Raw genomic sequence first — 144179 nt, forward strand, 5'->3', positions numbered from 1 at the left:
CTGCCTCCTATACAGACAGTCCCTAATCAGGGTTTTTCTTGTTTTAACAGGAGCAACAAGTTTTGAGAGCTCAAATGGATTTCATATACATCCATACATCTCAAAGTACCATCATACAAATTTTCAAGCTTCAATTCACTCAGACGCACCGTCAGCAGCTCAAACAGTCAACAGACGACCCGTTTGACCAAAAAAGTCAACTGACAGTCAAAAATGAAATTTTTTGTCAAAGTCCATATTTTGTCAAAGGATTCAACATTTGATCATTGGATGATCACAATTCATCAAGGAAAGATCAAAAATCAACAAAACCCTAAGATTCAAAATTAGGGTTTTTGCCTGAAAAGTCAACTCAACTTTGACTGATCATAACTCTCTCATCCTTCATCCAAAAAATGTCAACCAAAGCTCATTTTGAAGGAAATTCAATTATCTTTCAAATGCAATTGATCCCATGGTCATAGCATTCACCATTTGAAAAATATGGCCAAAGACATTACAGGTCATTTTCAAAGTCAACAAAAAGACACTTTTTTCAAATGGACACACAAGGAGAACCAAAAATCATTTTGATATGAGACCAAAGACATTGGTTAGAGGACTCTTTGAGGTTTCCAAAAAGTGCAAGATCTCCTTCATATGACAAAAATTGAAGGATTTACACCTTGTTGAAGTTGGCTAAATTTTGGGAAAATGCATGAAATCAACATTGCTCAAAAATGTTTTTTTTCCAAATGAGTCCAAGTTTTTATGGTCCAAACATCTTTGCCATGTTACTATGGGCCTCCCACGACCAAGACAAAGCCCACATCTTTATTGGCCATTTTTTGCATAATTTTATCTTACTTTAAGATTAAAATTAAAAGGAAAATGCATGGATAATGGTTGCTTGGCCTCCAAGTATGACTCACTTCAAGGAATCTTCATTTTTTCTGCAAGAATTGAAGAGCAAGACAAGAGCATTGAATGGAGTCAAGCTTGGTCAACAATTCAAAGATTTTTAATATTTTAAAAATCAAACTTTCAACAAAGACAACAAAGCTTCTTAGCTTGAGTTCCAAGCAACTTTGGGCTATAAAAGAAGCATCATACTTCAGCAAAAGGAGAGACACGAAATATAGCAAGAGCATAGCCAAGAAACCTCTAAAAATTCTCAAAATTCTCCAAACTTTGTAATTTTCGAATTATATATTTCAATCACTATCAATACAAACCAATTGCTCTAATCATCTCCTGGCACTTAATATAGTAAGTTAGAAGCAATAACCATGGCTATATACTCATAGAACTCGTGTTTAAAGAATAACATATTCGTGCATATTATCAACTTTTGATATCTATACTATAAGCTTATTTAAACAAAATCTAATGCCTTTGCCATCCCTTTGAGATCATATGGGGTAGATCTAACGTCTAACATGTGAGTTTAAAGCCCAGAATCGTGGGGTGCCATGGTTGAAGCTTAAAGCTTCAACCTTTTCGTTTTCATACTTAGCGTGATCAAATGAGAAAACTAACCTCACCATTGGACTCAGGAGGTCATCTTTAGTAGATCTGGGCCATTGTGGTTTTTATTTTCATGCGTTTTTGTAGGTTTCAAAAAATCCAGAAATTCGAAGGTGGAATCCGCAGGTAAAATCGCAGGTAAGTCCGCAGCTAAATCCGCAGGTAACTTGGAGAAGATGATGAACAGTGTAGTTGAACGTTTGACTGCACGCGTGGACAAATCTTGCTTCTCCATTGGCCAGTTTTGGCGCGTGTGGACCCCATCAAGAGTTTGAATTCATTTTGAATTCAGTGCATGCAGTCTTATCATTATGTCATGTTCTCTTCAATCTGGGCCATAGATCTTCATTAAAAAATGAATCCAACGCATCACAACACGCAGCCTATACCATGGGCTTCACTAATTTCCACACCAGATTAGTATCCTTTTTAATTTTCTATTTTATTTTATTTTTACTGCAAAAATAATCAAAAAATAGTTTTAAAATCCAAAAAATTCCACAAAAAATATTTTAAACTTCTAAAATAATATATTATTTTCTGAAATAAAAAATATTTTATTTTTCTTCAAAATTTCAATATTTTACATAATTAATTAGCATGTACTTATATATTTGCTTATTAATTATTTTAATTAGTCAAAAAATCATAAAAAAAAATTGTTCTTTGTGTTAAATATTGTTTATATATTATAAACTAATTTTGTACATATTTAGGATTATTTTTCTCATTAAGTTTTAATTATTTGTGTAATTATTTATATAATTATGTATTAATTAACTTAAAAAATCCAAAGACTTCTTCAAAAATTCAAAAAAAATTAGTTTTGTTCTAAAATTAATTGACAAACCTTTTGTACATATTTTAAACTTATTTTCTAGGTTTAAACCTATTTTCATCTTTTTCTTCATTTTAAATTAATTAATAATGCATTAATTATATTTAAAATAAATCACAAAAATACAAAAATATGCCTTTTATTTCTTGCAATTTAAAATTCCTAGATAAATGTATAGGATGTCAAATTCATGTAAATAGGCTAGTTTACATTTCCCGCACAATCGATGTAATAGCGTAGATTTACTTTCTGCACTTTACATTTCCGCATTTTAATTTCCAGCACCCATATAAACTGCGTGTATGTCAAAGATAAAACTGAACCGTCAGATCACTAACTTCAAAGATAAATATCTGAATTCAATCACAATCACATTTGCACCTCCTAGGGTAACCCCTTTTCACTCTTTTCAAAATCAAAGTTACATTTCTACTGTTTCGAGTACAAAATCGAACCTTTTGTTTATATCCGACGAATGGATAGATTTTTAAAGGGAACAAGGATAAAGACCTCCTAACTCAGGGTAGACCTCCTAGTTTGCTTGCTCAAAATCAAAACAAACAAAATTCTCATACACTGTTGTTTTTTTAAAACGAATTTTCCAAAAGACAATATTTTGTATACATCCAAACACGGATCATTACAAAATTAACGATCTTTTCAAAACATCTTTCGAAAGATAAACAAGCATTTGTATATATCCGCACAAGGATCATTACAAATTCTATTTGCAAAGGTATTTCAAAAACACAGGTAAAGCATTCCGAATCAATTGAAAAGTAAAGCAAATGAGCTAAGCAAACTAAAGAGCCCATGGATAACCATGGATACAAAGGGTGCTAACACCTTCCCTTTGTATAACCTACCCCCTTACCCAGAATCTCTCAAAGGTCTTTTTTCTGTTTCTTTTATAAACCTTTCCTTCATTGGATAAAATAAAAGGTCGGTGGCGACTCTGTAAACTTTTTCAAAAGTGACGCGAAAGCGTCCGATCGACAAAAAAGAGTCAGTTCACGTATCCCACCCACGGAGGGGTATGGCCCGAAAGGACGGTCCACAACCATCCTTGACAAAGTAAAGGAAAAAGTTGTTTGTGCTTGGACGGATTGAGTAAGACATCTTGGTTGCACCACTGTTAGGAGTAAATTAATGGTAAATTCAGGTGTTAATAGAAGTGATTTAGTATCCAAACCAATGCAAAATGTGATGAATCCATAGGTTTTTATGAAGAATTGAACTGAATAAGTTTAGTTCATGTATAAAGCAAATCGAATCACTTGTGGGTGTTATTGTTGCAGGTTTTGAGCTAAATTGGAACTTAAGAAGAACATGAGGAGGATAGAGAGCTTGAAGTCTCAAAGGCAAAGGAAAAAGTTGGTTTCTGCAAAGGTCGCGCCGCGAGAGTTCTTCCTTGCGCCGCGAAAACATCTCTGTTTGAGGGGCGCGCCGCGCCAGCCCGTTGTCGCGCCGCGGCCTCGGCGTTAAAAGCCCAAAAATTCTGTTTAAAAGCCCTAGCTTCCAAGAGAGAAAGGGTGGTGAGAGAACTTTGTGAAGAGCGAAATTAGGAGAGCATTCTGAGTTTGCAATCAAGAACAACAATTGAAGGCCAATTCTTTACCAATTGAAGACATTCCATTGATGAAGATGAATCCTTCTATTAATTCTTGTGTGTTCTTCATGTCTATGGAAAGCTAAATCCCTCTTGTTGAGTCTAAGGTAGTAGTTAACCTATGATTATACATTACCATTGATTAATTCCTGTGAACAATTATTTGAATTCATTATCAATAAGAAACCTTGTTTTTATTCTTAAATTATCGTTGAATCTTTGATCGAAAGAAAGGATTTAACTTTTGCCCTAGGTTACTATATTGATTCAATTGCAATTTGCAGAGATGGAATTGGAATTGGGTTTTCATAATTATCGTTCTTAATCACTATTATCGATATTGATATTTGGAGAGATCGAATCTCATACCGGTAAAAGTTTATCTAATTTGATTTGCAGACATGGAATCTTATTTGAGGATAAGTGAAGATAGTGATTCAAAGGATTGTTCTATTGGGAATTAATTGATAATTGTATAGGATTAGGTTGATGAACCCTAAAGGCTCAACATCTTTCTTTATTTGTTAACACAAAGTCCTTTACTTACTTTTATTTTATTATTTGCTTGTGATATTATTAGAAGTATAAAACAAACCAAACCAAATTTCCTAACTCAAAATAAACAACTATAGAACGGCAGTGATATTAACCAATCCCTGTGGATACGATATATTACAGAAAATATTTACCCACAAATACTTTCAACAAATTGGCGCCGTTGCCGGGGATTGGTGTCAATATTGCACGCATTGCAATAGTCGTATTATTTTGAGTTATTTACTTTATTTTAGGATTTTAGTTTAATTCCTTTATTTTAGATTTTTAGTTTAGTTCCTTTATTTTAGAATTTTAGTTAGTTAGTTTATTTTAGATTTTGTTATTTCAATAATCTTTTAATTTTAATTTTTATTTCTTTTAATTTTATTTTTATTATTATTATTTTTTATCCTGTTATTTCACTTGTTTGCTAGTTTTGTAGAATTTTCTTTGTCGACATGTTCGACCCAAATATAAATGCTGCGATTCATGCTCAAAACGAGATCCTATTTCAACAAATGGAGTATCTCCTTCAAAGTGTGTCACAGTTCACACCTCAAGTTAGTGAGTTTTATGATAGCAGATGGGGCACACCGGAAGATACGATAGAGTATCATATGGCTAACCATGAATATCAACCACAAGCCTTTCACCCTTACACTCAACCGTCGCCACAACAACAAGGAGGACAATCTAAGTTGGAAGAGACCATGAATCAGTTCATACAAATGTCAATGACAAATCAACAACAAGGGCCTTCACACTATAATCAAGGTTATCAAAGTGGACCCTCTGAGTTAGAGGAAACCATGAATCAATTCATGCAATTCTCTTCATCCATTCAACAAAACCGGGAAACGCAAGATGTTCAACTTACCAAATTCTTCACCGAGCAAAACGTAAGGCAAGTCTCAACTTTTCAAAATCCTATGACTTGTGTAGAAACTTGCAATGCTACTTCAATAAAGAGTGCAAAAGTGCTTGATGAGGAAGTTGAAAACAAGGATGTTGAGAAGGAAGATGATAATCGTGCAGCGGAAGATGAGGAAGATGAAATTGTTGTAACTGAGGTGAATAAAGAAGTGAAAAAAAGAGATCAATCCAAAAGGAAGAAAGCATGTGAAAAAATGGCAAGCAAGGTGATACCGAGTCAACACCTCCCATACCCACATGCACCATCAAAGAAAGATAATGCTAGGCAACATGCAAGGTTTATGGACATATTTAAACAACTTCATATAAATATTCCATTTGCCGAAGCGTTGGAGCAAATGCCCAAGTATGCTAAATTCATGAAGAATATAATCACAAAGAAAAAGAAATACACAGATGAGGAGACCGTGTTGCTTGATGCCCAGTGTAGTGCCATAATCCAAAGAACTACTCTAAGAAAGGAATCCGATTCGGGACGAGTCACTTTGCCATTAAATATTGGAGGGAACTTCACTGGTGCCGGGTTGATTGATCTGGGGTCTAGCATCAACTTAATCCCTTTATCCATTGTCAAGAAATTAGGGAATATTTTGATGAAGCCTACTAGGATGACATTGCAATTAGCCGACAAGTCTATCACCTCACCATATGGAGTGGTTCAAGATTTGTTAGTAAAAGTAGACAAATTCTTTTTCCCGGTGGATTTTGTGGTAGTTGACATGGAGGAAGATCATGAGGTACCATTAATTCTTGGAAGACCATTCATGAAAACCGCCCGAATGATGATTGATATGGATGCGGGGATCATGAAAGTAAGGGTGCAAGATGAAGAGGTAAAGTTTAATCTTTTCGAAGCCAAGAAGCATCCTAAGAACAAGAAGGATAGTTTCCAAATCGATGCCACCGAAGAAGAACTCAAAGATGCTGAAAATCAAGTTAAAAAAGACAAAATGAAAGCATCTCATGATACAAACATCAGCCACAAAGAAATTCAAGTTGGAAAAAGGGTGCTCTTGTGCAAACCAAGACTCAAGTTATTTCCGAATAAAGGGAAGCCAAAATGGTCGAGACCATTTGTATTAAAAGAGGTATGCAATTATGGAGCCATTGTGGTAGAGAATCCTAAGACAAAAGAGAGGAGAACCGTTAATGGAACACGGTTAAAAGATTTCTTCGGGGAAGTGGAGCAACATGCACAATTTTTAGTCCCTTGAAAGCATGAACCGTCGAGCCATGCGACGTTAAACGAAGCACTTTGTGGGAGGTAACCCACACTTTTAATGTTTTGTCTTATTTTGTTTGATTTTAATTCAGGAAATAATCAGGGAACCCGTCTGGCGAAAGCTATGAGGCAGCAATTGATATTGCGTTACTCTCTGTAAGTCACCCTCTCGGACTTGTTACAAAACATTGAGGTCAATGTTTAGTTCAAGTTGGGGGGGTGGAGCTATTTATTTTTGAATTGTTCAAATTTTCTGTTTTTTTTTATTTAATTATGTACTCCCAGTTAGAGTAAGTAGTCCCATAACAAAGCGGGAATCTCAAGCGAAGTATCAACAAGGAAGCAACATGTATGAAAAGTGGTAGGAAGTGAATGTTCAAAATTTTTCATTTTCACTTTCTTTTTCACTAAGTAACAAAGCAGGTATGAATTTTTGAACTCAAACTCTTAATGTGAGCAATGAAACTTAAGGTGTTAGTAAATACTGTCAGAAGTTCTTTATGGTACATTGTTTGTTGGATCGGCTTAGCCTTAACCATTGTGAGGAAAGCTTTCCATTGTTTACTATATGCAGGAGACCATCAATTATTTTGACGTGTTTGTATCATGTTAAACCGTTTGTTACATCGTTTGTGGAAATCTGTGAAAGTGATTTAGGCACTTGTTTGAATCTGAGAGTTCTTTTAGCCTATTCCAATGAAAAAAAAAACTTATTTGCTTCTGTGAGAGTGTGATCCGTTGCTAACTATTCTTTGAGCCTGAGGTCAAGATAAGCATCATAATATGCACCAAGGAAAATACCTGGTGAGTTTTGATCTCAATAAAAAGTTTTGTTTTGGACCATCAACCATAAAATTTGGTGATGTGTTTTCTCTTTGACCTTTTTAGAAAGTAGGGGAGCATTCATATAATCTGAATACAGGTTGATCTCCAAGTTGGGGAGAGTCACATTCAAAAGAAGAGTAAGTACTTATGGTAATCGGTGAAAGATAAAAAAGTCGTAGCTTGAAAAAAAAAAAAGAGAAGTAACAACGTTAGAATATAACGGTTGTTGAAAAAAAAGTGAAAAAGAAAAACCAAGCTACGAATGAAAAAGATGGGCAGGTAAAGGAAGTAGAGTTTTAGAGAAAAAAAAGAAATAAGTTATGAATTGGATGCTTCCCTATATTAGGAACAACCCTTGATTATCTTCTTTTCTTTGAATCTAAACCACATTACAACCATAGAAAGACCTTCTGATTCTCAGATTCCACAAGACTTGATGCGAGCAATTTGGTGAACGTATGATATGGATCTTTGTTGATTTAATTGTTTGGATGAGTGTTTAACCCCTCTTTTATTCATCATACTTTTTGATGAGAGTGATTAGTGCTGATTCAATTACAAATGTGTAGTGTTTTGAACTTCTGGAGGTAATTTGCTTTCAACGTTTGTTTCATGTGGATGTTCTGAGTTTGCAGGTAGAAGAAGAGTATTTGACTTGGTTACTGGATTGAACCACTTGAGAAAAGCTTTTTGAAAAACGTGTTGCTTGATTGTCGGTAAACTTTGCTGGAGGTAAGTAATTTTGTTTAGGGACAAACAAAACTCTAAGTTGGGGAGAGTTTGTTAGGAGTAAATTAATGGTAAATTCAGGTGTTAATAGAAGTGATTTAGTCTCCAAACCAATGCAAAATGTGATGAATCCATAGGTTTTTATGAAGAATTGAACTGAATAAGTTTAGTTCATGTATAAAGCAAATCGAATCACTTGTGGGTGTTATTGTTGCAGGTTTTGAGCTAAATTGGAACTTAAGAAGAACATGAGGAGGATAGAGAGCTTGAAGTCTCAAAGGCAAAGGAAAAAGTTGGTTTCTGCAAAGGTCGCGCCGCGAGAGTTCTTCCTTGCGCCGCGAAAACATCTCTGTTTGAGGGGAGCGCCGCGCCAGCCCGTTGCCGCGCCGCGGCCTCGGCGTTAAAAGCCCAAAAATTCTGTTTAAAAGCCCTAGCTTCCAAGAGAGAAAGGGTGGTGAGAGAACTTTGTGAAGAGCGAAATTAGGAGAGCATTCTGAGTTTGCAATCAAGAACAACAATTGAAGGCCAATTCTTTACCAATTGAAGACATTCCATTGATGAAGATGAATCCTTCTATTAATTCTTGTGTGTTCTTCATGTCTATGGAAAGCTAAATCCCTCTTGTTGAGTCTAAGGTAGTAGTTAACCTATGATTATACATTACCATTGATTAATTCCTGTGAACAATTATTTGAATTCATTATCAATAAGAAACCTTGTTTTTATTCTTAAATTATCGTTGAATCTTTGATCGAAAGAAAGGATTTAACTTTTGCCCTAGGTTACTATATTGATTCAATTGCAATTTGCAGAGATGGAATTGGAATTGGGTTTTCATAATTATCGTTCTTAATCACTATTATCGATATTGATATTTGGAGAGATCGAATCTCATACCGGTAAAAGTTTATCTAATTTGATTTGCAGACATGGAATCTTATTTGAGGATAAGTGAAGATAGTGATTCAAAGGATTGTTCTATTGGGAATTAATTGATAATTGTATAGGATTAGGTTGATGAACCCTAAAGGCTCAACATCTTTCTTTATTTGTTAACACAAAGTCCTTTACTTACTTTTATTTTATTATTTGCTTGTGATATTATTAGAAGTATAAAACAAACCAAACCAAATTTCCTAACTCAAAATAAACAACTATAGAACGGCAGTGATATTAACCAATCCCTGTGGATACGATATATTACAGAAAATATTTACCCACAAATACTTTCAACAACCACGACTAACCGAGTTGAATCCGCACATGCGGTCTTGAAGAGGTGGTTAGGTGATAGCAAGGGAGATTTGTGTCGGGGATGGGACACCGTGAACCAAATGCTCCAAAATCAACACAATGAAATTCAAACATCGTTCGGTCGGAGCAAGACGGTTATGGAACATCGGTTTAAGGGCCAAATTCTATTCTCCCAATTGATTTACAACATATCCCGTTCGGGTTTGAATTTTATGTTTCATGAAGCGGAGCGGGCAGAGAAAACGGGTCCGGATAGTTCCAAATGTGGGTGTACCATTAGAAAGACATACGGCCTTCCACGTGCTTGTATACTTTCAAAAAAAATGAAGTTGAATTCACCGATACGCATGGATGAGGTAATCGACCATTGGAAGAAGCTTCGTTTTGATGATTTTGACCCGCCGAAAGAAAATGATTCCAAAATCACCATCTCCGATGAGTTGGAAGTGATAATGGATAAGTTTGCTAAAGCGGATGACACAATGAAAATGCACATAAAGGAACAATTACGAAAAATTGCATTTCCGGAGACCACCGATTTGAAACCGCCATCTCAACCGGTTAAAACGAAAGGTGCACCGAAAAAGTCCAAAAATACACAAGAAGACACATCAACAAAATGATCTCCTTCCTACTTTGAACATGTTAATGCATCATTCCCGGATTCACCGACACCAAAGTCCAAGTGTAGTGGTAACAAAGGAGCCCGTATTTCGAAGCCACCTCGCACACCGCCGATCAAAAAATCACCCATTATCTACATTGATGAGATGCCACTTTTTATGCAAAAATATATCAAGGACATAGTTGATGTTGGAGGCGACGAAAATTGTGGATATCGGGCCATTGCGGGTTTGCTCGGTAAAGGGGAAGATAATCACACTTTAATTCGACGGGAACTTCTTTCGGAGTTGACTTCGCATCGGGACATCTACGCCCGACTATATGAAAATCAAGAAAACTTTGAGAAAGTTCATGATTCACTTGTTCCATCACTTACCGGTATTGCTCCAGTTTCGAAATGGATGTCATTCCCCGATATGGGCCATCTAATAGCAAGTGCATATGATCGGGTGTTTGTCGATTTGACGAGATTTGGACTATGTGAGACATTCTTTCCACTTCATAGTTGACCGCCATTGGACGCGTCGAGCCTCATCATATGCATCGGGTATCTAAGATCGCGGCACTTCGTGCAAGTCTTTTTGAAACCGGGGTGTCCTATACCGGCTACTTCTTGCCAATGGACGGCACATCATTCAAATGAGGCGGAGACTTGGCCGGATCCCTTCGTTTCAAGAATGGCGGAGTTTGAAGAAATGATGAGCCAAGAGCGTGTGCAAAATAGAGAGCGGTCGAAGAACATACCTATTTTAGGTTTAGACGCCACCGATTGGTTCGGCGAATTTTAGTTTTTACCGGGCCGTTTTTTATTTGTAATGACCGGTGCGTGTCTTTTTTGTATGTATTGTCGTTTACCATGTAAAATCGGACCGATTCAATACATATATAATATAAGTATGTTTTATGTTGTCATTGCCTATTTTTATGCCTATTTTGAATGCTTTTGGTATTGTTAACACAAAACAGAATGCAATGCACAAAATGCAAAATTCACCTCTGTTTCTGCATAATTCGGAAATGAACTTCCGAAATATACATGTTTTCAAACCAGTTTCGGAAGTTCATTTCCGAAACTTCCACTGAATGCAGGATAAGGTTTGTTGGGCCATTATTGCTCCAATAAGTCTATAAATACAACACACTCTTCTTCATACTCTTCACACCACAAAACACAAATGCCACAAACCTACCCTCACCTAGCATTCGTCTACTTCACCAGCGGCTACCCGATGCCGTTCGAATTCCGCTTCTCGCGCGACACGCCTTTTGCGGACTTGATAACGTCGCTCAACACGCTATTGCAATATCCGGAAAATCGAAAGGTTGTCAAGCTCGAGTACCGTTCGACATCGCTTAACGACGACGGAGACGTTGAGTTCACACCTTTTGAGATCAAGAACGACGAATATTTAGCGGTTTTGTGGACAACTTTCGACCGATTTTATTCGAAGGGTCCGATCGAGTTGGATGCGAAACTTCAAAGATCGGGGGCCGACGTTATCAAAATGTTGACTCATCCTCACCTACCCGTATTTAACAATTTGTAACTTTAATCTTATGTAACGTAATCGATGTAATCTTCAACCGTTAAATAAATTGAATCGTTGTTGTTTGTTATTTTTCTTCTGTCCAGACCTTATTTCGGAAGTACATTTCCGAATTCTTCCAAGGGGGGTGAATTCGGAGATGCACTTCCGAATTCACCCATTTTCTGAAAAAAAAAACATTATTTCGGATGTAAATTTCCGAAATCAGTTTTTTCCTTAAAAAAAACACGTTTTCGAAAATACATTTCCGAAACCACTTTTTTTTTCATAAAAAAGGTGGTTTCGGAAATGCCTTTCCGAAATAGGGGGTATTTTGGAGATTTCACCAGGGGTGACCAAGAAAGTAAGGAGGTGGGTAAAGAATTTCTCAATTTTATTTATGCCCTCTACTTTTGGAGATACATATCTGAAAGTACTTTTTTTGCCAAAACTTGAATTTTTCCGTAGATGCATCTACTTCAACAGTGAATGTTGGAAAAATTCAAAGTAATTCAGTTTAGAGATTTTTTCGTAGGTACATATACGGAAAGGCTTAGCGCCAGAATATTCTGTAGATGCATCTACAAAAGTATCTGATATACTTTGAACCAGCTAGATCACTCCCATATTGTTACATTGCTTCTTAAAACCCAACTCTCCACAACCTAAAAACCCTACATCACCAATACCATTTTTCACTCCAAAACTCCAACTATTTGGTACAGCAAATCAAAGGGAGCAATAGAAGACTGGATTTCTGGTAAATATTCATATATATCCATTGCATTGCTCACATTATGCATCAATTTTCTATAAAAAAAATTGTGTTGCTTTCGTAGGTACATCTAGGGAACGTGTTGAAGATGAACATGTTCCGGAGGTGCATCTATGGAACGTGTTGCACCCCAATTTTTGACCAATGAGATCCCACCATATCTTAAATATTAGGATCATCATTTTCATTATAATCATCATGCATTTATCATTTGCTAACCAAAAAATACAAAAAAAATTATTGTTTGTTGCTTGTGTCTCAAGAAAAGAGAATGATCAAGAAGAAATTGAGCAAGTTAGGGTTTTGAGACCCACAAATAAATTCAACATTCTTCTATGATTCAAGGGAATCTCTAATCAATACCAAGGTCCAAGGATGGGTCAATGCAAGATCAATCACCTTCAAGATCATCAAAAGCTTAAATTAGGGTTTTTGACCTAATTTCACTAGAGGGTTGACTTTTAATCAGGAGATGGTTCCAAGACTCAAAATATGATTCAAGGGCATCCAAATCAACATTATAGTCCATCCATATCATTCATTTGAAGGGGAGAGCTTGATTCATTTGGAAATCACAAAACTGTAGTTCATTTGAAAAAAGTCAATTGTGCAAGTCAACCTTTGACTTTTGAGAAAAATAGTCAACTATGGACTTTTAAGGATTCAAATCATCATCATATGGATATTCAAGACAGTTGATCAAAGAAAATTCAAAGAATTCATCAAGAATAAAAAAGTCAACAAAAAGTCAAATTATGGTTTTTAAGTGTATTTTGACCTAATTCATGGATCTCCAAATTTTGCTTACACACTCAAAAATCTCCCAACATGAAAGTTGTAGATCTTGAAAAAAAACACAACTTATCACAATGGAACTTTTTGCAAAAAATGATTATTTTGAGAGATATGGAATTAAGAATATAATTTTCAAAAGACTTAAAGAAATTTTCAAGTGTTTTACTTGGATTATTTCTTAACTTTATGACCATTTTTCTCAATGATCCAAAAAGAGTTCGAGGAAACTTTCAACAAGTGAATTGAAGTATGTAGCAAGGGCTTTCCAAAGAGCTAAGTAGCATGAAAATCCATGGCTCCATCCATGAGATATGATTTTGTGAAGAAGGCACCATGAACACTTGAAATGGAGCATTCTAAAATTCATCCAAATCTGTAGGAATCTCTCAAGTACAACCATTCTAACTTGTTCAAGAGGCCATATTCAGAAGATTACACATTATTTTGAGCTATGGACCAAGTGTTTTATTCATTGTCCAAGTTTCATGCCATTTATGAACTAAAGTCACCACTTCCATTTTGGAAAAGCTAGCTTTATGCACAAAGTCCACTCCTTGAGCCACTACAATGTCTCCTCTGCATCAAAAGTAAATTTAACACCACAATCAAGCTCTCCAAACTCAGTATAAGGTCACACCAAGCATGCTTAAAGTTTGTACCGTCCATTGAAACCATAATTGTCTCATTTCTTCACAAACAAGCAAGATGGTACAAGATCACATGTGAGCTTCAAACTTCTGAGTTTTTTCCCTCCACAAACCCTAAATCTTGCCTATTGTTGAAAGTATTTTGGGTAAATATTTTCTAATATATCGTATCCACAAAGACTGAATCAATAGTACTGCCGTTCTATAGTCAAATTATAATGAGTGGTAAAAAGCATTGGTTTTGATTATTTAGTCTAAAAGTGCGTATAAGAAAATAATAATTAATTGAATGAGAGCTTGAAAAGTAATTAACAATGATGATGAATATGTTGAGTTCTAGGGTTCATCAACCAATTCGAATTCAATTGATCAATTAATCCACAAGTGAACCATTATATAAGTTATTATCTTCATTCATCCTCAAAACTGACCTCATGTCTAAGATCAATTTAGAACCACCTCTACCGATATGATATTCGATCTCTTAGAATAACAATAAGGATAAAGGGAATCAAACACAATGATTTATGAAAACTTATTCACAATCCCATCTCTGCGAATTAGGAACAAGTCAATATAAAAACATAGGGCAAAAGTATGAACCCTATCTCTCGATTGATAGTTCAACAATGATATAAAACAAAAGCAAGGTTCTTTATTGATAGTAAAACTTAAACAATTGTTCACATGAATTAATCAAAGTTATTGCATCTTCATAGGTTAACTACTACCTTAAACTCAACACAATGGGGTTTAGCTCTCCATAGACATGAAGAACACACAAAACTTCATAGATGGATTTATCTTGATCAAGGGAATGTCTTCGATTGATGTTGAATTCTCCCTCGAATGTTGTTTTCATCTCTTGATCATATGAATGCTCTCTAAATTTAGCTCCCCAGATCCTCCACTTATGAGGATTAGGGCTTCTTTTTATAACAAAATTTCTTTTTACGAAGCTCCCGCGGCGCGACACGGGTTAGCGAGGCGCGAACTGGGACCTGAAGGTTTGGCGCGTCTCGCCCAGTTTTGTTGCGGCTCGGCCTCTGCTTTATCCCACTTCTTGTGATTTAGCGTCTCCAGTGTCCTTATGCCTTCCAGCCTTAATACCTGCACAAATAACACCCAAAGTGATTCAATTTGGTCTACAATTAGCATCAAACTTCTAGAGTTCAATTCTAACCATAAAATCACTAAAAATCATACAATAAGCCCGACTTCGGATCAAATGGTAGTTATTTTAACATATGAAAATACTAATAATTCACTCCTAACACCTACAAATAGAGAGTATCACTCCCTTGACGAATGACACCAGAATTCTCCAAGTCACCTATTACTTGAAATTCTCCATTTTCTTGTCTTTGCACTTTTATAGTGATTTCGAGTTCTAGCAATTCTTGGTGTCAACCAAAGGTTTGGACAACTTCTAAACATCATTTAGAAGGTGTCTATACCTTCCTTAATCTCTCAAAGGTCCCTTAACCAAAAATTACCATTTTCACTCCATTAAAGCTTCATTTAAGCTCATAACTTGTCAAAACCAAAACCAAAACCAAAACCAAACACTTTCAAACCAAAACAACCTTTCAAACAACTTCTATTTATCATTTGGAAGTGATCCATAAAATCCAAACACTTTCCAAACTCTCCAAACAGAAAATCACCATTCAAAATTTCACAAAAATGTCTCTTTGAACCAAAACTGTGATTTTGAAATCTACTCGTGCGTTTTAAGGCCTTTCACTTCAGATATCTTCTATATCATATATAGAAGCTATCCAAGTACTTAATCTTGATCTATAACACCTAGAACTATGTTTTCTAGCCATAACTTTTTCTGTGTGTAAGTGGATTCATGTTTGATGAAGGAGAAGTGTCCAGTCCAATTTAGCTGCCCAGAAAGCATCCTTAGGGATCATGGAAGCTACTCAGATCAAAAGAAACCATCTTGAACAGTCTTAGACACAATCAAGACCTCCATTTTCAGAAGCAAAAAGCTTGAGTTTGAAGTTACTCATTCAGGTATCATTCTGATCCATTCTTGTTACCAAAATGCTTAGAAACATGTAGGGAATAATAGCCCTAAACTTTTGGGGCCTAATTGTTTGATTCAAGCATTTAATTTAAAATTTTGTTTTTAGGGTTCATACGTATTTTCTGGAAATTCATGAACATCTGTTTGAATTAATTTGCAAAAGTTATGTAGTTAGATTCATGGTTGAATTCTGATCATTTTAGAGTCTTAGTTTATCAAATTTGATCAAGTTTTGAGAAAGTTTGAAATCCACCATTGTTGTTCTTGATATTGCTTCACGAAGAAGATGAAGCTGGTTTGGTGGGAAATTTGAATTCTGGGAATTAGTTTAAAATATAATATTATGGAAGCGTGTTTTGTATGACTACATCGTTACAACTCACTTGGTTCTCCTCTTGCCCTTAAAACGCCTGTGACCCTCAGGTCTGAGGTTCGAATCCCCCTCCCCCCAGACCTTTTTGCTTGTTTTATTTTTTATGATTTACCACTTGTTTTGTTTCATATTGAACTGAGTGTGTTATATTTTCAACTAGTACGCGTTAGCCTGATGGTGAGGGTTTTGGCTAGTGAGATATAGGGCCTGGGTTCAAACCCTTCTAGGGCCAAAATCCTTCTTTTTTATTACTTGTTTTATTAAGTTTTTTATTGAACTTCAAAAATGCATAAAAAATAGAAAAATTAACTTTCTTAATCCCTTCTTTTTGTATGATTTATTTATTTCATTTATTTTAATACCATGTTAAAAAATCCCAAAAATATTTATTTTATCATCATTTAAAAATTAATCAAAAAACATGTCTTTTATGTTTAAAAATCAATTAAAAATTATTTTGTTTTGATTATTTCTTCAAATGAACTTTGTGTATTTTTGTATATATTTGTTTAGGATTAGAATAGGATGTCTTTGACTTTCTTCATGTACCCTTAGACCATTTCTCTTAAAGAAATTGATATTTAACAATTAAAATTAATTAGGTTTAGGAGTTTATCATTAAACCCTAATTTGAAACCCTAATTTGAAAAAACCTAGGTTTAAAACCCTAACCTAAAAACATGTTGATCTTTGTTTATCCATGATTAATTAAGTTTGTCCTCTTGTACATACTTGTTGATTTTAATCCATGTTTTGTACTTAATTTTTATTTTAATCATTATCTTGTTAATTCTTCTTATGTATTGTTTATCTAACCCCATGTTTATTTACCATATCAATCATTCATCATTCACACATGAGTTTGAATCCAAGGGTTTAGATACATCCATCTCTCTTACTTATTGATTATCATACTCACTTGTTTGTTCTTGTGCCACATGATATCACACACACACTTGAGGTGTTTATTGTTAATTTCTTGAGTTTGTTGTTTTGTCCAAAAGGATGGGAATGATATTGACTAAATTGTCAAAGATACTCAAACTCTTTTCCAATCTCTTTTACTTTTGTGTTAAGTATTTTAAAGCTTTTCACTTGTTTATGGTTTTGTATTGTTAAAGCTCAACGAAACCCTTTGTTTTTTAAACCTTGGTAATAAGAGTAGAATTATTCCTGATGAAAATATTCTTAGTCCATTGACCTTTGTATTGTTAAAGCTAGGTCTTTTTGTTTTGAAACCTTGGTGTTAAGTGATCGCGACTTTAAGTGTCTATTAATCTTATGATTGCAAGTGCACAATCGTGTCGTGTAGTTTTAAAAGATATCGAATCCACAGGGACTATGAATCGATCTACCGTTTTCTAAGGTTACTATGTAAAGCTAAGGCTACTAATATTTTGATTGTTTCTAAAGGAAAGTGATTGTGAATACTAAGAAATATAATAATAGACGGATATCAGTATGCATTTCGTTTAACTTTAGGTGATCCAAAGGTCCATTGGCTAATGCATAATTCGATGAAAAATCTTTATTAGTTCAATTGATTAAAAGTCCTCCTCTCAAACTTTTGCTCTGTTGATTTAGACTACTATCCTAACTCGTAATGTACGCTTTCGCCATCCCATTAGATTTTAGAAAAGCTTTTTGAAAACAACGTAATTAATAAAATGCTCGTTTTATGAAGTTGTTATCTATTTAAATCCCCTAATCTCAAACTTTCGCTCTGTTGACTCGGAACATGCTAATATCCCTAACGTACGCTTTCGCCATCCCGCTCGGGTGTAAAAACATTTTTTGAAAATAAATAAGTTCTAATTAGTTTTAATACGCTTTTGCCATCCTTAAAACTAATGTCCTATGTCTACTATCCAGTTAAAGATCTCAAACTTTCGCTCTATTGATTTTAACCTTTGACCGTCTTAACCCCTCAAACTTTCGCTCTATTGGTTCTAAGAATTACTAATTAAATTAGACATACAAACCAAAAACAAGTGATATTTAATAAAATATAATTAAGCCAATTTATTTTGGATCCCACGGTTAACTTACTTTACATACCGATATCTTAGTTAATTAGCTAGACATATTAATACGGTTAAGCATGCATAAATTAATTTGGTTTATAATAAAAGGCATGTTAAATGGCATACAATATATCATGCAATAACAATAATAAATAAAGCGGTAAATGATAAACCTGAATTAAAATAAATCTGAATTGAATCTTGAAGTACCGAACTTCCACCACAGGTTGGCTGGATCGTTCTTCGGAATTAAACGGACAGAAATTTAAAACAAGGAATAAAAAGGATAAATCTAACGTAAGGCTAGATTTACAAAAGGTTCACAACAATTTCCGGTGTAGAAATTGTTGTGAGAAAATAAAACAGTTTAATTGAAAGTAGGAAAAAATAGCAGTCGCGGAACAATTTTGGCAGCACTTCGTTAGCAGAAAATCGGACCGGTTGAAGTGAAGTGGCTGCCTCTATTTATCGGCGAGCCTTTGCAGTTGGAATCCGTGAAATGAGGGACATTTCTTGACTGGGACTTGGAGACGTGCGTCTCCACTTTTTGAGGGACTCCTTTGAACGACTTGAGACGTGCGTCTCAAGTGGAGAAGATTTAGGAGGATTGGAGACGTGCGTCTCCACTTTGTGACGTGGCAAGGAGTTGTTGGAGACGTGCGTCTCCTCTTGCTTGGATGATTTGGGCCACGTGCAGATTTGTTTCTTCGTGGGCTTGGCTTGTACTTTGCACATTTGGGCCTTATTTGCACCTCCTTTTCACTTCAGCACCCATTTTTTATCTTTTAGGCACAAATAGTAGTCATTTTAGCTCCATTTCCTCTCCTTTTCACAAATAGTCTCAATAAGATGATAAAACCTGAAACAAAGCAAATACTCGCATAATATCATAATAAAACAATATAATAAACAGAAAATGCTATAAATATTTATGGATTTCGAGCTAAATATACGATATAAAATCGTGTTATCAAATTCCCCCAGACTAGAACCTTTGCTTGTCCTCAAGCAAATAATAAGATAAAGATAGGAGGAAAGAGAAATGAAATACGCTTCCACCACGTCGTTCGGTCATACTCAGCTACAGAGTGTTCTTGTTTGAAAATAATGCTGCGGATCCTAGCAATAAACTTATAGTAGCGACACTAGACAACTCCCAGTGTGCATACTAATCCGAATCATGCCATTATAGCTTGACCTTGACTCGTCATCATGTTTTACCCTTTTCATTCGCGCGCAATCACATTAAGCCCATTATCTTGACACGCACATAGCAGAGTAGCCGGTTAGTGACTATGATCCTTCTTATGGAGTTCTGGCACATTTATGTGGTATACTCCTTAGCGCTCATTTGTAGATTGTGGGGAATCGGACAATAGTCCTTCCTACCGAGTTCAGTACCAGATAACTTCTGAACCAATCAACAATGAGTTTTTAAAGTCTTGTATATGAGATTTGTGACCGTTAGGTTAAATGATCTTGTGAGGATCACCTTACTTAGTAGGCACATTTCTATTAGCGGTTAAGCACGTAATTATTATTATAAGGATCATACACTTATATTCATCGACTCTCTGCGTAGTTGGTGTCTAAGACGGTGCCGACTGCTAGAATAAACTAATAGGGGTTACTTCAAAAATTAAAGTCGATGGTTTCGGTATAAAGGGTATTCAAATCGGTTACACACACTTGGGGGTTTTAGAGTGTCGGGACAATAAGGGTATTGTCTTGAATCTTTATTGATTTCTATGCGTTGAGTATTTGAGTAGCTTCGTACTTCTCGAACGTGTGGGGTTATGCGTTTATCGTTTTGGAGTAAAAAAATTTTGTTATGGCTCAAGAAAATGGAAGAAATTGTAATAGCCACGGAATTATACATATAAGACTTGAAATTCCATAAATATGCTTTATTGAATTTGAAAAGGAACATTACAAGGAAGGGAAATACAAGGAAAGGAAATAAACTTAAAAGGAAATAATAAAGCGAGTAATACGACTCCCCCATACTTAAATGATGCAGTGTCCTCAATGCATGTGAACTACTCCTCATTGTTGCGGTTGCGGGAACTGCTTGCGCCTCTTATACGAACACGGCGACGTCTATCAGTAGGAGAGCCATTTACACGAATGTTAAGATCATGCAATTGTGTAGCAATTTTGGTGTATTGACCTTCGTTCCTAATAGCGTAGTCACGGTGCTCTTGTTGCATCTCTCGAATGAGCCTTAGTGTTTCGTTTTGATTTGTCTGCATAGCTTGAAAGAGTTGGTCTTGGCGTTGGATTGCAGCATACATGGCATCAAGAGTAATAGGCAGAGGGTTGTTTGGAGGAGGTGGTTGACATCAGCTTGTTCTTGGTTGAGTTCCTCTTCCATTGCATCCACAGGCTCATTATGATGTTCAGGTTGGTTATCTTGAGGATTATCATTAATAAGCCTCCAACGCTGAACGTAACGGATGTTGATTTGCTCTGGGCATGGCAGGATGACATAAGGAATTAGAACTTTGTTGACGACCAAAGTGTAGTGGCCATCATGGCGGGGTGAAACCAAGTGAGAGTCACGGCAGTAAGTGAGATCGAGGGATTGAGCGGGCATCATAAGATGGGAGAGGGAGATGAGGTCATCACCGAGACCTAAGGCACAGGCCAAGGAGGTAATAATGCCGCCAAACAGGAAGGGGTTTGTAGCGGGGGCGTTGATGCAGCCTTGGATGTGTTGGAGCATAAAAGGTGCGGCATTGAAACGGATATTATTTAGCGCACAACATAAGAAAAATAATTCATTTTGGTTTACCTTGTGGTTGTTGGATCTTGCAAAAATAGTGTGCCCCAAAACACGTTAAAAATAACGTATAGCGGGGTTTTGAATATGAGAAGCATGTAGAGATATCCAACCGGTAGGAATTTCGCCAGTAAGATTAAACCAAAATTCGAAAGCGAGTTCTTCCCAAGATCGGCCATTGAGTTCTTGAAAGATTGTACGGTGAGCATTTGGTGCATTATTAAAATGCAAATACGTAGCGACTTCTTCTTGGTCCAGAATAAATTCACGGTTAAACATCCGAAATTGGATGCTACCGGTTAAAAGTGGTTGATCAGAAGGAGTGTCGTAATTGAAAGAGCTTAAGAACTCTAAGACGAGCGGCTCATAAGTTGGTACGGGTTCGGTACAAAGATGATGGAGGCTAGATTTTGTGAGCAAACGGGTGACACCATCTATGAGACCCAGAGTTTCTAGACATTCGATGTTCACGAATTTCGTGGGAACAACCGAACGTTCATAGAATGCGAGGTATTTGGTTCTTTGAGCATCGTTGTCTTCCTCTCGAAAGATAATATGTGAAAGGTCGGGAGGTGGCCTCTCAGGACGCACACTTCGGATGATTGAACGTGGAGGCATGATGTGTTTGGAAAAAGATAGTGTGGAGAGTAGAAGAATAGAAAATGGTTTGGAGGGTGTGAAGAAAAAGAGTGGTGGTGGTGTGGTTTTATAGTGAGGTTTGAAAATGGTGGAGTTAATATAGAATTAAAATGAAGTTATGGTGGTGTTTGAAGTTTGAATGGAATGGAGAAATGGAAAATGATGTAGAGTTAAAGAGGTGATGATGGAGGATGAATGAGGTTTATGGTGTTTAAATGGAAGAAATAATGGGGAGAATGAAGAATATTGAATGATGAATTTTGAAATTCAAAATTCAAAATTCAAAATTCAAAGAGGGAGAATGTGGTCTGCGTGGTCAAACAGCCTGCTGCCCTTGGGAGACGCGCGTCTCAGGCAGTCAGTCTGCTGGGGGACAGAATATGGAGACGGGCGTCTCCTGTCCTTCACATGCAGAAGGGTGGTCCCATAGAGGTGGAGACGTGCGTCTCCTAGCCTAGGGAAGTGATCTCCACGCATGCTTTGGTCAAGACAGTTCTGACAGGCATTATACAGTTTGATAGATTGTTCAGAACAGTGTCACATTTTAATACTATAAACAGCAAAAAGAATGATAATAAGAGCTGAATATATTATATGCGTTCAGGAATATATAGCAGTTAATAGCAGTGCAGTATAACACAGTAGCAGTAATGAAATGAAATAATGCATTTGAAATTAATACTGGTACTGAGTGTTGATAGAAACAGAATGTAAAAGTGCAGAGAATAAAATTCTAGACTAGAAATTGCAAATTTCTAAAACTAGAAATAAAATCTAATAATCTAAGCGTTAACATCTTGCCACGTCTATTGTTGTGCACATTAGAATAAATCTATTTGAAAACTTCGTCGAATTGAGCATTGACGGTGTCAATGAAATCGAAGAAGTGCATTTGCAGAGTGTGTAGCTCGTTGCGCACATGTTGTACTTCGTGTTGCAGTGCATCGATGGCTTGCCCATGTGTGTTCTGATTAGGAGCAGGCTCGATCCTCGGAGGAGCATTTCTTGGGGCCACTGATTCAGCAGATGCAGCAGGTTGTTGTTGCTCGACCTCGATGTCAGTCATGTCTTCAGATTGAATTTCTTGTGAACCAGTAGGAGTTTCAGGCTCATACTCAGGAATGGGTTCATCTTCAGGTAGAGGCTCATACTCAGGCATGGGCTCATATTCAGGCACATGATCATCCTCAGGCATAGGTTCGTATTCAGGTTCAAGGTAATCTACGGGTATATTTCCATTTTCATAGTATCCAAGAGGAGTGTCGGGGTCAGAATATTGTTCTGCTACATACATGTCATCATCCAAATGTTCATAAGCTTGTGGTGTCTCTGGAGATGACTCTCTTTCAGGGATTTGACCATAGTAAAGCCAATTAGCAGGGTTGTGCACACTCGTCCTTGGACTCAGTAAGGTGAACTGATCCAATACTTTATTATCAATGAGTAGATCAAACTGATCAGGTCCAAGGTTACCAATGATACCTCGATTAAAGCAGAAATGAATGTCCATAGAGTTGTAGGAACCAAAAGGTGTCAATCTAAGTAGTGGTGTTCTCAGACCTATGGCATTTGCAATCATAGTGACAAATCCGTCGATCAGAATAGGTGAAACTTCGTCTTGCGTGATGCGCTCAAGGTTTGTTAGTATAAAGGCGATGGCGTTGACCAGACGATTCTGAGAGGTGCAGAACATGATGAATAACTCTTCTCTAGAAACTTCAGTGATATTATCGGGTTTACCGAAGATGTAGTGAGCGATGATCTTATGCAAGTATCTGAAAGCAGGGTTATGGATGTTCTCGGATTGAAACTCGTTGTCTTCAGGGTTATCGTTTCCAGTGATCTTACCCCAAAATCTTTCCAACTCCCAGTATGCAAGACTTTCTTCAGCGACTGTGGTGTTGCATCTGATCCATTAGGTAGTTCTAACATTTCAGCAAAATCTCGGATACAAAACTGATATTCTAAACCAAAGAGTCGAAAGAGGATAACTCCTTTCCTCAATCCTTGTCCACAGTTTGGAAGATAAGTCAAAGAGCTCAAGAATTTCCGAGTGAGCTTTCGATAAGTACTAAACTTGCGGAACAGGTGAGAACCGGTCCAACCGATTTGGTTCAGCAAGTGCATGACGCTTTCTTCGATACCTAGCCTTTCCATAGTTGGATGGTGAGGATAGCGAGTCAAATCCATTTGCCTCTCAGCCAGCTTAGCATATCTCGCTTCTTGCCCTCTACCACGGAACACAACTTCCATATTGTCAACTTCTTGCATCTTGATGAGTTAGTAGTTAAGAAAGCCTATAAGTTGAAAATATTAAAATAAGTTAGAGCTAGGCTAGTGTTGTTTAAAAGGGAAAAATAAAGTGAAAAATAAAATGTAAAGTGTAACAAGTTATAATAATAATTATAATTATAAAAAGGAAAGATTTTCACGATTTAAAGATAGCTGTTATAATTATAGTAATTATTATAAAATGTAGGAAGAACATAAAAAATATAAAGAAATTAAAATAATTCAAAAAAATAGAATAGAATATTTAAATAAAAATAAAATTAAAAATAAAAATAACTGTGGGTTGTCTCCCACCAAGCGCTTTGTTTTATGTCGTAAGCTCGACGATTTTAAAAATAGAAAATCATTTTTCTGGATGTGCGGGCAGCTCGTCAAGTTTAAAAATTTGAATGTTTTCATCGTGTTCGAGATGGTGGTAATACTTAAGACGTTGCCCATTTACGACAAAAGGTTTGACGGTCTCTCCTTTGATTTCTATCGCTCCGCTCGAAAATATGTTAGTGATTTCGAAAGGACCAGACCACCTAGATCGTAACTTTCCAGGAAATAATTTTAGTCTAGAATTAAGTAGAAGTACTTTATCGCCTATGCTAAAATTTTTCCTAGATATACGCTTGTCATGCCATTTTTTCGTTCTCTCTTTATAGATTTTGGCGTTTTCGTAAGCGTCTTGTCTAAGTTCGTCTAATTCGTTTATGTCTAGAAGTCGTTTCTCACCAGCGGTAGTGTAGTTTAAATTTAAATTCTTAATGGCCCAATAGGCTTTATGTTCTAACTCTACCGGAAGGTGGCATGATTTTCCATAAACGAGTTTGAATGGGGTAGTTCCAATTGGAGTTTTGAAAGCTGTTCTATAAGCCCATAAAGCTTCATTTAACTTGGATGACCAATCCTTTCTAGATATAGCAACAGTTTTCTCCAATATTTGCTTTATTTCGCGGTTAGATACTTCTACTTGTCCGCTTGTTTGTGGATGGTATGGTGTAGCTATTCGATGATTTACTCCATATTTTCGAAGGAGTTTTTCAAGGATTCTTGAAATGAAATGAGACCCACCATCGCTAATTACCAGTCTTGGCACACCGAACCTAGGAAAAATTACGTTTTTGAAGAGTTTGATAACTACTCGTGTATCGTTTGTAGGAGAAGCGATAGCTTCGATCCATTTCGAAACGTAATCGACAGCTACGAGTATATATTGATTTCCGAATGATGATGGAAACGGACCCATAAAGTCTATTCCCCAGACATCAAATATTTCTACTTCTAGAATGCCCTTTTGAGGCATTTCGTCACGTCTCGAGATATTTCCGGTTCGTTGGCATCTATCACTGTTTAATACAGCAAAATAAACGTCTTTCCACAGGTTGGGCCAGAAGAGTCCAGATTGAAGAATTTTGGCGCAGGTTCTAGATGTGCTATGGTGTCCTCCACATGGTGCAGAATGACAATGTGTTATTATGCTTCCTATTTCTTCCTCGGGTACACAACGTCTAAAGATTCCATCGGGGCCTCTTTTGAAAAGTAGGGGGTCGTCCCAATAGTAATGTTTTAGGTCATGGAAAAATTTCTTCTTCTGTTGGTAACTTAGATCAGGAATTAGTACACCAGCAGCTAGGTAATTTACGAAATCTACATACCAAGGTGTGTCAGAGCGGACTAAAGCTACTTCTGCGAAGTTATTGGTTTCAGTGATTGGATGGTATGGCTCTAATTCGTTAGCTTCCAATTGAGCGATGAGTCTTTCGTAAGGGAAATCATCGTCAATTGGTACTTGTTCGGGTTTCAGATTTTCCAGTCGAGAGAGGTGATCTGCTATGACATTTTCAGTTCCCTTTTTATCTTTCATTTCCAAGTCGAATTCTTGTAATAAAAGGATCCATCTTAACAGTCTAGGTTTGGCGTCCTTCTTGGTTAAGAGGTACCTAATAGCGGCGTGGTCAGTGTATATGATTATTTTGGCTCCTACCAAGTAGGAACGGAACTTATCTAACGCGAACACGACAGCTAATAGTTCTTTTTCTGTCGTGGCATAATTCATTTGAGCTTCGTCTAGGGTTCTACTCGCATAGTATATGACATGTAGTTTCTTATCTTTTCTTTGCCCTAGAACGGCTCCTACAGCATAATCGCTTGCGTCGCACATTATTTCGAAAGGCTCATTCCAGTCGGGAGGTTGCATAATCGGCGCAGAGATTAATGCTTGTTTAAGCGTACAGAATGCTTCAGTGCATTTATCGTTAAAAATGAATTCGGCGTCTTTCATCTGTAATTCGGTTAAGGGTTTGGTTATTTTAGAGAAATCCTTAATGAAACGTCGGTAAAAACCAGCGTGTCCTAGAAAACTCCTTATTTCTCTAACTGTTTTGGGAGGTTGAAGGTTTTTGATAATTTCGATTTTAGCTTTATCCACTTCAATCCCCCTATCGGATACGATGTGTCCAAGTACGATTCCTTGTCGAACCATGAAATGGCATTTTTCCCAATTAAGGACTAGGTTAACGCTTACGCATCGTTTAAGTACCAATTCAAGGTTTTCTAAACATGTTTCAAAACTTCCTCCACAGACAGAGAAGTCGTCCATAAAGACCTCCATTATTCCATCCAGGAAGTCGGCAAATATTGCCATCATGCATCACTGGAAGGTTGCGGGTGCATTGCAAAGTCCAAAAGGCATTTGTCTATAAGCGAACGTACCATAAGGACAGGTAAACATGGTCTTTTCTTGGTCGTCAGGGTGGATAGGAATTTGGAAAAATCTGGAGTATCCGTCTAGATAACAGAAATGTGAGTGTTTAGCTAGTCGTTCGAGCATTTGATCTATGAATGGCAAAGGGAAATGATCTTTTCGGGTGGCTTTGTTTAGCTTCCTATAGTCAATGCACATTCTCCATCCAGTTTGGGTACATTGTGCTACAGATTCGCCTTTTGCGTTAGTGATTACAGTAACTCCTCCTTTCTTTGGTACGACATGAATAGGACTAACCCATTTACTATCGGATATAGGATATATGATTCCGGCTTCTAGCAGTTTTTGGATTTCCTTTTTAACCACATCGCTCATAATGGGATTTATTCGTCTTTGATGTTCCCTAGAGGTTTTACAATCTTCTTCGAGCATAATGCAATGCATACAGAGGGAAGGACTTATTCCTTTCAGATCTGATATGTTATATCCTAGAGCGGTCGGGTATTTTCTTAGGACGGTGAGTAATTTTTCAGTCTCGGTTTGTCCTAAATTGGCGTTAACTATAACCGGTCGGTTATGTTCTTCGTCTAGGAATTCGTACCTAAGGTCAGTAGGTAGTGTTTTAAGTTCTATAGCAGGTTTCTTAGGCCCAGGTATAGGATCGGGAGTTAATGCCAAACATTCACTCAGGTGGTTATCTTGATATTCCCCACGCCAGTTGTCATCTTCAAAAATTGGCGGTATAGGAATTCTTAGGATCTCGGTTTCCTTATGTGGTTCGGATTTTATTTCATTTACACACTCGTCGATTATGTCGGCAGAGCAGCATGTGTCAATTATAGAAGGTGCTTTTAGGAATTGGGAAAGAATAAATTCGATTTTCTCTTCTCCTACTTCGAAGGTAAGCTTCCCTCGCTTAACGTCTATAATTGCACCAGCGGTTGCTAAGAATGGTCTTCCTAATATGATCGGGATGTTAGAATCTTCTTGGATATCCATTATGATGAAGTCAGTTGGGATGTAGAATTGGCCTACGCGCACAGGGATATTTTCTAACATTCCTACAGGGTATTTAACGGAACGGTCATCTAGTTGAAGAGACATTCTCGTTGCCTTAAGCTCACCCAGATTTAGCTTCTTACAGGTTGAAAGAGGCATCAAACTGACACTGGCTCCTAAGTCGCACAAGGCTTTTTCTATAATAGTCTTTCCTATTATGCAGGGTATAGAAAAGCTACCAGGATCTTTCAGTTTGGGAGGCATGTTATTTTGGATGATAGCGCTACATTCAGCGGTAAGTGTTACAGTTTCGTTATCCTCGAGTTTCCTTTTGTTCGATAGAATTTCTTTCAAGAATTTAGCGTACGAAGGCATTTCAGTTATGGCTTCCGTGAACGGTATGGTTATGTTTAATTGTTTCAGAAGTTCTACAAATTTTTTAAATTGCGCTTCGGTTTTGGATTTAGCTAATCTCTGAGGGTAAGGAATTGGTGGCTTATAAGGTGGTGGTGGAACGTAAGGTTTTTCTTTTTCAGGTTCCACTTCGTTGTTGTTCTCATTGGCCTTAGCATTTTGATCATCAGTTGATGTCTTTTCGGTTTCCTTTGGCTCTTGTTGTGACATGGGTGCGTTTTGAGTTCTAGGATCGATAGGTCCATCATAGTTCATTCCACTTCGTAGTGTTATCGCGTTCGCATGTCCTTTAGGATTAGGTTGTGGTTGAGCAGGAAACGTGCCAGCAGGGGCAGCAGTAGGTGCTTGTTGTTGAGCTACTTGTGAAATTTGAGTTTCTAACATTTTGTTATGCGTAGCAAAGGCATTTACTTTGTTCGATAATTGTTTTAGTTGCTCGCTATTGTGGATGTTTTGATTTAGGAAGTCCTTATTGGTTTGTTGTTGGGAAGCTATAAAGTTTTCCATCATGATTTCTAGATTCGACTTCCTAGGCGTGTTTTGAGCAGCTACAGGCGCTTTTTGATAGCCAGGTGGGACAGCAGGTGCTTGTCCAGGCGCGTACAACGCGTTGTTGTTCTTATACGAAAAGTTTGGATGGTTTTTCCATCCAGGGTTATACGTGTTAGAATAAGGGTTTCCTTGAGCATAGTTTACTTGATCAGACGGGATACCAGTCAAGAGTTAACATTCGGCAACTGCGTGTCCAGTTAATCCACAAATCTCGCAGTTAGGTGCTACGGCGGCAGCGGTGACTGAAGGAGTGATGGTTAAGTTTTCGATCTTTTGAGTTAAAGCGTCTACTTTAGCGTTAACGCGGTCTATACCAGTTACTTCGTACATTCCTCCTTTGGTTTGGGTTTTCTCTAGAGCGGCTCGTTCTCCACCCCATTGGTAATGGTTTTGTGCCATGTTCTCTATGAGGTTATATGCTTCATCATGGGGTTTGTCCATTAATGCTCCGCCAGCAGTGTCATCTATAGTCATTTTAGTGTTATAAAGGAGACCACCATAGAAAGTATGGATGATCAACCATGGTTCGAGTCCACGATGAGGGCATAGTCTAAGAATGTCCTTGTATCGTTCCCAAGCTTCGAAGAGTGATTCGTTATCTTTCTGGGTAAATCCGTTGATTTGACCTCTTAGCATAGCGGTTTTGCTAGGCGGAAAGTATCTAGCTAAGAAAACTCTCTTCAATTCGTCCCATGTAGTTATGGAATTAGAAGGTAGGGATTGAAGCCACGCTCTAGCTCTATCTCTCAAGGAGAAGGGAAAAAGACGTAATCGAATAGCTTCGAAACTAACGTTATTAGCTTTGACAGTGTCGGCATATTGCACGAACACACATAAGTGGAGGTTGGGATCGTCTGCAGGGCTTCCAGAGAATTGGTTCTGTTGGACAGCTTGTACCAACGAAGGTTTCAGTTCGAAATTGTTCGCCTCAATCGCAGGTGGTGCGATACTTGAGTGTGGTTCAGCGCGTGAAGGAGCGGCATAATCTCTAAGAGGACGAATAGCAGTCATCTCTAACTTCGGGGTAATTTGATTGATTTGATCAGTAAAGATCAATTCCTGATTAATCGGAATTGGTGCTACTTCGGGAAGGTTGCGAGCTCGACATTTGACGTTAATGAAACGTTCGATCTCGTTAATTCGTTGTATTAAGTCTCCTCCCTGTGAACGAGTATTTGGCATACAATCGCTCAGAAAGAAAGGAAAGAATTGCCCTAGTCTCTACGGTGTAATAGTGAGTTACGATATCGGCTTAAATAGTCCCCGGCAACGGCGCCAAAAACTTGATCGCGACTTTAAGTGTCTATTAATCTTATGACTGCAAGTGCACAGTCGTGTCGTGTAGTTTTAAAAGATATCGAATCCATAGGGACTATGAATCGATCTACCGTTTTCTAAGGTTACTATGTAAAGCTAAGGCTACTAATATTTTGATTGTTTCTAAAGGAAAGTGATTGTGAATACTAAGAAATATAATAATAGACGGATATCAGTATGTATTTCGTTTAACTTTAGGTGATCCAAAGGTCCATTGGCTAATGCATAATTCGATTAAAAATCTTTATTAGTTCAATTGATTAAAAGTCCTCCTCTCAAACTTTCGCTCTGTTGATTTAGACTACTATCCTAACTCGTAATGTACGCTTTCGCCATCCCATTAGATTTTAGAAAAGCTTTTTGAAAACAACGTAATTAATAAAATGCTCGTTTTATGAAGTTGTTATCTATTTAAATCCCCTAATCTCAAACTTTCGCGCTGTTGACTCGGAACATGCTAATATCCCTAACGTACGCTTTCACCATCCCGCTCGGGTGTAAAAACATTTTTTGAAAATAAATAAGTTCTAATTAGTTTTAATATGCTTTCGCCATCCTTAAAACTAATGTCCTATGTCTACTATCCAGTTAAAGATCTCAAACTTTCGCTCTATTGATTTTAACCTTTGACCGTCTTAACCCCTCAAACTTTCGCTCTATTGGTTCTAAGACTTACTAATTAAATTAGACATACAAACCAAAAACAAGTGATATTTAATAAAATATAATTAAGCCAATTTATTTCGGATCCCACGGTTAACTTACTTTACATACCGATATCTTAGTTAATTAGCTAGACATATTAATACGGTTATGCATGCATAAATTAATTTGGTCTATAATAAAAGGCATGTTAAATGGCATACAATATATCATGCAATAACAATAATAAATAAAGCGGTAAATGATAAACCTGAATTAAAATAAATCTGAATTGAATCTTGAAGTACCGAACTTCCACCACAGGTTGGCTGGATCGTTCTTCGGAATTAAACGGGCAGAAATTTAAAACAAGGAATAAAAAGGATAAATCTAACGTAAGGCTAGATTTATAAAAGGTTCATAACAATTTCCGGTGTAGAAATTGCTGTGAGAAAATAAAACAGTTTAATTGAAAGTAGGAAAAAATAGCGGTCGCGGAACAATTTCGGCAGCACTTCGTTAGCAGAAAATCGGACCGGTTGAAGTGAAGTGGCTGCCTCTATTTATAGGCGAGCCTTTGCAGTTGGAATCCGTGAAATGAGGGACGTTTCTTGACTGGGACTTGGAGACGTGCATCTCCACTTTTTGAGGGACTCCTTTGAACGACTTGAGACGTGCGTCTCAAGTGGAGAAGATTTAGGAGGATTGGAGACGTGCGTCTCCACTTGGTGACGTGGCAGGGAGTTGTTGGAGACATGCGTCTCCTCTTGCTTGGATGATTTGGGCCACGTGCAGATTTGTTTCTTCGTGGGCTTGGCTTGTACTTTGCACATTTGGGCCTTATTTGCACCTCCTTTTCACTTCAGCACCCATTTTACATCTTTTAGGCACAAATAGTAGTCATTTTAGCTCCATTTCCTCTCCTTTTCACAAATAGTCTCAATAAGATGATAAAACCTGAAACAAAGCAAATACTCGCATAATATCATAATAAAACAATATAATAAACGGAAAATGCTATAAATATTTATGGATTTCGAGCTAAATATACGATATAAAATCGTGTTATCATTAAGAGAAGAATTATTCTCGGTGAAACTTCTCCTAACCCATTGACCTTGTATTTTAAAGCTTGGTTTTTATGATTTGTTTTAAAATTGTTAAGTATTTTAAAGCTTAACCTTTTAAACTTATTAGGTATTTTAAATCCTAATCCTCTTTTAAACTTGTTAAGTATTTTAAAGCTAAACCCTCTTTTTAAAAAAACTTGTGAGTATTTTAAAGCTCACAACCAAAAAGATTTTGGCCACTTTGGCCCCCTTTTTCCTTTTTTTTTTAAAAAAAAAAGAGAAACTACAGAAGCTCTGACTTCCATATTGCACTTAAGGGGTATGTAGGCCTAAGATGCGATATCTTACCGAGCTCACTTTCAAAAACTTCTCTTCCCATCCCCACCCTCTATTTCAAACAAGTTTTTCACATAGGATTTTCAAAAAAGGCATGTATAACAAAAGATAATAACACAAAACAAAGAGGTTCCTATTTATCCGCTCTGTCACCCATTCCTTTTTGGAAAAATAAAGCGCGGTGGCGACTCTGTTAAAAAATGAGCTAAGTTTTTCCCATGACTATACTCTCACCAATTTCACCGCTATAGAACGTGTCTATGCTGTTTTTTCCAACAGTGTTGTAATTTTGTGTTCTTTGTGCTATTATTTACAAATAGGTATGGTGCACCCTGATAATATCGCAAGAGAATTAATTCCTTTAGTCGATGATTCTCCGAATGTTGAAGGGATTGTCGTAAAGGCGGTTGATGTCGATGGTGACTTTAATAACAAGCAAGAGTTTGATGATCAGGAAAGCATGCTCACATGGGTTCGTAGGAATGCAACTAAACTTGGTTTTGGTGCGGTAATAGGAAGATCAGATAATGGTGCGTCAAGAAGAAATGCTTTCGTAACAATGTTGTGCGAAAGAAGCGGGAAATACCATCCTCGTCTAAGGAATGGGTACTAGAAAATGCGAGTGTCCATTTAAAATCGGTGGTTACATGTTGGCTAGCAAGAAGTTGAGATTTAGTGTTATTTGTGGTTTCCACAACCATGACTTATGCGCAAAATTACAAGGTCATCCTAGTGTATGTTGGCTTAATCCGGAAGAGAAGACATGTATTAGTGACATGTCCTTGAATCTTGTCCAACCGTAAAATATACTTTCCACATTGAAACAGAAGGAACCCGACAACGTATCAAATATAAGGCAAGTGTATAACATCCGGTACCGCAATAATAAGGCGATTAGGGGAGATAGAAGTGAGATGCAACAACTCTTGAAAATGTTGGATGATAACAATTACGTGTCGCGGTACAGAACTTGCGATGATAGGGTTACGGTCCGAGATAATTTTTGGACTCATCTGCATTCGATAAAGTTGTTCAAAACTTTCCCGACGGTGTTCCTTCTCGATTCTACCTACAAGACCAACAACTCTCGACTTCCATTATTTGAGGTGGTCAGTGTTACATCCACCGAGAATACATAAGCCGTTGGATTTGCTTTTTTGGAGTGTGAAAAAAAAGATAATTTTAGATGGGCATTAGAGGTGTGTCGGTCACTTTTGAAGGAAGAAGTCGAGATGCCTAAGAAGATTGTTACGGACCACAATACCGCGTTGATGAATGTGGTTGCAAAGGTATTTCCTTCTTCTAATGCATTACTTTGTCGATATCACATAACTTGTAATGTGAGAAGTAAGGTTAAGCCCACGGTAGGGACGAAACAAGTAGACACGGAAGCTGGAAAATCGGTGAATCCCAGTGTAGTTGTTGAACAAATAATGGATGCATGGGCTCGCATTGTAACTTCTTCCACAAAAAGAATTATACTTCGATTTCGTGTTTCAATTTCGGAATGTGTGTGAAAAGTACCCGGATTTATTGAAATATGTTGAAGGTACCATTCTTGATAAGGTGAAGGAGAATTTTGTCTGTGCGTGGACCGATAATGTCCGACACCTTGGGAATACAACCGCTAACCGAGTTGAGTTGGCACAAGCAAGTTTGAAAAATTGGTTGGCTAATAAAAAGGGTGACTTGTGTCGAGATTGGGACACCGTAGATCTCATGATCAAAAACCAACATAATGTGATACAAACCACTTTTGGTCGGAGCATTACGGTGTCAGAACATCAATTCAAGGACAACTTTCTTTATTCTCAATTGATCGGCAATGTGTCTCGGGCCGGGTTAAATTATATTTTTCACGAGGCCAAATGCGGTGAAACCGTAGGCTCCGATAGCACAAAATGTGGTTGCACTATTTCTAGAACATACGGTCTCTCGTGTGCTTGTGTTATTGCTAAGAAGATGTCAGTCGGTGAGCCAATAAGAATGGAAGACGTTATCCCTCTTTGGAAAAGACTTAGTTTTGATAATGATGGTTGTGTCGAGGGAGAAAAATCTAATATCTCTATTACTTCCGAATTGGAAACGATACAAGAGAGATTTTCAAAGGCCGACGATAAAATGAAACTATACATCAAAGAACAATTGCAGAAGATTGGATATCCCGAAACAACCGACATGAAACCGCTATCTAAACCGATTAAGACAAAGGGTGCTCCAAAGAAAGTGAAGCCTATGCCGAATGACAATTCAACTACACGGTCTCCTTCTTATTGTGATCACTTCAATAAACTCTTTCCCAACTCACCGACTCCGAAATCGCAAAAATCTCTAAAAAGTTCAAACAAAGGAGCTCGCATTAGCAAACTGCCTCCGACACCTATTCCACCAAAAGTTCTGACTCTGAAACCTATTTCTCCAAAAAATTCGGCTTGGACACCTATTGCTCCAAAAATTCCATCAATCGAAGAGATACCCATTGAACAAATACATCGACCGGATCGTCAATGCGACGAGGGACAGTAATTGCAGTTTTTGGGCCGTCTTGGCTTTACTTGATAAGGGAGAGGATTCCCATAAGCTTGTCCGTCATGGACTTATCCAAGAGTTGAATACACATAAAGACTCGTACACACGGGTATTTGGAGAGGAAACTAAATTTGAAGCGGTTAACAAAGCTCTTGTTCCTTGGTTGGACGCTTACACACCGGTGTCAAAATGGATGAGATTTCTGGAAATGGGACATCTTATTGCATGCGTGTATGATATGATATGCTAAATAAAATGATATAAATGATAATGAGTTTAATAGATGAGAAGAGAATGTTGGGATTAGGTTTCATTATCCTTTTCTAATGTACCATCATGATTAGTTATACATATTCTGGTTAACTTTTAATATTATCACTTATTGCTTTGAGGATATTATTTATGTATAGAGAAGAATGTGATATTAATCATATTGCTTAATTGATGACCCTCAACGGATTAGCTTGTATTTAACAAATGGAAATCTTGTATGGGGTTATGAAAAATATTTCTTAATAGTATTTAAAAACCTTATATCAAGTTATATTTTGCTATATTATAACAGGAATTAGGAACAGGGACAGTCAACAATATTAATGAATAACTAGAACATATATAGTGCCATTATTAAAAGGAATTCATGAGCGTTTGAATAATTATATCTAATCCCAACAAGAGAGCGTTTATCTACTCCTACTCATAGTAGCTTTACACAGGTGATAAAGAAATAGATGAAAAAGTATCAATGATCAATATCTTTGACCGGATAAGGCCTCCACCTTCGATCTTTATTTCCTTCCCCTTAAGAATGCTCCATCCACTCTCAGTTTTTCTTGTTGTCTGTGTTCTATCAAAAGTAAACTAAATTCCCTCTTTGTCTTTGTTTTGCCAAAAATGAATTTAACTCTCTTACCTTAGTTGGATTATGAGAACTATATTTATATGGGGTTGTAAAGGCATTTTTACCGAACGAGCACTCTTTTTTTCACCATCAAGCTTCAGCCAGCTCAGCAAGTGAGACTCTAAACCTCCATGTTTTCACTCAGCAAAAAATGACTTCACCCAACGAAAATACTCTTTAGCAGATCCTCTGCTCACTGCCTTGATTTTGTTGGTCGAACCCATGCTCACTCAACGAAATGTTCCTCAAAATCCTTTATCATATAATACTTTTATCATTCTAAGATTGTTTAACCTGTATTTGAGTAGGGCATAAGTCATAGTGATTATTAGGGATAGTTTTTCCTTCCCTTAACATTTCCCGTATAATTGAAGTCATGGTCTCTTTTTGGTAGTGATGATATAGACGAGGTTTTACAATGATAGGTTGTGTATTTGGGAGGAGTGGAATGTGTTGTTCATGTGGTCTTGATGGTGTAGTCCATGTAGACTCTAAAAAACAGTTAGGCATTTCTTGATAAGGATATCAATTTCAGGTGGGAGATTAGAAGGGATGTTTTATAGGGTTGGGATAGTATGTTCAATGAGGTCATTTTTGTAGAGTTAATACTTTGAAAGGTATTGAAAAGTATATTTTCGGCAAATATTTTTTTTTATCGTATCCACAGGGATTGGGTGATATTACCGCCGTTCAATAGTCACAATTATTTTAAGTTTGATAAATTAAAATGAGTTTTTGTTGGTGTTTTAGAAATTATTTTGCTTCTTGAAATAAGACTAAAATACTAAAAATTAAGTTTTTATTAAATAAAAGAGTTTTGTCAAATAAAAGAGTTTTGCCAAGGTTGGGATTCACTATCCAAATTTCTCATGTTTCCTTAGAACAAATATATGAACTCAAGATTATTGAAAATATTCTTGTATCCTCTCAATAATATTTATTTCTAAATATTATTGTTATAGTTACTATATCAATATTTAACCGATTTCTCCACCTAAATATCAATATAGCAATCTTGAATGTTTGATACAAAAGAAAAGTATTGTATAAATCTATTTCTACAATTTATCCACTACTTGAAAGAATAATTTAGGTCAAGATTTGAATAATCTTTTTCAACAATAATTCAAATCTAATTTTCAAAATAGGACAAAAGTATCAATCTATTTCAATAATCAATTATTTGCATACAAGAGTTAAAGGAAATATAATGAATGTATTATCTAAACCATGCATGTGAACTCAATAATGTGAATGTAATCTAGTATCCTCTCAATACCCTTATGTCTAAGAAATATTGTGATACTTGTTAAATTAATCTTTTGGCAATTTCTTCACTCAAAACATTACTTTAACAATCTTTAGCTAGCAATACAAATAGAAAATCAACTATGAACCTATTTCTATAATTCATAAATTGATTGAAAATAACTCTTAGAACTTAATTTATATTATTTCTTTCGACAACAATATAAATTAAAATATTTAAAATGACACAAAGAAGTTATTTTTACATTCAACATAATAATCTTGTTTACATACAATGAGTTTAAGATGAATACATGAGAAAAGTGAGGAATAGCTACCTCCAACCTTGACAAAAGAAAATTGAATTTTGCTTCACATCTACATTGTTACTATTTTTTGGTTTTTCTAAGTGATAATGGAATGTGATGCCTCCAAGTGACATCTCTATGTCTCTATTTATAACAATAAACAAAAAATCCCATTATTTCACTTTTTCAAATAAAACAAAAGGTAATGATTGTTGTTGTTTTTCAAAGACATGCAACCAATCACAATATATGGACCAAAAAGTGTCTTTGATGTAGCTTCCACTCCACTCCAAGTACACATGTCCCAAAAGTATCTTTGAGGTTGCTTTCACTCCACCCTAAGAAAGTTGGTCCCAAGACATGACTTTCCTTGCTTTTCTTGACTTGTTTTGTTTTTGCCTTGAATTTTTCCATGATCTTTCATCTAATACTCTTATTACTAAAATTCTACAAAATTTAACAAACAAAGTGAAATAACTACTCAAATAAAATAAAAATAAAAATAATTGCATATTTGTAAATTATGTGAATAAAAGCATGTGAATTAAATAAAATTTGGTTAAAGAGACCAATAAAAATAGTATAAAAATTAATACTATTTGGTCCCTAACAACTCTCCCCAACTACCATTTTGTTTGTCCCTAAACAAAAGTTTTCCACCAAAGAAACCAAAGTGACATAACAAGAGAATGATTAAGAATTCATCAAAACAATCGGTTGGTTCAAAAGTACATGGCTCTTCGCGATTCACTTACCTCAATACTAGGACAAAACATGAACAAAATAATGGTTGGGTGCAAAGTACATATCAAGAAATTCCAAGTAATACATGTCAAAATTGAATCAAACCTACACACATCATGATAATGATGAATAAATATGAGGTTTTCTTTCACTCATCCGAACAATTAAATCAACAACACTCAAATCATGCAATTATCAAAACAAATACCAAATCATGTGAAAAGTGAGAATCAAGAGGTCTTTTATGGGTTGTAATGTGGCTTGGGTTACAAAGAAAGGGTAATATCAAGGGAAATTAAACAAAAATCCTAATGGAGCATTTTTATCAAATCAAACTCAATAATACTTTCTTCTTGATCCAAATTATTTTTTTTCTTTCTTTTTCTTTTTTTTTTTATTTTTTTTATTTTTACCAACACTTATTTTCTCCCCAACTTTGGTTTTCAAACCAACTCAAATTGCAATAATGCTCCCTATAGGGAAAGAAATAGAATTGCAACCAAATTGGTTGAAGGTTCAAAATGAAACAAAAAAATTAAGATTCATTCATTCACTAAATTGATGCATTTGAATGAATCCTAAAATGAGCTCAAAGGGGTTGACTAAGGATCACTCCTCACAAGGTTAGTTGAATTTATTATTATTATTTTTTGTGGTTTTTCTCAATAACAAACAATGTCTCTATCACTTTCATAATTTTCACAAAAAATGGACCAATGTATGATTTAGCATGATAAGAATGAGTTAAAATAAAGTTCGGTCTCCCGCATTTAGTGTACAATGGAAAGCTACCTCACACATGGTTAAGTTCTATTTTTGATTCAAAATTGACATGTATCTCAAAGAATTAATGATATGAAATTTGCACAAACCATCAAGTTATTCATGTTAAGTCTAGAAATCGGTAAAATTGTACCATGAAGTGCCGAGTACCAATCTTATCATTACCAACCAAATTGTCTTGCAATCCTCTCTTGTAATTGCCACATTGTTCTTTGCAACTTCTCTTAATGAATAGAAACAATTAAACAAAAATTTTGGAAAATGGGGTAACACAATTTGCATAAAATTCACACCTTTAAAACACACAATTAAACAAAAAAATGCAATTAACAAAAACAAAAAATTTACTTATGAAAGAAAAACTTACAACGTTGGGTTGCCTCCCAACAAGCGCTTTGTTTAACGTCGTTAGAGCTCGACGGTACACCTGCATGCTTTCCTTCTTGGCAACATCGATTTGTAAAGTGTCATGCTATTGAGCTTCCGAATCATCCTTTCAATTCCGGACTTGAATGGATATTGTTCTTCGGTAGCCTTTTCACACAAACACAAGAATCTACAAAACTAACAAATCAAGTGAAATGCAAGAGAACTAATAATAAAATAACAAAACTTAAAACAATGAACTATTGCAATGCTTGCAATATCAAACGCCAATCCCCGGCAACGGCGCCAATTTGTTGAAAAGTATATTTTCGGCAAATATTTTTTTTTATCGTATCCACAGGGATTGGGTGATATTACCGCCGTTCAATAGTCACAATTATTTTAAGTTTGATAAATTAAAATGAGTTTTTGTTGGTGTTTTAGAAATTATTTTGCTTCTTGAAATAAGACTAAAATACTAAAAATTAAGTTTTTATTAAATAAAAGAGTTTTGTCAAATAAAAGAGTTTTGCCAAGGTTGGGATTCACTATCCAAATTTCTCATGTTTCCTTAGAACAAATATATGAACTCAAGATTATTGAAAATATTCTTGTATCCTCTCAATAATATTTATTTCTAAATATTATTGTTATAGTTACTATATCAATATTTAACCGATTTCTCCACCTAAATATCAATATAGCAATCTTGAATGTTTGATACAAAAGAAAAGTATTGTATAAATCTATTTCTACAATTTATCCACTACTTGAAAGAATAATTTAGGTCAAGATTTGAATAATCTTTTTCAACAATAATTCAAATCTAATTTTCAAAATAGGACAAAAGTATCAATCTATTTCAATAATCAATTATTTGCATACAAGAGTTAAAGGAAATATAATGAATGTATTATCTAAACCATGCATGTGAACTCAATAATGTGAATGTAATCTAGTATCCTCTCAATACCCTTATGTCTAAGAAATATTGTGATACTTGTTAAATTAATCTTTTGGCAATTTCTTCACTCAAAACATTACTTTAACAATCTTTAGCTAGCAATACAAATAGAAAATCAACTATGAACCTATTTCTATAATTCATAAATTGATTGAAAATAACTCTTAGAACTTAATTTATATTATTTCTTTCGACAACAATATAAATTAAAATATTTAAAATGACACAAAGAAGTTATTTTTACATTCAACATAATAATCTTGTTTACATACAATGAGTTTAAGATGAATACATGAGAAAAGTGAGGAATAACTACCTCCAACCTTGACAAAAGAAAATTGAATTTTGCTTCACATCTACATTGTTACTATTTTTTGGTTTTTCTAAGTGATAATGGAATGTGATGCCTCCAAGTGACATCTCTATGTCTCTATTTATAACAATAAACAAAAAATCCCATTATTTCACTTTTTCAAATAAAACAAAAGGTAATGATTGTTGTTGTTTTTCAAAGACATGCAACCAATCACAATATATGGACCAAAAAGTGTCTTTGATGTAGCTTCCACTCCACTCCAAGTACACATGTCCCAAAAGTATCTTTGAGGTTGCTTTCACTCCACCCTAAGAAAGTTGGTCCCAAGACATGACTTTCCTTGCTTTTCTTGACTTGTTTTGTTTTTGCCTTGAATTTTTCCATGATCTTTCATCTAATACTCTTATTACTAAAATTCTACAAAATTTAACAAACAAAGTGAAATAACTACTCAAATAAAATAAAAATAAAAATAATTGCATATTTGTAAATTATGTGAATAAAAGCATGTGAATTAAATAAAATTTGGTTAAAGAGACCAATAAAAATAGTATAAAAATTAATACTATTTGGTCCCTAACAAAAGGTCATAAGGTAAAGAGATGTAATGGAATTGGCATGAATTAGTTGGCATAGTTGGAGAAAACTTGTATGTATGGGTTGGGATTTAGGATAAACCTTTAGAGTGATGGAAGTTTTATCGGGGGAAAAGTGATTGAGGGATTAGAAAAGTCTGCATGCATTGACACCTAGAGTATGCATCCAGGCCAAGCCAAGAATAACATCAACACCTTTAATGGATAACAAGCAAAAGGGTAGGGAATTTAAGAATTTGGGTAGAAAATTGACATTTAAAGTTGGATGTGATAGTTGGAAATAAGTAGCATAATGACCACATCAACAACTTCTTCTTCATTGTTGAAATTTTCAAAAAAAAAAATTATTGTTGTGTGTGTTGATCATTTTGGGTTGGGTGTATTATGCAAAACAACATGAATAATGATGTTGTTTTTAAAGTATTTGTAGTCAAGCTTTACTTTCAAATAGGACAACAGTAATGCATAGAGACTATTATGTGAGTAGACTGATGACTGTGTCTCACAAGTCATGGATATGAGATATCAAGTCTTCATGTAGGTATAAATATTAGGAGTAATATTTATACCGGATTGACCCACCATGAGAATACTACATAGTTTGTTATCTAAGTGTCATAAGTTATTTTCATAGTGATAGTGGTGTATACCACCCTTCGCCCTAAAACCACTATGGGCCTTAGATGTGGAGTCAAAAATACATGGTCGTGCTCAAATAAGTCGATATCAGATATTGAGCTTATTTGTTGTTATCAAGAATACTCGTGGATTAAGGAATAAAATATTGAACTATACAAGGGTGACACATTCTATGCCTTGTGTTCAAAATGAATCTAAATAAAATCTAAAACAGTTTTGAGATTAATGGACCAAAAAGAGTATTTTGCCAAAATCTTATAAAGTTGGATTTTGGCAAATTCTATACTCTTATAAAGGGTGACACATTCTATACTCTTTATAAAATTTTGGCAAAATACTCTTTTTCTATACAAGTTATGAATCCAAATGAATCTAAAACAGTTTTGAGATTTAAAATTTGGATTTCCTAGTAGATCAAGTAGTTGATCACAAATTTTATTTGAGATTGTCTTGAATATGTGTTGGAGCGGTAAAGCGGCAAGCAACAAAAGATTTGGAAATATTTATCCGGGAATTTATCGTGTCCACAGAGATTGGTGAGAAGAACTGCCGTTCGACTATCTCGCGTTCTAAGTTTCATGATTTGGGTGCGGAAAGTAAATGCGGGAAAAGTAAATAAAAGCAGATAAACAATCTCAATAGTCTAAAAGAAAGAGTTATGGAGTTGTATTTCGTTCTACCCGTCTAATACTTAAATCCGAAGATCTATCGCTCGACACTCACAAAACGCATCAACATCACCGGGCATCATTCGAGATGCCACATCGGTGCCCATGTCTGCAACACCGACGAAAGCTCAACCGTACTATTCACATCAGCGATTTCTCCACTAATCAAACAACACGGAGGCATTAGACTCGATACCCATTACGATTGTTAGTCTTAAATCCATGTCTGCAACCCAGAAACTAACAGTTATCATTCCTAATCAAGATCTATGGTGTCCATGTCTGCAACAACACAAATCTAGAGCATTTAAGCAAAAAGATCAAGAACAACAACAATGATGATTTGTAAAGCGAATATAAAAACGATCCCAAGATCCACAAATATACATACAATAAGAGTAGAAATATACATACAACACCCACCATTGGAATGAAACAAAGGGAAGAGAGAAGATGAATCGGAAAGATCTCACCGGTACAATGAAATCGAGACAGATCCACGATCAATCCACATGTTTCCTCAACCTCTAAACTACCAAAAATGGATCAGAGCTCAACTTGTCAAGAAGAGGTGATAAAAAACCTAAAAAATCTGTTATTAACTATTTATACAAAACTGAGTTTCGCAGTGGGCGCGACGCGCCCTATTTCAGTGCGACGCTCCCTATATAAATTTACCAAACCGCCCTAGAGCGCGAAGCGCCCTAATCCGGCGCGACGCGCCCTAACTTCTGCCAGACTATGTTCTTCAAACTCAAAGAGGGCGCGACGCGCCCTACAGCGCGCGAAGCGCCCTGCACCAGAACAGCAGAATTATTTTCTCTTTGCTCTCGCAGCCGTGTCTTCGACACTTTATTCCTCACAGCCGTGTCTTCGACACTTTATCCCTATATAAATTTACCAAACCGCCCTAGAGCGCGAAGCGCCCTAATCCGGCGCGACGCGCCCTAACTTCTGCCAGACTATGTTCTTCAAACTCAAAGAGGGCGCGACGCGCCCTACAGCGCGCGAAGCGCCCTGCACCAGAACAGCAGAATTATTTTCTCTTTGCTCTCGCAGCCGTGTCTTCGACACTTTATTCCTCAAGGCTCCGAAAACGCAAGAATACCTACAAAAATACAACAAAACTATCAAACGGTATAAAAGTATATGAAAATACAAGTATTCGTAAAGTAAACGTAATTACACAAAAACGGGGAATTATTCAAACGGTATTAACAAAAAGCATTGATAAGTGCCACTATTTACATACACAAAATAACTACAATTTGGCACTTAACAACTCTCCCCAACTAGAATCTGTTTGTCCTCAAACAGGGCCAAACACTCCAATCGCAAAAGTAGAAATCCAAAGAATCAAGAATCAACAACATTTAGAAAAACGAAACAATTGTACGGTTCAAATAAAAACGTACTAACAAAGTAAACACTTACCACTATCCTACAACGACAACATGAAAATGAAACGATTCCTAAGTACAAAAATTCATACAAAACATCCTAAAACAAAACAAGCTCAATAATGAATCACGCCTAGCAAAAACTCATCGATAGATGAAAAACACCGAAAGGTGAGGACTTTGAACACTCATCCAACAATCTTGCAAACAATAGACAAAATTATGCATTCATCCAAAAATAGTATCGAAAATGCAACGGCACGAATCACAAGGGCTTTCAAGGTTGTAATGTGGCTCGGTTAACAAACAAATGATAAGTCCTAAAGCTAATCGAAACAAAAACTTGCCTAAACCTAAGGGAGTAATTACTTCCACAAAGTTTCAAACAATATAATTTCAATCCAACTTTTCTCTTTATCACAAATTGTCAAACCAAAACACAAAACTTATTAGCACACTCTTATTCAAAACTCTTTTTGTTCTTTTCTTTTTCAAGCTTTTCTCTTTTTTTCTTTCTTTTTCTTTTCTTTCTTTCTCACTTTTTTTTCTTTTTCTTTTTCTTTTCTTAACCTCACATCAATCACAACATAAAGAGGCAAACACCTTCTCCCCAACTTGAATTCAACCATAACATAAAGTGAATACTCCCTACTTTCTAAGGCAAGGTAAAAATCCAACTAAACATCATAGTTAAGGTCAAGAAAACAAAGATAATCAAAATCCATCAAAAAGGGTGAACTATGTCTCAAGTTCAAAAACAAAATGGACAATGACAAAAAGGCTCAAAGGGGGTACGAATGGTCACACACTCACAAGGTAAAATGACATTTGGCTTATGGTAGTTGTGCTCAAAATCAAACAAGTGCCTTGATCACTTTCGTGCATTCACAAAATCGATACAGACAAAAAATTAAACATAATAATATCCAGTTAAAACAAGAAATGTCGGTCTCTCGCATATATATACAATGGAAAGCCACCTCACATTTATGGTAAAAAGGGAAAAACTAATTGTGATTCAAGTCATGAGCAAGTTATGCAAAAAGAATGAGTTATATGAAATTTGTACAAATGAAAAGTCTCAAAAACATGCTATGCTATAGAAAGCGATAAACGAGTACCTTGCAACGTACAAATTTGAACACTCATTACCGCACAACCGGCTTGTTGAATCAATCAAAATCGGAGAATTACTGAATGCGACTCCAAGTAATCGGGCCAAAATTTGAGTATAAACACAAACAAAAGAATTAAAAATAAATCGATAAAATACTATACTATAAAGCCTTGGTGTAAGTGGGAAAAAGGTAAGTCGAGTGACCCGTTAAAAAGAGGTCACTGGCCAAAAGCTGCCCAGCGCGCGACGCACCCATGAGCGCGCGACGCGCGCTACACCAGAAAAACCAGACCAGTCTAAAAAGACAGATTTTTCAGTGAGCCACCACTTAACACCTACACAACTCAATTACAGAAAAACAGAAATATAAAACCGTTGGGGTGCCTCCTAACAAGCGCTCGTTTAACGTCGTTAGCTCGACGCCTTTATTGTTTCGCGAATGGTAAGAAACTTCCTCGCGGTACGCCAATGCTTTCGCCTCAAACGCAACCTAAAGAAAACGTCCTGCCCAAACACTTAATCAAAACTATACGAAACTTAAAACATAAAACCATCGCAATGCGATTAATCTCAACCAATCCCCGGCAACGGCGCCATTTTGTTGGAGCGGTAAAGCGGCAAGCAACAAAAGATTTGGAAATATTTATCCGGGAATTTATCGTGTCCACAGAGATTGGTGAGAAGAACTGCCGTTCGACTATCTCGCGTTCTAAGTTTCATGATTTGGGTGCGGAAAGTAAATGCGGGAAAAGTAAATAAAAGCAGATAAACAATCTCAATAGTCTAAAAGAAAGAGTTATGGAGTTGTATTTCGTTCTACCCGTCTAATACTTAAATCCGAAGATCTATCGCTCGACACTCATAAAACGCATCAACATCACTGGGCATCATTCGAGATGCCACATCGGTGCCCATGTCTGCAACACCGACGAAAGCTCAACCGTACTATTCACATCAGCGATTTCTCCACTAATCAAACAACACGGAGGCATTAGACTCGATACCCATTACGATTGTTAGTCCTAAATCCATGTCTGCAACCCAGAAACTAACAGTTATCATTCCTAATCAAGATCTATGGTGTCCATGTCTGCAACAACACAAATCTAGAGCATTTAAGCAAAAAGATCAAGAACAACAACAATGATGATTTGTAAAGCGAATATAAAAACGATCCCAAGATCCACAAATATACATACAATAAGAGTAGAAATATACATACAACACCCACCATTGGAATGAAACAAAGGGAAGAGAGAAGATGAATCGGAAAGATCTCACCGGTACAATGAAATCGAGACAGATCCACGATCAATCCACATGGTGTAGCATCCAATGATGTTTCCTCAACCTCTAAACTACCAAAAATGGATCAGAGCTCAACTTGTCAAGAAGAGGTGATAAAAAACCTAAAAAATCTGTTATTAACTATTTATACAAAACTGAGTTTCGCAGTGGGCGCGACGCGCCCTATTTCAGTGCGACGCGCCCTATATAAATTTACCAAACCGCCCTAGAGCGCGAAGCGCCCTAATCCGGCGCGACGCGCCCTAACTTCTGCCAGACTATGTTCTTCAAACTCAAAGAGGGCGCGACGCGCCCTGCACCAGAACAGCAGAATTATTTTCTCTTTGCTCTCGCAGCCGTGTCTTCGACACTTTATTCCTCAAGGCTCCGAAAACGCAAGAATACCTACAAAAATACAACAAAACTATCAAACGGTATAAAAGTATATGAAAATACAAGTATTCGTAAAGTAAACGTAATTACACAAAAACGGGGAATTATTCAAACGGTATTAACAAAAAGCATTGATAAGTGCCACTATTTACATACACAAAATAACTACAATTTGGCACTTAACAATATGTATATTAGATTCATTATGAATGAATTTTAAATATATCTACCACATCTTGTTGAAAAGAAAAGGGAAAGTAGTTTGGGAATGCTAAATATATGAATTATAAAAGGAACAGGGTTCATTTTATATTCCTTTGAATTTTGGCAGAAACACACGGTTATAAAGGAAGATAGTGATTTCATGTGTTGAAAGAAGAAAACTGTTATTGGTTATCAAAAGAGTCAAAGTAGAAGAAAGAAGTAAGGATTTTTCTTCATATAATTTGTTATAGAAAATCAAATTGTCCACTTCTACATATCGGATATTGATACTAGATGTTGATCTCACATTTTTTATGAATGTGAGGAGTCTCTTAAGAAGTACGACATTGATTATAATTTGAGTCAACTTATGTCTATAATGGAACAATATATTTCATTGACTATAAGAGCTTATGATTAGACTTAAATTAGAGCTTGGAATGAAACCAAATAATTGTTATTAAGTTTCATTTAGTAAAGATGCATTAATTCTAAGTTTTGTATTGACAAGCTCGGAGTGCATGTTTTGATAAAGGACAAGTGTTGTTATGATTATCTAAAACAGTGATTTCAATACTAAATCAAGTTGTGGATTTGGATTCTATAATCTTGATAAGCACGTCTATAATAAATATGGGATTAATCAAATAATATTTGAACCTTATATATCTGACACGAGTTAGAATTCTTTTGAGAAGAGTTCAAGAATGAAGTAAAAGAAATAACTCGAAAGGGTATTAATAACTTATGAATTGTTCGTTGTAAATGTCTATATAAAGAATATAATGAAAATTTAAATCGTATCATGCTTGACATGTTCGATCTAATATAGTTCAATTATATCTTTGTGACTCTTGATTATAAATTAGTTTACATACAATTATTTCTATCCATAACCAATTCCATTCAAAGTAGTCGTTGAGACACCATATTTTATGGAGGTAAGAGTACCTAGTTTGTCTTTATAATCATTTGAGTTGTAAGGTTTATTAAGTAAACTTGATCGCAATCTAGATGCATATGTATTTATGGATGTATCCTAATGGAAATAAGGGACGCATTTTCTATAGCACGTTAGAGGACAAAATTGTTTTGTCACAGGAACTGGAGTCTTCCATTAGATATAATATGCATCTAAAAGAACCAGTGGGAGTGATGTAGAATTTGAAGAAATTCAAGCACCATAAAATACATATCTTTATGAGAATAGAACATGAACCAATTCAACAAGGGAGTTGTTGTTGGACAATTGGTTTGCGTGGCACAAGATACTAGAAAAGTATAAAAGTTGTATGTATTCATTTATGGATTAAGGAAAACTTCTTGGAAGTAAATCCTTTTATTAATGAAGTTTTTTTTGAAAACTTGAATTAATAAATTTCAATTTTAAAATCTTGTGCACAAAAGAAGGTTAGTGGGAGTATTTGCATTAATCTAGTATAGTATATAGGTGACATACTGATCATCAAAACAAAATTCCTACAACATCAATGTAGGACATGGTTAATGAAATGGTTTTGATGAAATGCTTAGGCGGGATTTTCTAAAAGGTTAGGAATCAAAATCTATAGAGATATATGGTTGATGAATCTCAATCCTAGTACAAGTACATATTTTCACAAAGTGTTGAGACACATAAAATACATAAATATCACATTAAGATTATTGCATGTGTGGCATGATGTTTTATCTAATGGACAATGTCTTACCTCGTTGGATGGGAAAAAGGACACCATGATATGTACTGCACTAGATGCACCATATGCTATGAGCATAAACAATAAGTACAAAAATAATTGAACTATTCATCACTAGATAACTATCAAGAAGGTATATGAATATGCTAAAAGGACCTGATGTTCCTTTTCATGAGAGTAGATGGGAATGATCATTGTAAAGGATTTACAATGATGTTATTCAAGAACTTATGAATTATATATTCATATCACAGTATAAATAAAATGTCAGACAACTGTATAAGTTGAAAACAAGTTTCAAACAGTCGCCGTTTCTAGTACAAAGGTCAAATATATGATTTGGATTGCCTTGCTAATTCTTGGGAAGAAAATTATGTTTCTTGTATTGCAGATCCCATTAATCTCATTCACGATGATAATGGGTTAATCTTGCAAGTTTAGAAAACTAGATCCCACTAGCGATCCATGTATACATATTTTGACACTTCAATTTATTTTGATAGAAGATCGAAAGTTAAAATTGGAAGAGGTGTATATTACCAACATAGGAAAGAGTTCCTTATACCCTAATAAAGTATCATGCTTAGATGATGCTCGACGCACACAATAGGCATATAGTTGTTAAATTAATATCTGATTGGCTTTAGTGTTAGTAGGAGACTGTTGGAGTAAGCCCTAATAGCTAATCAACATTAGCTTAATATGCTTTTGTATCATGACCTTGATATATATTGTTTGTTAATATATATACTTATTAGGCATTGTATTTATTATGTTATTTGTATATGACATAATAAAATCCTTAGAATAATTAGTCTATTTAATGACATATTAAGGGTAACTTAATCGTGAGACCTCATTAAACATAATGACGTTATTCTTAAAGTATCCGTAGTCAAGCTTTACTGTCAAATAGGACAACAGTAATGCATAGAGACTATTATGTGAGTAGACTGATGACTATGTCTCACAAGTCATGGATATGAAATATCAAGTCTTCACGTAGGTATAAATATTAGGAGTAATATTTATACTCGATTGACCCACCATGAGAATACTATATAGTTTGTTATGTAAGTGTCATAAGTTATTTTCATAGTGACAGTGGTGTATATCACCCTTCGACCTAAAACAACTATGGATCCTAGACGTGGAGTCGAGTACTTTATTGTCAATCAAACATTGTCCGTAACCGGATGACCATAAATATGGTTGATGGGTACTTTACAAATCATGTTGAGGGACATGAGTGACCTAAATGAGATTTATCCCTCCTACATATACGGGAGTAATATCTGTAGGCCCCTTGGTAGAGTATGACTGAAAAATGCATGACCATGCTCAAATAAGTCGATATCAGATATTGGGCTTATTTGTTGTTATAAAGTATACTAGGGGATCAAGGAATAAAATATTGGACTATAAAAGGGTGACACATTCTATGCCTTGTTCTCAATATAGATATAAGGGTAAAAGGGTAATCGTACACATAATCATTATCACAGAAAGGTTATGTCAGATCATACGACATTCTCATCACTTGGATAATAGTGATGTGTTGCTAGATACCGCTCACTGTTTATAATATTAAATAGGTGATTTAATATTATTGTTAGCGTTACGAGAACCTACCGGGTCACACGCATATAGTACTTTTAATGGAATGGATTATTAAATTAAATATGATTTAATTTAATTATGTATTAATGGTATTTAAATTGTTTAATACATTAGCACATATATAATTTTTTTATTAAATATGGTTTAATTAAATAAATGATGATTGAAAGTTAGATAAATTAAATATAATATAATTTAAATTTATTTTATTTAATTAAAAGAGTTTGATTAAATATAAATAATATTTATTTAATTAAATAGTTTAATTAAATTGGATTGGCTTTTTTTAGAAAAGTCCAAAATAAGAGCATTAGGGTTTTAGAAGCTCTCAATAAATAGAAGAGCTTTTTCCCTACCAAAGATAATTGTCAATTTCTCTGAGCAAGAACGGCTAGCACCGCCTTCCACTTTGCACTCGCATGGACTATGTAGAGACGCCGATATCTTCCGCCGTTCTTGATCAAAAGATAAAGCACGCTTCAAGAAGTAATTCTTGAACCCTTACCCGTGTTTGGTTTGTGATTAATGATTTAATCAAGATTCGTTCATAAGATTAGATCCGTTCATCGGGATTGTTCCGCTAAGAGGATCAATTTTTTTTGAAAAATCCTTCTTAAAATCCCAACAGTTTGGTGCAAAATTTCTAATTGAGATTCAATCAGATTTGTTGCAGATTTGTTAGCAATGTTTGTTTGATTTGTTTGACGGTTAGTGAAAATAAATGAAGTTTCTTGCTGAAATCATGGCCTCACATCTGCAAGGGTGAGGACAAGTACATGAAAGGATATATAGGTCTATGTGTAGTCAGTTTCTCGCAAATATTTTTCATCTCTATGAAATACTCTAAAACTAATTTTATTCCTTGTTTGAGATAGTTGAGTTAAGATCTAAACGTTGACACACGAACTCCATCAATTTTTTAGAATCTCTCCTTTAACTCATCCCAAACATCAGCATAATTTTCATGAAATAATCTGTTTTGTGCAATAGAAACAAAAAATTAATTAATAAGCTAAGAATGTATTAAATGATTGCACCTTTCACATGCTTTACAATTGAGGTTATCATAATTAAATCAGGATTTGGCATTGATCCATCAATGATTGACAATTGGTTTTTATCTCCTGCTCGACTCATTGATATACATCAGCAAACATATATTGGATCTATCAAGCTTTTGTATGATTGAAACAAAATTTGGTCCATCACTATGATACTATCATACTTGCTTTCTTTAGGATATATATTGATACGAGTTTGAAGAAATATGAGAAAAATATTTGATTTAGGAATGAAGGTTTAGAGGAGGAAGGAAATGGGGAAGAGGCTTGATGAATAATGAAGAATAAGCTATGTAGAAAAATTGAGGACGCTGTGTATTTATGGGTGTTCATCTGCGAGGGGGCTCCCCGCAGGTGCCAAACGGTCACATTTTGCTTGGGGCATCCCCTCGCAAAATGCATTGATGGTTCCCAACAACCACAATTAAAACATTGACATACAAAGCGGTGACAATACTTGTCGTTCAGAACAATTTGCAAGGGGTCTCTCCAAGATAGCTGAACGGTCACATTTTGCTTGGGGTAGCCCCTCGCAAAATGCACACCCCCTGACACGCTTTCTGCGTTGATGTGACAAATGGCAGAAGAATATATCTGGTTACGGGCTTCTCCTCGCAAATGCATATATTATTGACGCCATTTTGACTGTGTGTTGGGTTACCTCTCGCAATGCGCAAATTCAAAATTTGAAAAATTCCTCTTTAATATTTGCGAGGGGCCTCCCCTAACAATGTATTTTTTGTTTTATATTTTCTGCTTAGCGAGGGGGTTTATCTCCAAGCAATGTATACTTTTAGCGACGGGGTTTTGTATTTTTTGTAGTGCTTGTTATTGCAAACTTTAAATCCATTATTTACACTTTCACGTTGTACTCTCTCCTTGTTCCACTATTTAACTTATAGATGCTTGTGTCATGTTCATGATTTTAGTAGATACGTGTTTATTCTCACTGATTTATTTTCCTCTTTCAACATTGGCTTATGTCCTATTAGTTGTTGTAATTGCTCTGTTTTTTGTTCTGTTGAAGGTTTTTGCTGCCCTGCTTTCGTTTCTCTATTGAAGTCTTTATGTAGTTATATTTCTTTTATTTTTACAGCTTTACTTTTTTGTAGGCAATAGAATTGATAGAGTACAAGGGTTACTCGCCCAATTACAATCTTTTGTTGCCTTGTTTTCGTTACTGTCCTGTTCTTTTTACAACTTTGTTATTCAGCTGCGGTTTTTGTAAAGTTAATACATTATATGTTGTGTATGAATTATATTTTATTTTTGATTCATGAGTTTTACTTTTACATGAATATTAATTTTTTTCCATAGATTTGTGTTTGAATTCTTTAACCAATAATGCATTACATTTTATTTATTGAAAGTATTTGGAGCACAAACAAATTTCAAAATGAGAAAATTTGCTGAGTACCAACAAATGATTGTTTCTTCTACAAAGACTATCACAATAATCAAATCCCAACACATAATAATAAACTCATAATACATTCTAAGGTTTTGCCATCTATGCAAAAGAAAGATAAATTGAAAACTAATCCATGGGTCTAGGATATTTTGTTTACAGAGGAGCAGGAGCAAATGCAGCATGAATGTCCTCGGACACAGAAGAATCAGGTCCCGGGGCAGCTCCAGAGCTCACAAGCTCTACCATAGCACGGCGCGGGTTGTTCTTTTGCATTTCACATAGGTCAGGCAAAAACACACCTACATTGTATCATAACAAAATTATTTATTAAATAATGAATATATTTGTTCTATTTTTTATTATAATAGTGATCAGATAGTACGATACATAAATTTCCGTAAATAATTAATTAAAAAATGTTTTCCTACAGAAAAACAACCTTTATTTTATTTTTTGTTTAAGAAGAATGATTATGTGTATGTTTGATGAAACTTGAAGTTAAAGTGTTAGACAATAAGGTATCTTGATGCTTTCATAATGAAAAGTGAATAATATCAAACCTTGCCATGTATTTAAGCAAAACAAATTTCTTGTGACACGAGACCTTATGTTTTCTTTTCTTTAGTATATATGCAACCAAGAAATTAGGACAAAGAGAATAGACTAAACATCCTTATCATGTTGAAATTTCAACCATGATTCATTATTATTTGTTAGTTAAGAAACATTCTTGGAAGTTGAAAGGTTTTTTAAATAAAGACAACAACTTTTAGTTTTATACTATAATCACTAAGGTCTAATTATTGAATTGTTCAAAATAAGATGAAAAGGAATAACACATCATGAAATGAAATGTACCTCACTTTTTCAAAATGTATGACTTGACTTATTTCTATTACATTTTGAACCAGTCAAATAATGTAAATGCAATTTTCATTTAGCATAAATATAATTAATTGAATTGAATTAATCATTTACTCAACTGAATTATCTTTATTTTGATATGTGATTAATCAGGTGTCGTGCGTGCGCTTGCGCGTCATGCGTAATTTTTTTTTAGTAATAATAAACCAATTGGAAAACTTATTACCTTCTCCAGCAGCCAAATTGAAGTAAAGATCAACAATATTGTGACAATTTTGGAAGCAACATGGTGAACAAAGTTTGGCTGTGAATTGTGACTCAAGCAATGCATCTGAAGAAATTCCAACAAAATTCCTTTCAACTCCACAAGCTTTCACACATTGATCCGTCTCTATGTATCCCGCCATTCTCTCCACCACAACTTCCGATGTCGTGCACTGATATTCTACGCCACCGTCCGTGGCCTTCCCCGTCTCCAACAAACACCGTTTCCCCGAAGAAGCTATCGAGAAAGAACATAGATCCTTTTGCAATTCCTCACACACAACTTCAGCTGAAAATTGAAGATTGAGAATTAAAATAAATATTACACTAATATATAATTTTAGAATTTTTAATTAAATAATGTTGCATTAGTAACTAGATATATAGTGTTCTTACCGAAAGATGCATGGATAAAAAGGGAAGAAAAGAACATAATCAAAGGTAATTTAGACATGGTTTAAAATTCTGGCTATTTAAGGATCTATGTATAGTTTATCAAGAGTTATGGAGTTGAATGAGAAAAATGAGAAATGTGGTATAGAAGAGATGTTGAGAAACTATATGTAAATGGTATCAAAGATTATATGGTTATATATAGGTAGAAAATGTAATAAAGTGCCTCTAGTGACGCGTTAAGAATTACTATGGCTGCTTAATAAGTTATCTTAGGGTCCACTCATTCATTTTTTCTTAATTAAATATTAAATATAACCATTTTTTGTGAGACATAAATTGACTTTGGACAATTATAGGTAAGTTTCCACATGTCAACAAAAAAATTCTAAAAGAGTTTATGAAATATAGATGGCTGATATTAATAAATTGTAGAATACGTTTACCATTATTTTCTATGACAATCTATTATTTTAACTCATTTTTGTCTCTAGAAGGCCACAAGTAGGTGAGGTTTAGAAAACCCCAGAAGTATGGTAGAAATAGGTCCGTTGATTGATGTTTATAGTCATAGCATGCATCAAACTTAGACTACGATAGATATTTAATTTTTGGCTTCATTTTTTCAATGGTAAAAAAGGTTAGACTTTCAAATTTTATTATATCATGTAACTGAAGGAATGAGATGAGTAAAAATTCAATAATTCAAGTGGTATATTAGACAGTTAATTTTTAATTTTAACTTGATTATTTGTATCCCAATTCATTGTAAGTTGTATAAATACATTGAAAGTCTTAGTGAATAAGATAACGTGCATTCTCACGCTCAATTATACTCTTTCTAATTCTCTCCCCCACTCGCCACATTCAATTACTCCATTTTCACGCTCAATTATACTCTCTTTAATTCTCTCCCTCACTCTCAACATGAATTTCGTCTCCAATGAAAGAATTCATGCAAACCTACAAATCGTTGATGCAAAGAATTACGAAAAATAGTGCAAGCAAATGAATGTGTTGTTTGTCTACCAAGATGTTCTTGAAGTGATCAAGAACAGGGTAAATTCTCTTGTCAAAGGTGCAACAGATGCACAATGAGCAATAATAAGGAAGAGAAGAAGGAATACATTAAGACACCGTTTTTAATCCAACAATGTGTGGATGGTGACAACTTTGAGAAATTTGGTGACTGCGAATCATCGAAACAAGTGTGGGAAATCTTGGAGAAAGGCATATGCAGGGGTTGACAAGGCGAAGGTGGTGAGGTTACAAACTCACAAACATCAACTTGAATTGATTCAAATGGAGGAAAAGGATACAATAAATGATTTCACGACGAGAATTACTCGGTTGGTGAACCAAATAAAAGCACATGGAGAAACTGTTACTGAGCAGTATGTTGTCACGAAAATCTTGTGTTCGTTGACGACAAGATTTGATAACATAGTTGTAGCGATTGAGGAACCGAAGAAAAATTTTCGATACAACATTCGGCTCCGTAACAGTTTCTCCACATGACTTTATTTGATTCACCAATCGAATCATTCTTGTCACGTAATCGTTGATTGTCTCCATTTCCTCCATTTGAATTAATTCGAGTTGACGTTTGTGAGTTTGTAATCTCACCACCTTCGCCTTGTCGACCCCTGCATATGTCTTTTCTAAGATTTTCCACGCTTGCTTTGACGATTCACAATCACCAACTTTCTCAAAGTTGTCCATCCACATATTGATAGATAAAAAACAATATTTTGTAATCTTTCGTCTTCTCTTCCTTATGTGTTGCTTGTTGTGCATTTGTGACACCTTCGAGAAGAGGATTCACCCAGTTCTTTGTCACTTTTAGAATATATTGGTTGCCAAACAACATCTTTATTTGCTTGCACCATTTTTTCATAATTCTTCGCATCAAAGATTGGTAGGTTTGTATGAATTCTTTCATTTGGAGACATAATTCATGTTGCACACTAGTTGTTTGGTGGATCAAAACCAGACTCTTGATGCCAAATGTTATAATTAGAATCACTTGATTGGTGAAAATGGAGAGTTTGAATGTGAAGAATGAGAGTGAGAGAGAGAGATAATTAAGGGTCATAAAGTATATTTTCATTAACATTGACGATGACGCCTCCAAGATATTTATACAAACATTATAAGTTGATTGGAACATAAGTAACGTTATCTAGATAACAAAAAAACTAAATTCTCGGACATATAACCGGTTACACTAAACTTGTTATCAGTTACAACTGTCACAAAAATAAAATTAATATAGTAGTAAAAAATTATGTTACGCCTACGATAACTTATTTAGATGTGAATTTTACTCAACTGTAATCCGTTACATTCCCATGTTAACTTATTGTTGCACTTGAATTATAAAAAAAAAACTCTTAACAAATATATGTTTTTTCATATATGTAATCAATTAAATTGTTTAGTGATACCATTTTTATATTAATGTTAAAGATATTTCAATAAATATTTACTCCATATAATTTAATTAGATATATAAAAATAATTTTTAGTTTCCTTACATTATGTCATTATTTTATGATGTAATTTACATAAATAGTAATCCTTTTAAAATAGAACATTTGAAAGTTAAGAAGAATAAAAGGGCTCCCTTGTGATGCGGGTTAGTATTAGTTAGAAAGTTGACTTTGACATTAAATTAGTTGTATTTTCCACGTTTGTGGAAAAAAGATACTGAGGCGGCATCGACGAAGGCTCGAGAGAATTGCCACTTGTCTGCGAAGAAAATAGGTTGCAACTAACAACAGGACATACCAATGAGCCATTATGATGACTAAAAAAAACATTAAAAATATATTAAGGATGTCTTGTTATGTATATACTCCTATATGCTAACCAAACCACATGAAGCCTTCAATAACAAACAAAATTCTCATGAAGCCTTTTCTTCAAAGCCTTATTTTTCAAAATTAAACTATATAATTGAATAGAATGTTTGCAAGATCCTTTGTTAAGGTATAGACAAAGACACATAAAACTACACCAATCAATCTAAAGGAACTCATTGCTATCTTTTGAAAAAATATACTATTCCCGTGATCTAATCTTAATTAAGTTCTCTATCTTTTCAATAACTACAAAACTCCATAAAAACATAACATTGTTCCTCCTTGACTAGAGGGGCCAATCTATGAAGCACAGTCATTTTTAGGAGTCGGCGAATCATGGTGTCTAACACGCAACAGTGTCCGACACTTATATGACACTTATACGACACGTGTTGAAAAAGTCAGATAAATGTTGAAAAAGTCAAACCAGTGTTCCCAAATAAATAATTTAATTTTTTTACTCTAACATTCTATAAATCCGTATCTAACACTCGTATGACACTCATACAATACATGTCGAATAATTTAGAGAAGTGTTTAAAAAAGAATTTTGTTTTACCATTTGCTTCAACACACTTTACACATTTTTTAAGACAAATGTCACACACATCTAAAAGAACTCAACATTTTTTGAAACAATGTTATCAATAAAAATTAAAGACTATTTTTTATTAGGAAATTTTTAATACTTTAATTAATAGATGGATCAATGAAATCCATATAAACTCATATATGTACCAATAAATCCTTATAAACATTCTGTTAATCATGCAGTCACTTCTCTACACAACCTCGGGATCTCTCTCATTCCGATGTGAATTCAGCGACCACTTCACGCCCTCTTCAGCCTTGGGTGTTACATGCCCCTCGCCATCTTTGACCCCGGGTGTCACAAGATGCGTGCATGGGTTTTCTATGGAAAATTTTCTTTCTTCGTCAATGGTTTTCTGACCAAGGAAATCAGCATCCAAAGGGGTTTGAAGCAAGATGTACCACTTTCTCATTTTCTTTTCCAGCTAATGGCAGAAGGCCTGAGTGATTTGTTTTCTAGGGATGTGGTTCTTAAGCTTTTTTCTGGATTTAGAGTGGGTTCCTCGGATCTGCGTGTCTCCCATTTCCAATATGGGGATGATAGAATTATTATGGCAAAGGTTATGAATGAGAACCTCTAGTCAATTAATTATATTCTTCGAGATTTTAAGCTTGTCTCATGTCTTCAGGTTAACTTTTCCAGGAGTAGTCTCATTAGGGTTAATGTGGATCCTAACTTTATATAATTAGCGAGGGATTTTCTATATTGTAAGCAAGAGTGAAGAGTCTACTCCCTTCAAGTATCTAGGGGTACTTGTGGGGTCTAATCCTTGAAATATGTCTTTGTGGGAACCTTTGGTTAGTCTGATTTCTAGTAGATTAAGCTCGTGGAGTGTTAGGTACCTTTCGTCTGATTTTATCACATATTCGTGTCGATCCCCTTTTATTTTGATGTAAATATTAGTAGTTTAGTAATTAAGTTTTTGTTTTATATTAATCTATTTTGTAGGTGATTTTATTTCAGGTAATGGTTTTTTAGGTTGGGAACTTAGAGCTTGGAGAGTAGAAAGAATTTCAAAGAAGAAAATCCAAAATTTCTGCATGCTTTAGGAGGTGCGTCGCGCGATGGAGGGCGCGACGCACACTTTGAGGGCAAAAAACAAGCTTCCTAACAGAACCGAGGGGTGCGACGCGCGGATCAGAGGCCGCGACGCGCGCTTTGTGGCGGTTTGATCATTTAATGATGTGGCGCGACGCACGCTGGAGGGTGCGTAGCGCGCTCTGTGATATCTGGTTTTCATATATATAGATCAGATCAGATTTTAGGTTGAGTTAGATCATTTGGGGAGAGAGAGAGAGAGAGAGAGAGCTTATATCACTGTAGCAACATATAATCTGAGCATCAATCGTCGAGAAATCACCGTTGATGCTTGATCATCTTCGTCACTTACTTCTTGTGCAAGCTACCATGTCAATGTATAGCTAAACCCCTTTTGTATCAAGACAATATGTAATCTTCCTTTCATTTTGTATGTTTTTATTATGATTATTGTGTATGAACAAGTTATTAATCAATATAGATGATATAATTTGCTTTATCCTGGATTTCTATGGTTTAAATGTTTGTGAAATACAATGTTTTTACCTTGACATAACTTTATCATCTATCAAACACTAAGTTTAAACATGGAATTAGTGTTTGATATTCACTTTGTATTGGGTTATAAAATGTTATTTGTGTTGTTCAATCGGTTGAAAAATCTTTGGTTGAACAATACGGTAAAACTTGCTATAACGCGGACACGAACGATGTAGATGAACGATACATGATAATATTGATTGATAACGCATTCATATGCATGATTATAGGAAAACATACAATTTTAGGTCGATGAAATCGAGTCTTGATACGTCTTTGAAACCTTAGAACTTTCCCACTATTACTCTTTGCTACAAAAATTTGTGAATGACCTTTGAACAGTCAAAACCCAAAGATACCTTTAGCTCACTACAATTATAAACTGTAGAACGGCAGTAATATCACACCAATCTCTATGGAAACGATATTCTAAAAGTACTCCAATATGCTTTCAACATGGAGACATCAATGTGTTAGCCTCAGGGGTAAGAGGAGTTTACTTAACTCGGTTCTGAATGTTATCCTTATCTTACAAATTTCGGTCAAGGTTTGGAAGATGATCGTTAGGATCTAAATAAGGTTCATCTAGAAGGGGTCAAGTTTGATTCTAAGATTTCTTATATAAGATGGGTTGATGCTTATTAGCATAATAATAGAGGGAGCCTAGGAATTCGGGATCTCTGCTAGGTGAATCTGGCTCTTTTGGTTAAGTGGAGATGAAGGCTTATTTCGCGGGCTATTGGTCTGTAGTGTGGTATTTTATCGGCAAGATACAATCCCCAAGTTTTTTCCTCACCTATTAGAGATAGGTCTAAGGGGGTTCTATTTTTCCTTATCCTAGTGGTAATGAGTGTATCTCATGGGCTCCAAAGTTGAGGATGCTTCTAATTAGTTATGGATCCTCTTTGTAAGAAAATGAGGATCGAGCATGCAAATGTCCTTTGGGAAGTATCTATGGGTATGGACATCTCCCTTGTTTCATCAGTTCCTTACGCTCTTTAGTATCTCTATTTAACAAGATTAGGAGGTTAGTTAGATAGGAGTGTATGAAGATGGTAATCTAACTTAGGAGTTGAAGTGGAAAAAATCACTCTTTGTATATCAGTAGTTCATGGTTGCTAATATGCTTTTAGTCATTCAGGAGGTGATACTCTCTTCGGAGCCTGACAAGTGGTGGTAGAGTCTCTTATATGACGAGTTTTTGTCGCCTCATCTAACTTAAGTCTTCTTGAGCGCAACATGTCTAGTACCCATCTACTTATTCCAGAGAACCGGGATCCTCCTTTTATATAGGATAGTTGGGCCCCTCTAAAGTGGTTATTTTCTTATGCAACTTCTTCAAGATAGGTTCCCTACTAAAGATAATCTATTTAGGCATAAGGTGTTTATGGATCCTAAGGTGTTTTGTGTCTGATGTGTAAAGGGAAAAGTTAGTTACCCATCTTTTTGTGATTTGCGGTTTATCAACGTCTGTTTAGGTGATCGGGGAGGTCCTTTATTTTTCCAAGGGATCTTAGTTCTATTTTTTGAAGGATGTGGATATAAGAACATTTTCCTTAATTGAAAATGGTAAATTGATAGGCATGCGGGAAACTATTGTACTTTTCAGTGTGGCCTGAGAACTCTACTATTTGTTTGAGCCAATATAAAGGTGACTTTGGCCTTGGTGGTGGAGAGTTTTTGGTGGGCCTTTAGAGGATTCTTTTATGTTTATGGTGGTTCTTTTTGGCAAAGTTTTAGCATGAGCTGCTTGGTGCGGTTCCTTTTTTTTCTCTTTTTGTTCAGTATTTGTTATGTTGACTCGTGGTAGACTTTGTCGCCTTTATTTGCTATTGGATTCCCATTTGATTACTCCTTGTACCTAAATGAGTTCTTAGTTGTATTTTGAGGTCGCAGTTACGTGGATCGTTTTATTTTTATATCTATACCATTATTTAGGGGTGTTCATAGCGTGAGTCGACCCACAAATCCGCTGACCAAACTGAATTAACCCATAAATTACTTGATCCCGTTCATTTATGTGTATACCGAACCCAACCCACAACGACCGACATAGTTTTGGCTCGAGTTTCGGGTTTGAGTGTTTCAACCCACGAACCTGTTAACCTAACCCGTTGATGTGACATTTGTGATTTCTTATTTTTTATTATTATTTTAAATGAAAATATAAAACTAATATCTCACTATTAACCATAATTTTGTTTAAAAAAATTATTCAACGCCACAAGTTTTACTAGACCAATAAATTTACATAATTTTAAGACTAAGTGTTTCTTATTTTCTTTTGTATCATATCCAACTTACGTATTTTATGGAATTTTTACTATTAATAAGTGTTATGTCATGTGGATGAATTTTATTAAATATTATATTATGTGTTTCATCTAATTTTAGTGTTAGAAATAAATGTAATTGTGTTGCAATGTTTTTTTATTCCTAAAAAAACTATTAAAAAACTATTTTTTATTTGAAACATAACACACATACCCAACGCAACCCATAAACGAGCAGGTCGGTTTGGGTCGGTTTTGAATGTAAAAATGTGGGTTCGACGGTTAACCCAATCCATTAAAATTTAAACGGGTCGGATAACAGGTTAGACCAAACCCAATCCAACCCGTTTACACCCTTACATTGTTTGTCTTTCAAACAAAAATTATTTATTGTTTAATTTTTTTATTAATAACTATAAAATTATTTTAAATTCTTATTTATAATACCCAACAAAATTTTAGAATATCAAAAATAATTTCATAACTATTTTACTTAATAAAGAGTAAATCAATTTTTTTATGATAAAAAATCAATAGTAAATCTTTAACACAATAGTATCCCACAATTCACTTAATTCACAGCATCAATTTCCTTTGAAGTTATTGAGAATATATTTTCATCTAGGAAAGAAAACACACAAAATCCATCGTGGCAGAACAGAACCATTGGAATCCACAAGTCATAGCAATCACAAAAAGAAAAAAAAAATGATATGAAGAAGATAAGTGGGACCACTAGTATCACAAACCATTACCAACCTCACATTCTCTTTTCCATCAGTGCCTTACAACACAATCCATCCATGCAAAACTCACTCACACACTGCAAAATATCAACAACAAAAAAATCCACAATTTTGCAGTAACAATGGTTGCAATGGCAGCAGCAACAGCCTCATCACAGTTAATATTCTCAAAACCTTACTCTCCTTCACATCTTTGCCCCCTCCAACGCTGCGTCTTCGATACAAAATCAGTCTTATCGAGTTCGAGGAGAAAGCATGTGAGTGGCTCTGGTGTTAGATGTATGGCTGTGAAGGAAGCAACTACTGAGACAAAGAAGAGAAGTGGATATGAGATTATAACATTGACTAGTTGGTTGCTGCAGCAAGAGCAAAAAGGGATTATTGATGCAGAACTTACTATTGTACTTTCTAGTATTTCTTTGGCTTGTAAACAAATTGCTTCTTTGGTTCAAAGAGCTAATATTTCTAACCTCACTGGTACTCAAGGTGCTGTAAATATTCAAGGGGAAGATCAGAAAAAACTTGATGTTATCTCAAATGAGGTCAGTAATCAGTATTACATGTTTCCTTGGTCTTTTTGCTTTGTTTTTTTGAATAATAATACATACTTTTAAATCGGGTCGAGCCGTAATACTCGATATTGTTTCTATTTGGTTTGGTTCGGTTTTTGTATTATTTGTCACGAAATCCAAAAGAATGTACTAGAATGTTTGTTTGTCACATTCTTAACCAAATTTATAGATACTTATACTTAGAAGTTTATTCAAGTAGGTTCTAAAATTATTAGACAATGTGTATTTGTTCAGGTATTCTCAAATTGTTTGAGATCAAGTGGTAGGACAGGAATAATAGCGTCGGAGGAAGAGGATGTGCCAGTGGCAGTAGAAGAAAGTTATTCTGGAAACTACATTGTTGTATTTGATCCACTTGATGGTTCATCCAATCTCGATGCTGCAGTCTCAACTGGTTCGATTTTCGGGATTTACAGCCCCAATGACGAGTGTCTTCCTGAGTTTGGTGATGACTCTGATGACAACACGGTAAGTGATACTTTGGAATTGAATGTTTCTTCATGGTCGAACTCGAACCAATTGAATCATGATTCAAAAGTCTCTGTTGTGGTTTTTAAAATATATCCTCTGATGTTCCTATACAACTACCAACTGAGTTGAGTTAACAGGACTTCTAAAATATCGCCTAACACAATGTATATGTATATGTTTATTGCAGCTTGGCACAGAAGAACAAAGGTGCATTGTGAATGTGTGTCAACCAGGAAGCAACCTTCTCGCCGCGGGCTACTGCATGTATTCGAGTTCAGTAATCTTTGTTCTTACCATAGGCAAAGGAGTGTTTGTATTCACATTAGATCCAATGTACGGAGAGTTCGTTTTGACTCAAGAGAATCTCCAAATACCGAAATCAGGGAAAATCTATTCTTTCAATGAAGGGAATTACAAGCTGTGGGATGAAAATTTGAAGAAATATATTGATGACCTTAAGGAGCCAGGTCCTAGTGGCAAGCCTTATTCAGCAAGGTATATTGGTAGTTTGGTTGGTGATTTTCACAGGACACTGTTATATGGTGGCATTTATGGATACCCTAGGGACAAGAAAAGTAAGAATGGGAAGCTTAGGCTTTTGTATGAGTGTGCTCCAATGAGCTTCATTGTTGAACAGGCTGGTGGAAAAGGTTCAGATGGTCATCAGAGAGTACTTGACATTCAACCCACAGAAGTAAGTGTAGATTTACTTTATATGTCCCTACATTTTTTTTTTTAAAACTAGTCCGAACCGGTTGAATCAGGAACCGACCAATTTGTGGGTTTTGAACTGCAGTTTGGTTGAACTGAGTTTAACCGGGAAACCGAGCTTTACGAAACCATGCTAAAATCTCTAATAGTTTATGATAAATGGTGTGATGATAGACTTATTCAACTTTTCCCTTTTATGGACAGATTCATCAACGTGTTCCACTTTACATTGGAAGCACAGAAGAGGTGGAGAAGGTTGAAAAGTACTTAGCTTAAATGACATACTGATGCAATGAAAGTTGTTTTGTTTAAGAATCTTATTCTCAATGAAACTAGTCACAATCAAGTGGTTTTAAGGAAGAGTTCTTTTATTTTATTCCTCTCATTTGATTTCTCTGTTCCAAAGAAAAGAAGAGAAACGAATATTTCAAGGTAATTCAGATTAATTTGCATTTTGCACATAAGCATTTTGTATAAAATTTTGAAGTGCTAATCATGTTTTAGCTGCACAAGTTACCTAGCCTTAAAACTACAAAGAAACAATCATGTCGCTCCATTTCCTGTTCAAAATAACAAAGTGTCTCGATGCAAGTAAAAATTGATCAAATTACTACATATCCGCTGTATCTCCTTAAACATTATCTGTCCATAGACTTGAAAAGTCGATTCTACCAAAGACTTGAAATGTCAATTCCTTTTAAAGGATTGTCATTTGAGTTAGAAATATCAAAGGAAGAAGGGTCATACGACTTTAATTTTGAACAAAAGTGCCAAAATCTCATTGGACCATTGGTTTTTCATGCTTTTAGGAGCATCAGCAGCAGAATAAAGAATCAGTTTTCATGCTTTCAGATGCATTAGCAGCAAAATCTCATCAGTCCTGTCAGTAAATAATAAATTTTATATCTATATCATTATCAGCATACAAATAAAAGAATCATGTAGACAATACCATGCATCTTATGATATATCCACACATGCTACAAAATTGAAAACAATTGAAGAGAACTTACTTTCAACAAGTTGAAACTAAACTTTCCACGTATTCCATAGGAGAAAACCAACACAATTCGGTTGCAATTGCAACTCCAATTCTCTTTACTCTCTTTTCTCTCTGATTATAGATAACTACTTGGTCATCTTCATAACCTGCCAAGATACATGTATCTCCATTCTTAGAAAGGTACAACGGCAACAAAGAAGTACCAATATGAATTAGACTGTTGGGCATTTGAATATCAAAGTAGTTAATTTTAAATAACAGAGTCCACGACTTTTGCACTCCAAACTCCTTCATCTGCCATATAACAAACTCAGACCCCTTTAAATCATGGGAAAAGCAAAGGCAGTCCATTAGAACACTATGAGTCGGCTGAAAGAAAGGCACCTCATCAAAACCCGACGGCAGCAAAAACTGTGTGCATGTCTCGGTAGAAAGATCAAGCGAAACAATAACAAACTGTTGTGCATTAGCAATAGACTTGCAATCATATCGATAAAATGGTTTGATGTATTTGGGTAGAGCCAACCAGTTAACAGTACCATTCAAATGCAGACCATTATTAATCCTTTCAGTGTTACGACCATATATCAAGTAAATGGGTATTGAAGAGCCATATTGAAAACTTCTCCAACAATTATCATCCAAACTCAAAACTCTGAACTCATTTCTCAGGGAATATGTCTGGTCTTCTCGAACCTTAACCTTATATGAGGCCACGACCTTGTAAGTTCCAGTTGAAATATCACAACCAAAAGTGAACTTGCGAGAGTCATATACAGTTTTCTGGTCTTGAAAAGTCCCTAGTTTTTTCGACAGTGTCCTCGTGGCAGGGTTCCATAAACGAAACCAGTACTTCCGATAGCGATAATGGAAAAACAAACAGATTAATCCGTTGCAGGTACCAACTACTTGACAATTGTACATCCCTCCAGTGAAATTGTCGTTAGAAACAGTGATTGACGAATCCGTCTCGAGTAAACGAAGCACGGGGAAGAATTTGACTATACCCATAGAGTGTGTTTGGATGGAGCATTTTAATGAGGGAAAGTAATGTTTTGAGGGAATTTAAAATGATTTGACTAAAATCCATTGTTTGGATACAAAAATGAAGAATTGTTAAAATGATGGAAATTTATGGAGTATTTCATCTAAGTTAAATTTAATTATTTTGAAATGACACCAAAAACCAAAGAATTTGAAATTCCTCTCATGTTCCATATAATGTATTTGTTATTATTATTTCTTCAAAATTTACAAATTGGTCCTCATATTTTTCAAAATTATAAAATTGACCCCCAAAATTTTAAAAAAATTACAAATTGGTCCTTAATAATTTTTAAATTTTACAATTTGGTCCTTTAAATTTTTAAAAATTGCAAATTAGTCCCTACTTTTTATTTTTTAATTTGGTCCAAAATTTTTAAATTTTATAAAAAATGACACCAAAAATCTAACAATGAATTCCCTTAATACTTTATCCAAACAAAATAATTTAAAAATGAATGGATTTGAATTGAATCATTTGAATTGCTTTGAATTTTAAATTGCTTTAAAATTTCTAATTACCTCATCCAAACACACTCATAGGGTATCTCAGTTTCTTTGGTGTGAAAAGGAGGTATGGGTTTAATGATGAATTCTTCAAGTGTTTTTGTACAAAGGATGGGTCGGATATAAGAGTTTTCCATGTCTTGCTCACACATTTGAGTTGCACGAGTATTTTCACAGGAAGCAAACACAAAATTTCAGATATGATTTCGTGAGGAATGAATGGCGATGAAGGGGGCAGTGTTGCACTGGATTGAATTCGTTCCTTAATCGGAAGATAATCCATATTCATCGTAACTACCGACTACTGTAAACCCTATTATTGTTATTCAACTAAATAGTAAGAGAAATAGGGTAGACCAAGCTTCCTTTACAAGGCTCACCTGAATTAAGGCCCACAAGTCATCTAAACCATTTGAATATTTGAAAAACTAAACAATTAAATTTAGGTAAAAAAAAAAAAAAAAAGACAACTTTATTAGGGATGGCAACGGGTGCCCGCGGGTGCGGGTTTTATACTACCCAAACCCGCACCCGAAATTACCACCCGAACCCGAACCCAAACCCAAAAGCTATTCGGGTGACAAAATAACACCCACGCCCACACCCGTTGGGTTCGGGTTTTTTCACCCAAACCCAAACCCGCAACAAAATACATAAAATTTATTATTCCTACAATTTTCTTACAACTTTCCATAATATATATATATATATATATATATATATATATATATATATATATATATATATATATATATATATATATATATTTATATTATAATATATATATATATATATTATAATATATATATATATATATATATATATATATATATATATATATATATATATATATATATATATATATATATATATATATATATATATATTCGGGTGTGATTTCGAGTTTCGGGCGCGGGTTTCACACTACCCAAACCCGCACCCAAAATATCGGGTGGCACCCGAACCCGAACCCAAACCCAGTCAACTCGGGTTTTCACCCGTTGACTCGGGTTCGGGTGCGGGTGGGCCCCGCGGGTTTGGGTCTGTTTGCCATCCCTAAACTTTATCCATCTTAATTGTCATAAATGTATTGGTTAAAACACTTATTTATGAAATTAAAATTTTTAATTTTTAATTATCTCAATAAACTTTTGATGATTACCCATCTACTCTATTTAAAATTTTGAATGCATTGATTATGCACAACTTCATGGGAGTAATTAGTCAGAGACCCGTGCTGCCGCACTGGTGAATTTTTTTCGGTGAAATATATTTTGAACGATATGAATAATATAAATAAAAGAAACTATGAGCAATGTGCATAATCAAAGGGAATCATTTTACTCAAATAGACGTTAAGATTTTCATCGATTGCTTTGTTTTACTCTCAATTCTTTGAAAACCAAATATTTTTAGGAATCATTTTGAAATTTGAAAATAAGGACTTTAGTTTTCAAATAAAAGTCATTGTTGATTAAAATAAAATAAGCATTATAATGAAAGTGGCCCGTAAATTTAAACATTTTATTATTGTATTATGTGCTAATTTTGTGTGTAATAAGTAGTTTGGTCAATTAAATAATAATTGCTTGATAGTAAATAATCATAAAAACTCAATTTATATTAAAGAACCATATAAAAAAAAGGACATATGCATTGGAGAAAAAAAATAAAATTTTAACAAATACAAATTTAAAATTTTAAATATAAATATAAAATATAAAATAATTTACTTAATTGTAAATTGAACAATAATCATATAAATTTAAGTGTAATTAAATAATATTATCAAAATATAGTCTACTTGAATGGTTTAATTTAATTTAGATTTAATTTTTTAAAATTAATTTAATCGTTTTGAATTAATATATAAATTATTCATTTAATATTTAAACTTAATATTTATATAGAAAAGTAAGAATGTGTCTAGAGATTTTTTTGTTTGTTTTTGTTAGAGGTAGGGCTGGCAATGAACCAAACCAACTCGAAAATAGTTCAGAATTCGGTCCGAAAATTAAATCGTTGAACTAGGTTCATGAACCAAATGAGCCGAATATGAGCTAAAAACTAAGTTCGTTAACTAAATGAGCCGAACTTGAACTATACATAGTTCGACTCGTTAGGTTCATGAGTCAACTCGATTATATATGAGATGAATTATATTGTCTTTAAGAGTAAGTTTAAATATTTTCTCCAAATCTTAACCCTACCTTTATTTTAATCTAATGTTTTAATTGATAATTTATATTCTGAAGAGAGCAAATTATTTCTAAAAAAAATTATACAAATAGAATCAACATCGTATAAATTTTATTTTATTTTTATATTTTTTATTTTAAAAAATATTAATTTTAAATGTCAAATATATATATATATATATATATATATATATATATATATATATATATATATATATATATATATATATATATATATATATATATATATATATATATAGGGCATATCATATGAGAATGTGAGAAAGAGTCTGAACCATTGGATTTTAAAATAAATGGTGGAGATTATGAGTGGATTTTTTTTCTCTCTCCTACATCATTTATTTCAAAATGTAGGAGAGAGAAAAAATGATTCACCATAATCTCCACCATTTATTTTAAAATCCAATGGTTCAGATTCATTCTCACATTCTCATATAAATATGACATTCTCATATGTAGAGCTGTCAATATGGGCTACCCGACCCTAAATGGGCCGGCCCTAGTGGGCCCTGGGCTTTTCAGGGCTGGGCCAAAAAGGCCCTATATAATATGGGCTTGAGATTTACTACCCGAGCCCGGCCCTAGATGGGCTTCGGGCTACCCGACCCTAAATGAGCTTTTTTATTTAAAAAATTAAAATAAAAACTCCATAATATTTATTATAAATAAAATTAAAATTATGTTATTTTAAATATAATATATTTTTAAGTACTATATTATCTCTTATAAATACTATAATGTGTTTCTAAATACAATATATGTCTAAATTGTATAAAATAATACTTGAAAATTTATTATAAGAGAAAAACTAATATAATATGATGAAAAAATGTTGATTATATTAATGTATATTATTTAAAAGAGAAAGATTGAATAAAATAGAGATAAAATTTAGTGAAGTGAAAAAAATCAATATGCTATTTTAGAGTAAGATAATATAAATATTAATATATTTTTTAAAAATTTATAATTATGCGGGCCTGATGGGCTACCTACGGCCCATATGGGCTAGCCCTAATGGGTAGTGGGCTTTTAAGGGCTGGGCTAAAAAGGCTATTAAAAATATGGGCTCTAATTTTAAGGCTCAAGCCCTATGATTTTCCGGGCCTCGCGGGCCGGCCCATACGGGCTAGCCCATACGGGCTAGCCCATACGGGCTAGCCCATTTTGACAGCTCTACTCATATGATATGCCCTCTCTCTCTCTCTCTCTCTCTATATATATATATATATATATATATATATATATATATATATATATATATATATATATATATATATATATATAAAAGTTCGTGATGAGCTTGAACTCGAACTCAAACTCGGCCAATTCTTAACGAGTTGAGTTGGAGCTGAAATAAAAATTCGTGATGAACTCGAACTCGAACTCAGCCAATTCTTAATGAGTCAAACTGAGCTGAGGCGAGTTCGACTCGACTCATTTCCAGCCTTAGTTAGAGGAGTGCTTTAATTTGGGTCAAAAGAAAAAACAATATAGTATATATAGTTAGTATATTAATCTTATGTCCCTTTTTACAAAAATATTGAATAGAGCAATTAAAAATATATAATTCTGTCTTATATATCCACATTTTATTTTTGAAATTTTTGATCATGTGATGGGAAGTAAGAGCTCTAGGTGGAGAAGGTAGGAGATTCTAGCAAACAAATCATTGAATAGAGAAATTATATATTTTTTAGTTCAATGAGCTTTTTAAAAATATTCAAATAGTTCAGAGTGTTATATAGCAATTAAACCTAAAAAGTACTCATACTCAGTACCATCTTGCTCGTCTAGAAGCTGAAGCAAAAACGACATTACAATATTCTTGCCGCTGACTCTCTATTCTTTATTGAATAGCCCTTTGATATAAGTAGATCTAGATCTTGCTGCTGACTCTCTATTCTTAATCAACTAAAAGCATGTCTTTTATTGAATAGCCCTTCCTTGCTTTTGGAGAAGCTATATCTTCAGCTTCTGACCCTGATTGAGAAAAAAGTGAGAAGCACCAAATTGGCTCTACTTAATCAAGCTATAACAATCATCCATGCAAAGAGTTACCATATTGGCTCCACTTCGGATCTTGAAAATACATAGCATCACTATTTCCACCGCCAGATAATCTGATGAATCAGCACAGAATTCCATTAGAAATTAAGAACAATATAATGGACATTTGCAACAGGGTATTGTTGGATTCACCTTGTAGCTTGCTGCTTATTTGAATCAGTCGACACATCTATCGAAGTCTTCACCGGTAAGGTGCTGGCACTGACAAACATGTGCTGCCCTTCCTGTAGAGATGAGTCAAATTTTCAATGAAAAATTATTACAGCATAAGAGACAGAAACAGAAAATACATAGAAAATGGAAGGTAGACAAAGTTAAATAGAGAAAGAAATCATACTATTGGCACTTAATGTCCTGCATCTCTCAGTGTAACAAATGTTAGGCCTCCCTTCTATACTTCAGTATAGCCACCAACATCTCCATAGGCTAACCAAGGGTGCCAAACAGATTTAACCGGAAGGTTCATCTTCTTAATCGAATACTTAATCGAAGTAACATGAACCCTTCCATCTATATGACTACTATATAATATAAACAAAAAGTAACCGGTATTAATTTGATGAGGTTGATTTTTGTATCAAATAATGAAAATAAAAGTGAGAATGAAAATTTAACCTGAAAATCCAAACTCTGAGGCCATTATTGAGAAACTCATGTAAAAGAGGAAGGGTTGTTGGAGCGCTATCAACCCATTTTCTAATGAGACCACTGCATGGACTCCATTCATATTTGAGTTTTGTGACATTAGCATGAATAGCCTCTTGAACACCTGGTCTATTAAGATAAGCAGACACATAATTTTCACTGCATGTCTCACTCATAATATACAAAAACAAATTAAGCCACATTAAATCTCTATTTATCAGGATTAAAAACATTAACAATATTGAAATTTGAAGCTTACAATGTTATTTTCGTGCTTGGAAGTGAGATTCTCATTTTTGCATAATGGAGGATAAATGTTATACAAATCAATGAATGCAATAGCTTGATAATACCATTAAAACGTTATAGAAATCATACACTATTTGTAAACATCTTCAACTGATATATAGTTGAAGTCATCTATTCAATACATGATGATGGATGAATGTAAACAACTTCAAGTCATATATAATAGAAGTCATGCTCGTTCTCTGAAATATAAAAGATTTTGAAACTCTTGAACAATTAGAATCCATGAACTGGTATGAATTGAAGAAATCTGAATACTGCAGCCAATGAAACAATGGTATAGACGCATTTAAATACATATTATAATATGAAAAGTGCAGCCAATGGCCATATCATAATCCCATAAATAAAACATGTCACAATGTGTTATATCTAAAAGTAGTATATACTCATAAACAATGACAAAGAATCAAACCTTCACAATCGCAAAAAATACCAGTCATGCATTCAGTGACTACCTGTTCAAATAAAGGCACACAACAACTCTTCCCAAAAAATTTATTACATGCTGGCATACATATCAGAACAATTGCTGCATTCGTAACAGTCTAGGAAACTAACTTGTCCAATACTAATACTTTTCACACACAATATTAGATTAGTATAACCTACCATATGAAGATTACAATTATGAGATTTAAGTAAAAAGATGGCTTAAGGTTGTGAATCAGTACATAAGCACAAGTTACATGTATTACTAACCCAAAAAGAATACAAATGGGCTCCTGAATCATTCAAAGAATCCTGGGAGCCATCTTACATGTCGAATGTGTTCCATCTTAACTGACTGTTGCAGGAATATGCCGCATATGATATGGGAGCAGGCAGAACATCTTGGGGTATCCACTACAGCAAAAGCATTTATGAGTATATTTCAATTCTAATTTCATTAACAACCAGCAGTTCTCTACGAATATGGAGAGAAAAATCTTACCTGCCGAATGCGTTCCATCTTTGAGGCATCATATATTACCCGATTTGAAAATAAGTACACATGAAATACATCAAAATATGTTAAAAATTACAAATAATTACGAACAACATTTGACTTGCAAATCATTTCTACCATCCCCAACAACTCCTCACACAAAACACATCCAATCAAATTCAAAACCAGAAAATCCTAACAGCATCCTTTGGAAAACAAAAAGACATCGAAAACAAAAAAGAAAAAAGGAGAAGTCATTGTAACTGTCGGGATCACATCGTTCATGTTAAACGAATAAAGCTTTAACCGTGTAATGGGTTAAATTGGAAAAACAAAAAATCAGAATTAACAGTTCTACGAAAAAGCTTAAACCGACGCACCACATCAGATTAGTCCTCACGCATCCTATGATTATGAATTTGGATCTATATCTTCGTCTCCGGCATCGACGAACACAAAATGTTGGCAATGCCTATAATTGGTGGATTGTCGCGTTTGTTTTCGTCTTCGGTGGCGGTGAAGCATGTTCCATTGGGGTCGACTTTTGATAAAGATGAATTGAAGGAGCTTGGTAGTTCATCAGATTAAGTTTGGTGGATCTTGAAAGTGGGATAGGGAACATCACTCATCAAATTCGTTTTTTCAGTGTCCGATTTTGGGTAGCAGTAGTACGGGGACGGTTCGTGGTGAAGGATAGAAAAACACTTAGAAAGGGGGGGTTTGAATAAGTGTAGTCTTAAAAACTTGAACAATAAAAATAAGTTGCACAGTTATTTTTATCCTGGTTCGTTGTTAACTAAACTACTCCAGTCCACCCCCGCGGAGTGATTTACCTCACCTGAGGATTTAATCCACTAATCGCAACAGATTACAATGGTTTTCCACTTAGTCCACGACTAAGTCTTCTAGAGTATCCTGATCACAACCTGATCACTCCAGGAACAAATGCTTAGACACAAGCTAAGACTTTCTTAGAGTATCCTGACCACCACGTGATCACTCTAATTACAACTGCTTAGACACAAGCTAAGACTTCCTAGAGTATCCTGATCAACACTTGATCACTCTAGTTACTTACAAATTAATGTAATCAAATAAGAGTTTTACAATGCTTCTTAAAAGCTATAATCACAACAGTGATATTTCTCTTAACGTTTAAGCTTAATCTCACTAATATATTACAACAACAATGTAGTGAGCTTTGATGAAGATGAAGTTTCTGAGCTTTGAATTGAACAGCGTTTCAGCAAGTTAATATTCACAGAATTTGGTTCAGAGTTGTTTCAGAGTTGGTGTAGAGTTTGTTAACCTTGCTTCTCATCAGAACTTCATATTTATAGGCGTTTGAGAAGATGACCGTTGAGCGCATTTAATGCTTTGCGTGTTCCGTACAGCATTGCATTTAATGTTTCACGCTTTTGTCAACTACCTCGAGCCTTGTTCACGCTGTGTCTTCTGACGTTGCCTTTAATAGCTTCCAACGTTCCTTTTGTCAGTCAGCGTAGCCTGCCACCTGTACTTTCTTCTGATCTGATGTTTGTGAATATAATATTTGAATATCATCAGAGTCAAACAGCTTGGTGCAAAGCATCTTCTTGTCTTCTGACCTTGAAGTGCTTCTGAGCGTGATACCATGAGAACTTCAGTGCTTCTGCTTCTGATCTCAAGTTCTTCTGATGCTTTCATAGACCCATGTTCTGATTCTGCCTTGACCATCTTCTGATGTCTTGCCAGACCATGTTCTGATGTTGCATGCTGAACCTTCTGAGACAAAGCTTCTGAGCGCTGATTTGTGCATACTCTTTATATATTTCCTGAAATGGAAATTGCAATGTATTAGAGTAGCACATTATCTCACACAAAATTCATATCCTTGTTATCATCAAAACTAAGAATATTGATCAGAACAAATCTTGTTCTAACAATCTCCCCCTTTTTGATGATGACAAAAACATATATAAATGATATGAATTTACGATCAAAAAGAGCAGACGGCTAAAGACAAATTACACAGCTATAACATAAGCATGTGAATATGTCTCCCCCTGAGATTAACAATCTCCCCCTGAGATGAATAATCTCCCCCTGAAATAAATACTCGAAGAACTTTAATAAAAAAGACTTCCCTGATTATTTCGGTAGAGACGATCACATAAGCTTCTGTCTTCTGATAATTCATAGCTTCTGACTTCTGCTTCCATTGGACAGCTTCAGAACTTGAATTTCTTTAGATCCCTAGAACACTCACAGCTTCTGATTCCTGCTTCCATTTAGGACAGCTTCAGAACTTGAATTTCTTTGATCTTCAGAACATTCACAGCTTCTGATTCCTGCTTCCATTTAGGACAGCTTCAGAACTTGAATTTCTTTGATCTTCAGAACATTCACAGCTTCTGATTCATGCTTCCATTTAGGACAGCTTCAGAACTTGAGTTTTCTGGATCTTTAGAACATTCACAGCTTCTGATTTCTGCTTCCCTCGGATAGCTTCAGAGCTTTGAATTTCTTCTTACATCACTTCATGCTAGATTGTATCAGAACATTGTTGAATGTACCAGAGCATCATCAGAGCATCTCTACATCCTGAAATGTTACAGAACAAAACTAAACGACAAAAGTCAGCATGAATGAGTTAGAACATAAAATGTGTATCAGAACACAAAATATGTATCAGAGCCATATAAGCCATATAGAATATATCAGATCCAATAGACACTGTATCAGAGCAAATAGACAATGATTTGGATCATATTCTATTATCAGAATTTCTGATCATTCTTCCTTCTTGCTTCTGATTCTGAAGCTTCCTAGCACTCAGCTTGCTTCAAGAATCCAAGAGCTATTTCTGATCATTCTTCCTTCTTGCTTCTGATTCTGAAGCTTCCTAGCACTCAGCTTGCTTCAAGAATCCAAGAGCTTGATTCATTTTGTTGCTTCTTATGTTGATCTTGAAATCTTTGATTCCTGCAACAACACAACTTAAAAACATAGAACTTTGCAAGTTCTGTTAGTAAATGTGGAGCCTTTTTACTCGGTAACTGATAATATTAATCAGATCATTTATCATATATTTTCTCCCCTTTTTTGTCATAACATCAAAAAGTATAAAAGATTTAGATGTAAAGCAAGAGACAAAAGGAAAGAAACATAAATAACTTTTCATTGATTTCAACAAGAAGGATTACAAAAGGTGAATGCAGGAAAACAGATGCAACAAGGAAAGAAAACTAAGAAGACTTAAAGACTACAACCCTAGCTTAGACAAAAATCCTAGCTAACATATCATGAATCCCAGCGTCGTTCTTGCTCTTGCTTGGTCATCAAATCTTGAAACTCTGCATGCCTGAACAGCTCCCAGAGAAAGAAGTAAATGAATACAAGGGAGGAACTGAGAACAGTTCACCAGGAGAGAGCGTATTCTCAGATGGGCTTTCCCTTAACATAGAAGTTAAGTCCTTATGGAACCTAACTTCATCCAATATCTCAAGAAAGTCTTCTTCCTTTGGACAGATGTTGATAACAGCATCAAAGAAGAGATCTGACTTGAGAAGAACTTGGAATGCCATCCCGAGATATGTTTCTCATCCTGTAACCGATTAACCCTTCCATCCGTTCTATTCAAATAGATCATCCACTTTTGAGACTTAGTTTCTTCAACTGGTTTAAAGTTTTGATGAAGGGAACTGGGCGAAGGATTCATGATGAATGCTAGATCGATGAAGAATGAACTAGGGTTATCACAAAAGATATTCATAGAAAAGTGAGAGAAAGAAAGCGAGAGCACAAAGATTGATTGAAGAATGCAAAGAAATGGAGAAATAAATAGAGGGAATGTGGGGAAAGAAAACGTTCTAGGAAAGGGAAACGTTTGACGAATATAAAAACATAAAGGACAATAAAAGAAATGATGAATGGCATTTAATGTTATTTGACGTGAGGAGAGATAATAATAATGACAAAATAAGTGATTAGCACAGTTACCTAAGTAGACGTCCCCTCAACCGCACGCACGTTTGTCCAGAAATAGTGAACACGTGTTTACCATCTAGATAGCTAGTTACAGCTGTTTTGCTTTTAAAGAGATTCTGAATCAACTTAGACAATGAAACGTTAGTAATAACTGAATCACACTTTCTAATTGATTTCAATCAGAACTTCTTAAAAAAAAATCCAATTTCATTTCAGAAGATACTCATACATAAGATCTTCTCATCTTCTCATTCTGGGCATAAATCCATACTGATTCTCTTCAGAATGAACTTAAACCTATCTTCAGCAAGGGGTTTTGTAAAGATATCAGCGCATTGATGGTCTGTATCCACAAAGTTTAAAGATATAACACCCTTCTGAACATAGTCCCTTATGAAATGATGTTTAATCTCAATATGTTTAGCTTTTGAATGTAAAATAGGATTCTTAGATAAACATATAGCAGAAGTATTATCACAGAAAATAGGAATGTTACTCTCATATATCTGATAATCTTCCAGCTGACTTCTCATCCAGAGCATTTGTGTACTACAACCAGCAGCAGCAACATATTCTGCTTCTGTTGTTGAGAGGGCAATAGTAGCTTGCTTCTTGCTGTACCATGAGATCAGATGACTTCCAAGAAATTGACAACTTCCAGAAGTGCTCTTTCTTTCTATTCTATCTCCAGCATAGTCAGCATCACAGAATCCTACTAAGTTGTAATCTTTAGATCTTCTGTAAACTAAACCAACATTAGTAGTACCTTTCAGATACCTTAGAATTCTCTTAACCGCTGTTAAATGAGATTCTCTTGGATCTGATTGGAATCGAGCACACAAACAAACACTAAAGAGAATGTCAGGTCTAGAAGCAGTTAGATATAGAAGAGATCCAATCATACCTCTGTACAACTTCTGATCTACCTTCTTACTTACCTCATCCTTACCCAGTACACATGTTGGATGCATAGGAGTTTTGGCTTCTTTGCTCTCAGAAAGATTAAACTTCTTCAGAAGTTCTTTCACATACTTCGTTTGATGAACATAGGTTCCATCGGAAGTTTGGTTGATTTGAATCCCAAGGAAATACTTGAGTTCTCCCATCATGCTCATTTCAAATTCAGCCTGCATAGACTCAGCAAACTCCTTTCCAAGTGTAGCATTAGATGTTCCAAAGATAATATCATCAACATATATTTGACAAATTAAAATATCCTTTTTAAATGTTTTACAAAAGAGAGTAGTGTCCACTTTTCCTCTAGTGAAATCATTTTCCAGAAGGAAAGAACTCAAACGTTCATACCAAGCTCTGGGAGCTTGTTTCAATCCGTATAATGATTTCTTTAATTTGAAAACATGATTTGGAGACATGGAGTCTTCAAAACCAGGAGGTTGGTGAACATAAACTTCTTCATCTATATAACCATTTAAGAAGGCACTCTTGACATCCATCTGATAAAGAGTGATGTTGTGTTGAGTGGCAAAAGAAATTAATAGACGAATAGATTCTAACCTGGCCACTGGTGCAAAGGTTTCTGTATAATCAATCCCTTCTTGCTGACTATAACCTTGAGCAACCAGTCTGGCTTTGTTTCTTACCACTTCACCTTTCTCACTTAGCTTGTTTCTGAAAACCCACTTAGTACCGATGATGTTAAATCCTTTTGGTCTAGGAACCAAGTCCCATACATCATTCCTTGTAAACTGATTTAGTTCTTCTTGCATGGCAATTATCCAGTCTGGATCTTCTAGAGCTTGATCATCAGAAGTTGGCTCGATCAAAGAAACAAGACCTAATTGACATTCTGCATTGTTCTTAAGGAATGCCCTTGTTCTGATGGGATCATCTTTCTTTCCAAGGATCACATCTTCTGAATGAGCTGAGGCAAGTCTAGGTGATCTTCTGATAGTTGGTTCTTCAGAAATCCTAAGATTCTCTAAAGATGCAGCAACTTGATCTTCTGATCCATTGCTTCTGAGACTGCCAGCTTCTGCAGCTTTGCTTCTTGGTTCTACTGCTTCTGATATATCAATATCAAAATCTGCAAAATTCTCAAACTGCTTTGGTTTTTCAAGACCAAGCTTATCATCAAACCTGACATTGATTGATTCTTCTACAATCAATGTTTCAGTATTGTATACTTTGTAGCCTTTAGAGCGTTCAGAATATCCAAGAAGGAAACATTTTTGTGCTTTGGAATCAAACTTACCAAGATGATCTTTAGTATTCAGAATAAAACATACACATCCAAAAGGATGGAAATATGAAATGTTGGGCTTTCTGTTCTTCCACAATTCATAAGGAGTCTTATTTAGAATAGGTCTGATAGAGATTCTATTCTGAATATAACACGCAGTGTTTATTGCTTCTGCCCAGAAATGCTTAGCCATATTGGTTTCATTGATCATGGTTCTGGCCATTTCTTGTAGAGTCCTATTCTTTCGCTCTACAACTCCATTTTGCTGTGGAGTTCTGGGGCAAGAGAAATCATGGGCAATACCATTTTCTTTGAAGAACTCCTCAAAGAATCTGTTCTCAAATTCGCCACCATGATCACTTCTGACCTTTATGATTTTGCACTCCTTCTCAGATTGGATCTGAGTGCAGAATTCAAAGAACACTGAATGAGACTCATCCTTGTGTTTCAAGAACTTTACCCATGTCCAGCGGCTATAATCGTCAACGATGACTAATCCATATTTCTTCCCTCTGACAGATGCTGTTTTGACTGGGCCAAACAGATCAATGTGCAAGAGTTCTAACGGCCTTGAGGTAGAAACAACATTCTTAGACTTGAATGCAGGTTTGGAGAACTTGCCCTTCTGACATGCTTCACAAAGAGCATCTGATTTGTATTTCAGATTTGGGAGACCTCTGACCAGATTTAGTTTGTTAATCTGAGAAATCTTTCTCAAACTAGCATGTCTTAATCTTCTGTGCCAGACCCATTGCTCTTCAGAAACAGACATAAGACAAGTCACCTTCTGCTTCTCAAGATCAGAAAGATCAATCTTATAAATGTTGTTCTTCCTCTTGCCTGTAAATAGGATTGAGCCATCCTTCTGACTTACAGCCTTGCAAGACTTTTGATTAAAGATTATGTCATAACCATTGTCACTTAATTGACTTATGGACAATAAGTTATGCGTTAATCCTTCTACAAGAAGTACATTAGTTATGGAAGGAGAGTTACCAAGACTTATGGTTCCAGAGCCAATGATTTTGCCCTTCTGATCTCCTCCAAACTTGACTTCTCCACCTGGTTTAAGCAACAGGTCTTGGAATGTAGACCTTCTTCCCGTCATGTGTCGCGAGCACCCAGAGTCCAGGTACCATGACATGTTGTGCTTTTCCTTCTTTGCAGCCAAGGATATCTGCAATGGGAATAATATTTTCCTTAGGTACCCACATTTTCTTGGGTCCTTTCTTGTTAGTTCTCCTCAAGTTCTGATTGAACTTGGGTTTAGCAAAATATTTAACAGGAGGAACAGTATGATACTTCTTATTCTGAGTTCCATGATATTTCTTACGTTGTGTCACATGCTTCTTGGTGTGTGTAATGTGAAAACTTTGTGCATGTGATGTGTGCTTAATATCATGGGAGTGGCCAAATTTAAATTGGTTATACAGAGGCTTGTATGATATTTTCATATCATCCACAGATTCAAGCTTGTATGGGATTTCACCCTCATAACCAATGCCAACTCTCTTGTTTCCAGACACAGCATATATCATAGAAGCTAGCTGACTTCTGCCAATACTTCTAGATAAGAACTTCCTGAAACTTAAATCATATTCTTTCAGAATATGATTCAGACTGGGAGTGGATTTTTCTGAATCAGAAGGAGATCCAACATTATTGGATAATTTTAAAACTGTTTCTTTTAATTCAGAATTTTCCAACTCAAGCTTCTTAGTTTCAAATTCAAATTGCTTTTTCAGCTTTTTGTATTTGATACTAAGATGAGCTTTTAATTCAAGAAGCTCTGTTAGACTGGAAACTAACTCTTCTCTAGATAGTTCAGAAAATACCTCTTCAGAATCTGATTCTGATGTAGATTCTGATCCATCATCTTCTGTCGCCATCAGCGCAAAGTTTGCCTGCTCTCCTTTAGAGTCTGATCCTGATTCTGATTCAGAATCATCCCATGTTGCCATAAGACCTTTCTTCTTATGAAACTTCTTCTTAGGATTCTCCTTCTGAAGTTTCGGACACTCATTCTTGTAATGTCCAGGCTCATTGCACTCATAGCAGACAACCTTCTTCTTGTCAGATCTTCTGTCACCAGAAGATTCTCCTCGTTCAAATTTCTTTGAACTTCTGAAGCCTCTGAACTTCCTTTGCTTGCTCTTCCAGAGTTGGTTTACCCTTCTGGAGATCATGGACAGTTCATCTTCTTCTTCAGATTCTGATTCTTCAGGATGTTCTTCTCTAGCCTGAAAAGCGTTAGTGCATTTTTTAACATTAGATTTTAATGCAATAGACTTACCTTTCTTCTGAGGCTCGTTTGCGTCCAGCTCTATTTCATGGCTTCTCAAGGCACTGATAAGCTCTTCCAAAGAAACTTCATTCAGATTCTTGGCAATCTTGAATGCTGTTACCATTGGACCCCATCTTCTGGGTAAGCTTCTGATAATCTTCTTTACATGATCAGCCTTGGTGTAGCCTTTATCCAGAACTCTCAATCCAGCAGTTAGAGTTTGAAATCTTGAGAACATCTTCTCAATATCTTCATCATCCTCCATCTTGAAGGCTTCATATTTCTGGATTAGAGCAAGAGCTTTAGTCTCCTTGACTTGAGCATTTCCTTCATGAGTCATTTTCAAGGACTCATATATGTCATGGGCCGTTTCCCTGTTAGATATCTTCTCATACTCAGCATGAGAGATAGCATTCAGCAAAACAGTCCTGCATTTGTGATGATTTTTGAAATCTTTCTTTTGATCATCAGTCATTTCGCTTCTTGTGAGCCTTACACCAGTAGCTTTAACAGGATGTTTGTAACCATCCAACAGAAGATCCCATAGATCAGCATCTAGACCAAGAAAGTAACTTTCCAGTTTATCTTTCCAGTATTCAAAGTTTTCACCATCAAATACTGGTGGTCTAGTATAACCATTGTTACCATTGTATTGCTCAGCAGAGCCAGATGTAGATGCAGCTGGATTTGTTGGAATTTCACCAGCCATCTTTTACTGAAGCGTTTTTCTCTTCCTGAATCTTTTCTAAACACGGTTAAGTGCTTGCACCTTAGAACCGGCGCTCTGATGCCAATTGAAGGATAGAAAAACACTTAGAAAGGGGGGGTTTGAATAAGTGTAGTCTTAAAAACTTGAACAATAAAAATAAATTGCACAGTTATTTTTATCCTGGTTCGTTGTTAACTAAACTACTCCTGTCCACCCCCGCGGAGTGATTTACCTCACCTGAGGATTTAATCCATTAATCGCAACAGATTACAATGGTTTTCCACTTAGTCCACGACTAAGTCTTCTAGAGTATCCTGATCACAACCTGATCACTCCAGGAACAAATGCTTAGACACAAGCTAAGACTTTCTTAGAGTATCCTGACCACCACGTGATCACTCTAATTATAACTGCTTAGACACAAGCTAAGACTTCCTAGAGTATCCTGATCAACACTTGATCACTCTAGTTACTTACAAATTAATGTAATCAAATAAGAGTTTTACAATGCTTCTTAAAAGCTATAATCACAACAGTGATATTTCTCTTAACGTTTAAGCTTAATCTCACTAATATATTACAACAGCAATGTAGTGAGCTTTGATGAAGATGAAGTTCATGAGCTTTGAATTGAACAGCGTTTCAGCAAGTTAATATTCACAGAATTTGGTTCAGAGTTGTTTCAGAGTTGGTGTAGAGTTTGTTAACCTTGCTTCTCATCAGAACTTCATATTTATAGGCGTTTGAGAAGATGACCGTTGAGCGCATTTAATGCTTTGCGTGTTCCGTACAGCATTACATTTAATGTTTCACGTTTTTGTCAACTACCTCGAGCCTTGTTCACGCTGTGTCTACTGACGTTGCCTTTAATAGCTTCCAACGTTCCTTTTGTCAGTCAACGTAGCCTGCCACCTGTACTTTCTTCTGATCTGATGTTTGTGAATATAATATTTGAATATCATCAGAGTCAAACAGCTTGGTGCAAAGCATCTTCTTGTCTTCTGACCTTGAAGTGCTTCTGAGCGTGATACCATGAGAACTTCAGTGCTTCTGCTTCTGATCTCAAGTTCTTCTGATGCTTTCATAGACCCATGTTCTGATTCTGCCTTGACCATCTTCTGATGTCTTGCCAGACCATGTTCTGATGTTGCATGCTGAACCTTCTGAGACAAAGCTTCTGAGCGCTGATTTGTGCATACTCTTTATATATTTCCTGAAATGGAAATTGCAATGTATTAGAATACCACATTATCTCACACAAAATTCATATCCTTGTTATCATCAAAACTAAGAATATTGATCAAAACAAATCTTGTTCTAACACGTGGTGCGTCGAGGAGTAGTGGTGGTGGGTTATTTGAAGGGTTTGTGAGGAGGCGTTAGGGTTTGAAGGAAAAAGAAATCAAATCTGGAAGAGAAAGAAAGAGAGAGTGAGATAATATTGGAAATGGATTCCCTAACTTTAATATCTTGACTTTAGGTGACTTTAGGCTAATTTATGGAGAGAGAAGTGAAAAGAAAAAGGGAAAAAAAGGAGGGAAGCATGATGTGAGAGAAAATTTTTAGAGAGATATAGAGAGAAAGGTAGAGGGCAGTTCCCTCCACAAAGTCATACAATCCCTCCCCGAGAATATTAGGGTTGGAGAAAAGAAAGAGAGAGAAAACGGAGAGAGATAGAAAAATGAGTTTATTGGGAGGAGGGAAAAGCGATTATTTTTAATTAGAACAATGGGGACCGAGCACTTGTAATGGATTTGGGACATCATAGTACATAATTTGTGGGTTATTTAGATAGTTACAAAAATATCCCATTTAATAAGACCAAGTGATTTTCGTATACCATGATCATGAAAGGGCCTAATGGGTACTTTGTGGACAAATAGTAAGAAAAGTGTTTTAATTAGAATGCTACGATTTTACCCTTTTAGTAGTGTAAATTTATTTTGATGAAAGGGCAAAAAGGGGAGATTGGTCAATTCTTTAGTAATGGTAAGATAGTAGATAGTAGAAGATAGTAGACTTAAATATTCAGTCAAATATACAAAATTCCTCTACATCTTTGAAAACAAAACATTTGTAAAAACAATGGTTTTAATGTTTTTGGTTTATTATTTTTTTCATCTATATAAATTTTCGTTCAAATAAAAATGAATGTTAGTTTATTTTTATCAAAGATCAATCATAACACATTTTTGTAAAGGTTAAATTTTTATACATATGTAAGTTTGTTTTACATGTATTTAATTAAAGAGTTAATAGTAATTTATTATCTGTAATATAGACGTGTTTTGATTTACTCCCTTTAAAAAGAGTTTTTAAAAACTTCCTTGAACTATTAAAATTGTAAGTCTTTTGCCCTCCAGATGACAAAATTACCCCCTGTAAAAGTTTTTTTTCATTTATCATCCTGATTTTTACACGCTTAGGGGGTACCCCAAAATTATAGGGGGTATTTAAATTATTTTTTTAAAGGGGGTAAATTAAAGCACGCCTATATTGCAGGGGGATAAATCACTATTAACCCTAAATAAAAAATATGAATTCTAAAAGGATTAATTTGAATCCTCCAGGTATAAAATGTGTTTTATAAGCTTTGCACCTAACAGTAAAATATATATAGACTTTTAAATTTAGAGTCTAATATAACCTTTGATCTCTAAGATGTGGAATTTTAGAACCTTATCACGGAGGATTAGGAATTCAATATTCCCGCAAATGAAGAACATCGTGAGGAAGGTTCTTAACAGATTGTTGGAACACAAATCGAAAGTTCGTCACAGATTGTTGAAAAACAACAGGAACTTAGGATAAGCAGCAGAGTTCGAAAGACTAAGGATCAAGGACCAAACAAAATCAATAGTCAATTTATTTCTTTTATTTGATAGAAGGAAATAGTGAGAATTTTGTTCGTAAGGTTCTTATTGCTCAAGTGGAAGACGATCCGAAGACTTATAAGGAAGCAACAACTTCAAAGGACTTCGGTTTTGGAAAGATGATATCCAAGATGAAATGGATTCAACAATGCCAAACCATATTTGAGAACTTGTTGATCTACCTAAAGGATCAAGACCTATAGGATGCAAGTGGGTGTTTAGAAGGAAGTATCATAGTGATGGTACACTAAACACTTACAAGGATAGAATAATGACCAAGAGTTTGGACAAAAGGAAGGTGTTGATTGTTTCAACATGTATGCACTAGTATAGCAAGCACAACAAAAATTGGAGTTTCATTTACATTATTTTCTTTGCATGATCTTATAGTTCATCAAATGGAGATCTCGATGAGGAGATTTACATGGAGAAACCAGAAGGTTATGTTCTTCTTGGTAATGAACAAAAGGTGTGAAAGCTTGTCAAATCCTTGTATGGATTAAAACAAGCAGTGAAGCAATGACATCAAAAGTTTGACTTTGTCATTGCAAAGTTCAAAAAATTAAAAGGGAGACACAAAACTTAGGGGGAGACTTTTCAATCTTATCAAAACACAAATTCAAAGAGTTTGTCATCATCAAAAAGGGGGAGATTTTGAAGAATACATCTTATATCTAGTTTTGATGATGACAGAGATTATCAAAGAATAAAAGGATCAAAAGTGTCATGTACATCAATGATGAAGTTGATTAAGAAGGTTGAACATAAAAATTCAAGTGAGAATTTGAGAAAAGTGAACAAAACTAAGGTAATCATTTCAATTTATGCTATATTACTCTAAATTTCTCATAATTTCATCTCTCACTTCATCTAAAAGACCTTCTTGCATCATCATGCATGATTATCTAAAATATTCTTCATCTAATTCTTGTTGTAAGTGTTTGTACACAAAGTTGTGTGAGAATATTGTGATATTCCTTTGTCTATATGTTGATTACATGTTGATCATTAGCAACGAGATGAATTGAATCTTAGAAACAAAGAGGTTTCTAACTTCCACATTCAAGATGAAAAAACTTGAAATAGTGAACAGTCTTTTTGATCAAAGTAAAGCGAAAGAGTGGGGTATAAAACATAGTCAAACACACTATATTGAGAAAACTTCCACATTCAAGATGAAAGATCTTGGACTAGTTGACACTCTTTTGGGGATCAAAGTAATACAAAAATTATGGGGTTATGAACTTAGTCAAATACACTTTGTTGAGAAAGTTCTTGATAAGTTCAAACTGTCACGTTTTAAAAAAAATAAATATTTAATTTGATCTTAGTGTCAAAATGATGATGGAAGAATTATGGCTATATTAGAATACACAAGTGAAATTGGTTTTCTAATGCAATGTATTATATGCGATATAGCAGTTGTAAATAAAAAATGAGTAAATTTACTAGCAATCCAAATGGTGAGGATTGGAAGGCCACCACAAAGATTTTTCATTATCTTTTAAAACCAAAATCTTGATCTTCATTATGGTAGGTTTCCTACCATATTAGAAGGATATACCAATAAGATTTGGATATCGAGTGTTGGAGATCTTAAATTTATAAATTCATGAATATTTACACTAGGTGGGATCTAATTTCTTAGACGAACAAGAAATAAACATGCATCACTTTCTAAACCATGGAATCAAAGTTTGTGGCTCTCGCTTCCGCTGGTCAAGAATTTGAATGGTTAAGGGATCATAAGTTGGAAGTTCCATTGGCTAAAGATAATATTTTAAAGGTGTTGGCACATTACGATAGTAAGGCAATTTTAGTTAAAGTATTCAACAAAATGTATAATGGAAAGTCTAGGCACTGAGGCCTTAGATATTCTTTCATGAGAAAATTAATTAAAGATATAATCATTTCACCCACATATATACGATCGATCTATAATTTGGGAAAATCATTTACTAAGCTATTGGTCAGAGACTTAATATTGACAACCTCGAGAGGTATGAGGTTGAAACTCCTTGAGTAAGAGTTTCGACAATGGCGGCAACCCAATCTTATGTTAACAGAACATTAATCTCAAGATTCAATGGGTAACAATAAGTCGTTGATTTGGATAATTGTCAAACATTTCGTGATAATTTGAAGGGAATTACAAGCTATGGGATGAAAATTTGAAGAAATATATTAATGATCTTAAGGAGCCAGGTCCTAGTGGCAAGCCTTATTCAACAAGGTATATTGGTAGTTTGGTTGGTGATTTCCACATGTCACTGTTGTATGGTGGCATTTTGGATCACGATTTTAACAAGTTTGCCACCGAAGAAATTATCGGGTCGAGTCGCGGATCAGTACGCTTTCTTTAAGACGTTTCACGGTACTGCCAAAATTATGCAAATCAGCTCTTAATAACCACGGCTCCTCCAGGATAAAACAACCCAGTTCTATACTATACGATTACTACTTGCACGGTAGATAATCGGTCTAGAAATACATCCTCAGATGGTACTAGGACCATTCAAATATGGTATAAATACCATCTTAGTATCTGGTATAACGACCATTCGTAGCAATTTCTCAAACCAAGAGAAATTTCAATAATTCTCTAAAGAGAATCCAATAAAAATTATACTTGATAATTTCTCAACTTAAACGAAGAGAAATTAACATTATTCTCCAAGGAGAATTCAAGAAAGTACTCAGAAAATTCAACGAGTAGAAAGAAAGGGGGAGAAGTTGGCGCTTCGACAATTCGAAAGACGCGGAGTTATGAGAGTGAGGAAGGAAAAACTCAAAATAAGTTTTTGGTGTGTTTTGGAATGAAACAAGTGACTTCCTTATATAAGGAAGTAAACTAGTCAAAATTTCTAATCTAAGCAATGTGGGACTAAGGAGTTTTTACAACTAATATACAATGTGGGACTTGACTTAATGAACTTTTTCAATTCATCTCCCTATATTGGAATATATGCATAATGTTCCAACAATCCCCCACTTGAATTTAAAACAGTGTTTCAGAAATAACGTCAGACGTTTCTAAGATTGTGCATAAGCAGAGGTGTCTACGACATGAACCTGTTAGAACAAGAATTGTTCTGATCAATAATCTTAGTTTTGATGATAACAATGTATATGAATTTTGCTCAAGATAATGTGGTACTCTAATCCTATGCAATTTCCCTTTCAGGAAATATATAAAGAGTATGCACAAATCAGCGCTAAGAAGCTTTGACTCAGAAGGTTCAGTATGCAACTTCAGCACATGGTCTGGCAAAACATCAGAAGATGGTCAAGTAGAATCAGAACACGGTGTATTAGAAGCATCAGAAGAACTTGAGTTCAGAAGCAGAAGCACTGAAGTCATGGAATCACGCTCAGAAGCATATCAAGATCAGAAGATCAGAAGATGCTCTGCACCAAGCTGTTTGTACTCTGATGATTTTCAACGTAGTATTTACAAAGAACAAATCAGAATCAAGTACTAGATGGCAGACTACGCTGACTGACAAAAGGAACGTTAGAAGCTATTAAAGGCAATGTCAGTAGTCACAGCAAAAGCAAGGCTTGAGGTAGTTGACAATACAGTGAAACATTAAATGCAATGCTGTACGGAATACGCAAAGCATTAAATGCTCCCAACGGTCATCTTCTCAAACGCCTATATATATGAAGTTCTGATGAGACGCAAGGTTACGAATCTTGAACGAACTTATTCTGAAAAACTTGCTGAAACGCTGTTCAACTCAAAGCTCAGAAACTTCATCTTCATCAAAGCTCACTACATTGCTGTTGTAATATATTAGTGAGATTAAGCTTAAACGTTAAGAGAAATATCACAGATTGTGATTATAGCTTTTCAAAAGCAATTGTAATACTCTTAGAATTGATTACATTAATTTGTAAGTAACTAGAGTGATCAAGTGTTGATAAGGATACTCTAGGAAGTCTTAGCTTGTGTCTAAGCAGTTGTAATTAGAGTGATCACGTGGTGGTCAGGATACTCTAAGAAAGTCTTAGCTTGTGTCTAAGCATTTGTTCCTAGAGTGATCAAGTTGTGATCAGAAGACTCTAGAAGACTTAGAAGTTGTCTAAGTGGAAAACCATTGTAATCTCGTGTGATTAGTGGATTAAATCCTCAGTTGAGGTAAATCACCTTGTATAGGGTGGACTGGAGTAGTTTAGTTAACAACGAACCAGGATAAAAATACTTGTGCAAATTATTTTTATCTTACGAGTTTTTGAAACTACACTTATTCAAACCCCCCCCTTTCTAAGTGTTTTTCTATCCTTCAATTGGCATCAGAGCGTCGGTTCTAAGGTGCAAGCACTTAACCGTGTTTAGAAAAGATTCAGGAAGAGAAAAACGCTTCAGTAAAAGATGGCTGGTGAAATTTCAACAAATACATCTACATCTACATCTGGCTCAGCTGAGCAATACAATGGTAACAATGGTTATACTAGACCACCAGTATTTGATGGTGAAAATTTTGAATACTGGAAAGATAAATTGGAAAGTTACTTTCTTGGTCTGGATGCTGATCTATGGGATCTTCTGTTGGATGGTTACAAACATCCTGTTAAATCTACTGGTGTACGGCTCACGAGAAGCGAAATGACTGATGATCAAAAGAAAGATTTAAAAAATCATCACAAATGCAGGACTGTTTTGCTAAATGCTATCTCTCATGCTGAGTATGAGAAGATATCTAACAGGGAAACGGCTCATGACATATATGAGTCCTTGAAAATGACTCATGAAGGAAATGCTCAAGTCAAGGAGACCAAAGCTCTTGCACTAATCCAGAAGTACGAAGCCTTGAAGATGGAGGATGATGAAGACATTGAGAAGATGTTTTCAAGATTTCAAACTCTGACTGCTGGATTAAGAGTTCTGGACAAAGGCTACACCAAGGCTGATCATGTAAAGAAGATCATCATAAGCTTGCCCAGAAGATGGGGCCCAATGGTGACTGCATTCAAGATTGCGAAGAATCTGAATGAAGTTTCTTTGGAAGAGCTGATCAGTGCCCTGAGGAGTCATGAGATTGAACTTGACGCAAATGAACCTCAGAAGAAAGGTAAGTCTGTTGCATTAAAATCTAATTTTAAAAAATGCACTAACGCTTTTCAGGCTGAAGAAGAAGATTCTGAAGAATCAGAATCAGAAGAAGAAGAAGAAGATGAACTGTCCATGATTTCCAGAAGAGTCAATCAACTCTGGAAAAGCAAGCAAAGGAAGTTCAGGAGCTTCAAAAGTTCAAAGAAGCCTGAAAGAGGAGAATCTTCTGGAGGCAGAAGATATGACAAGAAAAAGGTCGTGTGCTATGAATGCAATGAGCCAGGACACTTCAAAAGTGAGTGCCCAAAACTTCAGAAGGAAAATCCCAAGAAGAAATTTCATAAGAAGAAAGGTCTTATGGCAACATGGGATGATTCAGAATCAGAATCAGACTCTGAAGATGAGCAGGCAAATCTGGCACTAATGGCCACAATGGATGATGGATCAGAATCTACATCAGAATCAGATTCTGAAGAGGTATTTTCTGAACTATCTAGAGAAGAGTTAGTTTCCAGTTTAACAGAACTTCTGGAACTCAAGGCTCATCTTAGTATCAAATACAAAAAGCTGAAAAAGCAGTTTGAATTTGAAACTAAGAAGCTGGAATTGGAAAATTCTGAACTGAAGGAAAAAGTTTTAAATCTATCCAAAGATAGTGGATCTCCTTCTGAAACAGAAAAATCCATTCCTAGCATGAATCATATTCTGAAAGAATATGAATCGAGCTTCAGAAAGTTCTTATCTAGAAGTATTGGTAGAAGTCATCTTGCTTCTATGATATATGGTGTTTCTGGAAACAAAAGGTTTGGTTTTCGCTATGAGGGTGATACCTCACATAAATTTGAACCTGTTGATGATCTGAAGATCACATACAAGCCATTGTATGATCAGTTCAAATATGGCCATGCTCATGATATTAGGCTCACGTCACATGCACAGAAGTTTAACACTGTTCACACCAAGAAGCATGTGACACATCCTAAGAAATATCATGCTGATAAACCTAAAGAATATCATGCTGTTCCTCCTGTTAAATATTTTGCTAAACCCAAGTTCAATCAGAACTTGAGGAGAACTAACAAGAAAGGACCCAAGAAATTGTGGGTACCTAAGGAAAAGATTATTCCTATTGCAGATATCCTTGGCTGCAAAGAAGGAAAAGCACAACATGTCATGGTACCTGGACTCTGGATGCTCGCGACACATGACAGGAAGAAGGTCTATGTTCCAAGACCTGGTGCTTAAATCTGTTGGAGAAGTGAAGTTTGGAGGAGATCAGAAGGGCAAAATTATTGGCTCAGGAACTATAAAGTCTGGTAACTCTCCTTCTATTTCTAATGTTCTTCTAGTAGATGGATTAGCTCATAACTTATTGTCCATAAGTCAATTAAGTGACAATGGTTATGATATAATCTTTAATCAAAAGTCTTGCAAGGCTGTAAGTCAGAAGGATGGCTCAATCCTATTTACAGGCAAGAGAAAGAACAACATTTATAAGACAGATCTTCAGGATCTTAAGAATCAGAAGGTGACTTGTCTTATGTCTGTTTCTGAAGAGCAATGAGTCTGGCACAGGAGATTAGGACATGCTAGTTTGAGAAAGATTTCTCAGATTAACAAACTAAATCTTGTCAGAGGACTCCCTAATCTGAAATACAAATCAGATGCTCTTTGTGAAGCATGTCAGAAGGGCAAGTTCTCCAAACCTGCATTCAAGTCTAAGAATGTTGTCTCTTCCTCAAGGCCGTTAGAACTTTTGCACATTGATCTGTTTGGCCCAGTCAAAACAGCATCTGTCAAAGGGAAGAAATATGGATTAGTCATCGTTGATGATTATAGCCGCTGGACATGGGTAAAGTTCTTGAAACACAAGGATGAGTCTCATTCAGTGTTCTTTGAATTCTGCACTCAGATCCAAACTGAGAAGGAGTGTAAAATCATAAAGGTCAGAAGTGATCATGGTGGTGAATTTGAGAACAAATTCTTTGAGGAGTTCTTCAAAGAAAATGGTATTGCCCTTGATTTCTCTTGTCCTAGAACTCCACAACAAAATGGAGTTGTAGAACGAAAGAATAGGACTCTACAAGAAATGGCCAGAACCATGATCAACGAAACCAATATGGCTAAGCACTTCTGGGCAGAAGCAATAAACACTGCATGTTATATTCAGAATAGAATCTCTATAAGACCTATTCTAAATAAGACTCCTTATGAATTGTGGAAGAACAGAAAGCCCAACATTTCATATTTTCATCCTTTTGGATGTGTTTGTTTTATTCTGAACACTAAAGATCATCTTGGTAAGTTTGATTCTAAGGCACAAAAGTGTTTTCTTCTTGGATATTCTGAACGCTCTAAAGGCTACAGAGTATACAATACTGAAACATTGATTGTAGAAGAATCAATCAATATCAGGTTTGATGATAAGCTTGGTCTTGAAAAGCCAAAGCAGTTTGAGAATTTTGCAGATTTTGATATTGGTATATCAGAAGAAGTAGAACCAAGAAGCAAAGCTGCAGAAGCTGATAGTCTCAGAAGCAATGGATCAGAAGATCAAGTTGCTGCATCCTTAGAGAATCTCAGGATTTCTGAAGAGCCAACAATCAGAAGATCACCTAGACTTGCTTCAGCTCATTCAGAAGATGTGATCCTTGGAAAGAAAGACGATCCCATCAGAACAAGGGCATTCCTTAAGAACAATGCAGATTTCCAATTAGGTCTAGTTTCTTTGATCGAGCCAACTTCTGTTGATCAAGCTCTAGAAGATCCAGACTGGATAATTGCCATGCAAGAAGAACTAAATCAGTTTACAAGGAATGATGTATGAGACTTGGTTCCTAGACCAAAAGGATTTAACATCATTGGTACTAAGTGGGTGTTCAGAAACAAGCTAAGCGAGAAGGGAGAAGTGGTAAGAAACAAAGCCAGACTGGTTGCTCAAAGTTATAGTCAGCAAGAAAGGATTGACTACACAGAAACCTTTGCACCAGTGGCCAGGTTAGAATCTATTCGTCTATTAATTTCTTTTGCCACTCAACACAACATCACTCTTTATCAGATGGATGTTAAGAATGCCTTCTTAAATGGTTACATAGATGAAGAAGTTTATGTCCATCAACCTCCTGGTTTTGAAGACTCCATGTCTCCAAATCATGTTTTTAAATTAAAGAAATCATTATACGGATTGAAACAAGCTCCTAGAGCTTGGTATGAACGTTTGAGTTCTTTCCTTCTGGAAAATGGTTTCACTAGAGGAAAAGTGGACACTACTCTCTTCTGTAAAACATTTAAAAAAGGATATTTTAATTTGTCAAATATATGTTGATGATATTATCTTTGGAACATCTAATGCTACACTTGGAAAGGAGTTTGCTGAGTCTATGCAGGCTGAGTTTGAGATGAGCATGATGGGTGAACTCAAGTATTTCCTTGGGATTCAAATCAATCAAACATCAGAAGGAACCTATGTTCATCAAACGAAGTATATGAAAGAACTTCTGAAGAAGTTTAATCTTTCTGAAAGCAAAGAAGCCAAAACTCCTATGCATCCAACATGTGTCCTAGGTAAGGATGAGGTAAGTAAGAAGGTAGATCAGAAGTTGTACAGAGGTATGATTGGATCTCTTCTATATTTAACTGCTTCTAGACCTGACATTCTGTTCAGTGTTTGTCTGTGTGCTAGATTCCAATCAGATCCGAGAGAATCTCATTTAACTGCCGTTAAGAGAATTCTGAGGTATCTGAAAGGTACTACTAATGTTGGTTTAGTTTACAGAAGATCCAAAGATTACAACTTAGTAGGATTCTGTGATGCTGACTATGATGCAGATAGAATTGAGAGGAAAAGTACTTCTGGAAGTTGTCAATTTCTTGGAAGTCATCTAATCTCTTGGTACAGCAAGAAGCAAGCAACCATTGCTCTTTCAACTACAGAAGCAGAATATGTTGCTGCTGCTGGTTGTAGCACACAAATGCTCTGGATGAAAAGTCAGTTAGAAGATTATCAAATATTTGAGAGTAACATTCCTATCTTCTGTGATAATACTTCTGCTATTTGTTTATCTAAGAATCCTATATTGCATTCAAAAGCTAAACATATAGAGATTAAACATCATTTCATAAGGGACTATGTTCAGAAGGGTGTCTTATCTTTAAACTTTGTGGATACAGACCATCAGTGGGCTGATATCTTTACAAAACCCCTGGCTGAAGATAGGTTTAAGTTCATTATGAAGAATATCAGTATGGATTTATGCCCAGAATGAGAAGATGAGAAAATCTTATGTATGGCTATCTTCTGAAATGAGATTGGATTAACGTTTTATAAGAAGTTCTGATCTTAAATCAATTAGAAGTAGTGACTCGTTTATTACTAACGTTTCATTGTCTAAGTTGATTCAGAATATCTTTTAAAGTAAATACAGCTGTATCTAGCTTTCCAGATGGTAACACGTGTCTACCTTATTTGGACAAGCATGCGTGCAGTTGAGGAGGCGTCTTTCCTAGGTAACTGTTCTATCACTTCATTTGTCATAGTTTCTCTCTCCTCTTGTCACGTAACATTAAATGCCATTCATCATTTCTTTTATTTTCTTTTTCGTTTTTATATCCTTCAAACGTTTCCCTTCCCTAGAACGTTTCCTTCCCCACATTCCCTCTATTTATTTCTCCATTTCTTTGCATTCTTCAATCAATCTTTGTGCTCTCTCTTTCCTTCTCTCACTTTTCTATGAATATCTTTTGCGTAAACCCTAGTTCATTCTTCATCGATCTAGCGTTCATCATGAATCCTTCGCCTAGTTCCCTTCATCAAAACTTTAAACCAGTTGAAGAAACTAAGTCTCAAAAGTGGATGATCTATTTGAATAGAACGGATGGAAGGGTTAATCGGTTACAGGATGAGAAACATATCTCGGGATGGCATTCCAAGTTTTTCTCAAGTCAGATCTCTTCTTTGATGCTGTTATCAACATTTGTCCAAAGGAAGAAGACTTTCTTGAGATATTGGATGAAGTTAGGTTCCATAAGGACTTAACTTCTATGTTAAGGGAAAGCCCATCTGAGAATACGCTCTCTCCTGGTGAACTGTTCTCAGTTCCTCTTTTGTATTCATTTACTTCTTTCTCTGGGAGCTGCTCAGGCATGCAGAGTTTCAAGATTTGATGACCAAGCAAGAGCAAGAACAACGCTGGGATTCATGATATGCTGGCTTAGATTAGGACTAGGCTAGGGTTGTAGTCTTTGTGTCCTTGTAGTTTTCTTTGCTTGTTGCACTTGTGTATCAGCATACATCTTCTGTAACTCTGTTTGGTTAATCAATGAAAAGCTTATTCTGCTAACTCTTGTACTTCTGCTTATTTTATCAATGACTATTTGTTTCTCTTTCCATTTGTCCTGTGCTTACATCTGAATCTTTTACATTCTTTTTGATGTTATGACAAAAAGGGGGAGAAATAGTTATAAATGATTTGATTTATATTAGCAGTTGCCGGGAAGAAAGCCCCCACATTACTAACAGAAGCTGCAAGCTTCATATGTTTCTAAGTTGTGTTGTTGCAGGAATTGAAGATTCAAGATCAATAAGAAACAAGATGAATCAAGTTCTTGGATTCTTGAAGCAAGCTGAGTGCTATGAAGCTTCAGAATCAGAAGCAAGAAGGAAGAATGATCAGATATTCTGATGATAGAATATGTTCTGATACATTTTATACGGCTTATATGGCTCTGATACATATTATATGTTCTGAAACATATTTTATGTTCTGATTCATTCATGCTGACTTTTGTCGTTTAGTTTTGTTCTGTAACATTTCAGGATGTAGAGATGCTCTGATGATGCTCTGGTACATTCAACAATGTTCTGATACAATCTAGCATGAAGTGATGTAAGAAGAAATTCAAGCTCTGAAGCTGTCCGCTGGAAGCAGAAATCAGAAGCTGTGAATGTTCTGAGGATCAAAGAAATTCAAGTTCTGAAGCTGTCCGATGGAAGCAGGAATCAGAAGCTGTGAATGTTCTGAGGATCTAAAGAAATTCAATGTTCTAAAGCTGTCCCATGGAAGCAGAAATCAGAAGCAGTGAATGTTCTGAAGTTCAAGCATATGTGAACGTCTCTACTGAAATACTCAGGGAAGTCTTTTATTTATAAAATTCTTCTAGTATTAATTTCAGGGGGAGATTATTCATCTCAGGGGGAGATTGTTAATCTCAGGGGGAGACACATTCACATTATGTTTATATGCTTATGCTATAACTGTGTAATTGTCTTTTGCCGTCTGTTATTCTGATTGCAAATTCATATCATTTATATATGTTTTTGTCATCATCAAAAAGGGGGAGATTGTTAGAACAAGAATTGTTCTGATCAATAATCTTAGTTTTGATGATAACAATGTATATGAATTTTGCTCAAGATAATGTGGTACTCTAATCCTATGCAATTTCCGTTTCAGGAAATATATAAAGAGTATGCACAAATCAGCGCTAAGAAGCTTTGACTCAGAAGGTTCAGTATGCAACTTCAGCACATGGTCTGGCAAGACATCAGAAGATGGTCAAGCAGAATCAGAACATGGTCTATTAGAAGCATCAGAAGAACTTGAGTTCAGAAGCAGAAGCACTGAAGTCATGAAACCACGCTCAGAAGCATATCAAGATCAGAAGATCAGAAGATGCTCTGCACCAAGCTGTTTGTACTCTGATGATTTTCAACGTAGTATTTACAAAGAACAAATCAGAATCAAGTACTAGATGGCAGGCTACGCTGACTGACAAAAGGAACGTTAGAAGCTATTAAAGGCAATGTCAGTAGTCACAGCAAAAGCAAGGCTCGAGGTAGTTGACAATACAGTGAAACATTAAATGCAATGCTGTACGGAATACGCAAAGCATTAAATGCTCCCAACGGTCATCTTCTCAAACGCCTATATATATGAAGTTCTGATGAGAAGCAAGGTTATGAATCTTGAACGAACTTATTCTGAAAAACTTGCTGAAACGCTGTTCAACTCAAAGCTCAGAAACTTCATCTTCATCAAAGATCACTACATTGCTGTTGTAATATATTAGTGAGATTAAGCTTAAACGTTAAGAGAAATATCACAGTTTGTGATTATAGCTTTTCAGAAGCAATTGTAATACTCTTAGAATTGATTACATTAATTTGTAAGTAACTAGAGTGATCAAGTGTTGATCAGGATACTCTAGGAAGTCTTAGCTTGTGTCTAAGCAGTTGTAATTAGAGTGATCACGTGGTGGTCAGGATACTCTAAGAAAGTCTTAGCTTGTGTCTAAGCATTTGTTCCTAGAGTGATCAAGTTGTGATCAGAAGACTCTAGAAGACTTAGAAGTTGTCTAAGTGGAAAACCATTGTAATCTCGTGTGATTAGTGGATTAAATCCTCAGTTGAGGTAAATCACCTTGTATAGGGTGGACTGGAGTAGTTTAGTTAACAACGAACCAGGATAAAAATACTTGTGCAAATTATTTTTATCTTACGAGTTTTTGAAACTACACTTATTCAAACCCCCCCTTTCTAAGTATTTTTCTATCCTTCAGAACCTTTGCGTAGCAAGTAGGATTTCGATTCAACAAGAGTGACACAATTGTCTTGAACTCTATCTCAGACATCAAACTCGCACACAACCTTTTCTTAAGGTGTATTCTAATAGCCCGTGCTTTAATGGCCCTGCACGTGTATCCCGGTTTAGTGAAGGCTCTAGGAATTCTGCCTCGAAACTCCATAGGAACCTGCCTCAGTTTCACAATAACATAGGTGAGTCTATCAAGAGTACTCTTGTAGTCTAGGTACTCCCTCATACAAAGTATAGATCTCATTAAGATTTTCTATTATCTTATCCTCTTATTACTTCAGGATTCATGCTTCTTTTATTTACTCTAGCATGATCGCCTCATATTACTCACAACTTGTTTTTACCCATTGAACCTATTTCTTGGGATCTCCGTCATTTAGGTCGGGTTACCATCATGTGCAACTCATTTCTATATAGGCATTAGTCCCATCTTTTTGGATGTATTATGGACTTTCTCTCTAGCTAATCCTTTCGTCAAAGGATCTGCTAAGTTTTCACAAATGCGTACATGATCCACTCTTACAGCTCCTTTAGAGATACAATCTCTAAGGGCATTGTGCTTTCTTCTTATTTGACGTCTTTTACCATTATAATAATGGTTCTTAATTTTTGCAATAGTGGCGGTACTATCACAACGGATCAACACAACTGGCATAGGTTTTTCCCATAAGGGAATCTCAGTTAGCAAGCATCTTAACCAACTTGCTTCTTCACTAGCATTTGCTAATTCTATCATTTCAGACTCCATCGTGGACTGAGCCATGATAGTCTGTTTTTATTTATTTATTTCCAAGATACAGCTCCTCTAACTATGTTGAATACATAGCCACTAGTAGCTTTGGAATCACCTGACAAGGTATTCCAATCTGCATCATTGTATCCTTCAAGTACACTAGGAAATCTCTGATAAAGTAGGCTGATATCTATGGTCCTTTTAAGGTACCTCATGACTCGCTCAATAGCTTGACATTGCTCGTTACTTGGTCTACTCGTAAATCTACATAGCAATTCTACGACATATGCAATGTCGAGTCTAATACAATCAGTGGCATACTTAAGATTTCCAATGATGCTCGTATACTCTGTTTTTCTTACACTTTCACAAGTGTTCTTAAACAATTTCACACTTGGATCATATGGTGTGCACACAGGTTTACAATCAAAGTATGTTTATTTCTTTAAGATCTTCTCGATATAGTGTGATTGATCCAAAGAAGTTCCTTGCTTGGATCTCGTGATCTTGATACCAAGAATCACACTTGCTTCTCCGAGATCTTTCATATCAAAGTTGTTGCACAACAATGATTTCACATCATTAATGGTTTGAATGTTTGATCAAAATATGAGTAAATCGTCTACATAGAGACATATGATAGTGTACATGCGATTCTCAAATTGATAATAAACCCATTTGTCACTTTCATTCACTTTATACCCATTCGGTATCATTAAATTTTCAAACTTTTCATGCCATTATTTAGGAGCTTGTTTTAATTCATACCAGAGACTTATCTAACTTACAGACCTTGTTTTCTTATCCGTGTATCATAAGTCCTTCCGGTTATTCCATATAGATTTCTTCTTCTAAGTCACCATTTAGAAAGGTTGTTTTAACATCCATTTGGTATACTATTAAGTTATAAATAGAATCTACTGAAATAAGTACCCTAATGGATGTAAACCTAGTTATATGAGAGAAGGTGTCGATGAAATCTATATTTTCTCTATTTATTATCACTTGGCTACAAGGAGAGCATTGTATTTATCAATAATTCCATCAGATTTTAGTTTATTTTTCAAAACCCATTTACAACCGATTGGTTTGCATCCATGAGGCAAGTCTACTAAGTGTCAGGTCTTGTTAGACTCCAGAGAATCTATCTCATCATTAATAGCTTCTTGCCAAAAGTCTGCATCCAGAGATGATAAAGCTTCTTGAAGAATTATTGAATCTTCTTCTACATTATAAGCCGCATAGTCAGGCTCATAGTCTTTATAGACTTTTACTCTTTTACTTCGTCAAAGTTCTGTTTCTACATTGTTGTTGCTTTCTGTGCTTTTTATCACAAGAATGTGACTCAATTGAGTACCCCCCACTATTTCTCGATTTAAAGGGAAATTTGTCTTCATAGAAATTAACATCATTTGATTCTATGATCACTTTTTCATTTAGGTTATAAAACCTATATGCCTTACTGTTTGTTGCATATCTAATGAATACACATTCATATGCTCTACTAGCGAGTTTAACTCGTTTCGGATCCAGAATTGTGACATAAGCCAGACATTCCCAAGTCCTCAAATAAGACAAGATTAGTTGTCTTTTCTTTAATAGATCATAAGGAGATATATTATTCTTTGACTTGGGAACTCTATTCAGGACATAACAAACAGTCAATAAAATTTTCCCATTAGTGAGGTGCGGCACCAAAATTCATTATAATTGCAACAACAAGTTCTACTTTACCATTCATTTTAGGAGAATATGGAGCAGTCATTTGATATACAACTACATGTTGTTTATAAAAATAATTTAACAAACTAGAATCATACAGTTTACCTATCACTACAAATTCTTACAAAGTTCTTAAACTTATCAATTTCATTCACAAAAATATCATTCTTTGTGATGTTGGTGTACAAATCTACTCCAATAAACTGACTAAATCTTGCCTTATTTAGAAGAAGAAAAAAAAACATAAACATGATTCTTTATAATCTCGGGAGCATACATGACATCCTTCAAGATTGAAGTCTTTTCATAGGTGGACCTTGTTCCACTTCTCCAATATCGACAACATTAGTGGTGTGGACATATTCCAATAACACTTTCTTATCTTTAGTATTCGTGTATGTTTTAAACATAACACGATCATTACAAACACGATGAGAGACGCATGTGTTTATCCACCAACCATCATATCCATCAACCATGTTGATTTCAATGATTATATGAATAAATTTTCCATTAGCCATGTTAACCAGTGCATTACGGACTACACCAACTTCAAGCATTATAGGCTACATCTCTTATCCATATGACTTAGTTTTCCATAGTTGAAACAAAAGGAAAACAAGGTCATTTCTATGAGGTGGTGGTTGTTGTCTAGTTGGAGCAATTGAGGCCATATAAGGGTTCTCATTCTTAATTCGGTTCACAATATTGCGGTTCTAATTCTTTAATGATTTTCCATATGACTTCAGAACCACACCGAATTTCTTTTTGTTGTTTAAAACAACCGAGACTTTTCTATTTAATCATGTCTCTGATATTCTTCTTTAATGAGAATACTCAGTCTCTCAATTAAAAATTATTTTATTTTGTAACAAAACATAATTCTTAAAGACTTTCAAACTAGGGGACAGTTTGTCAATAATAAATGAAATTCAAATTGTACATATAAGTACATACCTTTAGTGATGATCTCATGAGCAATCTTTCGAAGTTTGTGACTTTGGATTTCCACTGACCTTTCATCTACCATCTGATACTTCACGTAGACGCTAAAATCATTCTTTTGTTCTCCAACTTCTTCAATGTTATGCTTGTTTTTCAGAGCCTCTTAAATATATTTTGAAGTATCGCAGTTACTGTAATAGTCATACAAATCATTTGCAATTTCATTCAGAATGTTATTATAATTCTTTCTCTAAGGTGATTACTTTTCTAAGCTGTAAATTATTCGCTTTATCTGTGCAGCAGATTCAACTTCAGCACTATTACGTGTTCCTTTTGAATCCTCAGATTCTTACAGTTAATTTGTTCGGTTGATCCAGAATGAGTAACAAAATATCCTCGGTCAAAATGTTAGCTATCTTTTTCAACATTAAGAAGAAAATCATCATTTGTTGCCAACATTTGAAGTGACATCTCTCAAACATGAACGGTTTGTCAAAGAAAGTATCCGCAGAACAACCAATAATTTCTTCAGTAGCCATGGCAATTTGAAACGTCTTAAAATTTTTGGATCACGATTTTAACAAGTTTGCCACCGAAGAAATTACCGGGTCGAGTCGCGGATCAGTATGCTTTCTTTAAGACGTTTCGCGATACTGTCAAAATTATGCAAAGCAGCTCTTAATAACCACGACGCCTCCAAGATAAAACAGCTTAGTTCTATACTATACAATTACTACTTGCACGGTAGATTATCGATCTAGAAATACACCCGCAGATGGTACTAGGACCATTCAAATATGGTATAAATACCATCTTAGTATCTGGTATAACGACTAGTCGTAGCAATTTCTCAAACCAAGAGAAATTTCAATAATTCTCTAAAGAGAATCCAATAAAAATTATACTTGATAATTTCTCAACTCAAACGAATAGAAATTAACATTATTCTCCAAGGAGAATTCAAGAAAGTACTCAGAAAATTCAACGAGTAGAAAGAAAAGGGGAGAAGTTGGCGCTTCGACAATTCAAAAGACGCGGAGTTATGAGAGTGAGGAAGGAAAAACTCAAAATAAGTTTTTGGTGTGTTTTGGAATGAAACAAGTGACTTCCTTATATAAGGAAGTAAACTAGCCAAAATTTCTAATCTAAGCAATGTGAGACTAAGGAGTTTTTTACAACTAATATACAATGTGGGACTTGACTTAATGAACTTTTTCAATTCTTCTCCCTATATTGGAATATATGCATAATGTTCCAACATGGCATTTATGGATACCCTAGGGACAAGAAAAGTAAGAATGGGAAGCTTAGGCTTTTGTATGAGTGTGCTCCAATGAGTTTCTTTGTTGAACAGGCTGGTGGAAAAGGTTCAGATGGTCATCAGAGAGTACTTGACATTCAACCCACAGAAGTAAGTGTAGATTTAATTTATATGTCCCTAATTTTAAAAAAGAAAAAACTAGTCCGAACCAGTTGAATCAGGAACCGACCAATTTGTCGGTTTTGAACTGAGTTTAACCGGGAAACCGAGCTTTACGAAACCATGCTAAAATCTTTAATAGTTTGTGATAAATGGTGTGATGATAGTCCTATTCATTTTTTTACATTTTATGGACAGATTCATCAACGTGTTCCACTTTACATTGGGAGCACAAAAGAGGTGGAGAAGGTTGAAAAGTACTTACTTAAATGACATACTTATGCAAAGAAAGTTGTTTTGTTTAAGAATCTTATTCTCAACGATACTGGTCACAATCAAGTGGTTTTAAGGAAGAGTTTTTTTGATTTTATTCCTCCCATTTTATTTCTCTGTTTCAAAGAAAAAGAAGGGAAACAAATATTTCAAGGAAATTCAGATTAGTTTGCATATAAGCATTTTGTATAAAATTTTGAAGCACTAATCATGTTTTGGTTGCGCAACTTACCTAGCCTTAAAACTACAAAGAAACAATCATGTCACCCCATTTCCTGTTCAAATTAACATAAGTGTCTCGATGCAAGTAAAAATGATCAAATTACTATCTATAGTCACTAGAGGATTGATAATATTAGCCTTAAAAATTGGCCATGTCTCCCAAAACAAGTGAATTCATACAGAACTACATATCTGCTGTAATCTGTATCTCCTTCAACATTATCCGTCCATAGACTTGAAAAGTCAATTCTACTAAAGTCTTGAAATGTCAATTCCTTTGAAAGGATCGCCATTTAAGTGAGAAAGATCAAAGGTCGAAGTGTCGGCTTTAATTTGACTCATTGGCCAGACAATGGATTATTGAAAGCATTATCACATTGTTACAACATGCTTTGACCTGACGATAGAGATTGTTAGATCATTAGTTAGTTACTAGTTAGTTTGATAAGAAAAAAGACTTTTTTATTGTAGTGCTACACAAAACTGATCTTGTATGCGATTTCTACTGTATTTTTCAAAATTAATTGTTAGAATATGATGATCTTATCTGATTACAAAACATATATACTATAATGTGCAAGAGTTGGGAGACATGTAATGTAACAATACTTTGATGGGGAATTCTAATATTGGATAAACTACTACAAGATTTTTTAGCTGCTAAAATAGAATCCATAGTTGCAGTATCCTTTTTCTTCCTGATACATAGATTCACATTATATTTTGAGATGTTTTTACTCCTAGCATTTGTATTGCTGCATTGAATCAACTGAGCTCTTATTGAAGGGTGTTTTTACTCCTAGCATTTGTATTGCTCCAATAGCAACAGAATCAACTTTCAAGTATACAACCTTAATCGTAGACACTACAATCATGTATAACTTAATCGTTAAAGAAAAGATATATTTTAAAAACAGTAATAGATTTCATATCAATATTATTATTAGCATACAAATAAAATAATTCTGTTGACAATACCAGGCATCTTATGAAAAAATTGTAAAGAGTAGAAGAGAACTAACTTTCAACAAGTTGAAACTAAACTTTCCACGTATTCCATGGGAGAAAGGTATTCCATGGGAGAAAACCAACTGAATTCGGTTGCAATTGCAACTCCAATTCTCTTTACTCTCTTTTCTCTCTGAATATAGATAACTATTTGGTCATCTTCATAACCTGCCAAGATACACGTATCTCCATTCTTAGAAAGGTACAACGGCAACAAAGAAGTACCAATTTGACTTAGACGGTTGTGCATTTGAATATCAAAGAAGTTAATTTTAAATAACAAAGTCCAAGACTTTTGAATTCCAAACTCCTTCATCTGCCATAGAACAAATTCAGATCCCTTTAAATCATGGGAAAAGCAAAGGCAGTCCATTAGAACACTATGAGTCGGCTGAAAGAATGGCACCTCATCAAAACCCGGCGGCAGCAAAAACTGTGTGCATGTCTCTGTTGAAAGATCAGGCGAAACAATAACAAACTGTTTGCAATCATATCGATAAAATGGTTTGATGTATTTGGGTAGAGCCAACCAGTTAACAGTACCATTCAAATGGAGACCATTATTAATCATTTCCGTGTTGTCATATATCAAGCAAACAGGTATGGAAGAGCAAAATAGAAAATTTCTCCAACAATTATCATTTAACCCAAAAACTCTGAACTGACTTCTCACCGAAAGTGTGTTCTCTTCCCGAACCTCAACCTTACTTAAGGCCACGACCTTGTAAGTTTCAGTTGAAATATCACAACCAAAAGTGAACTTGCCAGAGTCATATATAGTGCCATGGTCTTGAAAAATCCCTAGTTTTTCTGATAGTATCCTCGTGGCAGGGTTCCATAAACAAAACCAGTAAATTTGATGGCCATAATGGAAAAACAAACAGATTAATCCGTTGCAGGTACCAACTACTTGACAATTGTCCATCCCTCCATAGAAACTGTCGTTAGAAACAGTGATTAACGAATCCGTCTCGAGAAAACGAAGCACGTGGAAGAATTTGACTATACTCGTAAGGTATCTCAGTTTCCTTGGTGTGAAAAGGAGGTATGGGTTTAGTGATGAATAGTTGAAATGTTTTTGGACAAAGGATGGATCAGATATGAGAGTTTTCCATGCCTTGCTCACACATCTGAGTTGCAGGATCGTTTTCACAGGAAGCAAACACAAAATTTGAGCTATGATTTCGTCAGGAATGAATGGCGGGGACAGTGTTGCACAAGTCATCGTAATTAGCGACTACTGTAAACCCTATTATTATTGTTCAACTAAATAAGAGAAATAGGGTAGACGAAGCTTCCTTTACAAGGCTCGCGTGAATTAAGGCCCACAAGTCATGTAAACCATTTGAGAAAATTATACCTGATAACCCTACTATTATCCTTATACCCCTACATTTTTTAAAATTTTTCAATTCCATTCTTTTAATTTATAAAATAATTTTATTATTTAATATTTACCATTTCACACCTCTACCAAAATATATCAGATAACTTGCAATCAAGTTTTCCGGTTTGTAATTTTTCTTCACCGGATAACTTGCAGTCAAGTTATCCGATTTGTAATTTTTCTTCACCGGATAACTTACAGTCAAATTATCCGGTTTGTAATATTATAGATAACAATTTTATTTACTTTTGGCCACGATTTTTCCTTGTTGCTTACACTTTTTCATTTTTTATTTTATTTACTTTTGGCCACGGTTGTTCCTTGTTGCCTAAACTTTTTTTTTAATTTTCGATTTAGTTAAAAACTATGCACCATCATCATTTTTAAATGGTTCTAGATTTTTATTTTCTAAAAACCCTTTCATGTTTCCATCATATTTTAACTTCATCAAGATTAAATATAGTGTCTACAACGCCCCAAATTACTTTTAGGATTACCGACTAACCCCACAAATCAAAATATGATGGAAACATGAAAGGGTTGTTAGGAAAAAAAATCTAAAACCATTTAGAAATGATGATGGTGCATATTTTTTAACTAATACGAAAACTAAAAAAAATAAAAAGTTTAGGCAACAAGGAACAACTGTGGCCAAAAGTAAATATAATAAAAAATAAAAAAGGTTAGGCAACAAAGAAAAAGCGTGGCCAAAAGTAAATAAAATCATTATCTATAATATTACAAACCGGATAACTTGGCTACAAGTTATCTGGTAAAGAAAAATTGCAAATTGGATAACTTGACTGCAAGTTATCCGATGAAGAAAAATTACAAACCGGATAGCTTGACTGCAAGTTATCCGGGGAAGAAAAATTACAAACCGAAAAACTTGATTGCAACTTATCCGATGCACTTTGGTAATGGTGTGAAATGGTAAATATTAAATAATAAAATTATTTTATAAATTAAAAGGATAGAATTAGAATATTTTAAAAACTGTACGGGTAAAGGGATAATGATAGGGGTACGAGGTATAATTTTCACCATTTGAATATTTGAAAAACCAAACAATTAAACATATTTTTCCCAAAAAAAATAAAGTGTTTGAAATTTGGATACTTTTCTTTCAAACATATATTAGCTTAGGTATGGTCTGCCCAACTTTTTCTCTACTTTTTTTCTTAATAAGAAAATGGAAGGTCAAACATATTTTTTTATAAAACTCTTATGAAAAAGAAATAGTTTTTTTCAAACACAAAAAATTGAATAAAAGGAGCTTGTAAAAAAGGCGTTAAAATCAACTTTTTCGGAGCTTAAAACATGTGGTCGCGGTTCGAATCTCAATTAAAGCACTTTTCTTATAAAACATGGAGCTACTGCAGTAGACGACAATTTTTCAGTTTTTTCTACAGTTCATAGCATCTAAAGTTATGTTTTATTTATTCTTTTTTCTTGTGTTTACATCATCATTTTTGAAGATACTAGTATTGTCCAATTTGTTATTCGTTTTGTATATTATATCTTGTTATATTGTATAATGATTTTCAATAATATTATTAATTTCTTATATTATACACTAAATTATTGATGTTAATACAACAATTAGTATATATATATATATATATATATATATATATATATATATATATATATATATATATATATATATATATATATATATATATATATATATATATAGAGGAGGGATCAAATTACACTCGAAGAGTTACACCACGAGTTACACTCATTCAATAACTACATTTTGAATTAATATTTTTTAAATTCAACCGTTGGATTGAAACATAATATCATATAGACCATACCTATAAAGTTTGAGCTTAATCTATAATGATTTACTATGTCATTGAATTACATCAAAATTAACGTTATATGAAAGCTCATTTTAATGTTAATCTTTGGATATCTTGATCGTATAGTAAGTCATTATAGATTAAGCTCAAACTTTATAGGTATGATCTATATGATATTATGTTTCAATCCAACGGTTGAATTTAAAAAATATTAATTCGAAATGTAGTTATTGAACGATTGTAACTTGTGGTGTAACTCTTCGGGTGTAATTTGATCCTTCCTCATATATATATATATATATATATATATATATATATATATATATATATATATATATATATATATATATATATATATATATATATATATATATATATATATATATATATATATATATATATATATATATATATATATATATATATATATATATATATATATATATATATATATATATATATATATATATATATGGAGCATGTCAAGTGAGAAGATTTTATAATGAGAGATGAGAGTAATAAATATCAACCATTAAATTCATTAAGAGCGAGAATGTTAATACATTAATGTGGCTATTAATTTCTCTTCCTTGATGAATCCAATGATATATATATATATATATATATATATATATATATATATATATATATATATATATATGTTACACTTGCTTTCCTTGCGATTTTTTAAAATAACACTCTACGTCCTCGTTGACCTCGAGTGTTATAGAAAAATCCAACATTTCAAAGGTTTTCACATATCCATTCCTCTTGAGCAGATGGAGAACTACATGCGTTCTCTTATCTAGCTTGCTTTAAAAAGGGCTTTGGATACTTCCAACCGCTCATGTCTAGCCTGCTCTTGATAGATCATTTTCAGGTGTTCGATCATATTGAACGCTGTCATGTTTTGATTTTCTTTTGCAATTTAGAATTCATGGTGGCTAGCATGAGGTAGGCAATTTCATTGGCATCACTGACATGCTTTTTATAAGATCGAAATTTGTAAGTTCTTGCCTTCATTTAAGTTTCTGAAAAAATGGTTCTATTGCTTTATCTGCAATTGAGAGGATTTCAAATCAAAATTGTTCGCTGCTATGACAAGACGAACAATGCTCGAATGAGATTCTTCCTCTGAGGGCCCAACAAATTCCTTATGCAGGCGTTGATCATTCTCTACCATTTTTTTGAATTTGTTGTAATCGACATCTTATCCAAAGATAACGCTCGATTTCGTCAATTGGCTGGGCGAGAGCATACAACTGAAAGCAAGAAAAATTAATAAAAACATAAAATCACCTTAGTCTAAACCACGATACAATGGAATTACGATATTGAAAAATTGGTCCCTGGCAACGGCGTCAAAAACTTGATATGTCGTAAGTATACGGCTATATCAAGTAGTATAAAGAGTTGTCGTATACATAGAGACCAAATAACAAGTACAGTTATTTGTTGCTTCTATGTGTATCTAAGGCCACGCAAAAACTAGGTTTTTGTGCAAAGGGAAAATAGTGATTTTAAATCAATATTGAAGCAAGAGACCGAAACAATGATTCTTATCTACTAACTTTGCTCCTATGAATCGATGCATTTAATTATAACAAGAATCATATTTTTTTGTAGAAAATACTAAAATTAGGGGTAACGTCCACTTTCGTAGGCGCCTTATCAAACTCTAAACTCACAACCGCTTACTTTCGTAACACGAATTTGCGAGTTTTAATATCCCTTTCAAAATACAATAGTATCTTAATTAATTTAGAGACTCTTTCACAATATTAAAAATCCACCCAAGAGCACTTGGGTGAGATGACAAGGATCTCTTCCAGCTTAACCAGAGGTCCTGGGTTCGATCCCGGCCCTGGGTACGCAGCAGTGTTAAATCTCTATAGGGAGAGCTTTACCGCCTATATGGTCCTACCCGGCTCAAGGGATTAGTCTCTGCAGTTGCGCGCAGAGGATACCCCGGTTTATACCAAAAAAATAAAAATTAAAAATCCGAATATCTAAATCGAAACTGTTTAAGCGCGATTTGAATTTCTAAATTGGATACCGTTTCTGCACTTTCGCGCGTAAAACGGTATCATGTCGCTCCTACTTTTGTAGCGAATATTTTATTTTCAAAATAGGAATTCTGAACAAAATATCCATTCTCGTTATAATTTAATATCTACTCAATTCACATGATTTCTGTTGGTAAGATAACCCTCATGTTTCAACCTTTAAAGTAAAGTACCCAGACATGGGAAATAGAGAAATAAAACATGAATACATTAAATTAATAATTAAAAACAATAAAAGATTGAACCTGGAAAATGAAAGAAAATAACTTATGTAGCTAAACATGCTCCAAAGGGAGACTTATGATCCAAGTACAATAATTAAATTGAGACTACAACAACATAAATTGATAACAAATGAACTTGCATAAGAATTGAACACACACATAATTTTTAATGTGAATTCAGAGCAAATAAAGCTTGGATCCCCTTTAAATATGTTACAACCTTGTTTTTATATCTCAAATAGCATTAAATGGCAGTTGGAATCACTAAAAATCATGCTGGAACAAATTAAGACCTTCTAGAGAAAATGTTGCAACCGCTAGAGAAAATCCAAGAAAGTGTTGTTTTGGGCGTCATGACAGGTGGCAGTCAGCCCGTAAAGGCAGGAGCGTTAAAGGTTATGAAGTCAAGCTCCATGACGGGCATCCTGTATGATAACGGGACAACCGTCATGGTCTTCAACACATAAGCTTCTGGTTTCTTTTGAGTTCATGACGGCCTGCTCCTTTGGGGCATGACAGGCATTGTCATACCCTAATTTTTTATCCTAAGATCCCACTTAATTTGTTTTGAATCTAAAAGAGTTTGATCATCATCATCATCATCATCATCATCATTTTTCTCAGCTAAAGATCCTCATGCATCATCACTAACCTCAAGGTACAAGAGATATGTGTTTTGTTTGTTTGCTTCTTTCACAAGGTAGGTATGTTGGATCAAGGAGCTCAAGTAATTAGGTTTTTCTAACTCTCAAAGTGGCTCATTCTTTTCATATGATCAAGTGATTTCCCTCATCAATAATCAAGTTCAAGTGTGCCTAAATCCAAGATCATCAAATTTTAAATTCATCTGATGCACAAATTAGGGTTTTGACCTAATTAATTGAAATGTTGAATTTTTTATCAAGGTATGATATAAAGGTTTAGAACATGATTCAAAATTCTCATATGCTTCCTTACAGACCACTCATATGATTCAATTGGATAAAGAAGCTTGATTCATTAATATTAAAAAGATTAGAATTCAACTTGTAAAAAGTGAATTGCTCAAGAATCAACTTTGACTTTTAGGTTTTTTGGTCAACCATGGACTTCTAAGGTCAAGAATCATGAAAATATGGTTGATGGAACCATTTGATCAATTTTAATAAAAAAATCAAGAAAAAGTTCCAAAAGTTGAAAATTAGGGTTTTAGAAAATTTTCTAATTACCACAATTTCATGTTCAAGTAGCCTTCTTTGCAAGCTTATAACATTTTCCTCAAGTCACCATTTTTCATGCCCAAGGTCTTTACTCAAAGATGATGCTTCATATTTCAATATTATGGAAAGTATTGATCAAAAATGTCATGAGGATTAAAAGTTATGGATTGACCAAATTGAGGTTTCAAAGTTATAAAAATGTTTCAACACTTCGAAAATTTTCTAAGTGTTGAACATCTTATTTTGTCAATTTTGTTAGCTAGTTTTCATTAAGATCCAAGTTGAATTTCTTCAAGTAACCAACATGAAAGTTGAAGTATGTGATCTCATCTTTCCAAAAAGTTAAAGAGCATGAATTTCTTTTACTTGAGCTAAGAGAATCGAATTGAAGATGGTGTATGGCCAAGAAATTCATCAGAATTCGCCAAGAAATTCTCTCAAACTCCATTTTCATTCTCCAAAATCCATTTCTTTGAATCTTGCTTCCCTTGAAAGTTTTTGTTGCAATCTCCATCCAAACACTCTATAAACATCATATATAACTTGTCCAAAGCCTAAGAACACACCTGTAATAGCTTGAGCACCATAATCACAACCTCATTTTTCTACATTGCACTTTGACTTGGTTTGAGTGATTCATACACTTTCAAAGCAACCCAAGCATTACAACACGTTCCTGGGACATCACTGAAGCAGTAGGGATCATCAAACTACTTTTGGAAGTTCCCCAATACCAAGAACAATTTCTCACTTCAGAGGTAAATTTTCATTTCTCAAACTCATCGATAGAAGCATTATTTTGATCATTTTTTGATACCATTATGTTTGTTACAATGTGAGGAATACAAGCCCTCTGGTTTGGGGCATTGATTGTTCATGGTTGCAATTTAATTTTGTTTTAAAGTTTTAGGGTTCATACGGATTTCACTTGATTTTGGTTTATTCTTTGAGTGTTAATTAATGAATAGCATGGTTGAATTCTTCATGAAATTTTGCTTCAGAATGTATATTCATTTGTCATGTTTGGTCCTAAAAATCCAAAACTCCATTGTTGATTGTTGTTGTTGATCGTGAGGTTAAAGATGGTGTATGGTGCGCCAATTTTAAAAAATGGAACATGTTTTATAATATATTCAGTATGTTGTGTTTTGATACACACATGTATCACTACCCCAGTGGTATAGAGTGTGTGCTAATGACCCTTAGGACTTGGGTTCGAGTCCCCCTCGTCCCATACCTTTTGCGCTATTTTATTTTTTATGCATTTAACACTTGTTTTCACATATAATCAACTGGAGAAAAAAATCCAAATAACCATGTTTAATAATTTATTTACACCAAAAACCATCTTTTCGAAAAAATTACCTGTATGACCAGGTTTCAGAGGTGGTCTCCACATAGGAGCCACCTCAGGTGGCGCCAACTACCAATCCCTCATAACCTATGCGCCACCCAGGGTGGCATCAATGTACAGTTTTTCCTTTTTAGCCACCTAGGGTGGCGCCTATGTACATATATATATATATATATATATATATATATATATATATATATATATATATATATATATATTTTTGTTTTTTTTAATTGTTTATATACTATTTTTTTTAAATTTTTTTTATTTATTAATAAAATTGTTTTTAACATAAATAAATAAATAAATTATATTTTTTTTTATTTATTAATAAAATTGTTTTAACAATTAAATAAATAATGAAACACCACATGTCATTCATTCCAAACATTACAAATACAAGAAATGCAGAAACAACATTACAAATACGGTCATACAGTTCAAACATTACAAATACGGTAAAAAAAGAAAATTTATAAAACATGGATATTATGCTATTCACGACCCCTCCGACCATGACCCCTCCGACCCGGCGCCGGACCATGACCCCTCTCACCGCCAGTTCCGCAATCTGGAACTGTTCGAATCCGGTTGGAAGGATCTCGACGACCCACTTCTCCACGCCCCCCTATTCCTTGGTTGTTCTTGCTGTGTCTGGGTAGGTGGTCCTCGGATTAGCCCCTCCATGCGCTCGTTGGACATGTATTCTTGTATGCTGCTGTCAAAAAGTCGGGTCCCCATGCCCTCAAAGATTGGTCTTGGCGGTGGAGTTGCGTCATATGGTCGGTAAAACCCAGCACTTGATTGGCCTTGGAAAAATGGCATTGTTTGTTGGGGTGTGGTGTACCCATATTGTTGGTGTTGTGGAAATTGGGGTGTGGGGTATCCATGTTGTTGGTACTGTGACGATTGAGTGGTCATTTGCTCGTTTGGGTCGTAATCGTCATCTAGACCCATGTCGGGGCTGGGTTGCCTATTGTAGTTGGAGGGGCCGGCGTCGCCGTGTTGTTGGGTGAAGGCCCATGATTGTTGCTGGATGGGTTGCCTAGTGGAGGAGGAGGGGCCGGCGTCGTAGTGTTGTTGGGTGAAGCCCCACGATTGTTGTTGGACGGGTAGCCTAGTGGAGGGGTCGGCGTCACGGAGTTGTTGGGTGAAGCCCCATGATTGTTGTTGGATGGGTTGACTTTGGTAGGGCGTTGTTGGCATCAAGAGGCTTAAAACAAGGGCTGATGATGTGACTGGAGCAACGATAACTTTCTGGGATAACGTGGAATACGACATTGATGCCATTCAAATGATGCATGGACCTAATGACATTGTTTTAACCGTGGTGATTTCTTAGATGTTTTACTTTATCTTTTTCTGTTGGTTATTTTCTATGTACCTTTTAATTAATGAATGAACTACTCTTTTCCGTGGACGCTCGACTTAGCTGATTCACTGATCTTATTTGTTGCAATTTAATATATATATATTTTTAATACTTTAAAATAAAAACAATTTTATTAATAAATAAAAAAAACAAAATATAATTTATTTATTTATGTTAAAAACAATTTTATTAATAAATAAAAAAAATTTTAAAAAAAATAGTATATAAACAATTAAAAATAAAACAAAAAAAATAAATAAAAAAATATATATATATATGTACATAGGCGCCACCCTAGGTGGCTAAAAAGGAAAAAATGTACATTGATGCCACCCTGGGTGGCGCATAGGTTAGGAGAGATTGGTCTTTGGCGCCACCTGAGGTGGCTCCTATGTGGAGACCACCTCTGAAACCTGGTCATACAGGTAATTTTTCCGAAAAGATGGTTTTTGGTGTAAATAAATTATTAAACATGGTTATTTGGATTTTTTTTCTCAACTGGATGCCTATTATTTCCAAAAAGTGTGCGCTGGCCCAGTTGTAAGGTTTTGAGATGTTGACCCCAAGGCCAGGGTTCAATACCCTTTGACCTTCACTAATTTTTACAACTTGTTTATTTTTCCAGTTTCTCTCCATTTTAATTTCCTTTTGATTTATTTCATTATTTCTTTTGATTTTATTTTTTCATTATTAAACCTTGGTTATTTATTTCTCTTCAACATTAAAATAATAAAAATATTTATTTATTACATTTAATGTTAACATATCTATTTTAAATACATTTAAAAATCATAAAAAATGTTTGTTTTTAATGGATTTGTTTGATTTTATACTTGCTTGAGTCAAGTTTCTCTTGATTCCTTGTTGATATTAATACCATTATACAATTATACTTTGATTTTTTACTTGTTCATACCATGAATTAATTCTTTATGAAATGATTAAAGCTTGACTAAATATGAACTTCACTTTGAAAACCCTAATCCATGTATGATTTTGATTTGAACTTGATGCCATGTCTTGATGCTTGCACATGTTTACTTTTGAGTTTATACCTTGATGATCTTTTAGGTTTTATCACTTAATCTTTCCATATTCTTTGTGATTAACTGTTAGGAGTGAATTAGTAGTGTTTTCATTCGTTAAATTAACTACCTTTTGAGCTAAAAGTAAACATATCTTGTGCCTTTTTAAGGATTTCTTTGTAGAATTGAACTTTTTGGGTTCGATACTAATCTTAGAACAACTTGCATCACTTTGGATGTTATTTGTGCAAATATTGAAGCTAAGAGGCAAAGACGAAGAAACACGCAGGCGTAGAGCTCTAGAGAGGAAGAATCACAAAGAAAAAAGAAGAGTTAAAGGGCGAGCCGCGCCAATCATGGGCGAGACGCGCCAAACTTTCTGTCTTGGGTCCGCGCCGCGCCATTACGTGGCGAGGCGCGGTGGCTGTGTTATAAAGTTAAATCATTATAAATAGAAGCCCTAGCCCTCATAAGAGGGAGATCTTTTGTGAACGAAATTGAGAGAGCAATCCTATTCCAGGGCAGAAAATGATCGCGACTTTACGTGTCTATTAATCTGATGACTGCAAGTGCACAGTCGTGTCGTGTAGTTTTAAAATATATCGAATCCACAGGGACTATGAATCGATCTACCGTTATCTAAGGTTACTATGTAAAGCTAGGGATACTAATATTTCGATTGTTCTTAAGGGAAAGTGATTGTGAGAAATGAATAATATAATAAAAGACAGATATCAGTATGTATTTCGTTTAACTTAGGTGATCCGAAGGTCCATTGGCTTTTGCATAATTTAATTAAAAATCTTTACTAATTCAATTGATTAAAAATCCTCGTCTCAAACTTTCGCTCTGTTGATTTAGATTACTGTCCTAATCCTAATGTACACTTTCGCCATCCCATTAGATTTTAGAAAAGCTTTTTGGAAACAACGTAATTAATAAAATGCTCGTTTTATGAAGTTGTTATCTATTTAAATCTCCTAATCTCAAACTTTCGCTCTGTTGACTCGGAACATGCTAATATCCCTAACGTACGCTTTCGCCATCCCGCTCGGGTGTAAAAACAAATTTTGAAAATAAATAAGTTCTAATTAGTTTTAATACGCTTTCGCCATCCTTAAAACTAATGTCCTATGTCTACTATCCAGTTAAAGATCTCAAACTTTCGCTCTATTGATTTTAACCTTTGACCGTCTTAACCCCTCAAACTTTCGCTCTATTGGTTTTAAGACTTACTAATTAAATTAGACATACAGACCAAAAACAAGTGATAGTTAATAAAACATAATTAAGCCAATTTATTTCGGATCCCTACGGTTAACTTACTTTACATACCGATATCTTAATAATTTAGCCAGACATATTAATATGGTTAAACATGCATAAATCGGTTCGGTTCATAATAATAGGCATAGTAAATGGCATACAATATATCATGCAAATAAATATAAATAAAGGCGGTAAATAAAAAACCTGAATTAAATAAATGGTAATTGGATCTTCGAGTACTGAACTTCCACCACAGGTTGGCTGGATCGTTCTTCGGAATTACAGCAAATAAAACAAGGAAAAATAAAAGAAGCGATAAATCTAACGTAAGGCTAGATCTATAAACAGTTCACAACAATTTCCGGTGTAGAAATCGTTGTGAGAAAATAAGTGTTTAAATGAAAGCAGAATAAAGAAATACGGTTCGCGGTACAATTTCGGCAGCACTTCATTGGCAGGAAATCGGACTCCTTGGAAGTGAGGTAGCAGGTTCTATTTATAGGAGATGTTTTGCTGTGACGTTGCGTGAAAAGAGGAAGCTTTGCAGACTGGGTGTGGAGACGTGCGTCTCCACTTTTTGGGGAGACCTCTTTGAACGACTTGAGACGTGCGTCTCAAGTGGAGAAAATCCAGGAGTAGTTGGAGACGGGCGTCTCCTCTTGGTGACGTGGCAGAAGAACGTTGGAGACGTGCGTCTCCACTTGCTGGGAAGGTTTGGGCCACGCGCCTTTGGTTCCATAGTGGGCTGAACTGTCTCTTTTGGGCCTTTTGGGTCCTAATATCTTTCACTTCAGCACTCCTTTTTCATCTTTTAGGCATAAATATTGGTCATTTAAGCTCCATTTTCTTTCCTTTTCGCAAATAGTCGTGATTAGAGTGTAAAACCTGAAACAAAGCAAATACTCGCGTAATATCATAATAAATTAACATAGTAAACGGAAAATGCTATAAATATCTATGGATTTTAAGCTAAATATACGATATAAAATCGTGTTATCAAATTCCCCCAGACTTGAACCTTTGCTTGTCCTCAAGCAAAAAAAATAAATGAAACACACTTCCACCACGTCGTTCGGTTATACTCAGCTACATAGTGTTCTTATTTGAAAATAATGATAATGATCCTAGCAATAAACTTATAGTAGCAACACTAAACAACTCCCATCTTGCATACCAATCCGAATCATGCCATTATAGCTTATCTTTGACTTGTCATCATGTTTTACCCTTTTCATTCGTGCGCAATCACATTAAGCCCATTATCTCGACACGCACATAGCAGAGTAGTCGGTTAGTGACTATGATCCTTCTCATGGAGTTCTGGCACAATATGTGGTATACTCCTTAGCACTCACTTGTAGATTGTGGGGAATCGGACAATAGTCCTTCCTACCAAGTTCAGTACCAGATGACTTCTGAACCAATCAACAATGAGTTTTTAAATTCTTTGTATTTGAGATTTGCGACCGTTAGGTTAAATGATCTTGTGAGGATCACCCTACTTAGTAGGTGTCATACCCCAAAATTTACCTGATAATCCACATCTTCTAATTTATTAAGGGTGTTAAAAATTAAGAGTTATATAGTTTAATATATCTATTATTAAACTCGACCTCTTATAAAATTCCCTTATAAATTGGTTGAAATAAAAACAGGGGTTTGAATAGCAAAGTATTTTGGGATCTAAACAGTGGGCCCAAGTGTTACAAAATTCTATGCTTTTTTTGGAGAAATCATTTGTGTTCTACTAACATTTGTTTTTTTATTGTATTTAATTTCAATTGTTAACTTTTATTATGATTATTATTAGGTAGAATTAGGATTAATTAGGTTTTATTTCTAATTAGATTTTATTAATTATATAATATTAGGATTATAAGTATTAGTTAAATATTATTATCATTATTAGGATTTTTTTAGTCTTTTTAATTATTAAGTTAATTGGGCAATAGGCCCATTAGATGTAGAAAACCCTAATTGGGACTAATATAAATGAACATTTTTTCTGTACACCAGGGAGATGGGGGAAAAAAAAAAAAAAAAGAGCTGAATCCTAATTTCAGAAAACAAACACGCCCCTTACCATTGACATACGGTCACGTTAGAGGACTGTACCAAAAAAAAACATTCTTTTTTCTTCTTTCTTTCACACTGATTTTCCCCAATTTACCAACACAGACAACCTCATGTACATATGCCATTACCTACAACAATCATCTCACTACAAACCATTTTTTAAATAAATAGCCACCCCTGTATTACTAAAACGTTTTTTTCACACAAAAGAAAACCTTGTATATAGCTTTAACCAAAACCCATGTTCATCATCGCTTTTACGGACAAGCAATAACAAGTGGAAGGGGGAATTGAAAGGAGTAAAGAAATCCAAACACCCCTTAGCCGATCCTCTCAAATCATCATCATCCATTTTTTTACCTTATCCGGACCACCATCACACTTGAAAAGAACGTGTTCCAAGCCAGGGAGGTTGCAAAAAAAAGCTGCACTTTCAATAGAACCGTGGAATTGCAACCGACGCAGCCGCGACTCAACAACACCGTCGCCCCTCCACAATCGCGTGAACCACCAGATCACGAATAGCACCGCCAATTCCCATCACGCACAGCCGCCACCTCCGTCGTCGGCGAGCTCACGCGACGCTGCCGCAGCCACACACACCATCGACGCCGGTTCATAGCCATAGATCTCCAATCGCACATAGCAAAACCACCGCGCAAAGGACCTTCATCATCAAATCCGACTCCAACGCCACGGTCAGCCTTGAATCACCGTCGTGCAGCCATCATTATGTTAGCTTCAATCATCATCAATTAACAGATTCACGAACACAGCATCTTCAACTAAACCCGGATTCAAATCTGTTGGCTTTTCGTTCATGGTGGAGCCAAGGAGAAGTTGCTGTGAGCTGATTGTTTTCATTAACTGAAAAGTAGCAGAGGAAATAATTGGTGGGGGCGGACCGAATGAAGAGGATACTAAGGTTTTGTTTTTGCTTTCGTTAATTTCTTTTGTTTTTTATATATATAATGATAATTAAAAGAAGGAGAATAAGGAAAAAAAAAACAAAATGGAAGGTATGATATCACGTTCAGCCACTTTTTTATTTATTTTGTTTTTTTTGTTTTTTTTTTTTGTTCTTATTAGTGTAAATAGTAATAATATTTCTTTCTTTTAGAAACTTAGGTTTAGTATATTTGAGTTTTTCTTTTAGGTTTAATTCATGCTAATTGTCACCCCATTTAATTCTACACCCCCTAGTTTACCATTTTTTCACTAAAGAATTTTAGGTTTTATTTTATAATTTTAAGTAGGTTAATTATATAATTTAATTTAGGTTAATAATTAACTTAACGAAGGATTAATTTAATTAATATTATATCACAAAAATCCTATAAAAATTACCAGTACATTAGGATTTGTCCAATCCCATTGCCCGTTTGGCAAAAGAAACATTAACCTTCGATTAATTCTTTCCTCGACCCGACTAAATCTATTAGTCGCTTTAGACGAGAGATAAAAAATGCATAAAATTCAAAACACATTTAATTTGCTGCCCGCGACGATCAATCCATCGATCTGAGTAACCAGCAATGCTCCTTAATCCGTTAGCTATACTGACCAAATCTATTGGTCATCGCATCTAACGGTGACATATCAAATCGGGGTTGTACGCCAAACAAACATTCAAAATACACTAAACCACGATACTACGGATGTTCATCCTTTTCAATTCACAACTTTCAAAACTACGACAGGCCATTCAAAAAGCCTTCAAACAACTTCAAATACAAACAAATTCTAATTCTAAGGCGTACAATCCTGTGCCCGAACTACGTTGACTCTGATCCTCCATAAGGAGGTACGTAGGCACTTGGTAACAAGGCGAGTCCCCACCCTAAAATCTCAATTCAGTTCTAAATCTCAATTTTCGCCCTATTCATTTTCTTAGCTATTAAACCTCTATAATTTTGCTATAAACCTTTACCTTAGATTCAAAGCCAATAGGAAAGGGTTGAGGGTGCCTAACACCTTCCCTCGACCTGATTATAATAGCTTACCCCGAATCTCATATCTGCGTAGGGTTTCCTATTCGCCCTTCAGAATAGGTGGCGACTCTAAAACATTAATTTTTAGGGCAGGTTGCTACAGCTGGCGACTCTGCTGGGGATTAGTGATAACAAAACTGTAAATTATTATGCTCCTTTAGGTTTTGACAGGGTTTAGGTTTTGGCGAATCAATTAGGGTTTGGCGAATTATTTTTAGGGTTTGGCTAATTTGTCAAAACTAGGGTTGTGAATTAGGATTTGTTTTTTTTCTTTATTTAAATATTTAATTTAATTTATTTATTTTATTTATTTATGGTTTTATTTACAGTAATTATCTTTTACAGTAATTTTTAAATGTTTATTTAATTATTACCTGTTTTACTGTATTTTCTGGGATATGTAATAATGACCAGAGGGGAATTACATCGCCTACGAGTCTTATTATAATTCCACTCAGAGTGGGTTGAATATCCGGGAAGGTCTGATACGAGGCTTGACCTTGTTGAGGGCTGGACTTGGTATTTGGCTGATCTCTCTGGGAACCTACCCCTAAAACTCGAACCTCATGGATAAAATGAGTTGTTCTAAAATCCAAAGAGACAAAAAGTCTCGGCGGCTACGAACGACCCCATGAGACCTTCTAGAACATACCAATGGGAAGGGTAGGCACCCTAAGCCGTTACGTCGAACCTATGAACCTAGGGCTATGTGCTTACATGCTTATTATATGTGCAATTTATATACTGCGAATGCCTTGCATTTCAAATTTTTGCAGGTACTCCTACGCGTTCCCTGGCCTGCAGGGACCCTATTTCCAAAACCATGTCCTTCCCACGAAGGACACCTCCATTTACGCACGTTGATTGGCCTCACGATGGCCATGAGACCTAGTGACTGTCATGAACGGTCACTCCGCGCCCGCATCTACGTACTCCCTAACCTGTGGGGAGTTACCTTTTATATCTATGTATTTTACAACTATGTGTCCTTCCCACGAAGGACATCTTCGTTAACGCACGTCGATTGGCCTCTCGATGGCCATGCGATCCAGTGACTACTTTGAACAGTCACCATGTGCTTACATCTATGTGTACCCTAGCCTGTAGGGATTAAATTTCTAACAATCACATCCCTCACACGAAGGATAACTTCATTAGCATGCGTTCGATTAGCCTCTCGATGGTTATGAGATCTAGTGACTGTCCTGAACGGTCACTCCATGCTTATTCCCACGCACCCTCTAACTTGTAGGGTTTGGATTTCCATCTATACGTATTTCATCCCTAGCCTGTAGGGATTTCACTTCATCCAATATCGTCCTTACATAGGTTGTGTTCCGCATAGAGAACCTTCCCACCAAGGACAACTTCAATGGTACACGTTGATTGGCCTCTCGATGGCCAAGAGATCGCTACCTTCTGCATACTCTCGAATCTAAGGGATTTCCCTTAGCGTGTCATAACATTTATCCTGCAAAGATTCTACGAGGGTCTAATGTCGCTTCTAAGGCTATCCCTAGGATTACATGTCACACATCTGCATTGCATACAAGGAGTTATAACATAAGGAGTCTTTCGCATATCCATGCATTTGCATTTTTTCATGCATTTACATTCACATCTACGCCTGCATCCATGCCTACCATGCTAGCCGATTTCCCGAGACTCAAAAAAATAAAGAAGGATCAGAAACTATGGAGAAAGGAAGAGGATAAATGATTGAGAATGATCTTGGTCCTACTGAAAAAAAAGGATGTCTTTCACCACGCCAGCCGCATGTCCATGCCTTGTCATAATAGGATTAAATACAACGAAGGTTATCATCGAGCAAAGATTAGTTCAATCAAGAAGTTCCCTCGTAGATGCACTCAAGGGGTATCTAGTCATAAAGGGGTTCGTCTTAGAACATAGCAAACATTACAAGGACGCTCTACGATAATTGGAGGCAAAGATTAGTCTAACTGGGGCAATATCCTGAACGAAAATGCATAACCACGATGGAGGGAAAGCGACATATGTTAACTCCCCATAAAGAGGCAAAAGGGTCATAAATTTCCGATATCAATTTACAAACGCTGGGGGCTGCAAATGGTGTGACACTATCCTTAGGAAAAGCAAAAGAAGTTCAGTCAAAGGAAACTCATGAAGTTCCGATACGACGAAAACCCACCGCTAACAATTCATTCCCGACAGGTTTGACGTGCCCAAGGAAAATTCGAGGTTGCCCTCACTTCTACAAGTCTAAGGATTAAAACAAGGTCGATGGATCTACAAAGGAGATTGTCCCTAGGATTAATAGGTGTTTATCACGCTCAGAATTTCAACCCCTACGATCGCTGAGTGTTACTCAAGATAAAAAGTTGTACCTTTGGATAGCAATTCTACTGGGATGACCATGCAGGTTTTGGAGTCGATTCATTCGCTCACTACTACGACTTTCTAGTCGCACACTTCTATTTTTAGAATTATTAACAAACTTGAGGGAGAATGACGAATAGAAATAACTAAGTCCAGCTAAAACATATGCTTTCAAGGTAAGACCGAGCCGAGGATGTACAGGCATTGTTTCAATTCCCAAACAGTGGAGATATAAGGATGTTAATCCCTCATTACCCCCTCGAGCCAGGAGTTGGAGTTTGTTTCTACTTTTCAAATAAACCTTGATTTTAACCAGGGGCAGGGTAGACTTCAATTAATTCAATGGTGTATTTTGGTTGCCAAGAGAATCAGTCAATCCAAGCATAAGGTTCAAGCATATCTTCTTCCTCGCATTCATCCAAGATTGAGGAAGCAATGGAGGTAACATTTACAACACCTTCTTCCCCATTACATCATTCAAGATCGAGGAAGTATCAAAGGCGAAGCTTACAAATCAAAATCAACATAGCAGTCACAACATGCAATATCCAAGAATCAATCTCAAAAGGAGCTTTCAAGAATAAAAAACGCCCGCTAAGTCAAAATGAAAATTCCATAAAAGGAAACAAAAAGACTTAGGCAAAATTGGGGCATCCCGATGGGTCAAATTCAAAAGAATTAGCTCATGCAAAAATAAGGGATAAAAACAAAGGCGAAATACAAAGGATAATCTTGTGACTGCTAAACCATCAAAGCTTCACATCAATGCTTGGATCTTTACAACATATGTCATCAAAGTTTGGATCTCTACTAAGGCTTCTGCTCAACATCGAAACTAAAACGATTCTCTTGCAAACAAAGCACATCCATTGGATTAGGCGAATTTTTAGGATCTGGAGAACATCAAGGAGAAAGGGGTGGGATAAATAAATTTTGAGCCTTATATCCATTGTTTCTTAAAACCATGAACCAGGCCAAGTTACAACATTCAAAAGTCCTAATTGAGGCAAGGTTAACCATGAAAGCATATTAAGCAGGATTTGTTATACTGACTCCTAAGTTTGTTAAGAACTATTTCTAAACCATTGTGCTTCTTCAAGCATTCATTTCTAAATCATCCCGTCCTAATTCATAACGGACTTCGATTTCAAAAATTGCATACACATTGCATTGGAGTTACTTCTCAAAGGATACAACGTCATCTACAAGTATACACTTAGCATCGAGGAGACCTCAAAATTGGTTTAATCAAAGGCGATCTTTCTAATAAAGACTCTGGAATGGGGGGAATCACATCTAGGGGGTTCCCCTTAACAGGGGCAAAAACTCGAGGATCGCAGGGGCATACGAGCAAAAATCCTATTAACTGGGGGCATTCTTCCTAAGGTTCAATCGACCTGGGGCACATCTCGAAGCAACAACAATCAAGGGCATGTCAAATATGGGAAGAATTCAAATTCAAAGGACAGAACACCATGGATAATCCTCCATATCATGGAAACCAAGGGCACACCCTTTAATCTAAACGGCAAAGCATCCAACGAGGCTATTTCCTGGGGCACTTCCCTCATAAGCATCTTTTTCCATGAAAATATTGGGGCAATGGATATCAAATCCATAAGGCGCACAGCATAAAAAAGGCGTTCTCGCACTTTACAACATCGAACAGATCTTTCTCCTAACTACGATCTTCAAAAACAGGTATCGGGGAATCGCGCTAGCATCACACCCCATTTTATTAAACAAACCTGCAACTCCAGCGAACTATATACGCTTTGGTTATTAATAACCTACCATTGAAGCATCATACAAATACATACAAATCATGCATTACATACATTGGTTGATACATTACACCATACCTTTTCAGGTAGTCTTCTTTAAGACAAATCTCACGATCCTTTCTAGGAACTTTTTTCAGGCAGTCTTATTTAAGACGAATTGTCATCCTTTCCAGGAACCTCTCCAAGTAATCTCTTTTAAGACATCTTCCAGCCTTTCCAGGAACCTTTATAGGTACTCTTCTTCAAGACATTCCTTTTCTAAGTACCTTTTGAGGTAGTCTTCTTCAAGGCGTTCTTTTTCTACATACCTTTTCAGGTAATCTTCTTCAAAACATTTCTTTTTCTAAGTTCCTTTTCAGGTAGTCTTCTTCAGGACATTCCTTTTCTAAGCACCTTTTGAGGAAGACTTCTTCGAGACATTCTTGTCCTAAGTACCTTTTGAGGTAGTCTCCTTCAAGACATTCTTTCTCTAAGTACCTTTTAAGGTAGTCCTCTTCGAGACATTCTTGTTCTAAGTACCTTTTCAGGTAGTCTTTTTCAAAATGATTTGGCATCCTTTTCAGTCTTCTTTAAGACATTCTACGAACCTTTTTGGGTGGTCTTTTTAAAGACATTCCTCATTTCTTTGCTAAGAACCTTTTTAGATAGTCTTCTTTAAGACAAATATTCATATTCATCTCGGAAAACCTTTTCAGGTAGTCTTATAGAAGACATTGCTTCAATCCACACATTACATCAATAAACATATGCATAAGCATAAGCATTATCCCATACATCCAAACATCCAATTTAAAACTCTGGTGCTAAGCTACATTGTCCACCTGCTTCCCGGTAACCTTACCGATGCCAGTAACCTTACTGAGATATTCTTCCCAATCACTTGATTGATGTTTCCGGTAACCTTACCGATGCCAGTAACCTTACTGAATGTTTATTCTCCAATCACCTGATTGACGCTTTCTGGTAACCTTACCGATGATAGCAACCATGCTGTTCATTTCACTCATAAAACATATACATACGCATTAGCATATACATATCATATGGGGCATTCACACATTACATATCACAAAGGTCCAATTTTCATTAGCATTTCAAATCCTTACAAAGTCCAGTTCTCGTCCTGGCAAATCATTGCAAAGTCAGTTCTCGTCTGACTGTTACATTAAATCCAGTTCCCGTCTGGTAGTCAGTTCCCGTCTGACTGTTACATTAAATCCAGTTCCCGTCTGGTAGTCAGTTCCTGTCTGACTGTTACGTTAAATCCGGTTCTCGCCTGGTAGTCAGTTCCCGTCTGATTGTTACATCATAATCCAGTTCCCGTCTGATAGTCAGTTCCCGTCTGACTGTTACATCATAATCCAAATCCCATTTCAAATCCAATTTCAATCTCAAACTAAATCGTAACCCTTGCGTTACGTCTTATCACGGCAGTGATAATGGCAATTTCAAACTAAATCGTAACCCTCGCGTTACGTCTTATCACGGCAGTGATAATGGCAATCTCAAACTAAATCGTAACCCTCGCGTTACATCTATTCACGGCAGTGATAATGGCAATTTCAAACTAAATCGTAACTCTCGCGTTACGTCTTATCACGGCAGTGATAATGGCAATCTCAAACTAAATCGTAACCCTTGCGTTACGTCTTATCACGGCAGTGATAATGGCAATTTCAAACCAAATCGTAACCCTCGCGTTACGTCTTATCACGGCAGTGATAATGGCAATTTCAAACTAAATCGTAACCCTCGCGTTACGTCTTATCACGGCAGTGATAATGGCAATTTCAAACCAAATCGTAACCTTAGCGTTACGTCTTATCACGGCAGTGATAATGGCAATTTCAAACTAAATCGTAACCCTCGCGTTACGTCTTATCACGGCAGTGATAATGGCAATCTCAAACTAAATCGTAACCCTCGCGTTACGTCTTATCACGACAGTGATAATGGCAATTTCAAACTAAATCGTAACCCTCGCGTTACGTCTTATCACGGCAGTGATAATGGCAATATCAAACTAAATCGTAACCCTTGCGTTACGTCTTATCACGGCAGTGATAATGGCAATTTCAAACTAAATCGTAACCCTCGCGTTACGTCTTATCACGGCAGTGATAATGGCAATTTCAAACCAAATCGTAACCTTAGCGTTACGTCTTATCACGGCAGTGATAATGGCAATTTCAAACTAAATCGTAACCCTCGCGTTACGTCTTATCACGGAAGTGATAATGGCAATTTCAAACCAAATCGTAACCCTCGCGTTACGTCTTATCACGTTAGTCCCTTGGGAGTGATAACGGCACCTTCAATTTCAAACCAAATCGTAACCCTCGCGTTACGTCTTATCACGTTAGTCCCTTGGGAGTGATAACGGCACCTTCAATTTCAATCCAAATCGTAACCTATCGCGTTACGTCTTATCACGTTAGTCCCTTGGCAGTGATAATGGCACCTTCAATGTCAATCTCAATCCAAATCGGGACCTATTGCGTTACGTCTTATCACGTTGGTCCCTTGGCAGTGATAATGGCACCAATTTCTCTGTCCCTTGGCAGAGATCTCCTTCAAAATCATCTTGCTGATCAATATCACGTTAACCCCCGGGCAGTGATATAAAGCTACGTCTCTTTACAAATAGGGATTTATTTTCCCTAATCACAAGGTTTATCAAACAGTTCTTCAATTGGGTTTATCACGTTAGTCCCTCGGCAGTGATCTTCTTCAAAATTTCAACAATAACAAACAAGGTTCTATTTTTTTCCTTTTCCAAAGTTACTAACTTCAACTAACATAACTGACAATCATGCATCATTCAACTAACTTACTTCATTCATACATAATGCATACACATCACTCTCATTTATTTTGAGAGACTTACTGCATCATACATCACATGCATCATAAACATTGCATAAAATCAGGTTGCCTCTTTAGGCCGTGCTACAATCAAAACACAGTGGTTCCTTTCGAAAGCATATGCTTCACATTCTGAAAGATGGTATTCACCTCGGGTGGCATCTGTAAGCCCATCTCCTCCAAAACTTCTCCCCAACAAGTGTAAATTTCGGGGCATTCAATATTCAATATTCAATCCTCTTCTACCTTTAGATCACGATAGGCAGACGTGCCTATCTGCCTCTTCAGGTTTAAGAAGATTGAATAGGGGCAGCTGTCATACCCCAAAATTTACCTGATAATCCACATCTTCTAATTTATTAAGGGTGTTAAAAATTAAGAGTTATATAGTTTAATATATCTATTATTAAACTCGACCTCTTATAAAATTCCCTTATAAATTGGTTGAAATAAAAACAGGGGTTTGAATAGCAAAGTATTTTGGGATCTAAACAGTGGGCCCAAGTGTTACAAAATTCTATGCTTTTTTTGGAGAAATCATTTGTGTTCTACTAACATTTGTTTTTTTATTGTATTTAATTTCAATTGTTAACTTTTATTATGATTATTATTAGGTAGAATTAGGATTAATTAGGTTTTATTTCTAATTAGATTTTATTAATTATATAATATTAGGATTATAAGTATTAGTTAAATATTATTATCATTATTAGGATTTTTTTAGTCTTTTTAATTATTAAGTTAATTGGGCAATAGGCCCATTAGATGTAGAAAACCCTAATTGGGACTAATATAAATGAACATTTTTTCTGTACACCAGGGAGATGGGGAAAAAAAAAAAAGAAAAGAGCTGAATCCTAATTTCAGAAAACAAACACGCCCCTTACCATTGACATACGGTCACGTTAGAGGACTGTACCAAAAAAAAACATTCTTTTTTCTTCTTTCTTTCACACTGATTTTCCCCAATTTACCAACACAGACAACCTCATGTACATATGCCATTACCTACAACAATCATCTCACTACAAACCATTTTTTAAATAAATAGCCACCCCTGTATTACTAAAACGTTTTTTTCACACAAAAGAAAACCTTGTATATAGCTTTAACCAAAACCCATGTTCATCATCGCTTTTACGGACAAGCAATAACAAGTGGAAGGGGGAATTGAAAGGAGTAAAGAAATCCAAACACCCCTTAGCCGATCCTCTCAAATCATCATCATCCATTTTTTTACCTTATCCGGACCACCATCACACTTGAAAAGAACGTGTTCCAAGCCAGGGAGGTTGCAAAAAAAAGCTGCACTTTCAATAGAACCGTGGAATTGCAACCGACGCAGCCGCGACTCAACAACACCGTCGCCCCTCCACAATCGCGTGAACCACCAGATCACGAATAGCACCGCCAATTCCCATCACGCACAGCCGCCACCTCCGTCGTCGGCGAGCTCACGCGACGCTGCCGCAGCCACACACACCATCGACGCCGGTTCATAGCCATAGATCTCCAATCGCACATAGCAAAACCACCGCGCAAAGGACCTTCATCATCAAATCCGACTCCAACGCCACGGTCAGCCTTGAATCACCGTCGTGCAGCCATCATTATGTTAGCTTCAATCATCATCAATTAACAGATTCACGAACACAGCATCTTCAACTAAACCCGGATTCAAATCTGTTGGCTTTTCGTTCATGGTGGAGCCAAGGAGAAGTTGCTGTGAGCTGATTGTTTTCATTAACTGAAAAGTAGCAGAGGAAATAATTGGTGGGGGCGGACCGAATGAAGAGGATACTAAGGTTTTGTTTTTGCTTTCGTTAATTTCTTTTGTTTTTTATATATATAATGATAATTAAAAGAAGGAGAATAAGGAAAAAAAAAACAAAATGGAAGGTATGATATCACGTTCAGCCACTTTTTTATTTATTTTGTTTTTTTTGTTTTTTTTTTTTGTTCTTATTAGTGTAAATAGTAATAATATTTCTTTCTTTTAGAAACTTAGGTTTAGTATATTTGAGTTTTTCTTTTAGGTTTAATTCATGCTAATTGTCACCCCATTTAATTCTACACCCCCTAGTTTACCATTTTTTCACTAAAGAATTTTAGGTTTTATTTTATAATTTTAAGTAGGTTAATTATATAATTTAATTTAGGTTAATAATTAACTTAACGAAGGATTAATTTAATTAATATTATATCACAAAAATCCTATAAAAATTACCAGTACATTAGGATTTGTCCAATCCCATTGCCCGTTTGGCAAAAGAAACATTAACCTTCGATTAATTCTTTCCTCGACCCGACTAAATCTATTAGTCGCTTTAGACGAGAGATAAAAAATGCATAAAATTCAAAACACATTTAATTTGCTGCCCGCGACGATCAATCCATCGATCTGAGTAACCAGCAATGCTCCTTAATCCGTTAGCTATACTGACCAAATCTATTGGTCATCGCATCTAACAGTGACATATCAAATCGGGGTTGTACGCCAAACAAACATTCAAAATACACTAAACCACGATACTACGGATGTTCATCCTTTTCAATTCACAACTTTCAAAACTACGACAGGCCATTCAAAAAGCCTTCAAACAACTTCAAATACAAACAAATTCTAATTCTAAGGCGTACAATCCTGTGCCCGAACTACGTTGACTCTGATCCTCCATAAGGAGGTACGTAGGCACTTGGTAACAAGGCGAGTCCCCACCCTAAAATCTCAATTCAGTTCTAAATCTCAATTTTCGCCCTATTCATTTTCTTAGCTATTAAACCTCTATAATTTTGCTATAAACCTTTACCTTAGATTCAAAGCCAATAGGAAAGGGTTGAGGGTGCCTAACACCTTCCCTCGACCTGATTATAATAGCTTACCCCGAATCTCATATCTGCGTAGGGTTTCCTATTCGCCCTTCAGAATAGGTGGCGACTCTAAAACATTAATTTTTAGGGCAGGTTGCTACAGTAGGCACATTTCTTATTATGGTTAAGCACATAATTATTATTATGAGGATCATACACTTATATTCATCGACTCTCTGCGTAGTTTGTATCTAAGACGGTGCCGACTGCTAGAATAAACTACTAAGGGTTACTTCAAAACTTAAAGTCGATAGTTTCGGTATAAAGGTTATTCAAATCGGTTACGCATACTCGGGGGTTTTAGAGTGTTGGGACAATAAGGATATTGACTATATTCAGTTTCAATGCGTTGAGTGTTTGAGTAGCTTCGTATTTCTCGAACGTGTGGGGTTTGCGTTTATCGTTTAGGAGCAAAAAATTTGTTATGGCTCAAGAAAATGGAAGAAAGTGTAATAACTACAGAATTATACATATAAGACTTAAATTCCATAAATATTCTTTTATTGAATTAGAAAAAAAACATTACAAGGAAGGGAAATAACTGAAGGGAAAAATAAAACTAAAGGAAATAATAATACGACTCCCCCAGACTTAAATGATGCAGTGTCCTCAATGCATGAGAACTACTCCTCAGTGTTGCGGTTGCGAGAACTGCTTGCGCCTCTTGTACGAACACGGCGACGTCTATCAGGAGGAGAGTCATTCACACGAATGTCAAGATCATGCAAATATGTAGCAATTTCAGTGTATTGACTTTCGTTCCTAATAGCATAGTCACGGTGCTCCTGTTGCATCTCTCGGATGAGCCTAATTGTTTCATTTTGATTAGTCTGCATAGCTTGAAATAGGTGGTCTTGTCGTTGAATTGCAGCATACATGGCTTCAAGAGTGATAGGCGGAGGGTTGTTTTGAGGAGGTTGGTTGACATCAGCTTGCCCTTGGTTGAGTTCTTCTTCATTTGCATCCACAGGTTCATTAGGATGTTCAGGTTGGTTGTCTTGAGGGTTGTCTTCAATAAGCCTCCAACGCTGAACATAACGGATGTTGATTCTTTCAGGGCATGGAAGGATGACATAAGGAATAAGAACTTTGTTGACGACCAAAGTGTATCGGCCATCATGGCGGGGTGAAACCAAGTGGGAGTCACGGCAGTAGGTGAGATCGAGTGACTGAGCAGGCTTCATGAGATGTGAGAGTGAGAGGAGCTCGTCACCAAGACCTAAAGCACAGGCCAAGGAAGTAATAATTCCGCCAAGCAAGAATGGGTTTGTAGTGGGGGCGTTGACTAAGCCTTGGATGTGTTGGAACATAAACGGTGCGGCATTGAAACGAATATTGTTGAGCGCACAGTAAAGGAAAAATAGTTCATTTTGGTTTACCTTGTGGTTGTTAGATCTCGCAAAAATAGTATGCCCCAAAACACGTTGAAAATAACGTATAGCGGGGTTTTGAATGTGAGAAGCATGTAGAGCTCTCCAACCGGTAGGAATTTCGCCAGTGAGATTGGACCAAAATTCAAAAGCGAGTTCCTCCCAAGATCGACCATTGAGTTCTTGAAAGATTGAGCGGTGAGCATTTGGTGCATGATTAAAATGCAAATATGAAGCTACGACATCTTGATCTAGAGTATATTCACGGTTGAACATCCGAAATTGGATGCTACCGGTTGAGAGTGGTCGATTAGAGGGAGTGTCGTAGTTGAAAGAACTCAAAAATTCTAAGACGAGCGGCTCATAAGTAGGGACGGGTTCGGTACAAAGATGGTGTAGGCTAGATTTAGTGAGTAAACGGGTCACACCATCAATGAGACCCGGAGTTTCTAGACACTCGGTGTTCACAAATTTTGTGGGAACAACCGAACGTTCGTAGAAGGCGACGTATTTTGTTCGTTGAGCATCATTGTCGTCATCTCGGAAGATAATATTTGAAAGGTCGGGAGGTGGTCTCTCGGGACGCTCACTACGGATGAATGAACGTGGAGGCATGGTGAGTATGAAAATGAAAAAAGGAAATGGAGTGTGGAAGAATAGAGGATGGTATGAGGGTTGTGAAGAAGAAGAGTGGTGGTGGTGTGGTTTTATAGTGAGGTTTGAAAATGGTGTGGTTAATGGAGAATTAAAATGGATTAATGGTGGTGTTTTAAGTTTGAATGGACTAGGGAAATGGGAAATGAATAGAGTTTAAGATGTGAATGATGGAGGATGAATGAGGTTTATGGTGTTTAAATGGAATAAATAAGGGGAAGAATGAGGAAGATTGAAAGATGAATTTTGAAATTCAAATTCAAAATTCAAAATGGGAGTTAATGGGGTGCTGCTGCGTGGTCAACAATGCAGACTGCTGCCCTTGGGAGACGCGCGTCTCAGGCAGTCAGTCTGCTAGGGGACAGAGCATGGAGACGGGCGTCTCCTGTCCCTTGAATGATGCCTTCTGGTCCCACATAGAAGGAGACGTGCGTCTCCTGCTGTAGGCAAGGGGTTTCACGCACGCAAAGGACCGGACAGTGCTGACAGATACCATTAAGTGTCCATCAGTTCAGAGCAGTGTCGAATTTTAATACTATTAACAGCAAAAAGTGATAAACAGGCAAATATATAGCAGTCAATAGCAGTGTAATATAACACAGTAGCAGTAATCAAAAGAATATTGCATTTAAAATTAAACCGGTACTGAGTGTTAACAGGAACAGAATGTAAAAGTGCAGAAAATTAAATTCTAAACTAGGAATTAAAATTACTAAAACTAGAAATAAAATCTAATAATCTAAACGGCAACATCTAGCCACGTCTATTGGTGTGCTCATTAGACTGAATGTGTTTGAAAACTTCGTCGAACTGAGCATTTACGGTGTCGATAAAATCGAAGAAATGCATTTGCAAAGTGTGAAGCTCGTTGCGCACATGTTGTACATCTTGTTGTAGTGCAGTGATGGCTTGCTCGTGCGTGTTCAGGTTAGGCGTTCTTTGATTCACCGATGCGGTGGATGTAGCGGGTTGTTGTGCCTCGAGCTCGACATCAGTCATATCAACAGTGTAGTCATTAGCAGAGTCTTCAGAAGGAGTCTCAGGCTCGTACTCGGGTATAGGTTCATCTTCAGAAAGAGGTTCATAAACCGGAATGGGTTCATCTTCAGGATCAGGGTCATAGTATCCAGGAGGAGTGTCAGGCTCAGATTCCGATACGTGCATTTCCTCATCAAAATGTTCATAAGCTTGAGGGGTTTCAGGTGAGGGTTCTCTCTCAGGAATCTGACCATAGTAAAGCCAGTTAGCAGGGTTGTGCACACTCGTCCTTGGACTCGGTAAGGTGAACTGATCCAATACTTTGTTATCAATGAGTAAATCAAACTGATCAGGTCCAAGGTTACCGATGATACCTCGGTTAAAGCAGGAGTGAATGTCCATAGAATTGTGGGAGCCAAGAGGTGTCAATCTAAGCAAAGGTACTCTCATTCCTATAGCATTAGCAATCATAGTGACGAATCCGCCGATCCTAATAGGTGAAACTTCGTCTTGCGTGATGCGCTCGAAGTTTGTTAGCATGAATGCGATGGCATTGACCGGGCGATTCTGAGAGGTACAAAACATGATGAACAACTCTTCTCTAGAGACTTCAGTGACATTATCGGGTTTACCAAAAATGTAGTGAGCAAGGATCTTATGGAAGTATCTGACGGCGGGGTTATGGATGTTCTCAGATTGAAATTCATTCTCTTCAGGGTTATCGTTTCCAGTGATCTTGCCCCAGTATCTTTCCAACTCCCAGTAAGCAAGACTGTCTTCAGCTACTTTGGTGTATGCATCTGATCCATGAGGTAGCTCTAGCATTTCAGCAAAATCTCGGATGCAAAAATTAAATTCCATACCAAAGAGTCTAAAGAGAATAACTCCTTTTCTCAGTCCTTGTCCACAGTTTGGAAGATAGGTCAGGGAGCTCAAGAATTCCAGAGTGAGCTTCCGGTAGGTACTAAACTTGCGGAACAAGTGAGAACCAGTCCAACCAATTTGGTTTAGCAGGTGTAGGATGCTTTCTTCGATACCAAGTTTCACCATAGTTGGTTGGTGAGGGTAGCAAGTCAATTCCATGTGTCTTTCAGCCAGCTTATTAAATCTTGCTTCTTGTCCTCTACCACGGAACACAACTTCCATATTATCAACTTCTTGCATCGTAGTTAGTAGTTAAATGAAAAACCTAGAAGTTGAAAATATTAAGATTAAGTTAGAACTAGGCTAGTGTTTATTTTAAAAATAAAATTAAATAAAATAAAGTAAATGAAATAAAATTAAGTAACAAGTTATAATAATAATTATAATTATAAAAAGGAAATGTTTTCACGATTTAGGATAACAGTTATAATTATAGTAATTATTATAAAATGTAGGAACAATGGAAAAAATGATTAAAATGAAAATAATTAAAAACGGAATATCTAAATGAAAATAAAAAGTTAAAAATAAAAATAAAAAAAAATAAAATAAAAGAATAAAATAAAAGAGTAAATAAATGTGGGTTGTCTCCCACCAAGCGCTTAGTTTTATGTCGTAAGCTCGACGATTTTAAAATAGAAAACTATTTTTTTGAATGAGCGGGCAGCTCGTCAAGTTTAAAATGTTCGATGTTTTCATCGTGTTTGAGATTATGGTAATACTTAAGACGTTGCCCATTTACGACAAAAGGTTTGACGGTTTCTCCTTTGATTTCTATTGCTCCACTCGGAAATATGTTAGTTATTTCGAAAGGGCCAGACCATCTGGATCGTAACTTACCAGGAAATAATTTTAGTCTAGAATTAAATAAAAGTACTTTATCGCCTATGCTAAATTTTTTCCTAGATATACGCTTGTCGTGCCATTTTTTCGTTCTCTCTTTATAGATTTTGGCGTTTTCGTAAGCGTCTTGTCTAAGTTCTTCCAATTCGTTTATGTTTAGAAGTCGTCTCTCACCAGCGGCAGTGTAGTTTAGGTTTAAGTTCTTGATGGCCCAATAGGCTTTATGTTCTAACTCTACCGGGAGGTGGCATGATTTTCCATAAACGAGTTTGAATGGGGTAGTTCCTATTGGAGTTTTGAAAGCTGTTCTATAAGCCCATAAAGCTTCATTCAGCTTGGTTGACCAATCTTTTCTAGATATAGCGACAGTTTTCTCCAATATTTGTTTTATTTCGCGGTTAGATACTTCTACTTGTCCGCTTGTTTGTCGATGGTATGGTGTGGCTATTCGATGATTCACTCCATATTTTCGAAGGAGTTTCTCAAGTATTCTTGAAATGAAATGGGAACCACCATCGCTAATTACCAATCTTGGCACACCGAACCTAGGAAAGATGACGTTTTTGAAAAGTTTGATAACTACTCGTGTATCGTTTGTAGGAGAAGCAATAGCTTCTATCCATTTTGAAACGTAATCGACAGCTGCGAGTATATATTGATTTCCAAACGATGACGGAAACGGTCCCATGAAGTCTATTCCCCAGACGTCAAATATTTCTACTTCCAGAATGCCTTTTTGAGGCATTTCATCGCGTCTTGAAATGTTTCCGGTTCGTTGGCATCTATCACAGCTTAGTACAGCAAAATAAACGTCTTTCCACAGGTTGGGCCAGAAGAGTCCAGATTGAAGGATTTTGGCGCAGGTTCTAGATGTGCTATGGTGTCCTCCACACGGTGCAGAATGACAGTGTGTTATTATGCTTCTTATCTCTTCCTCGGGTACACAACGTCTAAAGATTCCATCGGGGCCTCTTTTGAACAGGAGCGGGTCGTCCCAATAGTAATGTTTTAGGTCATGGAAGAATTTCTTCTTCTGTTGGTAACTTAGATCAGGAGGAAGCACACCAGCAGCCAGGTAGTTTGCGAAATCTGCATACCAAGGTGTGTCAGATCGGGCTAAAGCTATTTCTGCTAATTTGTTGGTTTCAGAGTTTAGACGGTATGGTTCGAATTCATTGGCTTCTAACTGAGCGATGAGTCTTTCATAAGGGAAATCATCGTCAATTGGTACTTCTTCGGGTTTCAGATTTTCCAATCGAGAGAGGTGATCTGCTACGACATTTTCAGTGCCCTTTTTATCTTTAATTTCCAGGTCGAACTCTTGTAGTAACAAGATCCATCTCAAAAGTCTTGGTTTGGCGTCCTTTTTGGTTAGGAGGTACCTAATGGCGGCGTGGTCAGTGTATATGATTATTTTGGCTCCTACCAGGTAAGAACGGAACTTGTCTAATGCAAATACGACAGCTAATAATTCTTTTTCTGTCGTGGCATAATTCATCTGAGCTTCGTCTAGGGTTCTACTCGCATAGTATATGACATGTAGTTTCTTATCCTTTCTTTGCCCTAGAACGGCTCCTACAGCATAATCACTTGCGTCACACATTATTTCAAAAGGTTCATTCCAGTCGGGAGGTTGCATAATTGGCGCAGAGATTAATGCTCGTTTAAGCGTTTGAAATGCTTCAGTGCATTTATCGGTGAAAATAAATTCGGCGTCTTTCATAAGTAATTCGGTTAACGGTTTGGTTATTTTAGAGAAATCCTTAATGAAGCGTCGGTAAAAACTAGCGTGTCCTAGAAAACTTCTTATTTCTCTAACGGTTTTGGGAGGTTGAAGGTTTTCGATAATTTCAATTTTTGCTTTATCAACTTCGATTCCTCTATCAGATACGATGTGTCCCAGTACAATTCCTTGTCGAACCATGAAATGGAATTTTTCCCAATTAAGGACTAGGTTTACGCTTACGCATCGTTTAAGTACCATTTCAAGGTTTTCTAAACATGTTTCAAAACTTCCTCCACAGACAGAGAAGTCGTCCATAAAGACCTCCACTATTCCATCTTGGAAGTCGGCAAATATTGCCATCATACATCTTTGGAAGGTCGCGGGTGCATTGCATAGTCCAAAAGGCATTCGTCTATCAGCGAATGTACCATAAGGACAGGTAAACGTGGTCTTCTCTTGGTCATCAGGGTGGATAGGAATTTGGAAAAATCCGGAGTATCCATCCAGATAACAGAAATGCGAGTGTTTAGCTAGGCGTTCGAGCATTTGATCTATGAAAGGTAAAGGGAAATGGTCTTTTCGGGTGGCTTTGTTTAGCTTCCTATAGTCAATGCACATTCTCCATCCAGTTTGGGTACGTTGTGCTACAGATTCTCCTTTTGCATTAGTGATTACCGTGACTCCTCCTTTCTTTGGTACGACGTGAACAGGGCTAACCCATTTACTATCGGATATAGGATATATTATTCCGGCTTCTAGCAGTTTTTGGATTTCCTTTTTAACCACATCGCTCATAATAGGATTTATCCGCCTTTGATGTTCCCTAGAGGTTTTACTATCGTCTTCGAGCATAATGCGGTGCATACACAGAGAAGGGCTTATACCTTTCAGATCTGATATGTTATATCCTAAAGCGGTCGGGTATTTTCTTAGGACATTAAGTAATTTTACAGTCTCGGTTTGTCCTAAGTTGGCATTTACTATAACTGGTTTATTTAGTTCTTCGTCTAGGAATTCGTATCTAAGATTGGTAGGCAATGTTTTTAGCTCTATAGCAGGTTTCTTCGGTCCAGGTATAGGATCGGGAGTTAAAGCTAAGCATTCACTCAGGTGGTCATCTTGATATTCCTCACGCCAGTTGTCATCTTCAAGAATTGGCGGCATAGGAATTCTTAGGATCTCAGTTTCCTTATTTGGTTCGGATTTTATTTCTTTGACACACTCGTCGATTATATCAGCAGAACAGCATGTGTCAATTATAGAAGGTGCTTTTAGGAATTGGGAAATGATAAATTCTATTTTCTCTTCTCTTACTTCGAAAGTAAGCTTTCCTCGCTTTACATCTATAATTGCACCAGCAGTTGCTAAGAATGGTCTTCCTAATATGATCGGGATGTTAGAATCTTCTTGGATATCCATTATGATGAAGTCAGTTGGGATGTAGAATTGACCTACACGAACAAGGATATTCTCTAACATTCCTACGGGGTATTTAACTGAACGGTCAGCTAGTTGAAGAGACATTCTCGTTGCTTTAAGCTCACCTAGATTTAGTTTCTTACAGGTCGAAAGAGGCATCAAACTAACACTGGCTCCTAAATCGCACAAGGCTTTCTCTATAATGGTTTTACCTATTACGCAGGGTATAGAGAAACTACCAGGGTCTTTCAGTTTTGGAGGCATGTTATTTTGGATGATAGCGCTACATTCAGCGGTAAGTGTTACGGTTTCGTTATCCTCGAGTTTCTTTTTGTTTGATAGGATTTCTTTTAGGAACTTAGCGTACGAAGGCATCTCAGTTATGGCTTCTGTGAATGGTATGGTTATGTTTAATTGTTTCATAAGTTTTACAAATCTTTTAAATTGCGCTTCGGTTTTTGATTTAGCTAATCTCTGAGGATAAGGAATTGGTGACTTATAAGATGGTGGTGGAACATAAGGTTTCTCTTTTTCAGGTTCCACTTCGTTATTGTTCTCTTTAGTCTTAGCAGTTTGGTCATCAGTTGATGTCTTTTGGGTTTCCTTTGGCTCTTGTTGTGACATGGGTGCGTTTTGAGTTCTAGGATCTATGGGTCCATCGTAATTCGTTCCACTTCGTAGTGTTATCGCGTTCGCATGTCCTTTAGGATTGGGTTGAGGTTGAGCAGGAAACGTGCCAGCAGGGGCAGCAGTAGGTGCTTGTTGTTGAGCTACTTGTGAGATTTGAGTTTCTAACATTTTGTTATGCGTAGCTAAGGCATCTACTTTGTTCGATAGTTGTTTTAGTTGCTCGCTATTGTGGATGTTTTGATTTAGGAAGTCCTTATTGGTTTGTTGTTGGGAAGCTATAAAGTTCTCCATCATGATTTCTAGATTTGACTTCCTAGGGGTGTTTTGAGCAGCTACAGGCGCTTTTTGGTAGCCAGGTGGTACAGCAGGTGCTTGTCCAGGCGCGTACAACGCGTTGTTGTTTTTATAAGAAAAGTTCGGATGGTTTTTCCATCCAGGGTTGTACGTGTTAGAATAAGGGTTTCCTTGAGCATAGTTTACTTGATCAGATGGGACTCCAGTCAAGAGTTGACATTCGGCAACTACATGTCCAGTCAATCCACAGATCTCGCAGTTAGGTGCTACAGCAGCAGCGGTGGCTGAAGGAGTGATGGTTAAGTTCTCGATCTTTTGAGTTAAGGCGTCTACTTTAGCGTTAACGCGGTCTATACCACTTATTTCGTACATTCCTCCTTTGGTTTGGGCTTTCTCTAGAGCGGCTCGTTCTCCACCCCATTGGTAATGATTTTGTGCCATGTTCTCTATGAGTTTGTATGCTTCATCATGGGGTTTGTCCATTAATGCTCCGCCAGCAGTGGCATCTATAGTCATTTTAGTGTTATATAAAAGACCACCATAGAAAGTATGGATGATCAGCCATGGTTCGAGTCCATGATGAGGGCATATTCTAAGCATGTCCTTGTAACGTTCCCAAGCTTCGAAGAGTGATTCGTTATCTTTCTGGGTAAATCCGTTGATTTGACCTCTGAGCATAGCAGTTTTGCTAGGCGGAAAGTATCTCGCTAAGAATACTCTCTTCAATTCGTCCCATGTAGTTATGGAATTAGAAGGCAGGGATTGAAGCCACGCTCTAGCTCTATCTCTTAAGGAGAAAGGAAAAAGGCGTAATCGAATAGCTTCCGAACTAACGTTGTTAGCTTTGATAGTGTCGGCGTATTGCACGAACACAGATAAATGGAGGTTAGGGTCGTCTACAGGGCTTCCAAAGAATTGATTCTGTTGAACAGCTTGGACCAGCGAAGGTTTCAGTTCGAAATTGTTTGCCTCAATCGCAGGTGGTGCGATACTTGAATGCGGTTCAGCGCGCGAAGGAGCGGCATAGTCTCTAAGAGGACGAATAGCAGCCATCTCTAACTTCGGGATAATTTGATTGATTTGATCAGTAAAAGTCAATTCCTGATTAATAGGAATTGGTGCTACTTCGGGAAGATTGCGAGCTCGACGTTTGACGTTAATGAAACGTTCGATCTCGTTAATTCGTTGTATTAAATCTCCTCCTTGTGAACGAGTATTTGGCATACAATCGTTCAGAAAGAAAGGGAAGAATTGTCCTAGTCTCTACGGTGTAACAGTGAGTTACGATATCGACTTAAATAGTCCCCGGCAACGGCGCCAAAAACTTGATCGCGACTTTACGTGTCTATTAATCTGATGACTGCAAGTGCACAGTCGTGTCGTGTAGTTTTAAAAGATATCGAATCCACAGGGACTATGAATCGATCTACCGTTATCTAAGGTTACTATGTAAAGCTAGGGCTACTAATATTTCGATTGTTCTTAAGGGAAAGTGATTGTGAGAAATGAATAATATAATAAAAGACAGATATCAGTATGTATTTCGTTTAACTTAGGTGATCCGAAGGTCCATTGGCTTTTGCATAATTTAATTAAAAATCTTTACTAATTCAATTGATTAAAAATCCTCGTCTCAAACTTTCGCTCTGTTGATTTAGATTACTGTCCTAATCCTAATGTACGTTTTCGCTATCCCATTAGATTTTAGAAAAGCTTTTTGGAAACAACGTAATTAATAAAATGCCCGTTTTATGAAGTTGTTATCTATTTAAATCTCCTAATCTCAAACTTTCGCTCTGTTGACTCGGAACATGCTAATATCCCTAACGTACGCTTTCGCCATCCCGCTCGGGTGTAAAAACAATTTTTGAAAATAAATAAGTTCTAATTAGTTTTAATAAGCTTTCGCCATCCTTAAAACTAATGTCCTATGTCTACTATCCAGTTAAAGATCTCAAACTTTCGCTCTATTGATTTTAACCTTTGACCGTCTTAACCCCTCAAACTTTCGCTCTATTGGTTTTAAGACTTACTAATTAAATTAGACATACAGACCAAAAACAAGTGATAGTTAATAAAACATAATTAAGCCAATTTATTTCGGATCCCTACGGTTAACTTACTTTACATACCGATATCTTAATAATTTAGCCAGACATATTAATATGGTTAAATATGCATAAATCGGTTCGGTTCATAATAATAGGCATAGTAAATGGCATACAATATATCATGCAAATAAATATAAATAAAGGCGGTAAATAAAAAACCTGAATTAAATAAATGGTAATTGGATCTTTGAGTACTGAACTTCCACCACAGGTTGGCTGGATCGTTCTTCGGAATTACAGCAAATAAAACAAGGAAAAATAAAAGAAGCGATAAATCTAACGTAAGGCTAGATCTATAAAAAGTTCACAACAATTTCCGGTGTAGAAATCGTTGTGAGAAAATAAGTGTTTAAATGAAAGCAGAATAAAGAAATACGGTTCGCGGTACAATTTCGGCAGCACTTCGTTGGCAGGAAATCGGACTCCTTGGAAGTGAGGTAGCAGGTTCTATTTATAGGAGATGTTTTGCTGTGATGTTGCGTGAAAAGAGGAAGCTTTGCAGACTGGGTGTGGAGACGTGCGTCTCCATTTTTTGGGGAGACCTCTTTGAACGACTTGAGACGTGCGTCTCAAGTGGAGAAAATCCAGGAGTAGTTGGAGACGGGCGTCTCCTCTTGGTGACGTGGCAGAAGAACGTTGGAGACGTGCGTCTCCACTTGCTGGGAAGGTTTGGGCCACGCGCCTTTGGTTCCATAGTGGGCTGAACTGTCTCTTTTGGGCCTTTTGGGTCCTAATATCTTTCACTTCAGCACTCCTTTTTCATCTTTTAGGCATAAATATTGGTCATTTAAGCTCCATTTTCTTTCCTTTTCGCAAATAGTCGTGATTAGAGTGTAAAACCTGAAACAAAGCAAATACTCGCGTAATATCATAATAAATTAACATAGTAAACGGAAAATGCTATAAATATCTATGGATTTTAAGCTAAATATACGATATAAAATCGTGTTATCAGAAAACAACTTCCGACGGAGAATTCAACATCAATTGAAGACATTCCCTTGATGAAGATGAATCCTTCCATGAATTCTTGTGTGTTCTTCATGGCTATGGAGAGCTAAACCCCATTGTGTTGAGTTTAAGTTAGTAGTTAACCTATGAATATGCAATTACTGTGGTTAATTCCTATGAACAATTGTTTGAATTTATTATCAATAAGAAACCTTGTTTTTATCTTAAATCATTGTGGAGTCTTTGATCGAAAGAAAGGATTCTAACTTTTGCCCTAGGTTACTATATTGATTCAGTCCCAATTTGCAGAGATGGAATTGTGATTGAGTTTTCATAATTATCGTTCTTTATTACTATTATCGATATTGATATTTGGAGAGATCAAATCTCATACCGGTAAAAGTATATCTAATTTGATTTGCAGACATGGAATCATATTTGAAGATAAGTGAAGATAGTAATTCAAATGATTGTTCAATTGTGATTTAATTAACAAATTGTATAGGAATAGGTTGATGAACTCTAAAGCTCAACATATCTCTTTAATCGTTAACAAACTTTCATTATTTGCATTTAAATTATTGTTTAGATTTGATAGCATTATAATCATAAAATAAATCCAATTACTTTTTCTCACTCAAAATAACCAACTATAGAACGGTAGTGATATTAAACCAATCCCTGTGGATACGATATATTACCGAAAATATTTACCCACAAATACTTTCAACAAATTGGCGCCGTTGCCGGGGATTGGTGTCAATATTGCACTCATTGCAATAGTTTTATTTTGAGTTTTTGTTACTAATTTCTCGATTTGGTTGTTTCACTCGTTTGCTAGTTTTTGCAGAAGTTCGTGTATGCGCAGCAAAGTTCCCAGTGATCAACTTCTTTTTGATCCCGAGATCGAAAGGACCGCTAGGAGGTTAAATAGCAAAACACGAAGAAGAGCAAACATAGCAAGAGCAAGAGACAACGCAACCGCGACATCGTCACAACAACTTGAAACAATTGACGAGTCGCAAGAAGGACTTTTCTTTCACGAACTATTTGCGGAAGAAGAACAGGAAGTTATTATACAACCAACTGTTGTCAACATGGCTGCTCCTGGTCCATGTGCAAATAGTCCAAGACTTAACCCACAGTTCGCTAGGACTGCCGCCAATGGGCGGATGTCAGAATTGATGACCGGTATCATACAGTTGATCTGTGCAAGTCCTTTCGCCGGATTGGACCACGAAGATCCATACACGCATCTTACTCGGTTCTATGAGTTAGCGAGCACAACTGGTGTAGCTCAAGCTGATGAAAAGACACTATTCTAGAGGTTGTTCCCACATTCTTTGTTATCTAAGGCAAAAGATTGGTACTTGGATCAACCCGAAACAATGATGACCGACTGGAATACCTTAGAGGAAAATTTTTTAGAAAGGTTTTACTCTCAAAACCAATTCTTTGAAGCAAAAACAGCAATAGCAGTATTCTCTCAAGGCTGTAATGAATCATTGAATGAAGCATGGGAAAGGTATAAAGTTATGTTGAGAAAATGCAAAGGACACGGTTTTTCAGAAGTTGACCAAATCCACATGTTCCGCAACGGTCTCACAGCTACAAACAAGACACTCTTGGATGCCACAGCTGGTGGTTCACTTATGTCAAAGACACCTTCTGAAGCTACTCAGATAATAGAACGAATGGCTCTGAATGATCGTCAGGGGAATCATGATCGAACTGTCAGAGATAAGAAAGCCGGAATTTTGGAATTAAATAACAGTGATGCTCTGCTGGCCCAGAATAAGTTACTAACATCGCAAGTGGAACTTTTGATGCAACAAATGTCTAAACTACCACAACAACTCAAGGAGCTGAATGGTGTATCTAATTCTTATCAAGTTGCGAAGTGTGAGTTATGCAAGGGAGAGCATCAGACAGGATTTTGCCCGCCGGTGTTGGAAGAAGAAGTGAACTACATGAACAACAATCAAGGACAAAGGCAGAATCAATATGAGAATCCTCCGTATCAACAAGGTTATCCACCAAGGAATAACAATCCAGGTTATCAACAAAGACCACATAATCAAGGATATCAACAACAAACATTTCAACCTTACATTCAACCGTCGCCATAACAACAAGGAGGACAATCTAAGTTGGAAGAGACCATGAATCAATTCATGCAAATGTCAATATCAAACCAAAAAAGTCAAGAAGCAGCTATAAAGAATTTGGAAACTCAAGTGGGCCAACTTGCTAAACAGATTGCAACTAATCAATCAAATACAACATTCTCTGCCAACACGCGAGAAAATCCAAAGGAGCATTGCAAAGCAGTGGTGACGAGGATTGGACAGAAAGGTAGTAAGGATGAAACTGAAAAGAATGAGGTTGAGGGTGATACAGAAAAGGAAGATGAAAAACATGATGGAGAAGATGAAGAATATGAAATTATTACTCATGGGGCTGAAGAAGAAGATGTGAATAAAGAAGTCAAAAAAAAGGAGGAGAAACTAAAAAGAAGGAGTGCTAAAGAAAAGATGGCAAGCAACATGATACCAAGTCAACATTTGCCATATCCCCATGCCCCATCAAAGAAGGACAATGCTAGACAATATGCCAGGTTAATGGAAATTTTTAAGCAGCTACAAATTAATATTCCATTCTCTGAAGCAATTGCTCAAATGCCAAAATATGCGAAATTCATGAAAGATATCTTGACAAAGAAGAAACGACCGGAAGAAGAAGAAGTTGTTATACTTGATGCACAATGTTGTGCTATAATATCACGCCTCCCTCAAAAGGCGAGAGATCCTGGAAGAGTCACCTTGCCGGTTACAATTGGGAATCAAAATATTGGGAATGGATTGATCGATCTAGGATCAAGTATCAATTTAATCCCCTTATCAATAGTGAAGCGGCTGGGGAATATTGAGATGGAGTTAACAAGAATGACTTTACAACTAGCAGATAAATCTACCACTCTTCCTTATGGAGTTGCACAAGACATGTTAGTGAAAGTTGACAAATTTTTGCTTCCAGTGGATTTTGTGGTGATTGACATGGAAGAAGACAAAGATTCACCTATCATTCTTGGAAGACCATTCATGAAAACAGCCCGGATGATGATCGATATCGATGATGGTATAATGAAGTTAAGAGTCCAAGATGAAGAGGTATGTTTTAATCTTTTCGATGCCATGAAACAACCCAAGGACAAAAATGATTGCTTTCGCATGGATGTTACTGAAGAGATTGTGGAAGAAGTGGCAAATCAAATTCATCTTTCTAACCCTTTAGAGAGATCTCTTGTTGAGTCTTTCAATGTACTTACC

General features: G+C 35.8%; 5 protein-coding genes and 2 non-coding genes across 7 annotated transcripts; 4 read left to right on the top strand and 3 right to left on the bottom strand.

The window, feature by feature from the left end:
* Window positions 1-29151: 29151 nt before the first annotated feature.
* Window positions 29152-29258, top strand: LOC131615359 (small nucleolar RNA R71). Its single transcript, XR_009287778.1, has one exon. It is a non-coding gene; the product is annotated as a small nucleolar RNA R71 (small nucleolar RNA).
* Window positions 29259-52139: 22881 nt separating this feature from the next.
* Window positions 52140-53928, bottom strand: LOC131611891 (uncharacterized). Its single transcript, XM_058883725.1, has 3 exons — window positions 53764-53928; window positions 53330-53656; window positions 52140-52538 (listed from the first exon to the last, which is right to left on the bottom strand). Exons 1-3 carry the CDS (start codon window positions 53819-53821, stop codon window positions 52393-52395), a joined length of 531 nt encoding a protein of 176 aa, XP_058739708.1. The 5' UTR covers window positions 53822-53928; the 3' UTR covers window positions 52140-52392.
* A 7910-nt stretch (window positions 53929-61838) lies between these two features.
* On the top strand, window positions 61839-63943 carry LOC131609338 (fructose-1,6-bisphosphatase, chloroplastic-like). The gene is made up of 4 exons (XM_058881021.1): window positions 61839-62355; window positions 62620-62853; window positions 63044-63550; window positions 63772-63943. The coding sequence occupies exons 1-4, from the start codon at window positions 61936-61938 to the stop codon at window positions 63841-63843; spliced, it is 1233 nt and encodes a 410-aa protein (XP_058737004.1). The 5' UTR covers window positions 61839-61935; the 3' UTR covers window positions 63844-63943.
* A 639-nt stretch (window positions 63944-64582) lies between these two features.
* LOC131614152 (F-box/kelch-repeat protein At3g23880-like) lies at window positions 64583-65581 on the bottom strand. Its single transcript, XM_058885779.1, has one exon. The coding sequence runs from the start codon at window positions 65579-65581 to the stop codon at window positions 64583-64585; it is 999 nt and encodes a 332-aa protein (XP_058741762.1).
* A 20430-nt stretch (window positions 65582-86011) lies between these two features.
* LOC131614153 (fructose-1,6-bisphosphatase, chloroplastic-like) lies at window positions 86012-102370 on the top strand. Its single transcript, XM_058885780.1, has 4 exons — window positions 86012-86132; window positions 86473-86608; window positions 101636-101786; window positions 101994-102370. Exons 1-4 carry the CDS (start codon window positions 86012-86014, stop codon window positions 102066-102068), a joined length of 483 nt encoding a protein of 160 aa, XP_058741763.1. The 3' UTR covers window positions 102069-102370.
* Window positions 102356-104545, bottom strand: LOC131609339 (F-box/kelch-repeat protein At3g23880-like). The gene is made up of 2 exons (XM_058881022.1): window positions 103313-104545; window positions 102356-103155 (listed from the first exon to the last, which is right to left on the bottom strand). Exon 1 carries the CDS (start codon window positions 104521-104523, stop codon window positions 103315-103317), a length of 1209 nt encoding a protein of 402 aa, XP_058737005.1. The 5' UTR covers window positions 104524-104545; the 3' UTR covers window positions 102356-103155; window positions 103313-103314.
* Window positions 104546-138359: 33814 nt separating this feature from the next.
* Window positions 138360-138466, top strand: LOC131615288 (small nucleolar RNA R71). Its single transcript, XR_009287711.1, has one exon. It is a non-coding gene; the product is annotated as a small nucleolar RNA R71 (small nucleolar RNA).
* The last annotated feature ends 5713 nt before the right edge of the window (window positions 138467-144179 follow it).

The sequence above is a fragment of the Vicia villosa genome, linkage group LG6 (genome assembly GCF_029867415.1).
Source record: "Vicia villosa cultivar HV-30 ecotype Madison, WI linkage group LG6, Vvil1.0, whole genome shotgun sequence".
Classification (NCBI taxonomy): domain Eukaryota; kingdom Viridiplantae; phylum Streptophyta; class Magnoliopsida; order Fabales; family Fabaceae; genus Vicia; species Vicia villosa.

Bases quoted from the DNA above. Each gene is read 5' to 3' on its own strand.
- LOC131614153 (XM_058885780.1), top strand. From the start codon at position 86,012: ATGGAATCAAAGTTTGTGGCTCTCGCTTCCGCTGGTCAAGAATTTGAA. The intron at 86,609-101,635 runs TGGCATTTTGGA...AATGTTCCAACA, and splicing joins CACATGTCACTGTTGTATGG to TGGCATTTATGGATACCCTA. The intron at 101,787-101,993 runs GTAAGTGTAGAT...TTTTATGGACAG, and splicing joins TTGACATTCAACCCACAGAA to ATTCATCAACGTGTTCCACT.
- LOC131614152 (XM_058885779.1), bottom strand. From the start codon at position 65,581: ATGGGTATAGTCAAATTCTTCCCCGTGCTTCGTTTACTCGAGACGGAT.
- LOC131611891 (XM_058883725.1), bottom strand. From the start codon at position 53,821: ATGTCTAAATTACCTTTGATTATGTTCTTTTCTTCCCTTTTTATCCAT. The intron at 53,657-53,763 runs GTAAGAACACTA...TTCAATTTTCAG, and splicing joins TTTTATCCATGCATCTTTCG to CTGAAGTTGTGTGTGAGGAA. The intron at 52,539-53,329 runs GTAATAAGTTTT...GATACAATGTAG, and splicing joins CAATTTGGCTGCTGGAGAAG to GTGTGTTTTTGCCTGACCTA.
- LOC131609338 (XM_058881021.1), top strand. From the start codon at position 61,936: ATGGTTGCAATGGCAGCAGCAACAGCCTCATCACAGTTAATATTCTCA. The intron at 62,356-62,619 runs GTCAGTAATCAG...GTATTTGTTCAG, and splicing joins TTGATGTTATCTCAAATGAG to GTATTCTCAAATTGTTTGAG. The intron at 62,854-63,043 runs GTAAGTGATACT...TGTTTATTGCAG, and splicing joins ATGACTCTGATGACAACACG to CTTGGCACAGAAGAACAAAG.
- LOC131609339 (XM_058881022.1), bottom strand. From the start codon at position 104,523: ATGACTTGTGCAACACTGTCCCCGCCATTCATTCCTGACGAAATCATA.